General features: G+C 37.5%; 8 protein-coding genes across 12 annotated transcripts; 3 read left to right on the top strand and 5 right to left on the bottom strand.

Moving 5' to 3' along the window:
- Positions 1 to 1,690: 1,690 nt before the first annotated feature.
- hoxa11a (homeobox A11a) lies at positions 1,691 to 5,092 on the bottom strand. The gene is made up of 2 exons (XM_058753825.1): positions 4,064 to 5,092; positions 1,691 to 3,393 (listed from the first exon to the last, which is right to left on the bottom strand). The coding sequence occupies exons 1-2, from the start codon at positions 4,680 to 4,682 to the stop codon at positions 3,161 to 3,163; spliced, it is 852 nt and encodes a 283-aa protein (XP_058609808.1). The 5' UTR covers positions 4,683 to 5,092; the 3' UTR covers positions 1,691 to 3,160.
- Positions 5,093 to 10,828: 5,736 nt separating this feature from the next.
- On the bottom strand, positions 10,829 to 12,799 carry hoxa13a (homeobox A13a). The gene is made up of 2 exons (XM_058753868.1): positions 12,061 to 12,799; positions 10,829 to 11,890 (listed from the first exon to the last, which is right to left on the bottom strand). Exons 1-2 carry the CDS (start codon positions 12,743 to 12,745, stop codon positions 11,643 to 11,645), a joined length of 933 nt encoding a protein of 310 aa, XP_058609851.1. The 5' UTR covers positions 12,746 to 12,799; the 3' UTR covers positions 10,829 to 11,642.
- Positions 12,800 to 18,383: 5,584 nt separating this feature from the next.
- Positions 18,384 to 24,159, top strand: evx1 (even-skipped homeobox 1). Of its 3 annotated transcripts, XM_058753801.1 has the most exons (4): positions 18,396 to 18,424; positions 20,401 to 21,035; positions 21,963 to 22,195; positions 22,524 to 24,159. In XM_058753801.1, the coding sequence occupies exons 2-4, from the start codon at positions 20,537 to 20,539 to the stop codon at positions 23,058 to 23,060; spliced, it is 1,269 nt and encodes a 422-aa protein (XP_058609784.1). In that variant the 5' UTR covers positions 18,396 to 18,424; positions 20,401 to 20,536; the 3' UTR covers positions 23,061 to 24,159. The 3 variants fall into 3 exon arrangements, with proteins under 3 accessions (XP_058609785.1, XP_058609784.1, XP_058609783.1); XM_058753802.1 differs by lacking the exon at positions 20,401 to 21,035 and having other exon boundaries at positions 18,384 to 18,424; XM_058753800.1 differs by lacking the exon at positions 18,396 to 18,424 and having other exon boundaries at positions 20,222 to 21,035.
- An 18,708-nt stretch (positions 24,160 to 42,867) lies between these two features.
- hibadha (3-hydroxyisobutyrate dehydrogenase a) lies at positions 42,868 to 66,751 on the bottom strand. The gene is made up of 8 exons (XM_058754099.1): positions 66,604 to 66,751; positions 65,706 to 65,866; positions 65,473 to 65,582; positions 64,184 to 64,305; positions 54,010 to 54,143; positions 52,019 to 52,095; positions 44,299 to 44,455; positions 42,868 to 44,186 (listed from the first exon to the last, which is right to left on the bottom strand). The coding sequence occupies exons 1-8, from the start codon at positions 66,671 to 66,673 to the stop codon at positions 44,031 to 44,033; spliced, it is 987 nt and encodes a 328-aa protein (XP_058610082.1). The 5' UTR covers positions 66,674 to 66,751; the 3' UTR covers positions 42,868 to 44,030.
- Positions 66,752 to 67,548: 797 nt separating this feature from the next.
- On the top strand, positions 67,549 to 91,122 carry tax1bp1a (Tax1 (human T-cell leukemia virus type I) binding protein 1a). The gene is made up of 17 exons (XM_058753498.1): positions 67,549 to 67,687; positions 68,669 to 68,895; positions 71,416 to 71,518; positions 72,320 to 72,510; positions 73,077 to 73,184; positions 76,111 to 76,229; positions 76,823 to 76,913; positions 77,010 to 77,165; positions 77,863 to 78,102; positions 78,258 to 78,434; positions 78,645 to 78,720; positions 82,689 to 82,963; positions 83,980 to 84,066; positions 84,778 to 84,949; positions 86,071 to 86,222; positions 88,277 to 88,362; positions 89,686 to 91,122. Exons 2-17 carry the CDS (start codon positions 68,701 to 68,703, stop codon positions 89,894 to 89,896), a joined length of 2,439 nt encoding a protein of 812 aa, XP_058609481.1. The 5' UTR covers positions 67,549 to 67,687; positions 68,669 to 68,700; the 3' UTR covers positions 89,897 to 91,122.
- Positions 91,123 to 91,250: 128 nt separating this feature from the next.
- Positions 91,251 to 115,034, bottom strand: jazf1a (JAZF zinc finger 1a). 2 transcript variants are annotated; one of them, XR_009267266.1, is made up of 6 exons: positions 113,478 to 115,034; positions 101,021 to 101,093; positions 95,116 to 95,312; positions 94,270 to 94,439; positions 93,400 to 93,959; positions 91,251 to 93,202 (listed from the first exon to the last, which is right to left on the bottom strand). XR_009267266.1 is itself a non-coding variant. In XM_058753499.1 (5 exons), exons 1-5 carry the CDS (start codon positions 113,821 to 113,823, stop codon positions 93,813 to 93,815), a joined length of 933 nt encoding a protein of 310 aa, XP_058609482.1. In that variant the 5' UTR covers positions 113,824 to 115,034; the 3' UTR covers positions 91,251 to 93,812. The 2 variants fall into 2 exon arrangements, 1 of the variants encoding a protein (XP_058609482.1); XM_058753499.1 differs by having other exon boundaries at positions 91,251 to 93,959.
- A 2,730-nt stretch (positions 115,035 to 117,764) lies between these two features.
- Positions 117,765 to 127,423, top strand: creb5a (cAMP responsive element binding protein 5a). Of its 2 annotated transcripts, none has more exons than XM_058752595.1 (11): positions 117,765 to 117,949; positions 119,184 to 119,256; positions 119,487 to 119,580; positions 120,818 to 120,921; positions 121,300 to 121,478; positions 122,147 to 122,210; positions 122,327 to 122,407; positions 122,954 to 123,259; positions 123,336 to 123,557; positions 123,700 to 123,799; positions 126,045 to 127,423. In XM_058752595.1, the coding sequence occupies exons 2-11, from the start codon at positions 119,203 to 119,205 to the stop codon at positions 126,179 to 126,181; spliced, it is 1,341 nt and encodes a 446-aa protein (XP_058608578.1). In that variant the 5' UTR covers positions 117,765 to 117,949; positions 119,184 to 119,202; the 3' UTR covers positions 126,182 to 127,423. The 2 variants fall into 2 exon arrangements, with proteins under 2 accessions (XP_058608578.1, XP_058608579.1); XM_058752596.1 differs by lacking the exon at positions 117,765 to 117,949 and adding an exon at positions 117,978 to 118,557.
- Positions 127,424 to 128,851: 1,428 nt separating this feature from the next.
- tril (TLR4 interactor with leucine-rich repeats) lies at positions 128,852 to 131,765 on the bottom strand. The gene has a single exon (XM_058754028.1). It carries the CDS (start codon positions 131,600 to 131,602, stop codon positions 129,332 to 129,334), a length of 2,271 nt encoding a protein of 756 aa, XP_058610011.1. The 5' UTR covers positions 131,603 to 131,765; the 3' UTR covers positions 128,852 to 129,331.
- Between the last annotated feature and the right edge of the window lie 12,414 nt (positions 131,766 to 144,179).

Raw genomic sequence — 144,179 nt, 5'->3', positions numbered from 1 at the left:
TTAATGTAACAATGTAAGTAATTTAAGGAGCTGTGGACATTAAAATAATGTTGCTAACAATACCTTTTGCCCGCTTTCGTGTTAATTCTTCCTTATCCACTTATTTTATAAAATTTTCTGAATCATAAACCTTTAATTTAAAAATGTGATAGGGCTACAGAAAAACTCATTATTATTATAGTTATGGTTGTATTTTGTTTGTCTTTAGTACAGACCATAGGCTAAGTAATCCACCCGCTTAAAACAATACATTTATCTTATTAGTGGTTAGTGGTTAGACTGGAGTATATGGGAAATAGGCTAGACTAGGTTTAGGCTAATAGGCCTAATGAAGTTATAGGCCTAATTTGGGCATTACACTAACATGCACTTGCACATACAGACATTACTATTTCCGTCTTCATCGTATAACACATAACAACTCATTACTTATTTAATATTTGTCGATACGTAATATTTCATAGGCCTAGTATTTTAGTTATGTCTATACCTGCCAAAGCTGAAATGCTATATAATGCTAAATAAACTCAACCTTTCATTTCCACGTTTCTTTGTTCCCAAGATCGAGTTTGCTGTAAGAGAAACTCAAGAACAGAAATCTCACATTTTATTGCTATCAGCGGAAGCATTTATTTTGCACTAGAGACAAATAGTCCACACGCACTGTAACACTACCCGTCCGTCTGCTCTCACCTCTTCATGCTGTTACTTAAGTCCTAATGCGGAAAGGCACGATTATGTATCACAATTACAAACACCATTTTAAATGACATAATTCAATTTGTCAACGGCAGAGAAAAAAGAGCTGTTCAGACAGCATAGCCACTGTTCTCCCGTTAATGTTCAATCATCGCTGAAAGCTCGAATGAACGAAGTGCGTCATTTTTTAGACCAATTAATCCTTGATTACAGCTGGCTATAAATTAGCTTGGCCATTTTTGTAAAAAAAAAAAAAAAATATATTAATTTTGCTCAAAGATATAAGCGAAAACGTCTTTGGTATATCCTTAATGGATTTCTTAATCGACGGAGCATAGTTCATTTGCCATGAACTTTTTGATTCAGTGTATTTTTGATACCGTAATATTTTACACTATCATATTTAATATAATAAGAACAGTGGACATTTAATGCGTGTTCTGTTCCAGACGGTTAAAGTTGTGGAATGTTTTAGTGACTGTCTGAATTTAAGGCAGTACGGTCGGAACACCTGCAGGGAATTTGGTATGTTTCAACGAACCCGAACTACTTGGACTCTTTATCGACCATGTATATATTCCACATATATATACATACATATATATATATATATATATATATACACACACACAACGATATATATCGTGTTTTGAGGCAACATCAAAACAACGATTCAACGATTTGACATTCAAACATTTGAGTCTGCAAATATCCTCCTATTCAATCAGTGATCCACGGCCATGACATTGATCTCACGAGTGCCTCCCAATGGAGGCCATTTGAACCTACTCGTGGGGCAGTTATCACTGCAAGTCAATATGTAAACACAGAAAAACTAAAATAAAAATAGAAAACTAATAAGTTATAAATAAAACAGAGAAAACAGCACAATGCACATCAGGAAAAACTTTTAGTGTGAAATTAATACAACAGGCAGAAAGCACACGAGCACTCCTGAAAGCCGCACGTCAAACTCTTTGCCTCTGTCCCCTTGGAATCGTGGCTAATAACCTTGGTTCTCAGACGGTTTATGACACCACACTGCAATTGCCCAAATGCTCCAGACACAGACAGCTTTTATGGTCGTGTTGCTGAAGCAACAAGGAGGATGTCCCCGTAATTAGGCGGATATTCCTCAGAGCCTCAAAGGATGCGCCAGCCAGGCCATGTCGCTCTGCAGCAAGCAACCATAAAGCTCAGTCTTTCTCTCCCCCTTTCTTCTACTTTCTACTATTTTCTACTTTCTTTCTCTCTCCCACTGTCTTAGTTTATTGCTCTTAGGCTGTCATATATGAACACTACGACTACGGCCATAAACATTCAGATGATAACTGCAAATAGTACTGTAACCACTGTGGCGGTATAACTGTCAGAACAAATGCTTCTTCGTATGGTCCGAGAGAGATCTTAAGAAAAATAATAAAAACAAAACAAAACATTGCTTTTTTATATAAATGCACATAATGCGCAAGTGTATACTCATGCATAATATGTACACAATTATAGATATATTTGAAAAGAAAACGGTGTACTACAAATATACGTTGTACCCCTTTAATTATTTAATTTAGGAAGTATATGTCGTAAAGACGATTTTCTGAATTTCAATCAACCAAACCCTGTTTTAACTCCAGGATAATGTTCATAGCGGTGCAGAGTAGAACATGGGCGAATAAGATCATTGTGAAAACGTTATTTCTTAAGCCCGAAAGAGTCCACTTCATAAAGATTACCAATTTCGAGTCCGAAAATGTTTATGATTGGGGATGAGATTCAGCGAGATTGCATGTTCTCCATTCGGTTGCAGCAAGTGAAAACTTTGGATGATCGATGATCACATTTTAGTCAGTACACAGTTGCTTGTAATGAGTCGTTTACATTCCCGAGAGACGACCGTAGAAGAAAGTGTTATTGCTTAAAGACGTTCAGTAACAACGATGGATGAAAGTTATATTTGGTGGCAAATCAAATAAATAATTTGGAAACTGGGAGCAGTCACGCTAACATTTTAGCAGGTTTTTATATATATATATATATGTGGTCACACCAAAGTCATTAGGCCAACCTGTACAACATTCCTCCACAAAAAAATAAAACGCCATACGAATGGCTTGTCAAAAGCCTTTCCTTGTTCAGACCCAAATAATTCAGCCAGTTTCACTCAATCTTCGCGTGTAGTCCATCACAACTGCAAGCGGAATAGTCCATGATCAGTGTGTATCACGAGCTCTTAATTAAATTATTTCTGTTCGCCAAAAATTGTATACATTTATCCATTACGAGCACAAACAACCCGTATTTAAAATGTGAATTTCAATGTCCTATATGCTCTCTATAATTGTATACACGTGAATGGTGCCTTGTCACGAACTTGAAGTTAACCGCTGAGAGTCTGTATAACGTCTCGTATGTGATCTCATTACTGCAGCTGTTGTATTGTATCTGTTGTTATTTCCTTGCCCTAGAGCAATGGGTTGGTACTGTAGTACTGTAACCGGTCCCGATTTAGTTTCTTTTCCTTCATCCGCCGGTTCTGGAACCAAATTTTCACTTGGCGATCGGTGAGGTTAAGCATCCGTGAGAGCTGAAGTCGTTTCTCTTTGTTAATGTACACGCTGAAGAAAAATTCCCTCTCGAGCTCCCGGATTTGAAATTTTGTATAGGGACATCTCTTCTTGCGAACCCTGGGTCCACCTATCAGAAAATGACCAATAAACAAACGATCATTACTCCAAAGCGTTAGATTATGAAAAATAAGATTATTATATAGCCTATATGAAAATAAGTTAAAGAAGTTAGTACAGTACACGCAATATTTATATATCTTTCTGTCTATCTTTCTTTCTTTCTATCTATCTATCTTTCTATCTATCTATCTATCTATCTGGGCAGATTGTCATTGTTAAGGTTAATAAATACAAAGACAAATTTAAATCTAAAGTTTATTTAGGCTACAAACAACAGATTTTCTATCTAAAGGGTTGTAAAATTTAATATATATAGATATATTATACTAGTATATAATAACGTATTTTTACTTTTTTTTAAACATGCATTAATTACCAGAGAATAACTAGGCGCTTGTTACTCCTGACTGTTGTAAACAATCCTGTGAAATCACTGCGGCCACTTAAATACATTTTAAAGTTCAAGTTAAAAATGCGCTAGCTTTGAGTCTTTTCATGGCCAATTTCAATTCCAAGCACGTGATTCTCACAGTTTATATGTAGCCTAGGTTTTGTTGGGGAAATCTCAGGCCCTCCATAAACCTTATACGCTTATAAAACAGCATATAAAAATTTTAACAGGAGCGCGCAAGATTGCAAACTTTCTCGCATGACAGTCTCGCTGAGCTCATACTTACTGCTCGCACCGCTAGTCTTTTCCTCGTTGTTTCCGGAAGACGATTCGGGGCTACTGGTCTCCTGTCGCTCCTTTCGTTCGGACTCCTGCTCCGGTGCGGGCGCTGGCGTTGGCTGTTTGCTGGAGTGCATTTTATCCCTCGCTGCATAGTCGCTGTTCGCTACGCTGTCCGAGCCCCCGCAGGCGGTGTCAAAAAACTGGTCAAATGCTTGAGGAAGCACCCCGTTTCTTCCAACATTGCCGTAGAAATTGGACGCGGAGGTCGAGTTCGATGAGTGATAATACGCAGATGCATTATTCTTGGGGAACATTTCACTAACTGTCGTTGCCGCTGGTAAACACTCCCTGTGTACTATGTCCTCCGACGGATAACACTGAGCCAGTGGACCTCGGTGAGGCCATTTACTGGACGCGTCAATAGCATAGTCTCGGAATGTAACCTCTCTGACATGCTGTACCTGAGGCAGGTTAGATGAGTAAGAGTAGGTAACTGGACGAGAAGACGGACTTTGGGAAAGGAAAGAGGGCAACGTGGAGAAATCAGCCCCCGGAACGTAATATGTGCAGCTGGGCAGATACATGTTGGAGCCAACGGAAACCCTCTCGTCAAAATCCATCATTGTACCCGCGCAGCTTCTAGCTTGGGCTAGCGAGACCTATACGCAACGCCCACAACATAGCTCTCATGTGCGCGTGCCTCTTACCCGAGTTGTAGGGGTATCCGCGAGGCAGAAATTTTGAGACGTAAGATGACGTGGAAATCCATCTCTATCCAGTCCAACTGAGGCCAGGATCACGTGATCTAGAAAAGAAATTGACAGATCCTCGCTCACTTGTTTTGTTTGTATATTGACAGTGACAGATAATTAATGGCAGATCCAAACTGTTTAACGAAGTTCAGACTGAATTACGAATGAATTTCTAATTGGTTTGCGAATAGGCATACTAGTTTGTGAAAATTAAAACATTCTTTGTTGAACATAAATCATTTGGACTGTGTTTTAAAAATGTCCTATTTTAAATTTACAAATATAGCTACGTTATGAAATGACATTCTAAAAAAATAAATACAAAATCTTGCCAAATTAGGCCACTGTAATCTATTTTTAGAAGTTTGTAAATCAAGAACACAGTGTTTGCGACTTAAGGCTTGCGAGTGATCAATACTATCACAACACCATCGGCATTAAAAAAAGAAAATGACTGTTTTGATACAAAGGCCGGTACGTGTACATGTGGCTTCTGTAATCCAGACTTCCTATAAAACACTATACCTACATTAAAAAATATTTGCACTATACCTTTCAGTCTTACATCTTACATTTTTGTTGTAATTATTAAGTTATTTGACACAAAATGGGTATGATGATTAATGATTATGCTTGTAAATCAGAAGACATAATTACTCAAAATAATAATTAGATCATTGCTTCTCCGTTCAAATTTTGCAATACACACGAGGAAATAACTATTCAGAAAGTATTGACCTCGGTCTACTGAATAAATGATACATTATGTGGACTTAAAAAAAAAAAAAATTATTTAACAATTCCAGCAGCTTTAAACATTTTCAGAACCTTATTATTGTGTTTTTGAACTATTACGTGAATTTTGTCCTGGCAGCTAATTAAGTAGGGCCTATAGAAAACAGTTTAACTGAGTTTTGAACGGCCTGAGAATAAATGAGTTTAACCGTGGTTCTTAAACCTGGATTAGGCCAGTATAGGCCTCACTTTTCCACAACACATAACCCTTAATCCTCTTACACCCTACGTGCCTCCGAGGAACGCACAGGGAGGTGAGTAACATGAGCCTCATTTAGTGCAACTTTCCTAAAGTTTGTAAGGTGATTGTCGGACGTTTTAAGATATTCTGATGATATGATTCCTTTATGCTAATAAGCTCTCCACGATAATTAGCAGAATGATAGGCAAAATACAAAATCGGTGGCCCCAAAACGAGACGCTCCGCCTCTTCGTCAATTCAAGACAAATTCCGCGCCGTGTGTTGGAAAGCTTTCAGCAGTAATTTGGGGCCCAAGTACAACGGAAACCTGCGATGAGTAACTGGAAAGCAGAGATTTTATTGCAATTTGTAGGTTCTACATAATGCGACCCCCTTTTTACGCTCCTTTTAACACAACAGAGCGAGACTGCTCAACAAATATGAAGAGGTCCCGCAACATGTAAAGACAACAATTTCTCTGTAACAACAGATTCAAAAATAAGGAAAGATAGTTTAGACAAAAGAATAGTTAGAATAAATAGGAACATGGATTGAATTAAGAATATACGAATATAATGCCATAAGTACATTAGTACATACAACCATCTTTAAATATAGGCCTATATTATACGAAGCAAGAGATTGAATCATATAACCTGCTTTTATATAACATTATGATATAATCTCATTCTGTTGCTTTTTTTTTTTCGTTCCACAGTGTATCTATGTCTAGTCTGGCATTGCGGCCCACACCCCCTCCCTCAGGTTTACCGCACAGACTTGGCTGTGCGGTCGACTTCAAGTTCGGGGAGGGGGACGGGCTACCGCCCACCGCGCAAATCTGAAAAAGAGAACGAACAACAAACGCCACGCAAGCCACTCTATGCCCCGGATGGAGTTTCACAAACTTCGCTTTCACATCAGGGAACTATACAAAAGAACGACTGAGAGCAATATAATGTGACAAGTAGGAAAAACAGGCACTTAAAAAAAAAAAAAAAAAATACCAAACCTCCACTTCAACATAATATAGGCCTGCATAGTCTCTCTCATACACTGAGTAAATACATCACACACAGCAAAAGCTAAATAATATTTAATTTGTTCAAAAATCAAGTTTTTGCAGGCAAGCTTTCAAGCTTTGTATGTGGAACCATGGAATGTGCGTTCACCTATAAAAGTGTGAATATAACTTTATGTAGGCTTACGACTAAACTGTCTGTTGTATTCATACAACGCACAATAGAACAATTAAAGCTATTTGCTTGGAACCCTGTGCTTTATTAAACATGTTTGGCATTTTTGGTAATTAATGCACTGCTATTACAGTCACAAATTAGATTACAAATGAGAAAAAAAAAAGTATTTGTTAAAATGCGTGCAGGTATAAAGATAATTTCTATTACAATTACACTGCAATTTTTTAAAGCGATGATTAAATACAACAGTGTAATGTACACAGTAAATAACAACAATAATGATAATAAAATACTGTTTGACGATCCACAGGCCTATAATATCATTTAGCGTTGGTTCTCTTTGTTAAGTCCAATGAAAATAAAACGAAATATATATATATATATATATTAGATCATTACTTTTTAAATAAATGTAGGCTATTGTCTAAGAAAATGGTTTTAATAGTGCACGACAATTCAGGGATTGACTGAGAATGCAATAAAATCATGACTAAAATATTTACATGCACGATTAACTATTTGTTTACAAATGTTAAAGCAAAAACAACTATTAGGCTAAGTAGCGCGCATTGTTGACTGGTGTTTTGCAGGTTTAAGAAAACATAAACTAAAAGAGCTATAACCATAACCAAACGTATTTAGGTTATTTAGGAACGTTATTTTTGACTAGAACAAAATCAGTTAGCCTAAATAATGTGTTATCACATGAAGCATATTTAGGTCATTTTTCTGTTTGAATTTCAGATAGGCTACTGATTAAACATAACCAGCGTTGTTTCAGACTTCTTTACATTTATCTCTACCATCTACATTCTTCACCTTTAGAAGTGTGTTGGTTACTTTATAGCAATAAAATAAATGTAAAAAAAATAGCGCGACAAATGAGCACACAAATGTATTTCTGTATCTGACAAAGACTTTGTGTCATTGATTTCTAATCTTATTAACTTCACAAAACCAACAAAAGGAAAAAGAAAAAATAGCTTCTAATTAAACGAAACCAGCAACACTTGTGGAATTCAGAAATTAAGGAATACAAATGGAATTTAGAAAAGTTCATTATTGTATTAACGCGTTTCGGCGAACAGGTCTTCATCAGAGCTAAAAAGCTCAATTTCTACATCAAATGCATTATTTAGAAAATGGCAAGAAACGGTTATCAAGTTTATTGATTTATTTATCCTCTAAAAAAACAGGCTTAAACAGATATACGTTTGAGATATTGTCTGTGGCCTTGGCTTTCATTGTCTAGACGACCACCCCGAGGTTTAACCCCTTTTAACGGCACACAGAATGAAACCTGAGAGAAAAGCCGCGCCATTTTACTAGTCATTCACAAAACCCGAACACATTCCGACATTCTCTCATGAAACATTCAATTGTTTGAGCCAAACTGAGTATCGCTCATATAAATAAAATGCATTTTTTAATTCAAACGTTTTTGTCAACTGTCTATAGGCTATTTATATTAGGCTATCTCCAAAGGTTTGCATTTGTATTTTATTTAGAATTATTGAATATTTTATTTATATTATTTTAATTGCAGTTTTATGTTTTTCTATCAATACAGAACAACATGCCAAATCTTAAAACCATATGGGCTAGAACAATTCACATTAAAATAATTTAAACAAATCAGTGTTTCTAGTAATGACAAGTCCTTATTCAGATGTAACCTACAATAGTCGAATTCGGACTGGTCGTTAGATAACCGACAACAAAAAAAATATATAAAAACGAAATGCAAAGAAAAAATAATTTCCCCCGGAAAAGAATTGCAGATGTGATTCTATTTTTGTTCTTTAGATGGCGCCAGAAACCAGATTTACTAATGAGCACAGGATTCGTGAATGGTAAAAATGCGTTCACTCTCTCTAGACTACGCGCGCGCACTTGAGACATTACGTCAACACAACAGACCTTACACACACACACACACACACACACACACACACACACACACACACACACACACAGAGAGAGACACAGACACAGAAAACTGAAACGTAAGTATGGAACGCCTAAGCACATTACCATTGTCAATTCTTTGGATTATTGTGATTTGAATATTGTGACTCAAACAGTCGGGGAAGTTATGATCAAATATGAATGTGGGTGTGCATGGAGATACAAAAAGGATCTGAAAGCCTTCTACATAGTAATAACAACAACAACAACAACAATAATAATAATAATAAACTATTGTAATGGAAATACAAAGTAGATATGAGACAGTCGTTGCAAGGAATTATATGAACAGACCATGGAGGTTGCAAGATGTGCCTGTAGGCTAATTCACACGGAAAAACTTCAACTGCAGATTTAGCCACAAAATAGGACTAAAATATGGTTGCCTTGACACCAGGGTGGTATAATTTCCCCATAAAACTTTGAAATTTACTTTCCTAACTGGTGCCAACCAAGAGTTAAACAAATTAGGCTTTGAATATTTTTTTTATAATTAGTCTATATTTTTGGCCTACACACTAGCCGATTTTGTCTGTGATACTGCGTAGCTTTGAGCATTCAGCAGAATTTTAAATTTACCGCTGTATTCCCATCTTGATAAAAAAAAAAAAAAAGTATTTCTTGTTAAAATTAGTTGATCCTAAGATTTATATTTACTGTATAATGTAGCAATGCACAGCTTCTTGCTGAGGAAGGCTAAAATAAAGAAATCAAAAAGCTTTTTACATGCATGTCTGATCGTGAACGTGTGGCTTCTCCTATATGCCAAACAAAAATATTGCAACACCCCATCAAACCTGATCTGAAATTACTCATGACATGACTAAAAACAAAGTACTACTCCAAAAGCTAGGCCTACTTTACTCCAAAAATAAAATTAAAGATCAGATCGTAACACCAAAATTCGAGAGTAGGCAGCAGTAGAATGGCGTAAAAAGTTCTCAAAGATTTTTCCAAATTCTAGGTGTTCTCAAAGAATTCCATTTTAAAAAGCTCTTTTAAATGTATTTTATTTAATAGAAATAAAAATAAAAATAAAATAAAATAACCACGTTAAATTAAATGTCTGATATGTCATAAGAGCAAAACATGGCGCGTTTTTTAAAGATTGATATTGACCTAAGTAGGATCGATTTAAACGCCAGAGGCTTGATAAATACACGATGTTCATAAAGGACTCTTACTTGTAGACGTATCTTCATGTGTAATTTGAATAAATTAACATTTATCTACAATACCTAATTTTTGTCTCAATCAACCCATTACTCGGCAATTTAAATTTGCAATGTATGTAAAATAACTATGTAATCGTAACATGAAGCACTCATAATAATTTACATTGCTTGTTGATAATTGTCATAACCAACAAGCAATGTAAACAGATCCAATCTATCTCAACAACAAAACAGGCAAAACTTTATTGTTAATAATACAGTTAAAAAACAAACAAAAAAAAGCAATTGTTTAAAAAATGTTTCTGTGTTCGGTTATTTTTGTATACATTTTATTGTTTGAGTTCATTTTTGCTTACTTATTCTTATTTTATATTATTAACCTATACACATACGCTGTGGAAAATAACTTCTAAGACAGGCAAACGTAAAATTAATGAGTTATACATTAATACATAACAGATTATCGTGTGTGGTTCAATTTGTAAAATTATTTCTTTTTAAGCTTTATTAAATTTAAGAATTAACATGACCAAGACCAGTCGCTTCACTTACAAATGTACATCAGAAGATGGCGCAATTGCTCTATCATACGGCTGAGGTATGCAGTCACCTAGTTTTCGCAGGCACTAGAGAACAAATCCAAATGCATCATTTCTTGTTTCAGTCTATGAACAAGAGAAAAAAAAAAGTATATTCACGAAAACATATTTTACAGTCCATAAAGTTTTGGAGACCATCCAACAGGTTCATTACTTGCTTATACAAACTAGCTATTTACAAAGAGCAAGTCAACATGTTAAATTCAATTCACGTTTAGTATTCTTGCCATATTAATGGTTAATATTATCGTGTGGTTTGATGTTGCAATACAAAAGTGTAAATTATTTCGTCGACATAGGCTACATATTTTTTTTATGAATGGTTTATTAGGACGGATTTGCGCAAAACTACACAACGACAAAACACATTTACGGTACTCTTTTACACACAAACACACAGTAAGTCTATAGTGAAGTGTATATTATTTTGGCACAAATATAACCACAGACTGTACATGGCCTTAATAAACTACAGGCTCCATACCTCATATTCTCCAGCATGAGACGAAATTTCATGAACTTGAGATTTCAAGCAAAATATAATTTCAATTATAATCGACACTGGAGGTGGTGAAAGAAAAGTCGTACCACACTGTAAAGAGTTACAGTATCACAATTTCAATATCCAATGTATTTCTCTCCACAAGATATTTTGGTGAGCAGAAAATAATCTCAACAAACAAACTTATCTTTTGGCCCTCTTTGTCCTGAGTTGGTAATATGGCCACACACCGTTTGCAGCCAAGAAATGACGCACCGCGTCACCAACAACCCTGTCCGATCCAAAGTGGTCACCTCAAAGCGGTAGTCCAAGGAAAACAAATATTCGTTATAACGTCTATAATTTCATAGCTTTGAGTGTGTATGGGCCATCGCTGTTTAAAATTGTTCACTTGCATTTACACAGAGCATAGCTAACTGTTGCTTTTTAATTTGTTGACGACTTTTTTCTCCTTTACCCGTCGGTTCTGGAACCAGATAGTAACCTGTCGTTCAGACAGGTTGGTCTGAGCAGATATCCGCCTGCGTTTGTCCTTGGTGATAAACTTGTTTGCGGCATACTCCCTTTCAAGCTCCTTCAGCTGCACCTTGGTGTATGGAACACGTTTCTTCCTCCCGCGGCGAAAAGAGCTACCATCTGCCCCTCCGTGAGACACTGCCTCTGAAGATAAAAATGACAATAAAAGTATTCAAATAATAGGTTTAAGGATAATAGTTTAAGGGTGTTTTGTTATATACGCAACATGAACATAGTGCTTTGACAGCTATAAGAAATAAATTCATTTTGTGGAATATTATTTTGTTTGTTCCTTATTCTGCCATTAGCCTCACCTGGTATAGACGACTTCCACACGTTTCCCGTCTGTGGCTGCTCTTTAGTGCAGTAGACCTGCCCGTTCCAGCCACTAGCTGTGATAGCCCACGGTTGGTAACTCTCCATTGGTAATAAGGACTCATGCCGGGTCTCTGCAGGCCCGCTCATTGCCTGGACTACGGGAACATCCAGATAGCTGGGAACTGGCTGATACGGGCTCGAGGCGTAGCTCGAGTAGAAGGCAAACTCTTTGGCGCGCGAGGTGGTGTAATCTTCGCCTGTAGAAGCAGACGTGTCCATGTATTTTTCACCGTAAGGTGAGGCAGAGGCGGGGGACTGGGAGCATGTCTTCACACCTCCACCGGCCCCGTGATGGTGGGACATTCGGCAAGGATAGTATCCACCGCCACCGAAATATCCGTAGGAAATTGAAGCGCTGGCTGAACCCTGGACGGCTGCGCAGGGGCTGCATTGCTTCCCAGGCTCACCCGCTCCAGCGGCAGCCACTTCGCTTGACGGATAAGCAGCGCTGGGAGCAAGAGAGGCAGGGTGAGCCATCAAATTCCTGCACGGGCTCGGTGTGAAGTTACCTCCCGTGAACCCTTCCATATTCTTGCCGGTGTCGTCCAAGCCGCCACCGTTATCATAGAGAAACATGACCGGGTCAATCCAGCGCGGGCGGAGAAGCAGTGACGTTGTCATAGCCCGTCGGACATTGAGATGTATGGCTCTTTTTTGAGAAGCCCCGAGACTGAAAAAGAGGAGATAGTCGATTCCGCAAGAGTCAAGCGACTCTGACGCACCCTGCGCATAACCAGAATCACGCCTTGATTGGCTCAAAACTGGTCATGTGATATGTAAACGAGGACGATAATCAGCTCAAGTGCTAACAATTAAACCGAGAACAAATCCAGTGATGTGAGATGAAAATCTTCCATCCATTTCAAGATGCTCTAAAAGGTGAAGGGATGCGTAAGTAAATAAACGAAAAAAAAAAAGGAAGAATGCTGCGGTCCTTCGTGAGATTTCATCTCTGTATCCACGTTACTAAAAGCCTAAAACAAATGTTGCTTTAGTGTTTTGTTATTTAAAATAGCCCTGGGCGCTGGAGTAAACACTGAACGAATATAGTTGTAAGCGAATAATTTTTGCAAACATCCAAGTACGTTTGAGACCCATTTGTGAGTTGCTGCCATTGTGCAGTCCTTGTTGGCTCTTCAATCAACTTAAAGATTAAGGCTTCAGTAGACACATTGAAATATAGCTATATATATTTTTTAACGATTATTCTGGCTCGTGTTAACTGCTTAAAAATGGGTTAGCAATTACATAATAGTCAAAAGAAAAATGAAAAAGAAAAAGTTACTTAAATGTCTGACTAATTTCGATACATCCTCAAACATTAGGCTGGCTTTCATTCAGTAAAATTGAAAGCGCTGCATGTCTTATGATGCAATACAAGTGTGCTAAAGCAAGCCAGGTGTGCCTTTTAACGGTTAACAACGAAATCTACAGGTTATTTTCACGATACTTAGAAAATTGGTTGCAAGTGATGGCAGTTAAAGAAAAAGGTCCAATTTTTGAACGTGGCATGAAGTCCTGCTGCGGCGGCTTCCGTTTTGTTTACAAGATGCGGAGACAGAGAACACCCCCTGTATTCGTCTGTGCATTTTACGTGCGGGGCTGACGCGTCTGCAGGCCAAGGTCAAGTTGAAAGTTGCCGTCTGGCCGCAACACTATGCCTGTTGGCCTATTCAGGCTTTGATGGCCAGCCTAAAAGCTTACAAAGGAGAAGAGTCGAATGGTGAGAAATCTTTGGTGGATGAGATACGTCACAGAAGCCTTTTACTTTTACTGGCCAGCCACTTTGTAGCTATTACAACTGTTAGCGAATCTGTGAAGAATATTATACAATTTAACACCCTTTACATTCGATTTTGTATTTTAACCAGTTAGATGTGGGTTAGAATGCAGCTGCTTTTTGTTGTTGTTGTTGTTGTTGAAAAGTGTCAAACTAAACAGTCTTGTATTGTGTGGGCGCCGTGTTTTCTGACTGCTCCAATGCAGGAACAAAAATAAACACAGTCTCTATTTGGTTCTGATGTTGCAGGAAAATGGTGATTTTTTTTTTCTGCAGAAATGTCGAACATTTTGCAGTCCAAAGCGCGCTTGTGTTAAATGTAATTATACATGCTGATTCATAAAACAACACACTGAATTCGAAGTAGAACGCTTCCATGAGTAGTTTTGTCTAAAAGAAAGAAAGAAAGAAAGAAAGAAAAGTCTAATTTCTTCCTGATGTGTAAACTAATTTCTATTTCTTGCCTGTATAGCTCGGACATTGGCTGTTTGCTGGTTTAATACTATACAAGTGCGTGCATGTGATATGTGCTTTTTCGAAGACGATACACAATAAGAAATATACACAAGAGACTATTAAGGTGGGCAATCAAATTTTAATTTTAATTTCTGATTATTTCACACATCTAAATTACTAAAACTAATGAATTAGCATTAATAAATATAACGACAATGCAATGATGACAAAATTAAAAGTGAACACATCTATTGTCTTTATCGGACGATTTTTGAACCACAACAACACCACAAAAGCCTGCATAATACACATTCACTACCAAATATAGAATTAGAAAATAAATAGGCAAATTAAAATGAAGCATTTTGTCCAGAGAAATACACAGCACGGGTTACATTATTTAAAAAAATAACATCGTACAAAGATTTCACGCTGTAGTGAACTGAAATTAGAAAATTTGCTTAATACTGTGGGGTGAGCATAGCGCAATAGAGTTGTGATATGGGTAGCAAGGCTGTGTATGTTGAATAACAATAATGTGGGATACATGTGTGATTCTAAGTATAGACACTGAATGAAGAGTAGGAGTAATAACACATCTCTTATCACACAATGATACTTACACCCATGTTTTGTGATATTTCTTGTTTAGCCAACAGCGTGTTTTCAACAACAACACCGTATAGGAAATTTACACTGCAAAATAAAAATGTTTTAATATAATATTTTTTTAACATGAATTTCCAAAATAGTATTTTTTAAATAATAAATATTATAAAATAATACATAACCGAAAACAATATAGCAATAGTGAAGAATAATGAGGTCATGCGGGCTCCTCAACTGCACTGGGAAAAAAAATATGAGAGCCTAAATTAATTGACATGAGATTAAAAAATATATATATTTTCTCGATTAGAATATAGCCATAACGATGCTGCCTTTAGTTTTGTATCTCAGTTGCTTACAAATAATGGTATACATTTAACGAATGCCTAAAACGAATTAATCAACGGTAATGATGCAAAAAAAAAAAAAAAAAAAATCATTCAAAGCAAATGCAATATTTTATCTAATATATATATATATATATAGCCTATATATATTATTTACACTGTGCAATTTAACTCGCCTTCAGTGACACTGTAGGAAATTGAGAGTCTGTGCATTTGCATGCAGAAAAATATGGCGATGTTTAAATTATGGCGATGAACCCTTAATAACTAATCCTAGTGAATATATATATATATATATATATATATATATATGAGTATTATATATTATATGATATATACATATATATAAACGAAATTTCACAGTTTGAAAACGGTTAACGGTTCGTTGTTAACTGTTGTCTGTAAAGAAGCCCAAATTCAAAGAACGCCTTGATAAGCATTTTAAACAGACATTTCTGTGAAACTCATTCGATTCGTCCTTCTGTTTATCCAAAATACATTAATAAAACACAAAAATTAGCTAGCGCTTGAGTTAAAGACAATTTCAAAGCATTTATTAAATACAAAGGTCATAACATTACAAAAAATTTTTAGACTGGATATTATGATAAATGAAACCAAAAGTGCACGTTTTGACATTCGACTCTTCCAAGTAAGATAAGCATCCTTTAGTTGGCCACTGGATCACTGCAGACTTGTGGTAGGTGAAGGTGTTCTTTTGACACAATGTATCTTTTGTGCAATAGTTCTGCTTGAGTAGCCTAGGCTATTAAATTACTACACATTTCTGCGAAGAATGGCCACATATTAAAAGAAAAATCGCCCTCTGAAACTTTTAAAATGGGGAGGTGGCGACGACATTCTGTGCTTGCCATGGTCAAGTTCAAGTTGGGCACAGCTGTTAAACCTCTAGCGGAAGTTTGGTAAGCACTATGGGCGGATCTGGAGCAGTAGACGCGCGACTAGGCCTAAATTCCCCTCTGATCTGCCCTCACACCCGAATTACGGAGACCGCAACATCTTATGAGTCTTCCCACTAAACCTGACAAGGAAAAAGATTTGTCAATAAGAAACCACAATAAACTAGAGATCAGGTTTAGTTACGTGATCCTATTCTACAAAGAAAAGATCACCTAAATCAACCCTGTTAACCAAAGAGGAAACATTTACAAAAGCATGCTCCATGGTGGCCAGGGAGTCATGACGCTGGAAGTGAAATAATTTGTCATCTCTTCAACATTTTTCTGATAACAGTTTAAATATGATACTTGTCTGATCCACTAAATGACTTACTGATTGATAGGCCTACAGGTGATAGTGCATATGTTTCACACTGAAAGCGAATGACAACATGGATATTGCCAAGTAAGCTTCGTGAGGAAAAAAATATGTAGAATTGGGAATACACTACAAAATAAAATGGTAAACGTACATAAACTTGCTAAGATAGGCCTACTGTTTCTCATAGAGCAAACTTTGTGTTGAAATTTCTGTCGTTCGAGACAAAGTGTCAGACAAGGAAGCCAATCGTAATTAAAGAACTGAGTATCATTATTAATAGATAATCGAGGAGAATAACCCTTGTAAAATGCCAGAATATTATCAGGTTTTTGTGAAATGAGCAACATACAGTGTGGGAGTAATATTTGAAATGAATATATTCAAGGAGGTCTAGCCCACAAACTCAACGATATAGCGAATTTGTCCGTTTAATTTAAAGACTCCACTGTACAAAAATGTACAGGATGCAGTAAATGTGCTTGCGTTTTCCAGGAGAGAATGACAAATATATGATTGTTTAAAGTTCAAGGACGCCTGAAAGGACCGCCCACAAAAAGGTTTATTGGCGGTGTAGGAATGTACACAAAATAAGACACAAGGAATGTGAATGAGGGTCCACAAACATATGATTTAGTCAAATAAAATAAAATTGCTTTATTAACAATTTTACGCAATTAGGTTTGTTTTGAAATCTATACCTTTTATTCCTCACTGTATTACCTTAAAGACTGGACGGCAGAGAAAAAAAACGGATGCATTAATACATAATCATCTTTTTGCAAACTAAAAAAGGGAAAGACCAAGAAACAAAAGTCCGGTTAATAAGGAATTAATCACATTCTGAAATCACATTATAAATAACATTACAATGTTCTGCAGTACAAATGACAATAAACAAATTACAACAAATATAAAAACAAAATTAGGTCACCCATTGGGAAACACAACAACAAAGTAAAATACTATCTGATCATTGAAAAAAAAAAAAAATTTAAGTCACCTTTACAAAGTAAAGCCTCAAAAACAGCCTCACTAGAAAAGGACATGAAAACATGGCTGCCAAAGCGGAAAGGTTGTGCCCACACTGTGATCAATAAGACAACTTCATTTTCTGATCTACAAAAGAGAGGGACATCCTGTGAATGTTTAAAAAGATACACTGCACATCTGACAACCTTAACACAAACACTGCTGTGAAATATTGTATGTCTGCCTGCCATAATATAAGACTAATCTGTCTCCTTAATTCAACTTTATGCTTTCAACTTTACGCATTTTTGAAACCAGGGTTGTTAGTGCCATAACTAAATTGCGCTACAGGAAAACTGCTTCAGTTTACGCTGCACTGTTAATAATTTTATTTTACATTTTGTGCACTACTCATATTTTATTTGTTAACATTACTTTTTATTTGCACGATCAGTTTACTTCAAATGTATTATTTTATGATATCTCACATGTTCTCGTTATAGGTAGCTATGCTTCAAATGTTTTTGGAAGACAAATGTACGGTTTTTCCTTGTCAATAAGGAACACCGAAATTGACCATTGAGAGAAAGCGAGATAGAGAGAAAGAGAGAGAGAGAGAGAGAGAGAGAGAGAGAGAGCTCTTATTTTTTCCAACAGACGAGGGCGCACGAGGACAGCTTTGATGATTGTGTCACAGCGGCCACACAAATTGTGCGTCTGACGTCACTCTCCAACATGCGTGTCCCAACCACTCAAGGCGGTTATGTGTAGAAGCGCTTGTAAAACGTCCCCGGATTTCCCATACACTCAACGAGAGGGAGAGAACATGGACGAATACTGATGAGAAACGAGAAGATGGTAGGGATGCAGGAATAGGCCTATAAGATAATAATCACCGTTTTCAACAAAACCTTTTAGACGAAAAAAAAAAACCCAATTAACATTCCAAAAAAAAAAAAACAAACCTCTACTAATTAACTCTTAACCTGGCTACTTGCTCTCTGTAGAAAGAAATACGATAGCATTTTAATTAGCATAACTATTTTAAAGAGTGTAGCCTAATTGACATTAAATATTGTATTTTAATGAAAACATTTGGCCTTATTTTCGGAGAGAGGGTGGTTAGCGTGCAATTAAGATAAAGAAGTCGAACTAATTACATCCCAGTAGGTTATGATCTTATTGCTGCCTCTGTGGTGCATCATCGGTGTTGTTAAGTGCGGTTATAAGGAAAAGCCACGCAGTTGTAGCGGCTGTATTACGCCACCAAAAACGATGAAAGCTATTTGGGTTGAGAAGTAATATCAAGTTAAAACCTCCCGAGGCTATATTCTTTAAAGCTATTGAACTTCATCACAGCTTGTTGTGAATTTTTACTGCCTGAACTCCGACATCAAAGCGGAGGAGGGAGCGGCCTCCTCCCTAAAAGCAAGCAGTGCGCTAGGTTATCTTTGCATATGTTATAATATACCCACCAGACCTGTCTCCTGGAGCCCGAAACTCATAAGCCTTCTTACCACCAATAAAGTGTTGGTTTTGTCAATGACCAAGACACAGAACAGGATTTTGAAATTTGTCCATTTCAGTCTGTTACCATGCTTTCAACTATATGTAAGACATGAACATAAAACTAAATGTAAACATGTAAAATAAATAAATAAATAAAACGAGACAAAGATATCTAATAAATAATATCAAATATACATTTTCATGAAGAAAACACTGAAAACACTTATGTATTTATGAAGAATATCATAAATACATAGGCTAAAAACAACGTAAAATTGGATTCTGTAAGACAAAAACAACTCTTTTGCATTTTGTAATGATGGGCAGGATTTGAAGATCAATATTTTACCGGTTCCATCATTATTTTATTACTTTTATTGTGGTTCATTTGATATCTGCATGAATTAAACAAATAGGCTATTTGCTACTATTGTGAAATTAACGTGCTCTAATAATTGTGACTAGAATAATCATTTGAATTCTGGGAAGTTCAAATTGAAACATATTCCAGAAAATGAAACTGGACAGCTGCCTCCCGCCAGCAGGCGGTGAGGGTATATGCATTGTTGGCGCGGCTCAAACAAATCTAATTAAATGTCAAATAGCCTGTTATTCTTACTCTTGGTCACGGGGACCTGACCTTTTTGCACTTACTTGACACCACTTTGGAAGATCGAGTTAGGGTGGGAGAAAGCGCGAAGGGAAGAGAGCGTGACTGAGATGGTGCGCTGAAAGAAGAAAGGATGGAACTTGTACACTTCAAATTACGCTGCTGGCGGAGAGACAGCCCTCCTCATCTTTGGAATATTCCCATTCAGTCTGACGTCTTCTAACGCGCACTGACTGTGTTGATCGGCGAAGAACATGTGCTAATATATTCCGAAAGGCTGCCATTATGACTCCTTCTTATCCAAGTGGGCTCAAGACAGGGAGATAATAGATAGGGTTTGACCATATCTGCGTTCTATCACATTATTCAAACCTTGACTGTCCTCGTTAATGGATATTAGTTTTTTTTTTCAGCCATCAAAAAAGCCCTTAACCATTTTTTTCTTCTCTTATGTGAGAATATTATTTAACCAAATTATCTGAGTTCAGTGAAGCAAAAAATGATACTGACATTCTGGGAGTATCAACATCAGTTAAAATAAGTAGCCTAAACAAGCAGAGAAAAAAAAATCTAAGAGGAAAATACGTGAATAGTCAAACACCTTGTATGACTCAAAAAAAAAGTGTAATTATCTTGTAACTTAAATGTGTAAAACGTTAAAGTTGGTGCATCTTACACGCTTCTAGTATTTAGCTGGTGATGTTTTGTGTTATAGCCTTGAATTCACCTCTAGTCTCTGCTAGACTCTCCCGCTCTGTTTATTCACTCTAAATCGACGTGTGGCGTCACTGAGCCTTCTATTATGACGACTGCCCTATTAAGAATGACAGCGCGTGAGGAGAGAGAGGGCAATGGTGATCCCTCCCAGAGTTCGTGCAGCACTCTCGAGCGCTCGCATCGCACAGCTTCTCGTCTGCGTTTGCTGCTCCAAACTGTCTTACCAAGCTCCGGGAGATCTGGCACTCTGCTCTCGTCTAACGGTTATGGACAGCGCTAAGGACATGCTGATGCGCGCCGAGGGTGGTCAGGTTGGCACACTGTCTGCCAAAACAGGCTCTAATTCGACAGAGGCTACTGGAGACCCCATGCGCAAGCTACTGGACAAACAGATTAACCAGAACAGACTAAGCCCCGTGCCTTATTCGCAAAACCTAGTGGATGACGTGACAATGGGACAACGTAGCGCAAAGTACGGAGATGTGACACTTGCTAGCAAGCCCTCCGCGCCGGACAGAGACCTGTCAGACATCCCTAACAAAGATGCCAGCAGCTCAGATGCGGAATCAGACCTCTATGAGGAAATAGATGTCAGCTGTACCCCAGAGAGCATGGATTACCCGAGTGGACAAGGTAAAAACTGCGGCTCATATATTATTGTTTATTTGTATTTATTTATTCTAATTCTCTTCTCCTGTTTCTAAATTGAGTGAAATTATTGAGAAAACAAGCGATCACGTTTAATCGATCTGCCGTGTAGCCCACTGCTTGTGAGAACGTTCGATTGTCAGCTCCTGTTACGTTATTGCAAGCTTTTTGAATTAACGAGTCAATTACAAGGCCACCGTGTATCTGGGGTGTTGTCCAGGCTTTAACAAGTAGTCAAGTCATCTTTCACCAATCTCCAACATCTCAATAACTTTTTTTTTTGTGTGTGTGTGTGTGAAATTTCTGGCTTATTACAAAAACAATGTTTAAGAATGTCCACTGTAAATACATTTGAATTTAACTCTAACATAATAATGTAGTACTTTTAAATGCTTAGCTACGGCGTCTGTTCATACCTTTTTGTTTTCCTATTTAGAATTAAACGTATTATTTAGAGTAAAGAAAAATAAATGAAGTATAGAGCTATTCTTAAGAATGCATAAATCAACAAAGGAATGATTCAAATAATTTTCATCGGCCGTGCACATTAGTTCAATTAAATGTATTATCAAAGCAAGTTATTTGCTTAGTCTATATTTTGGAAATAATAATAATAATATTTTCAGAGGCTGAGATAGCATGTTTTATTAGCTTTTCTCCACTGATGGAGAAGAGCTAATAAAACATGCAGTCTCTATCTCTGAGCTTGTTTATTTATTTATTTTTTGCGCTAGCTATTTTTATTTTTTGGCCATTTGTTCGAAATCTCAGTAATATAAAAAAGTATATAGAAATTAATTCGCGAGCAATACAGTATGCACGCTATAATAATAAATCGCTAACCAGCGACCTTGCAATGTATGTCCTAAAATGTTATGTCACTAATGTTTTTTTTTGTTTTTTTTCTGTAAGGACTGGCAATGGGCTCGCCGAACCACGGTAAAGAAGTCGGTGTGGACAATAAGATGGGCTCAGGCCCCGGTGCTCTCAGCTATGGTTCTGACCAGATGCGAAGGTACAGAACAGCATTCACGAGGGAGCAAATAGCACGACTGGAGAAAGAGTTTTACCGGGAAAATTACGTGTCCAGGCCACGTAGGTGCGAGTTGGCAGCTGCCTTAAATTTACCGGAAACAACAATAAAGGTAATGCACTGCACCTCCGATTCTATTTTACGTTCATTTTTAGATATTTATTTTGATAATGGTGGCCTGATAGATTACCATCGAGCTACTATGGGTATAAAAATAACCCCGCCAAGATTGCTCCAATCAATCAATACGTACAGGCTCATCAAACGACGAGAATTTTAAAAAGTTACAATAAAACACAATTCTATAAAAGATGTCTGACCTCTTATTGTTTAATTATGGGACCATTTCTCTTGGTTTATTGCCCATCTAGTGCCTACATGCACTAGGCCTCAGCAATTACTATATTACCTTATGCCTACTTTGCTACTTTTGGTTACAGGTTTGGTTTCAGAACCGTCGCATGAAGGACAAGAGACAGCGGTTGGCTATGACTTGGCCGCATCCTGCCGACCCCGCCTTTTACACCTATATGATGAGCCATGCTGCAGCTACCGGCAGCCTGCCCTATCCGTTTCAATCTCACCTTCCTCTACCATACTACTCTCCACTCAGCGGTGTGACTGCAGGTTCAGCCTCTGCCACCGGTGGTCCATTCTCCAATCCTCTGCGCTCTCTGGACAGTTTTCGGGTGCTATCGCATCCATACCCGCGTCCTGAGCTGCTGTGCGCCTTCAGACACCCATCACTGTACCCCAGCCCGGGTCATGGGCTTGGTCCCGGGGGAAGCCCATGCTCTTGCCTTGCCTGTCACGCTGCCAGTCAGTCAAACGGGCTCCCACATAGGTCCAACACCGCAGACTTCTCGTGTTCGCCCACGACCAGGACTGAGGCCTTCCTCACGTTCTCGCCAGCAGTCATCAGCAAATCATCTTCAGTGTCTTTGGACCAGAGGGAGGAAGTGCCACTAACCAGATAAGACGACAGCAGGAGGCTACAGTTTCTTCGGGTACTATCCGGATCAGCTTTGGGCACTTTGGCAGTATTTAATAAGTCATCGCATGAACTACTCAAAGCAGCTTGCACACAACAGCAATCTGCTTTAGATAAGTTTCGAAACTGTGGATGTTTTCCAGTTAAGAAGCTATATGTTGTGCAGACGGAGTCTACTTATACACTGTCAGGCCACGGACTTTTAAATAATCTTTGGAGAAATTAGATATTGATAACAGAGATATCATATTAACTCAAATACATTTTAAGTAGGCTACACCCTATAAACAAAAATGTGACAGGAGACAGGGAAATGCATTTGTAAAAAATGACTGGAGGATAGCGCAAAAATCTATTATAATTTATACTCTTTCATACCCATACAAATTGACCCACATGCAGTTTCTTTCACATTAAAACGATGTTTTTCATCTAGCTTTTTAACAAGGGGATTTGTTAACCGAGCACGGTTGGCTCATTATTCCTCCTCCACGAACACCCGGTCCCGGAAGCACATCGAAATGTGCAGATGCGAGGGAAATTAAGGAGTGATGTATTCGGAAGGGAGAAATTTTGAATGTTGAATTAATGATAATGCTGCACGCTCAGAGACTTGTCTGCCAAACCGGTAACAAGGCGCCAGGGGAGCGGATTAAGAAGCTCCATGCGAGGCTTGCTGGCTTGACGGGAGAACATGCGCTAGAGATCCATTGGACAATCACATGCGGCAAATTGGGGCAAGCCAGAGATGCCTGTCTTACCCGCATACCGTCAGCTGAATACCCCCATCCCGAACCGTCTCTTCCCGGCCTTGCTGTTGGCTTCACCTTCACACTGAGACACACAATACAAATAAACACACACACAAGTAAAATGATAAATCAAGCATAAATTACGCTAATATTTATGGACATCATCAGACGTGGCATTATTTATTGATCGCAATGTTTTTACATTTATGTATTTTGAGTTCAACTCCTGCATCAAGTGTTTTTTTGTTTTGTTTGTTTTTTTTAAATGTACAGTTTACGCATTCCTACTCTGCTCAGTTATAGGTTGATTTCAGGTTTTGGAAAATGCGCGAAAATGGGTCAGTAGTGTTCTGATTAAATTCAATTTAATAATAAACTCTTTCAAACGAAAAGTGTAGCGTGACTAATGTTTATTCTTGAAACAAAAAGGGTATATACTGAAAAGATTTTACGCTATTAGTCATGAAACACCGTAAGCCATTTTCTCGACGATGTGTAGATTAATTTAATCTATTCACTATTTATTCTATACATGTATTTTTCTAGGATTTCTGGAAGACAAACAAGCGACTAATCAGTCTGATGTGAAGAATCTGAGAACGTAAATTAATAAAAGCCGACACTTAGGCTTCGACAATAAAAGTACGACAGCAGCAATCTTCAACATGACACCATGTATTGCTTTAAATTTACAGTGCGTTGTCACCTTTATCTCTTATATGGCCTTTATTATTTTCTTCTGAAACACTGAAATGATCTAATAACTTCGACATAACTGGACCTCTTGATCTGAACGAGCTGTTAAGTAGTCCCCGGGCACCCAGCAGAAGCCATATTCCGGCGCTGTTAATAGAAAGATTGGAATGAAATGTCTTGTGGAGATATTGGAATGCAAAAAGATCGATGATGCCTCCACCTCACCAATCAACTCACGTTAATTAGCTGGGTTGTCCGCGTAATTGTGGCACCTGGAGCGGCAAATTGAAGCTTTCTGGACATAATAGAGAAGGCTGAATATTGCGTCTAACCATCACATGTTGACCCGCCAAAGCACAAACTATTAAAATGAGATCAAAACTGAATCTCACTTTCCAACGAGCAGAATTACAAAACGAAAAACAAGTAGACAACCTAAAAATTATTACAATTTTCAGAACATATGTTATTGCAATTAAAGCTAGCCTATTTGCTGGGGGGGGGGGGGGGGATAACAGAAATAATAATCTTACTGTTTGTTTCCCCCATTAACCGTGCACGTGTTAAATCATGTTGAGTCAGTTTTAAAGGCCTAGAGTTTTTTTTTTTTCATTGAAACGAGGTGTTTTGACTTAATTACTCTTTTCATCTTCTATTTTACAAACAAAATGTCAACAATTTCTAGTGATCGCTGACCAAATAATTCACCTCCTCCCACACACACGAGCCCACGCCAGAAGGTCCTGGTTGCGCATGTGATTGATGGCCTTATTAGAAGCAGTTCTTGTAAGTGTGACCAAGTTGATTAAAATGCATATGTTTGGAATAATATGCCGTTTAAACCGGAGCAGTTAACTCAAAGTCGGATTTATGTCTGGTTGTTACATTACATTACCTACGGCGAAGGTAGCCATAGGCTAAATTGACAATTAAAAATAAAAGAAAGAAAAATCTAAAATGGGGCTCATAGTTCATCACCGTCTAATAAATTTAAGCTTGTTCGATAGCCTACCTAAAATGTGACATTTTATGCGCGTACCCAAAGCCAGCTTACCTGCACCAATGAGCACGTGTTTTAAAAATAAATCCATGTCAGTTCATGTAGTTTATTTTCAGTGCCTAGGAGCAGAATAATATTACAGCCATCTGATTGATCTGTTATTTGATGTATCCTATGCACATTTAGGTTGCAATGTCCATCATCTAAATCCCAAAATGTGTTGTAACCGTGATCACATTACACACCAACAGTGAAACAAAAACAGTGGTAAAGATCTGTATGACTGTATTGAGAGAATGAGATTTGACTTCTCGTTTCCTTTTTTCTGGAGCGACAATACTCCACAGGCTGGGGCGGTACCGCGCATCTGTCAGTTAGAGCGCATCTCAAGGCGGCGACTGTTTAAAAGCCTGTTTACGTTCTAATTTACAGCAGGCAGAGCGAGGCGTGAATGGACCGCTCACTGCCTAATGATGATGAATGGGGAATTAATGCGCAAGTGTACGGGACAATCTGAGCCTTCATCTGGTTAAATAGGCATCCAATAGCATTAAGAAAGTAGAGGTCATATTAAATCAATCGGGTGTGTGAAAGTCATATTCCTCAGCGTTATTTACGGCGCACCGGAGACACTGAGTCCAAGTTGAAGAAACAGAGTATCGTCAGGCAGGCCAAAAAAATAATAAAAAATGCCCTTTGTAATTTATCCAAGAGAAAAAGCATGATGGGTACCGTTTTATTTGGTATAGAACTGATCCGCTGTCTAATTAGCGTATGTTATTGTAGAGGATGTCTTCATTTATAGCATTTCTTTCAGCACAGTCTATTCTCTATTACACTGTTTGCCAAAGCAGTCAACTTGGGCCTGCAGACAGGCTTCTAGTTTAGGCTTCTAGCGTTGCTTAGCAAATTAGGCTTCCTCCTCCCATGTATTACAGGTGAATAGGGAAGATTCTGTCTCCAAATCAGTCTTGATCAGGGGTAAATCAATAAACTGATAATTTAAATTATATTAAGATTCTATCTCTCTTTCTGATATTTTAAGTCACATTAAGTCAAATTTGCAACCTCTTATAGCCTATAGCAGAGAATATCTTCCAAAATAAACCTTATTTTTCACTAATATGAGATTTTTAATACAAACAATTTTGTTTTTCCAAATAATATCATTTGAATGTGTCTTTAAGAATATTAAACAAATCTGCACCACACTGTAAGAAATGGGTTGATAGTTTTCCAAACCTGCTTTACTAGTCTTGAAAGTGAAATATATACAACTTCCAAATATAGCCTATTTTAGAAATATCACTGAATTTAAGCTTTCGGTACACTGCTGTCTATTCAGTCCTCTAAAGAACCTACTTGTTTTTCTATTTGAATCTGTTCTATTGGTACCAAAGCAATCAATTACCTACATAAGGTCACATCATTAGTCATTTCAGAGAACTCAAGCAAAACATTGTTATAGAAACACAAGAGGCAGTAGAAGTTAAAAAATTAACATCTGAATATTAATCTAAACACGATTTCAAACAATGGTGTCATGGTATGTTCACGGTTAGAAACATTTGTAAAATTTCATCTAATAAATTAGATTTAATTAAAATTTGGACTAGGTTATCTTTAATATCCCAAGCATATCCCCAGCAAGCTTTAATAAAACTAGAGGTACATATCATATTCCAAAATCAATCATGCTGTTGCACATCAAAATAAATGAATGAAAAATACTTTGCTTTTGCTCGACAAGGGAATGTAATTGGATTTTCTCTAAAGCATACATTGATCTACTGAGAAAACCATGCTGCCGAGGTGGGTTTTTTAACTACAAGAATTAACATAATCACATAAACACATGCTCAATCCTGCTCTGGAGATCTACCTTCCTGCAAAATGCAGATCCAATCCCTACTGAGCACCAAAATAATAATTTAAAACAGTGGCTTTATATATTAGTAGAGGCTCCAAGACCTAAACTATGTGCCAGACAGGCATAGATATCCAAAATGTGCATTGCCTGGGTACTACAGAATCAGACTTGATAACCTTTATCTTACAGCATCCTTAAATGAAAAGCAGAATCATGCAGGTACACAAAAATTATGTTGTAGATTCTCCATGAAAGTGAACCATAGGAGAAAAGTCTGCCAAGATTTTCAGCATAACTGTCAACAATGAGCAATATTTTTAAGGCTAAACACTAAATGGAAATTTTTATTCATTTGCAGAAGGATAGTATAAATCCCAATGACTACATACTGTTACACTGCTGTATGTGTTTTGGGAATCTTTAGTTTAGAGTAAAATCATATTGGTGTCATGTACACAGTCAAATTATATATTCAGTGCTGTATTGGAATACTGTTTTGTTCACGGCCATCAACGTACACTTAAGGATGTATGGTCAATTTCACCACAGAGAGCCATAAATAATTTCTAGCTATAAACCCCGGTAGAATTATCCCCCAACCCCCCCTCTCTCTCTCTCTCTCCAATTCTATCTCTCTTTCTGTCTTGTTCTATATAGATCTACTGTGGCCCTCTTCAGTAGCTGCAGCGGTAATAGTAGCTCTGTCCAGCTCTTCATTGCCTATACTGATGGATTCACATATCAGAAGAGTGGCCGGTCGATGCTCCTACATTCTTCATTTACCAGCGAGAGAGAAAGAGACAGAGGCCAAGCAATGTGTTTAACCTGGTCAATGCTCAGAGCTAAGATGCAGCCAAAATCTCCTACTGGTTAGGGTGCAACATGGACTTCCATTGCTTAGAAGGTTGTTATTAAAATCCACAAAAACTAATTATGAGCATACCTTAACAATTTTGTCTCAGGAGGGAGAAGATACAAATTCGGTGCTTCCTCTCTTAATTTTACCTTCCAAGCAGCTTACATGCTTTTCTGAATGTACTTCTGACTCCAGAGGTATACCTGAGTGATCAGAGAAAACATTTTCAAATGTTTCAAAAATCAAATGCCAAAACAAACTAATTAGATAATGGATGGAATCCAGATTGAAATAATTATGCAACTATTTTACATTTAAGCATTATGTAGACTCTGTTACGCAAGATGCTTTACAATGCATTTAAGGTATACATTTATTACTTCTTGCATTACTAGAGAATCATACCCATTACTTCAGTACAATACTGTACGGTTTAAACTACCGGAAGGTTATAATGCCACTATGCCAGTAATACAGGTTAGCCTCTAAATCTCACACTGTATATTAACTAATGATGAGCCTTGGATTTTTTGACATGTTCCACTCACTTAAGAATGAAGGGATAACCTTTTTGTGTCGACTATTAGTTTACCATTTGGCTCTACACCCTATTACATGTAACAGACTGAAACAAATTGAGATTTGTGTAAAATGGCTACATAAGCAATAACAATATGTCAGCCGTGATTTTTATAAGAAAATACATACACATGAACAGTACAACCTTGGTGACTTTTTGTCTAAATACACTTCACACGGGCAATATGATTAAGATGCTTTAAAACTGTTATTTGGAGAAATTGGACTTGTAAGAGCACACTGGTTAAGTCATTAATAATTATGAAGGCAGAAATAGTAAAATGTTTCCATTAAAATGAACCCATTTTATTTGAGGACCTATTTAAAACAACCACGAAAATCATTTGTTGCCATCAACAATATAAAATCAATAGTCAAGGTCATGGTTGTCTGTTTTTTCAGATAAGTAACTCCACCCCTTTATTATTTCTCTGCACTAGTCTGCTAACGCAAATAAATTACATTGTGTGACCCTGAATGTCTATTGCAACAGTAGTACAGTTCCAACATCCATCTGACTTTGTGTCCTGACCTTGTGTTCTCTTTTCAATATGTAATTTACCAAATGAATAAATTATAATCAGATTTTTATTAGGTATTGATTATACTAACAGCAATTGTATTGTAATCACAAAATATGCATCTCTTAATTTACTGTGTTTACATTAATGTACAATGGTAAGTGAAAATAAATCAATTTATTTTCTATTTTCTCACGCAGCTGTAAGAGTGAAGCTCAGATCAGTGTGCCCAAATCATGCGATATTGTTTAAAATAATTTAATAAGCACTTTGTTTTATGGGATTGAGTTATTGTTTTATGATGACTCGGGGAGCCAATGGCTTTGCAGTGCTCTCCAGCTCTCTCCACACCTCGTTTTATTTTACAGCACTACGCTTTATTACTCGGCAACCAGGCCGTCGAGCTGCACGGCAACCACGCCAAATCCTGAGTTTTCCCATCTTTTCTCAGTCCTTTATCAGAGAAGAAATCTATAACATTGTGAAATATCAAAACAACTTAAGCATGTCAACATATACGTTACAAAAATGTACAGTTCAAGAAATGTTCTCAAACACAAGTACTGACAGCATTTATACTCAACTGATAATTGCTAATAAAGAGAAATATTTCACCTAAACTTTTAGAACGGATAATGAGAGGTGAATGTTGCTAGTGAATGTTATACAAGAGAATGTTATGTAGAGAAGTGTGAACGCAAGAACTGTATGCGTGTGATGGTGTAGTCCTGGGAACAAGTGATGTGTTTTCATTACAGCTCTCTGGCCCTTTTACTTGTGTCCGATATGCTCCAACCCCCAACCCCCAGAAGGCAACAGGACAAGGCGCACACTGACAGGAGAATCATTGGCGCATGACAGGGGTGTCCTGGTTTTCCCCCTCTACACGCTAGGTGCTGTTAAAGATTCAAGACATGAGCTATATGTGCAGTGGCTAAGCTGCTTGCTCAAGCTTTCATTAGACTGTATTAAAGGAATAATTCACCCCAAAATGAAAATTTTGTCATCGTTTACTCACCCTCATGTCATTCCAAACCAGTATGAGTTGAACATAGAAGATATTCTTTTGTATCTGGAGTCTTTTCTCCTTTGGTTATGTTAAACATTATGTTGAAGAATACTGGTAATCAAACAGTTGATGGTCTCCACTGACTTTCATAGTATTTCCTATCTTTCCCTACAATGGAAGTCAATGGGGACCAGCAACAGTTTGGTTCTTCAAAATATCTTCTTTTGTGTTCAGATGGGACTGAAATTTCAGTAAGCGTCATGAAATTTTCACATGGACAGCATTAAGTCACATTGAAAACAGAGAAATGAAGCGCTACTGTAACAATTCCAGGGTAATGAAAAATTCAGAACTGAAATACTGAAGTTTGAATTCGAAATTGAATTGAAATGAGAGGAAAAGAAATTTGACTGAATTGTTATTCAACAAAATTCAACACAGGTAATGCATTCTAGTGCACCCTGGTCAAAAAAGTTAATTATATAAACTATAATATACAAATTTCTGTAGTTGTTATTTTAAATATCTAACTATTTATCTAGACAGATATCTTCAAACTTCAAGGCTTACAAAGTCTGTCTTGATAATATTTGCTTTTCTGTTTAAAAATTACAGTAATTTTGTTCACATTTAATTTATTTGAATTCTATATATTAAATTGGAATTCTGTTTGCAAAATTCAAGAAAATTCAGGAATTTAGCAGCATTCATTCAATAGTTGCATGACAATAATTTTTTTTTCTGTGATATATAAATACTTGCTATTTTAGTTATGGCAATAACAAGACTTGTCATATATTTATGTTACACGCATGCTATTTCAGTGGCACTTTGGAAGAATATCAACTTGAAAGAGTTAAACACAGAAAATAACTCTTATAAAAACACAAAAAAAGGCCTCTGACTCAAGTACGTGTTGCACAACTTTGGCTTCAATGGAAAAATAATAGATTTTTGAAAAGGGGAAGAATAGGAATGAAGGGATGGAAGTGGAGGGTGGATCTGATATTTCCATCTTTAATGGAGAACTTTAAAGATAACTCACTGTTTGTGTTTGAGCCACTCACTTTGAGTGTGGGAGTCAAGCACATTAAATCATGCACATACAAACTTAGACACACACACACACACACACACACACACACACACTGGCGTCACTGTGTTGTGACTCATTCAGAGGAAATGCACGGCTTTAAGCTTGGCCAGATAAAGTATGTTAAGGATAGAAGGGCTCTGAGTATAACCTGTATGTGTGTTTGGTTTTTATGGTGATGTTCTGTTTGTGCTAGTTGTCTGTAGCTAAGCTGAACAAGCTCTTAACTCTAAACAGGTTAATGGAACTTTTATGGGTCTCTCTTACAATCAGTTGACCTCTTGAGTTTCTCTTTGTCTATTTTACTCTCTCTCTATTCTGTCTCTCTTTCGCCTACTGGAAAATGTTGTTTCACGAACTGCAAGATCATCCCCTTTTCAAATAATACATGCAGGGTCAATTTTACAGGCAAGTACACAAACCACATACCACAAGCAGATTTACAGTTCCCTTACATGCACAAAATTCATAAATGGCGGCAAGAAATACTTTGAACAATAAGGTATATGGGTATTAATGGCTGACTACTACTTTGATGGATTTTGCAGATTTTAAAAGTGTCAACTGCATCAGATTTATCAGCGACAGCTGAAAAAAAGCTACTGAATCTGAGCTCCCATCTCTCTTTCTCTTACCAGGTCACTCTATTCTTATTCCCTGTTCTATGAATGCCCTGTCCAATACTCACACACACATACACACACACAGTCTGGGTGATAAAGGTGGGTGAGAGATAGCCCTGTAAAAGTCTTATCTCATCACAGTCACTTTTATTCATGTCCATCATCAGAGTGTCAATAGTAATCATGGACCAATCAGAAACAGTGTGATGGAGCACCAACCATGAAAGTACACACACACACACACACACACACACACACACACAAGTTAAACCACATTCAAAGAACACATTCTCTGGACAACATTAGTATGTATTAAAATGCTGGTCAAGCATTTGAAAATGAGATTTGAATGCAATAAGACTAAAATGAAAACTTAACATATAAAGTTGCTCTGTAATTTGAACACATACACACCTTTCCTCTTCTCACTTCATAAAAGCAATCAATATGGGCTGTCCTATAGGTTGTGTGTCTTCCTCTCCTCCTCCTCCTCATTTCCCTCACATCCTTCTTTTCTCCTCTTCTCTTGCAATTTATGCTTACTGATAAGTAGTAACTCCTGCACAGAAATGATGATGATGATGATGTGAAATAAAATACAGCTATGCTGCCTCCCTTCTCTCTATGCTGCAGACTAGACATGACTCTTAAAAGATAATAATCAATATTGATTTTAAGTGAGTGAGAGGGTGTAAAAAGGGGATTAATAGTGGAGAGAGATGGAGAAGGAATAGATGCATGGGGATGTAGAGGGGAAAAGTGCATGTTGGGGTGGTAAAAGCAGGAGGGGGAAGAAAAAGAGAGAGATGGGTGAATGGACTCCTCTCCATCTGAAGCTTGACAGAATCAATGAGCTTTAGAGGATAGAGCCTCAAGGTGCTCCACTAAACTGGAAACTGTGTGTATTAGTGTTGCCAAGACTGCTTAGAATATGCAACATTGGGCTTATAATCATAAATACTAGCATTTGAAACCTATGCTGTAGGATCAAAGCAGAAAAAAAACCTCCCTTTGGGGACATCCTTGTAAAATGGGTTTAAAAATAAACTAAAAGTTTTTTTAAATTGTAAAAATGCAGAAAGTTTCCTGTAAGGGGTAGGTTTAGGTGTAGGGCGATAGAAAATACAGTTTGTACAGTGGAAAAACCATTATGCCTATGGAATGTCCCCATTTAGACAGCCAAGTAAACTTGTGTGTGAGAGATCATGAAATTAAGTTTAAAAAAGCTCTTTTGCAAGTTGTTTTATGTTGCAAGGCCTGGCAACACTGGAGTATAATATGCTACAAGGCTTTTACACTAACAGACATTTGCGACTATGTTAGTGATCACAGATAAGAGTTTTGTACTTTATGTAAATGAGCAGTAACACAATGCACTGACTACCAATGGGAGTGCAGACAGTGATTCAATGCCTGATACAATTGGATACAGTGGCAGAACCGCCTAAAAACTTACTTAAGTTTACCCACTTACAGTGTTAGATGTTTCTTTTCTTGCAACAAACACAACAGGCTTTTTGTTTTTATGCTGCTGTGCCTTTAAAACCTCTACATAAACAAGCTTTTTGCATGTAAAATGAGTAACAGCATAGGCTACTAGCTGAATGTGGGTTTACCGACAAGTTCAATAAAGTTGGCATTGCCACGGTCCTTAACAACTTTTTCGCAAATAAGCCTTTTCTCAGTCCACCTTGAAAGAAGTTACTCAAACTGTTAAGATGAAACTGATATGTTCAAGGAGCGTTTAAAAAGTAAGGAATAATTGACGACGGGCCTTTGGATTATTAGAAAAATAATGAGGCCGTTACATCTCGGGTGTGCATTATTTTTCTAATAATTCAACGGACCGAAGTCAGTTATTCCGCTTATACTACGGTTGCAACACCTCAAGACATCGATCATATGATATATTTCAAGGCATTCGTCCGGTATTTCTACTTAAATCGCTATTGTGAGTAGGATTATTTCTTCCGCATCTCATCCAGCGCCTCCGTTGCTAATTCCTAAACGTCATTTTAAACCTAGTAACGGAGGCTTGAGCCGTTGATAGCGGACTAATAATACAGTTAATACAGTTAATAAATAAGTTATGAGAGAGAGAGAGAGAGAGAGAGAGAGATTACCTCTGTGCATCTCTCAATAGTTCAGCAGCATGTCTCTAGTTATAGTGAAACTTAGTTCCTTTTGTTCACGAACAGCGCCGTTGTTGTTACCTCGCTTGTGAGAAGTCATGTAGTTTTTAAGTTGTTTACTGATAAAATCGTCAGAGTAGCGCTAACAACATTAGCGCGATGTATGCTATGTGTGTGCAAACTGTAACTTATGTATGTGCTGTCTGTGAGGTAGAGAGAGCGGGAGAGATAGAGTATGTACTTTCCATACATAATAAAGCTAATTTTGTGGCAAAAACATGGACATGATCTGTCGTTTTTATCATATTGTTTACTATATTTATTTATTTGGCCAGTGTGGTTGTGGGTCTTGGTTATTTTGCTGTTGCAAAACCTTTGAAATAACAAAAATCATTTGGCGAAGTGATATGGTCATGTAATGCGGCCAAGAGCTGCCTGGAACTACGTTCGCCGTGCGTTTCCCTGAAAATAATTGCACACCTTAGAACGTTCGTCAGCCAATCAGATTCAAGCATTCAACGGTCCCGTAGTACAAGCAAAGACTATAGAATACCCATGAAGAGACTTTGGTATAATAAAAGTTAAGGCACTCTTTGCTAACCTTGTGAAGAGCTACATGCGCTCAGAACTCAAAAACAGTATGGCGTTTGGCAGGCTTGCAGGCCTAACACAACTTTCTCAGAGTTCTTTGTCAGAGTAAACTGGACATATTATGTTGCTTACTTGTGTGGTAAAGAGAATCAGCTCTCTTACCTTGGCGCGACTGGGCGGGGCAGGGTTGTGAACGCCGAACAAGCATTGTTGAGGTGTAGATGTGGGCGGCCATATTTCAATGCTCTGACTGCAGCAAATAGCCTACAATTGCAAATGATTTCGGAACGAGCGTTTATTTTCAAACAAATAACTTTTGGAAAGGAGAGGACGTTTTAACTTCTGAAATTACTGTTTATGTAACAAACTTTTCATTTAAAATAATTAAATTAAAAACAGATATGACATGATATGACACCAGCAATCAGAAAATGTCAAGTTGTCACACGTTTAAAATCTTAATCAATTTACATGATTAATTAAATATTTAGCCTATATTTTTGTATGTTACTTTAAACTTATTTTGCTGTTTTATTAAGTTTTATCATCAGTTTAAAGTCAGCATAAAATGGAAATCTCTTTTAAATACGTTATTGATATTATTATGAATGATTCATCCATGCTTATTTATTTATTTAGACCTTGTAATCTTTAATCAAAATTTCTTGAAACTTGATCTTCTGGTGAAAAGACATAGGCCTACTTCTCTCTGCGAATAAGCATATCTCCAGCCATTTAGTCCACTTAATATGCCTTCATCCAGTTTCAATGGTTTCTTTCCCTCGGATGTATGCCACAATACAGAAGAAAATATCTGTCACTACATTACATTGCAACTTTTATGGTTTCATTGTAACACATTTCCTGGCTATTTGGGCATGTTGTGTGTTCAGTTACACTTGATGACTAATTTTCTTTCACCATCTGGTCCATCTCGACAAAAAAAAAGAAAAAGGCTTGAGATGATAAGGGGTTTAAGACCATGAGAAAAAATACTTTCAGTCAAGTGTGTCCTAGTGTTTAACTGATATTGTATCTACACTTCATGTGTCATAATTTGTAGATATAGAATGTTTGCACCAGATTAAAAAATAATTGTGTTAATGTGAACAGTTTTTTTCAGAATGATAATGAGCTAATAATAACAAGAGTTTGGATTTTTGGATTAAAATGTATGCTGTGTGTTTAGAAAAGGCACTGAGAGGGCACCCCCATGTCCATCTATTCTCTTTACCCTCTGACAGCCACACAGGAACTCACTGGCCTTTTCTATTCCAATCAAACTAATTCTATCTATATTTACTCCATCTGCCCAGCCCAATGCTTCACTGAGCTGTATGTGTGTGTGTGTAAGCGTGTGCAGCAACTTTAATGGCACAGGGTCTCGCTGATAGATGAAGATTTAGCTCAGTGGATGAGAGCGCCGGATTAGGGATGACATCGTGACTACGCTATCCCATCATTCCCTGTCCAGCACCGCATCCCAGAAGCCCCCGGCCAGTTCCACCCCATCGAGAGGGCATGATGGGGTGATGAATGATTGGAGCTGTGGGAGAAGGGAGAGAAAACGAGGAAAAGAATACATTGTGGCCAACTTTGTCCTCCGTATCTTTTCTCACTGTTATTCGAAACACGCACACTTGCTACTGCTTTTGTACAGATGCAAACAGGCACACGCATACAGAGTTACCAGCTTTTCATTGGTTATCTATGCTAAAGAACAGTGGCCCAGGTCCATTATCCACAGGCTCCTCCCATCTCTAAATGAGCCAATTATGGGTGTTTATGTGTTTGTGTTGTTGTGATGAGGCTGAGCTGGCCGAGAACCACTGCAAAGCTGAACAGCTAATCAATGGTGCTTTAGTGCTAAATCGCTTTCTCTCTCTTGCACACATTTTTCTACACCAACTCCCTTTCTCAGTCTCTCTAACTCTTGCCTTCTTACCTCGTTCAATTAACAGAGGCATGGATGAACTGCCAAGTCAATTGACCATGAAGCAAACATCAAGTGCAGCAGCAGAGGTATTGGAAACAGTTGTTCTTTCATTACGGCATGATGGCTTTAAGAGCTTTATCTCCATAATGTGAATTCCGCTGTTAAAGTGACATGCTTAGGTGTATTGATTACGTTGTTATATTGCCTAATTTATACAACTTGATTGCCCTGGTTCATCCAACCCAATTAGTGTTGCCAAGCAAGCCCTGAAGCAGTGTTTAGGTTGTCAAATTAAATTTTGAAACATAAAGAGGAAAAAGAGGAAAAAGTAAATGTAGTCAGGAAGAAAAATTGAGGCCACTAGGGTACTACAACTGACACGACAATGTAAAATATGATCTGAAAAATGCAATGTCATCAGCTGAGAGCATTTTAGCATCAGATATGTTTGCCTCTGAAGGTCCAACTACCACATTAAGGTACACACAGCTGCACAAAACTCTAAAATTTGGATACTTCCACACAAAAGCACTGAGAAATTTGAATAAACCTGTGCTGAGATGAGTTGCACTTGAATTTGGCCGAGGACTATTGGCGAGCAGCACACTGCTGTTAGCCTAGCCTGTGCTAACATAAATAAATGTACAAGAAACGCCCCGTGGGGTACAGTGTGCCATCAGCCCGTACACTACTGTCATCATTTACCAGGCCAATCGTCTTGGGATCCGGCTGGCGATGGATTCTGATCACCCCGGGAACCAGCATGTGATGGATTCTGATTGGGTCGATGATCACTCTTCCAATAAGAGTAATTAATATAATGAAGACCCTCTGAGCACGTGCAGGAGCAGGTGATGAATATCGGTGCCCGTCGCTCGTTACTCATACATGACATCATACAGAGAGAAAGCAAGACAGAGAGAGGGGAAAACATTCACATAATGCACAAAACAAGCACAGGCACAGAACAAAAAATGCCCTGGAAAGGCACAACACATTTATAATACAGCAAATTAAAAGAAAAAACGCATCTTCCTGTAGATTTGAGCAGCAGTGTATGAAAGGGCATGAAAAAATTAGCGATTTTGAACTGTTGAAGATCCGTTTTGGCAATTTGTAAATTGCTCTAGCCTTTAGCTTGCAGCATTAGCTTAAAAATTATACTATATTGTATTATTTTATTTCATTTTTGTTATTAGATTATATTATATTGCACGTACACTTCTTTAGAGAGACCACCGCTGTGTTTCCAAACACAAGACGCACCAGGTAGCACCAAGTGATGCAGTGTCTGAAATTACAGATTGCCCTTTCAAGACACTGGAAATGAATCAAGGGCCCTTGATTCACTAGCCTGAACACCCCTCCCCACCTCCTACCCCTAGGGCACTTAGGCATGCATCTCTCTCTCTGTAAAAGCTGCAGTTCTAGTTATTAGAGTATGATAATGAACACAGTGGAATGAACTGAGGGCTCACCACAGAGGAATCTAAATGAGTCTACATACATATACACTCACTGGGGAAAGGGCAATTAGTGTAGGCCTTTCTACCTGACCCCCATAACGCACACACATACACAAGAAGACAGAGAGGGACCTCCCACTGCACAACATGAGTACATATGCAGATATGTCGTGGGATGTGACTAATTGGCTAATCTAGTGCCTCTCACACACTTAATCATCTTAAGCACTTTTAAAGGGCTGAGCAACAGGAACGTAATGAGAGAAAACCGCAGACTCCCAGTGGTGCACAATGTCTCATCCTCTCTCGTTCTGCTCTCTCTTTATTTTTTCATCCATTTTTTTTTCAACCATTAATCAGCGATTCCTAAATGCAACGGTTAATCTGCAATTGTTTCCCATCTGTACGTTACTTGGCAGGCTTGTTGTGGGATACTGTTTAAGTTCTCTCCTTGTACATTCTTTAAATGCTATCCAAGCTCTGTTGTTGTTTTTAAAAGGAGACTCTAAATTAGTTCTGAACTGAGCAGGTGAGATAAAGGAATACACTTTCCACAATCAGCCACAATCAAAACGGATAAGTATTAATAGAGGTTTAATAAATAAAACTCTATTATTATATTATATTATATATTATATTAAATACAGTTTTAATAGTCTGAATAGTCTGTAATTTAAATGTATGAATGCTCATTGAAACTTTTGAAATCATTATATAAAAGCATCAGAACTATTTATTCAGAACACAAAACTTCCGTTTGGCACGGAATTGTATTTTTTTGAATTAATATATATATATAAAAAAACGAATAATTGTTTTATGTAAGTTACAAATAAATGTAAGCTATAAATGAATTAAAAACAATATATAAAGTATTTTTACCACGATGTACACATTGAGAAAAACATAAAACATTACATCAAAATATTACAGATTGTTTATCATTTTAAACCAGTGATGCATCAGAGACTAATACAAGTAATTCCTGCAATTTATGATGGCCAGCAATATTAATATTAATTGTGACATATTTAGCCTAATTTGCAACAACAACAACAGCAATATTCAATGATTAATACATAACAGAAAACCACACTGCAAAGTGTGCAAGATGAAAAAAGCAACATTTAGTGACAAGTGCCTTACTAACAAAAAAGGCCAAGTGACAGTTTCTCTCAACTGGCCTGAAACTCACTTGCATAATACTTGCAACTGTAAAATACATGTATAAACAGTTCAGAAGTTTGGGTTAGCAAGTTTTTTAATGTTTAAAAAAAAAAAGTATCTTATGCTAACCAAAGCTATATTTATTTTTATGAAAACTACAGTAAAACAGTACTTTTGTGAAATATTCATACAATTTAAAATAATTTATTTTTTTGTTTTTACACTTTCTATTTTAATAGATTTTATATTTAATATTTATAGAAATGTATTTGTGTTACAGCTGATTTTTCAGCCGTCATTACATGTGTCTTCAGTGTCACACGATCCTTCAGAAATCATTCTCATATGCCGATTGGCTGCTTAAGAAACCTTTAATATTATCATTGCTGAAAACAGCTGTGTGGTGCTTAATATTTTTGTTGGACTGTGATTTCTTTTCAGGATTCTTTGCTGAATAGAACATTCAAAAACTGTATTTATTCAAAATAAAAATCTTTTGTAGTATTACACATGCTTTACTGTCATTTTTAATGCATCCTTGTTGAAAAAAAAGAAATTTATTTCTTAAAAAAAGAAATAAATCTTACTGACTCCAAACAGTAGTTTATATCAACAGATTTTTTATGTTTGCATGTTTAAAACGACTGGATGACATCTTGATTGGCTGGGTGGGTTGAGATGCTTAAGATAGTAATGACCTCTGCAGTGGATGTGAGACCAGGCCCGTCTAAAGAGTCTGCTTGTCCATGTGTGTGGATTGAACACACAGACGTCAGTGTGGGCCGGTTTCACCGCTGCTCTCTTTACAGCTCCTTTCATGTCCTGTTAATGAGAAAACCGCAGCACCCAGCATTCCCCTTGTAAACGAGGACAAATTAAAACCCAAATATGAATCACACTCAACATGGCTGACGCTCAAAAGTTGTAGATTTTCACCGAGGTCAGACTGGACAGCACATCGTCTGGGCGGCTAATGACATCCATTCATGGCACGTCCGTATGACTGCTGCTACTTCCCAAAGGCCCCATTCCCAGTTTGGTTTATATAAGTAAAACCTATAAAAACCTCTTGGCTATAAGATAAATGCAAGGTAGATGGCTCTGTTTGAAACCATCAGAGGATTTCTGATGAGTGTAGTAGATGTTTTTAAAGTAGATGACCCACTACCCTTCGAACGTTTGAGGTCAACAATTTGTGTCTGAAAGAAAGTAATTCTGAATTCTTTCTATTTGAAAGAGCTTACTACAACCCGAATTCCGGAAATGTTGGGACGTCTTTTAAATTTGAATAAAATTAAAACTAAAAGACTTTCAAATCACGAGCCAATATTTTATTCACAATAGAACAGAGAATATAACAAATGTTTAAACTGAGAAATTATACACTTTTATCCACTAAATGCCTGCTACATGAGCCAATCAAATATTGGCTCATGTGATTTGAAAGTCTTTTAGTTTTCATTTTATTCAAATTTAAAAAAGCGTCCCAAAATTTCCGGAAATAGCGTAGTACTTATTACAGAATCCTGAAGAAAAAAATATAGCAGTTTTCATAAAAATATGAAGCAGCACAACAGTTTTCAACATTGATCTTAATAAGAAATGTTTCTTGAGCAGCAAATCAGCATATTAACATGATTTCTGAAGGATCATGTGACACTGCAGGCTGGAATAATAATTGCTGAGAATTCAGTTTGGCCATCACAGGAATAAATTCTATTTAAAAATATAAGAAAATAAAAAAGTTATTTTAAATTGTACTAATAATATTTCACAATATTACACTTTTTATTGTAATTTTGGTGGGTGAGACTTACCAACCCCAAACTTTTAATTGGAAGTTTAATTACATTTGGATTTGTACAGAACGTCCCAACAGCATGGACTAGATGTTTACACATTATTGACAAGTTCAAAGAAATACGGTGTGGACTATGAACTCTGTGATCTATAATCAGATCATGCAAACCAGACATCTATTGCTCTTATAACTCTATGTAAACTAAATCACATCATCTAGTAGAGCATTACTATTCACTAAAACTCACCATCTATAACAGCTATAATGCCTGCATTTTCAGTTTAAACGCGCTTACCCAGCTACAGTCTTTAAGCTCCCAGTTAACAACCGACAGTCTCAGTTAAACAATTAGTGCACTTATAGTGTGTAGGACTGTCTGAGGCTACAGCCACATAACTGCACATCACGAGCATTGGTCATAAAATTAAGTCCTACAATTAAATGTTGAGGATAAGAGCGGTTTTAACGACCTCTGCGCTAGTTCAGACTGGGTTGGCCTGTCTGAGGCTGTCTACAGACACAAACAGCACTGCCGGAATATTAAAAACACACAAACGAAAGACCAAAAACACCATTAAAGAAAAGAGCCCACGGGTGATGCCTTGTTTTGTTGGCTTTCTGATTGTGATGATGGAAATAAGGGCATCATTTGTAGAGCATGACTGCGTGTGAGCATGTGGACAGAACAATGGAAAAAAAATCAGGCAGACCGCAGACACCGGAGGACCAACATCAGGACAGGAAGTGAGAGGGCAGTGAAGGGACTAATTCATTTCAGCATTAAAACTCATATGCTATAAGTTGTTGTATTTCTTACATGTACGCCTGTAAACCTTTGATTTTCTTGTTACAGCTAATGTACGCTAACCTGAAGGTGATATCATCAAGTCCCTTGTCCTTACCTAACCCAGCCCTTCAGTTAAACCGACATCAAACGCAAACGCAGCCTTATTAAACGTTCACATGAATCGGAGAAAGTTATATATAGCATTATATCAGAGAGGTAATGTTTGAATGCTAAAATAGTATCAGATTAATTAAAAGTCCCTGATTTCCCTGAAAAACAGCCTATAAATACTGCAGCTATCAAAACTTTGATCTTTTTGTTTGAGCATCCCGACCAATCCTACAAATGGGCGGGACTATCTTTTTCAGACCAAAAGCAGATGTTTAAAATTTGATTGGTGATGCAGATATTATACACTTCGCCTTCAAGAGATGACGGTTAATAACTCAATTAACTTCTTTATTGAGGACATAATATGAACAAGAACATTTTTGTGTAGAAGACACACCATGATTCTTGAGCCATGGGCGAGTGTATGTGTCTAGCACACAGATGGCGTCGGTCTCTTCTTAGACCTCTGCAGGACCTCTATAAAGTAGAGACAATTAACACTGCTCATTCTCAGTACAGCACTATTACAAAGACACATACATACATACACACAAGGATGACTTAAAGCCTTCTGTTTAGAGGAAAAGAAACAAAGAATGAGAGAAATTGTGGTCAGAATAAAAAAAAAGAAAGAAAAAAAAAGACAGAGACAGAGACGTCATGTCGTGTATAAACTATTTAGTGTAACATAGAGGTCAGTTTTAATGGAATAGTTCACCAAAAAAGAAAATTTGCTGGAAATTTACACTCAGGCTATCAAATATGGAGAGGAGTTTGTTTTTATATTGGAACAAATTTGGAAAAATTTAGCATTACATCACTTGCTCACCAATGGATCTACTGCAGTGAACGGGTGTCGTCAGTCCAAACAGCTAATAAAAACACCACACGACTCCAGCTAATCAGTTATTGACTTGTGAACTGAAAAGTTGTACATTGTTTAAATAAACAAATCCATCATTAAGGAGTTTTAACTTTCAATGGATGCTTCTGGCCAAAATACAAGTCCATAATCCATAATAATGCTTCCTCCAGTGAAAACGTCCTGTGCTGTCCTCTCGGCATATTTGTTTAGAACTGTTTTTGATTGTAAACAGTGCTTGATCTGTGCATATTTCTCTCCTGATTCAGATAAAAATTACTTTTTCCAATGGAGAAAGCAAAATTATGGACAGAGGACTCTTTTATTTTTAGCTAGGAGCAACAACTTCTTAATGGATTGATGGATTTGTATGTTTCAAACTGGATGGATTTGTTTCCAACACACAGCTTTTTAATTCACAAGATATTAATTGATGGACTGAAGTTGTGTGAATTACTTGTGGATTACTGTGATGTTTTTATCAGCTGTTTGGACTCTCATTCTGACGGCACCCATTCACTGCAGAGGATCCACTGGTGAGCATGCGATGTAAAGCTAAATTTCTCCAAATCTGTTCCCATGAAAAAACAAACTCTTCTGCATCTTGGATGGCCTGAGGAATAGTACATTTTCAGCATTTCTTTTTTATTTCTAGGTGAACTATTCTTATAATGTAACTATTCCAGAAAAACAAGGGACCTACTACTTCTTTGTAAAATTCATCACAGTTTCAATTCAGTTTAAGCATAACTGAAACAGATGAGGTATGACATATGGATCCATAAACATTTCTAGCAGCGTCTGATCAGGTCCTGAAATCAATATTGGCTCAGAACTGGCTCAAAGTGGAAAAGAATGACTGTAAACATTTGTAGGTAAATGTGTGAAGTAAGCAAGCTCGAGTAACAGTTTGAACTGGTCATAGATAAAAAAAAACTCTGGCAACAACTTGAGAGAGGCATCGGACTCTCAATGCTACACTCATTAGCTTCAACATACCTGTAACATCCCTTTGAAAATATACACACATGTATATCAATACTAAACCAGCTTGCCATAATGTCCGTTTCTCACACAGAGTCTGGGTCACTTCCAATGGACCTACTACACCCCCTCCTCTCGTAAAAACTGGAAGACGGAGGAAAAGTCTTTGTTAGCGTAGCCACAAGTGCACATCGCACGGTAGATCTGGTGTGCCAAAGAACCAAGAGGAATTGGGGTCAGGGTACTGGTCGCCGAATCCTGAGCAAAACCAAGATCCTGAGAACACAACATGTTTTTTTTGTTTTTTTTACAGTTTCGCCTTAAAATCATTTAGACTCTGTGTCAATAAATAAATAAATATGATCAAAAGAAAAATGCTTCCACTTACTTTAGCCATCAGTGTTGTGCCAAAGCCTCCCTGGTAGTTATTTGCTGAGGGCACTCCTTCCATGACACCTGGTACGGGGTTATACTTGTCACTAGACCAACATTGTCCTGAACTCATGTTCAGAATCTTTGCCAGCAGCTTTGGATCCAAACCCAGTCTGATCAAAAGAGACAGACAGGTCAAAGGACAGAGGTCAGAAAGAGCGCTGACCTTTTGGCTCAGGACCAGATCATCCCTAAGTGGAAAGCAGGCCTAGATAATACAGTATTGATATTTAACAGGAGCTGCAGTTCATCATTTTCCACTCTCTGGCTTGTTGTCCCCCACACAAATGCAGGGGTAATAAAACTCTGACACAAGCAGCTGTCTTATTAACTCGCCCCCACCAATCTGTCCCCCTATAAGAGAAACCAGGGTGATTTCAGTCCTGCATTTAAAGTAGATCTGAGTGAAATGGGCCTTGCTGCTTTACAAACCATTGTGCCCCCAAATAACACAGTATAATAGAACAAAACTGACAAGACGGCAAACAAAACATAAGATTGTGACATTTTCCGAAGAAAGCTGCTGCCTGTGATAAGTGTATGGTTTCTAGGGCCTAGTTAGGTGCTTGTTTAGGTTTTAGTCAAAAGAGCTCACCTTCAAATCTTCAAATGATATTTAGTAATAAACTATGATATTTGTTGCCTCTTAACGATATTAATAAGATTGTGAAAAAATAGTATTCATTTTGTATTGTAGAAGAAAATAACTATTCATTATTTCATTTTCATATTTTTAAAAAACTTTGATATAATTTAAGAAAAGGTTCTCATTGTAATCACTACAACTATCACTACAAATGTAATGTATTAAAGCATGAAGTAAAAAATAACAGCATACTTTCCTTACACTTTGAAAATAATGAATATTTGAATATATTAAATAAATAATACAATTTGAATACATTATAAAACACTTTTGAGTCCCACTTTATATTAAGTGGCTACTATGTACTTACTTCAAAAAATAAGAACAATGTACTTATTAAGTTTATATTGTATTGCAAAACACTTCTGCTGCTATTGAGTTGGGATATGGATAAGGTTAGGGGCAGATTTGGTGGTATGGGTAGGTTTAATGGTGGGTTAAGGTGTAAGGGATGGGACAGTGTAATTATAAATGTAATAAAAGAAATTAATCCAGGCTGGGAAGACTGAATCTGCAATAGGTAAGCAGCTTGGTGTGAAGAAATCAACTGTGGGAGCAATTATTAGAAAATGGAAGACATACAAGACCACTGATAATCTCCCTCGATCTGGGGCTCCACGCAAGATCTCACCCCGTGGGGTTAAAATGATCACAAGAACTGTGAGCAAAAATCCCAGAACCACACGGGAGGACCTAGTGAATGACCTGCAGAGAGCTGGGACCAAAGTAACAAAGGCCTCAAATCCTGCAGTGCCAGACGTGTCCCCTGCTTAAGCCAGTACATGTCCGGGCTTGTCTGAAGTTTGCAAGAGAGCATTTGGATGATCCAGAAGAGGATTGGGAGAATGTCATATGGTCAGATGAAACCAAAATAGAACTTTTTGGTAAAAACTCAACTTGTGTTTGGAGGAGAAAGAACACCATACCTACTGTGAAGCATGGGGGTGGAAACATCATGCTTTGGGGCTGTTTTTCTGCAAAGGGACCAGGACGACTGATCCGTGTAAACGAAAGAATGAATGGGGCCATGTATCATGAGATTTTGAGTGAAAACCTCCTTCCATCAGCAAGGGCATTGAAGATGAAACGTGGCTGGGTCTTTCAGCGTGACAATGATCCCAAACACACCGCACGGGCAACGAAGGAGTGGCTTCGTAAGAAGCATTTCAAGGTCCTGGAGTGGCCTAGCCAGTCTCCAGATCTCAACCCCATCGAAAATCTTTGGAGGGAGTTGAAAGTCCATGTTGCCCAGCGACAGCCCCAAAACATTACTGCTCTAGAGGAGATCTGCATGGAGGAATGGGCCAAAATACCAGCAACAGTGTGTGAAGACTTACAGAAAACGTTTGACCTCTGTCATTGCCAACAAAGGGTATATAACGAAGTATTGAGATGAAATTTTGTTATTGACCAAATACTTATTTTCCACCATAATTTGCAAATAAATTCTTTAAAAATCCTACAATGTGATTTTCTGGATTTTTTTTCTCATTTTGTCTCTCATAGTTGAGGTATACCTATGATGAAAATTACAGTCCTCTCTCATCTTTTTAAGTGGGAGAACTTGCACAATTGGTGGCTGACTAAATACTTTTTTGCCCCACTGTATGTACACAATAAGTGCATTGTATCAAATGATTAATTTAAATGTAAGTACTAGTTAAGGCCAACTAATATAAAGTGGGACCCACTGTTGAATATATTAATTTTACTTAATTGGTAATATTTATAGTATTACATAATTATATTACATATGTTTTGTGGGAGTCACTACACATGACGTTTTTAAATCTGAACTAGACTTGGCTATTGACAAAAAGGTCAAACTATCTGAAAACAAAAGACCTTTTTAAATAATAAGAGTTTTGTTAATTTTTTCTACTAAATAATCAGAAATTTTGTCTTTTTGTCAAAACTATTTTATCAGGAGAGTATAGTCAAGAATTACTTTCTTTTTCATCATGATATCAGGAGAGCTGCCTCACCCTGACATTTCTGATTTCATGCCCCCTAAAACTTATCAAAATAAATGTTACATTTCCTAAGAACCTAAAACAATGCTTAAAGTAGAAAAACATTTAAATGGCATTATTTATTTATGAATTGCATTTTCCCTGTATATTAGAATAAATATATCTAAATAGCTAGATCAAAATAGAGTCACATTACTGACACAAACACCACTAATAATAATAAAAAAAAACAAAAAGTCAACCAGCACTATTTGCTGAGACAAAAAAAAAAATAAAAAATAAATAAATAAAATAATAATAATAATAATTAGGTGGCAGCTGACAAAAAGCCATTTTGAAACAAAAGGAAGATGGAGAGAAGAGGGGAAAAAAGAGGGAAATCTGAGGATGATGTGTAACTGGGCAAAGAGCTGCCGTCTCTTGCTTTAACAAGAACATAAATATGCCCACATCAAGAGCGCCTCGACACACACGCGTGTGCGTGCGCACTCACGCCGGAGCGGCAGCGGTGGTGAGACAGTAAAGTGCGCTTTTTAGCTTTCTTATGTCTATTAAACTATGATGAGTGTTTAAGGGCAGTTATACAGTAACTCCACCTGTCTCTCATTCAGGGGGCCGCGCCTTCATATACACACTCACACGCACCAAGACTTTTATAAGTCTATGCAATAATTAAGAGACAAGGACACACAGCTGTGCATAAAAAGTCTATTTCTTTCCCCTTTCTATTATTCCATCCATCCGTCCCACACTGTCTGTTTTTACAGACTGTTTTGGAAAATTTAATCTCAATAATGTGTGTGTGTTTGTGAGCGGTGCTGTCATTTGAAAGTTGTTTTTCGGGGGTTTAATGTCTGTAAACAGCCCACTGACTGACCCTGTATCAATCTCCCGTTCTCTCTCGTTCTCTCACTTTCCCCCTTTATGTCTGTGTCTCTTGGTCTCTTGGGGACAACCGGTGACATATGTTCAACATCGTCCCCTCCTTCCCCCAGCTCACACTCATACACACTCACACACACGTTCTGGGTCAGTGACTGAAAAGGTTACCGCCTCAACTGCAACCTGGCTTCTATGCTACAACACAAATCACTCTCTCGGCACACGAAATGAGTGTGTGTGCGTGAAGGGGAGGCGCCTTCACGGTTAAAATGGTAAACGTCATTTTGTATAGCCCTCATTCTGCCTATGGATATTATCCAAACCATTTACACATCAAATTTACATGAAAGAGACACTTTCAAAGGATACTTGTGAAGATTTGGCTGATGAAATCGAGTGTGAAGTGTGTGCAGGTTAATACCACAGAAGCAAGGGAAAGGAAAACAGATGTGAGCGTCTAGTTAAACAGGATGAGTGAATTACAGTTAAAGAAAAAGGAAAGGAGGAAATAAACTAGAGGCGTTTGATGTTTGATCATTTTGTTAAAGACTTATGTTTATACACTATGCTTCTTGTTCTCATTTCATCTTCATCAAACCCTGGTGCTCTCAAGATTATAAACACATAGTCTTATAAGCAAACACACACAGGCCACAATTTTATTAATGTCTTTAAGAGGCAACAAACGAGTTTATTACCAAATGTCAATTATCTTTTTAAACATCTGTACACAGGCTGTGTGTGTGAGGGTGCTTGTGTGGTGGATGAACTTTCAAAGCCTCTCAATCGTGTGTATGTTGCATCATTAAAAAAAAAAAAACGGGCTCGTTCTCGGTTGTAGCTGCTGGTTTTAAAGAGTAGACAGCAGCATATGCATGCATAAGTGAAGATAGATGGGGAGAGAGAGAGAGAGAGAGAGAAAGAGAGAGAGAGGGAGAGAGAGAGCAAGAGGGGAGATAACTGTCTATTGGGGACACTTCTTCTCCAAGCGAAACATCATGCGTGACCAGAGATATCCAGCACTCGTTGGGAAGAAAATTAAGAAAAGGGCCTTTTTCTACGAAGAGGGTACAATCTGTTGTCCCATTACTCTTTTAAAACAGATTTCTCAACAATTTGTCCACATAATCCCAATTCAATATTGAATTTATTGCCGTGAACATTATTCAGTTATTAACTAATTATATCTACTAGGGAAGAAAAGTAAATAATCTCATTTAATTTTATATATATATATATATATATATATATATATATATATATATATATATATATATATATATATATATATACACACACATACTGTATATACAATTTGTAGGGTTAATGGCAAACAATCTTGTCAGAGTTATTGCAAAATGATTGAGTTATTGTAAAATAAATGATCAAACTAATATATTTTCTTTTTAATGTTTGTGAAGTTGAATTCAATTGAATATGTTTAAAATGTAGATGTTCTCAATTTTGGCAACAGGGCAAGAAAACTTGTAAGCTCCAATTAATATGAGCTTAATTTAAAAAATTTGCCCTTTAAGTTTTAGGCCCAATTTTGTACCAAATTCAATGAAAGTTGTAAAAATGAAAGTAAGAACCAAAAGAACAAAAGATACTACAGGAAAGGTGGAAAACCAACTGATAATTCTCCATAGTGGGAGATTAATTATTTCTCCCAAGCACCAATTAGCTTTCCACTTGAAAGAGAAAATCATAATATCTTCAAATAAGTCAAACACACATCCTCTTTACATTTTCAATGTGCAGTTTGCTGCATGAGGACAGGCTGCAGTGCAGCATGGGAGATTTATGACAGCCAGGAATCCAAGGCATCTAAATGAGTCTGTATAAGTGCATATGAGTGTGCAGATGCCTACAAGCTCCTTATATCCCAGAGAAGAGGGATGACATCGCTTCATGCACACTAGATTCTGAGACTGCATTCAAGCGAATATGAATACATCTCATATGTATGAAGAATATTTTGATCTGTTTAATCCAGCCTATTAAACTGTATTTGCAAGCAACACTGACAATACACTCTGATGTAATTTCCCCCTCTTCTCACTTTAACATATATTTAAAAAAAAAAAAGAAAAGACGTAATAATAAGAGGAGAGAAGATATTGTCTCCACATTTTCACAGGATGTTTTTAAACACAATGAAATAAGAACTAACTCCTTTTATCTCCAAAAAACACACACAAAAAAAAAAAAACAGCATATGATGATCAGTTACAACACACGCAATAGTGTCTATCATCACTGTTGTCAAACATTGCACAGTGAATGAGCCGAAAAAATGCATTTCAGACAGAAGGTCAAAATAAAAAGAAAATCATTTTTGCGTATATATGTATTTTTGTGCAAAAATAATGTACTAATAAGAGGAGTGAACCTTATTCTACTTATTTTTTTCTTATTTAAATAATAAACAAGTAATGGCATGACCCCTTTACATTTCAGTCTGTTTCTTATACAAAGCAATCGTGTGGCAGTTTGAAACTAGAGCAGGCTCCATACAGTCATGGACAAAAATATCAGCACCCTTGATAAATATGATCAATGACGGCTGCGAAAATTAATCTGCATTGTTAATCCTTTTGATCTTTTATTTTAAAAATTCACAAAAATCTAACCTTTCATTGGATAATGAGAATTTAAAATGGGGGGAAATATCATTATGAAATAAATGTTTTTCTCAAATACAAGTTGGACACAATTATTGGCACCCCTAGAAATTCTTATGAATAAAATATCTCTGAAGTATATTCCCATTCATATTTACAATTTTGAGCACTCCAGGGTGATTATGAACATGAAATTATCCAGCCATGGCTTCCTGTTTCACAGAAATATAAATAGGAGGGAAAACAAAGCCCAAATTCCCTTAATCATCCATCACGATGAGAAAAAACAAAGAATATATTTCTGATGTGCAGCAAAAGATAACTGAGCATTAAGAAAAGAGCTAGAGCAGTGAAAACTCCCATTTCCACCATCAGGGCAATAATTAAGAATTTCCAATCAACATAAAATGTTAAGAAACTGCCTGGAAGAGGACGTGTGTCTATCGTCCTAATGCAGGGTGAGAAGGAGAGTTTGAGTGGCTAAAGACTCTCCAAGGACCACAGCTGGAGAATTGCAGAAAATAGTTGAGTCTCGGGGTCAGAAAACCTTTTAAAAAAATTGTCAAACAGCACCTACATCACCACATGTTGTTCAGGAGGGTTTCAAGAACAATTCTTCTAGCTCATCCAAAAACAAACTCCAGCATATTCAGTTATCAGACACGACTGGAACTTCAAATGGGACTGGCTTCTATGGTCAGATGAAACTAAAAAATAAGCTTTTTAGCAGCAAACACTCAAGATGGGTTTGGTGAACACAGGGATAAAAAATACCCCATGTGTACAATGAAATATACTGCTGTATTTTTGATGTTGTGGGTTATTTCTGCTGGAGGTCCTGGACATCTTGTTTAGACACATGGCATCATAGATTCTATCAAATACCAACAGATAAAAAAATCAATAAGTGACTCACTCTGTTAGAAATCTTATAATGGGCCATGTTTGGATCTTCCAACCGTACAATAATCCAAACACAAACCTCAACAACAACACAAAAATGGGTCACTGAGCACAAAACCAAGCTTCTGCTGACCATTCCAGTCCTCTGACCTGAACCCTATAGAAAATGAGTGAGGTGAACTGAAGAGAAGAAGCACCATCATGGAGCTGGGAATCTAAAGGGTCTGGAGTGATTCTGGATGAAGGAATGGTCTCTGATCTCTTGTCAGGTGTTCTCTAACCTCATCAGGCATTATAGGAGACAATTTAGGGCTGTTAAACTGGCAAATGGAGGTTTCAAAAAGTATTGAATAAAAGAGTGGCGTTAATTGTGGCCAATGTGTATTAGAGAAAAACATTTATTTCATAATGATATTTCCCCCCATTTTAAATTATTATTATCCAATGAAAGGTTACATTTTTGTGAATTTTTAAATAAAAGATCAAAAGGATTAACAATGCAGATTAATTTTCACAGCCTTCTTTGATCATATTTACCAAGGGTGCCGATATTTTTAGCCATGACTGTATGAACTACTTTTTAATGCTTTTTTCTCATTTTTACCTTCACAGCCTCATTCACACACACACACACACACAAATCTTCACCTAATTCCAAGGTTCATGGTCTCTGCTGTACCAATCATGCCAATTCCTAACAGCATGTTGTTGCAGATTTTCGCTGCCTGAAAGAGAAAATTGCAAAACATCAGTTCAGCCACAGAAGTAATTTAATTTAAAGACTTTGTAGTAACCTTTTATCGACAGTACATAAGGAATTTGTTATGCACCACATAGTGCTTAGAGTGTTCCTTAAATAGGTCATATCATGAATAATCAAATCTTTTTAGTATACTATACATACTGTAACTTTCAGAACTTAGTGGGTTAGAAATGAGCCCTTATGGTAATAAAGCTACAGCAACTTAGACATAACAGATGAGCACATCTACACATTCCATTTACATGTCAAAAACACATGCTGTCACCTACTAGCGTCAAAGGCACTTAAAAATAAAAGCATCTGTCCTATGTCAAGTGTCTGAAATGGCAGAAAAACTAATAATATAAAAGCAAAATGAGGAAAATACACTGCAAAATACACTGTTTATACACTGCAAAAGTTAACTTTTTAAAGAGCTCTCTGATCATTTTAGACAGATCTTAACAGATTGTGTGGCCCATTTCAGCATGGATTGTTTCAAAGGATCAAAGGGTGATAAAATTGAACTGAAAAATGGAAATATGACAAAAAAAGGGTAGAAAATCATAGGGTAAAAATATGAGCCCATTAACAGACAATAATATCTATTAATGTGTTATACCAGAGCATACTGGAAATAAAACACCATCTTGGGCATTTTAGAATATGGTATGATTGAAAAAAAAGAGTTAAGTCTTTAACCCCTTTCACACAGTGTTGATCCCAGAAAAATGCCATAAAATCGCCAGAGTGCCTTCTGTGTGAACGCAAACACGTCCCGGGATGGGGACCTAGTAACATTGCTGGGATCAGTCCTGGATTGAGCCCTGTGTGAACAAAAGGAAGAACCAATGCCGTGAAGAGTGTGTCGTAGTGAGGATGCATGTGTCATCACAACGACGTGCGATTCTTTGACCGGGAGATTAAAATGCAGATCAACTTTCACGACAAAAAAAATCTCTGCAAACTCTAAAGAAGCAGAGACAAGGGAGCTCCTCACCATCCGCGCTGAAGCTGAGATAGTTCTCCAGCTTAGTGGAACGGTACAAGTCACATTACACGTCACATCCCGATGTAACGGGATGTCACGTCCTCTTCACAATCTGACTTTGTTGCAACCTAGAATTAAACTGCTGGTCTCGTCTGGCCAGAGGAGAACGGCACACTATTTCGACACACTATTTCCCTTTTTTAATACTGTAAAGCTGCTTTGACACAATCTGCATTGTAAAAAAATAACGGTGACTTGACTTGACTGACTAACGTGTGTTTATGGGATCTTTACGGTTGTGGCTAGAAGGTATATAGCTATTTTTAAAGTATTAAAGTAAATTTGCTACCTATCACATCCTGTTTTATTAATGTCTTCACCTACCCCAGCCCCAAACCTATCCCTAACAACAGGGGTCACCAGACTTAGCTCCAACCCTAATTAAACACACCTGAACCAGCTAATCAAGGTCTTACTAGGTATATTTGAAACTTGCAGGCAGGTGTGTTGAGGCAAGTTGGAGCTAAACTCTGCAGGACACCGTCCCTCCAGGATCAAGCTTGTTGACCCCTGCCTTACAATAATGCAAATACAGTAATTATTGTTGTTCAGAGTGTCAAAAATGATGCAATATTGATGTGCGCATGCCCAATAAGCTCTGGTGGCCGTAGCTGTAACTCTTCTAGGCCTAACTGATCTTTAGAGGATGTGTGTGAATGCACGCACAGATCCCAGAAAATCACTGGCAGTGTGAATGAACCAAACTCAGACGATCCTGGGACAAATTAATTGTATGAAAAAAAAAATTGTGAAATTGTTTTTGAAGTTCCATTGACGACACCATCTCTTTACTACAATTTTTAATTGATTACAGGCTAAAGGATATTCATGTTTGTGTGTATTTACCTGTCCACTTCCCACTTGGCCACAGTACACTACATTTGCTCCCATACAGGTGAGCAGCTCCTGGGCAGCATTAAATTCCTCCTCGACTCCACCCACCATGAAGGTGAGTTTAGCCAGACTGGCTGCACCAACACCTGAACAGAACACAATCATGACTTTAAAAATCATTGCAAATGTGCTCAAAATCACTAAATGTCAGTTTTCAGTGCGTATATTTGTAAGTGCTGTGGTGGTACCATTATAATGATGGCATCAAGATTATGTCAAAGTACTAAAAAATAAAATAAAAAATCTATAACCATATTAATTTATAGTATTTACATATTACTCAAAGTAGTTCAAAGTATATTATGGCAAATGGCACAACAACAACAACAAAACAATATTACTAGCATAATACATGTTCAAAGATCCAAAGTTTTTTATGATGTTATCATAATTTCCTCTCTACAATTACTATACAGCTGAGGATCATTATAGAAAATTAAATGTAACCTTCTAATTTAACTTAAGCAGGTCAGGATTTAGTCAACAATGTGTGTGTGTGTGTGTGTGTGAGTTTTGGGGCAGAGGAGGGTATTAATAAGCTGTCTGGCACCAGCGGGACATTTGAGTGTTTGCCTTTAAAAGCCGATTGTCCAAATCATCCTTCACAACTCTCTGAGGACAAGGACCCATTGTCCTCCTCCTCACAAACACATAGACTTGCGTACGACAGCTGTGCCTAAAGCGACACTCCTCCCCCTAAGTGAACACGCCCCCTGGGGTATGAGTGACAGCTCTAAGGGGTAATTAACTTTACACTTTATCATGTTCAATTAAGCGCCACGCCTTAAGAGGACCAAGCGTGGCCAATCACGTTAAAGCGTGCCATGTTCTACATGGGAGGGGTGCTTTTAATGCTGCTGACATAGATATGTGTGTCCAGGGATTTGCCCGATTAGAATGCAATTAAAGCAATAAAATTGGCCAGATTTTTTTTAAAGACTAAAACCTCATCTGCTGCACTGAAATCCCTAATATCCACATAAATAAACACACAAACACGATCCAATTTATCCAAATTTATATTACACGCTGGATACAATATGAGCTAGAAAAAAGGCATGTGCTTTGAGGTGAGTGGTCTGTTTGTGTGTGTTAACACTAATGAATAGGCTGTTTATACTGAGAAGCTAATAATGCTGAAGTTAATTATTAAAGACCAAGAGAAAAGAGCTGATGCAAGATAGATCGAGTGAAATGGAGATAAAGAAAGAGAGTGAGAGAGAGAGAGAGAGAGAGAGAAAGGAAAAGAGAGACTTTATGACTTCCCCTGTATTGATTTTAGCCGTACTTATCCGTCATCAATAATTCTCTCATTAGCTCAGCTCGTCTGTCATTTCCCTTAAAGAATAAAGTGTATGTGCTTGTGTTTTGTTTATCTATAAACAAACATTAATATGCAGTTTTACTTAAATTTGCACACTTTTTAAATTAAACTGGTTTATCACATTTAATGAAGACATCACATTAAAAGGTTACTCCACCCCAAAATGAAAATTGTGTCATTAATCAATTACCCCCATGTCGTTCCAAACCCGTAAAGCTTTGTTCGTATTCAGAACACAATTTAATATATTTTGGATGAAAACTGGGAGGCTTGTGACTGTACCATTGACTGCCAAGTAAATAACACTGTCAAGGCCCAGAAAAGTATAAAAGACATCGTCAAAATAGTCCATCTGCCATCAGTGGTTCAATCTGAATTTAATGAAGCGACGAAAACACTTTTAAAAAACACAAATAACTTTCTGTTCTGTGTCAGCCGCACCACATGGATACGTTTGCTATGTTTATTTACGCTTTGATTTGAACAAACAGTAGTGTATCTGTGTGGTGCGGCTGACACAGAACAGCTTACGCAGTTGGAGACGAATTGTTGAATAAAGTCGTTATTTTTGTTTTCTTTGCGTACAAAAATATTCTCGTCACTTCATAAAATTCAGATTGAACCACTGATGGCAGATGGACTATTTTGACGATGTCTTTCATACTTTTCTAGGCCTTGACAGTGTTATTTACTTGGCAGTCGATGGTATAGTCACAAGCCTCCCGGTTTTCATCCAAAATATCATAAATTGTGTTCCGAAGACGAACTAAGCTTTTAAGGGTTAGGAACGACATGGGGGTAAGTGATTAATGACAAAATTTTCTTTTTGGGGTGGAGTATCCCTTTAACACATTTACAATGCTAATAGTAATGCATGGAAAGTTAATGCAAGAGCAATATGAAAATGCAGACAGGTCAAAGCATAAAGCATAGATTCTAATTGGTCAACTGCAGCATTCTGCGACCAATTTTTTTTGCAAAATTATTTTTACAACTATGTAAATGAAACAATGTATTTGTCTCAGGCAATGTTAGTTTTCATATTGAGAAAAAATAAAATAATGTCAACTGAAATCTATATTTTGGTTACATTTTAATGTATTTGTGTATTTATTCAATCATTTAATAAGAGATAAAAAAAATCTGATGATCCCACGCCTATCATTAGGCCTAATCTTATCTAATCTAGATCCACTCCATTTCCACAATTTTTGCACAAAATCAAATCTACATTAGATTAAAAGACTAAATCTATAACAGCAAATATATAATGAAGAAACCCACATGGACGTGAACTCTGACGGAGACGTACGCAGTTGTTTGTGGTGTCAGGTACCACAAACTCTCTTTCCAGAATCTTAAACACTCAAAAAAAAGCCACTTAAGGCTGTAAGCGCTTTTTAAAACACCGAAACGTTTCATTAGTGGCAAAGTTACATTACACTACATTTGTGGATATGAGCCTCTTTTCCCAGGCAAAGAGAGATGGTGGAGCTTAAACCACCTCATCGAGCGTGTAGATATCAGAGCCTTTGTTGTGTGTAAATAAAAACCCCATGCAAACCTCTTGTCGTCTTTCTACAAACCTCTAGAACTGCTGACAGTAATAAAGACTCTAAATGACGAAATCAGTTCTTTTTTCAGCCCTCTCCACCAGACGCATATACAAACTCACTTGTCCTTTTTTTGCGATCTATCAGCTATCCTCTTGAGCTGATCAATAACTTTCTTTTTGACTGTAAAAAGACCAACATTGATCGCAAACAGACAATAGGGATTTGAAAGCGATTGTCTCTCTAAACGACTGCGCTGGCAGGGCATTAAAGAGATCTCGAGAGAACATTCTAGGAACCGTTCTTATTGTGTTTCCAATCCCAGAAACACTGCTGTAAAAACATTAGGTAAACCTCGATAAAATAGACACTATATCAAAGGATGTCAATGATTCATTTGGTTTACGATCAAAGCTATATTTGTCCATATTGGATAATCAAGCCAGTAAATGCATACAGTTTTCATTCCACCTAAACTCCTTAAACTCAGGAGTTTTGATGAGCCAATTTAGTTTTTCTCATGCTACACTGAAAACTTACATTTAAATCAGCTAAAAATTAAAATTCTCTCATAATTTACTTGCCCTCATGTTGTTCCAAAACTGTCTGACTTTCTATCTTCTGTGAAACACAAAGGAAGATATTTTAAAGATGTGTTTGTCCAATGAAAGTCAATGGGGTCCAAAACAACTCTGTAAAAAAACAAACAAACAAAAAAAGAAACAGATACATAAAGCTTCACAATCTAGGGGAAGATCTAACAGTCATAATTTTGATAAAAATATTGTACCATTAATTGTGATTTTAAGATTGCGATTTAATTAGATTTAAAAACCCTCCAGGTTAATACAAAAAAAAATATATATATTATTATTATTATTATTATTACTACTACAAAATAAGATAACAAAATATGAAATATTACTATTGTAATAGTTATTTTAATAATGTTAATAATAATTTATTTTACAGTACAACTGTAAAATTACAATAATAATAATAATAATAATATTTATGAAAACAATTATTTGATCCCCTGCTGATTTTGTAAATTTGCCCACTTAAAAAAAAAAGAAGGGTTTATCATTTTTATGGTAGGTTTATTTTAACTGATAGAGACAGAATATCAAACGAAAAATCCAGAAAAAAAGCAGCATACAAACATTAAAAAAAAGATTTACATTTTAGTAAGTCAAATAAGTATTTGATCCCCAAGCAAAACATGACTTAGTACTTGGTGCAGAAACCCTTATTGGCAAGCACAGAGGCAAGATGTTTCTTGTAGCTGGTCACCAGGTTTGCACTCATCTCAGGAGGGATTTTGGTCCACTCCTCTTTACAGATCCTCTCCAAGTCATTAAGGTTTCTAAGCAGTCTCTTGGAAACTCGAAGTTTCAGCTCCCTCCACAGATTTTCTATGGGATTAAGGTCTGGAGACTGGCTAGGCCACTCCAGGACCTTAATGTGCTTCTTCTTGAGCCACTCCTTTGTTGCCTTGGCGGATGTTTCGGGTCACTGTCATGCTGGAAGACCCATCCATGACCCATCTTCAGTGTTCTCGTCCAAGATTTTACAGTACATGGCCCCGTCCATTTGCCCCTCAATGTGGTAAAGTCGTCCTGTACCCTTAGCAGAAAAACAGCCCCAAAGCATAATGTTTCCACCTCCGTGCTTGACTAGATTGTGTTCTTGGGGTGATTGTCAGCATTTCTAGTCCTCCAAACACGATGAGTCGAGTTGATGCCAAAGAGCTAAATTTTGGTCTCATCTGACCACAGTACATTCTCCCAAACCTTCTCTGAATCATTTAGATGTTCATTGGCAAACTTCAGACGGGACTGTACATGTGACTTCTTGAGCAGAGGGACTTTGCAGGCACTGCAGGATTTCAATCCATTGAAACCTACCATAAAAATTATAAACCCTTCTTTTTTTCTTTTTTTAAGTGGGCAAACTTACAAAATCAGCAGGGGATCAAATAATTATTTTCCCCACTGTACGTGATTCTGATTACAAGTTTGAGAAGACCATTGGTGCAATTGTGTCCTAAATGCACATCATAAGCAACCTAAACTCAGAGAGGATGCAGAGATGAAGATTGCATGGAGCAGCATTTACTGCATCATGAGCTGCTTGCGTGTAAATAAACACAGCGCAGAACTTCACGTCACATGTATATATTAATTAAATTGCAACCTTTGCAATTAGATAATTGCACTAAGCCATAGTCACAATTTCGATTTTAATTCAATTAATTCATACAGCCCTACTGACACATTTTTCAAAATGATCTTCTTTTGTGTTTCCCAGAAGAAAAATAAGCCATACACGCTATGAGTGAGTAAATGATGGCAGAGGTTTCATTTTTGGGTGAACTGTGCTTTTAAAAAACTTTTTTGGGCTTTTGATGCAGTGGGAACGTTCTTACTAGTGTAACAGGAACAAACATATTTACTAGCTTCATGTGGCTAAACCTATAATTATGACCAAAAGGAGATATTTTCTCAGACAAATTAAAACACCAAGCAAACTTAATACACTCCTTTCTGCATATATAAAAACACACACACATGAGAACTTCACACAGATTAATAGTTTCTACGCCAGCAGCCCTAATGTGGCATACTGACAGGTTCACAGGGGCAAAAGAGTTTACGAGCCACCACACACAAACAAACGCAAACCTTCACACGGTCACAAGAGAGTCTTGCACATATTATCTTCATCATTCAGATAAGTAGGACTTTAATCACCGCCATCGTCACCCCCATCCTTGCCACGCTACCGCATGGTCCCTTTGAGTGTGGACAACAAGTGAAGAATGATCTGGAATCAATGATACCCCAGGCCAGGAGCCATCAGTATATCGGCTCCTAAGGATGCTGATTAGCGGCTCTTCACACATGCACACATGTTCCTCGAATAGCACCATCATCAGCATTTTAAAATTATCCATAATTGAGGACTTAAAAGCTGCTTAACAACACTCATCTTGTGGATGACGGGTACACTCATTTACACACAAACACACACACTTTTGGGAGCCACAGTGACTGTTTAAAGTGGGAGAGGGGGGTTTTGAATGACAGTTCCTCGACAGGGGGCATAAGTGCATACCAGATGACACCGGAAAATGATGGACAGCTTTTCATTCACTTCTTAGTGCAGCAATCATATACACTTCAGTTTATATAGACATTAAAACACAGGTCTTAAAATCTTAATCTGAAGTCTTTAAATCGTTTTATATCTGATCATTCTTTCCTGGTCAGACTCAACATCATAAACACACACACACACACACACACACACACACGCATGCACACAGTGCTATAAAAGTCCCGGCTAGACAGCTGCTATGGGTCTGTTTCCATCTGGAGCTCAGGACAGACAACGTCCACCCCCTTCACACACGTCTCCCAGTCCCTGGCCTTCCCAGCGAGGATCTTGTTATGCTAATTCCTCTGTCACTCACCTATCTATCAGGCAGTCTCTTCCTCCCCCTCCTGCTCCGGCCGACAGAGGGCAGAGATATTAATGAGCACGCTCACAGCGTCCAAAAACAGCACAGGGAAAGCTGATCTACATTAGGACATATCTGGGGTCCCACCTCTCCATGAGTGATCTTGTACCCAGATTTTCTATTGTGAAGGGGCATCTGCTGTCCCATCAGGATAGCCAAGCTACAGTTATGAGTGAGAAATGTTAATGCTATCAGCTAACAATGTAACTGACTTCAGTAACACTGTAGCTATGAAACATGAAAACTCTTATCAGATAAAGATAGATAGATAAAACGTGTGTGTATGTGTGCATGAATCTTCCAAAAAGCAATTATTATTTGTTTTTAAAAATGTTTTACTAATTCATTATAAATCAATTCATTAAAAATAAATACATTTTCGCAGCCCCATAAGAATAATGATAATAATCATAAAACTCACAGATTATATATATATATATATATATATATATATATATATATATATATATATATATATATATATATATATATATATATATGCAAATGTAAATGCTAAATAATAATCATAATAAAATAATACAGATAGAAATCAGAAAGACTGAGTTTATTACATATATTATTTAAATCAGTTTAGGTTTTTGTTTGTATGGATTGACAACTAATTTCTGAAATTATGTAATAAGAGAACATTTTGTCCATTGGTGTTATTAAAAGTAAAATAAAGATATATTTAAAAAAAAATGGCAGCCCTTTTCATTATTATATATGCCATAAAAATAGTTTGTAAAATTAACATAAATGTATGTAAATTTTCAGTATATTAATAAAACTGACATAAACCCAATCATATTTAATCAGTCAAAACTGATCTGACTAAAGCAGCCATTTAATTTATTTAACCTTAGATCTTTATTATTGTCATTGTCATTTAATAATAAAATCAAAATATCTTTTTAAGCCTGTTTGGTCATGCGAGGGACTTGACACAGAAATATTTCACTTTAAACTTCTAATGCATTTTGAAAGGACCATCTGAAAGCCAGAGATTGTCATTTTCTCCTTTATTAGCGCTGATCTACATATGGGCCTGATGGGTGAAGGCAGGGTGAAGGCTGTTCCATCGAGACGGCTCATGCATGCAGGCTGTTAGATCAGTGATAATAAATGAGAGGAGAGAAGAAAAGAAGATCATTTCACACATTCAGAAAGGGCCTAAAATTAAGTCAAGGAAAACAAAGGGGAGTTTAACTGTTTAATGCAAATATAGCAAGTGACCACGTTAGAAAAATATACATTATGAGTTACGTACGTTATTAAATACTGCACTGACTTGAGGTTAAGACACCGTGAGAGCAGTGCACCAACACGGCCCAACAAAAGCAGATCTAACCCAGTCCCACCACACACAAAACTGTGACACAAACGCTCTCTCGCACAGAAAGCCGAAGTTTTCCCACCGTGAGCTGCATAGTGAGAGTGAGCGACAGTGTGGCCGCAATCTCAGCAAAAACCGAGGAATGTGGGTAATTATTGTTAACTAGCCAAGCACTTGTTAGACGCAGCAATGGCCACACACCCCACGTTTCAGAGCGTGTGACGTTAGCCAGGGGTTTGTTGTGGGTCCAATTCTGCAACAGCAGACAGTGAGGTTTGTGCCTTTGAGTTTATTACAAATCTACGCAAAAAAAAAAAAAAAAAAGACAAAGAGAGCGAAAAAGAGAGAGAGACAGAGAGTTTGTTCGTCATTTTATGAGTGTATTATTTGAGAAACACAGTCTGAAGTGCCAAACCTTAGTGACGCACAGAGAGACAAACACAAAACCCAGAGTATAAAATTATATCAAAAGAAAATCAGCGTAAAAAAATACAACATGATCTCACACACACATGCAAATTCTCCTTTCCACAACAGAGACCTTATGTGAGAGGGCAGGAGATGGGAGATCGCTGGGAACAGACACAATGGCGTCATGATGGCTGGAGTGCCACCTTCTGGACACACTGTTTACTTAAGTACTAGCGCTGCTGTGTTTTGTAATGTGGTCTGATAAATGCACCCCATAGACCTGATAAAAACATGGAGGCTGATCATTTAGGCTGTGAAAAACTATCTGTTGCCCCGCACTACTGATCAATATAAACCCTCTCTTAATGTAGAGGTCATAATGTACTGTTTTCATGTACTGTGTTTGGATTTATTGAATGGTAACTGCTTCATGCTATTTTTAGTGTTGTGTTTTTTTATTTGTAATTACTTTTAATGGAGTTTATAAAATACATCTGACCTGACTTTGGCTTTTTTGCCAAATTAATTGGTCTTGGACTTGTAACAATAAGTTTTTTGCAAAAATTAAAATAATCCCCAAATTTGCCCTCCCAAAACATTTTAAAAGGATAGTTCATTCTAAAATTGAATTTGCTCTTGTCTGTACTATTGCAATATACAGGCACTGGAGGGGAAAAAAAAGAAAAGAAGAAGAAATACTGAATAAATAAATTAATAACGACATAAATTTTGGCCATTTCTCCACAACATGCTATTTTATGGTTTCCAAGGACTTGGAATAAAGTGCCCAAGTTTTATACCTATTTTATCACCTTTGTGCTTTTTAGTCCTCATTCACTGCCATTATACTGAAAAGAGTGACCAGATTAATCTTAAAAAATAAAAAATAAAAAATGAATCCACAGGGGAAAAAAGTCATAAGGGTTCGGAATGGCAAAGTTCTGAGTGAATAATAATATTTTTCTTTTTGGGTGAAGTATTTGTTTAAATCTCAAATACATTTTGGGATTTTTTTGCATTATGATTTTTTTTTTAAGTGTCTGACTCCAAAAGGAAAGTATATAATCTGAGGAAAATTGTAAATCCTCACCGCTAAGATGTTAAGGAAGGATTAGATCACAGTCTAGTCCAAGGGCTTGAGAACATACACCCATTCACTTTTTTATAGCCTAGTCCACACACAGGCTCTTTAAAATCTTGTCTGCACTACAGACGCCAATCAGTAAACATCCATCCAGCAAACCTTTAATGCCTGAGGAGTTTCCCTACTCACACACAAGTTGTGCATCTTAAACATGTGCTTGTCCAGGGCAGTTTCTCAGCTCTTTATGGCCTTTTATCTACATGAAAGGCCCTGGACTGGGAGAGCCAACATTACGGCTCCATCAAAGTGAAAGCTACTGACAGCGCTGTCCTCCATAACGGCTCAGGCCATTAAAGGCCCTGTCACAGAGCCTTCCCAGAGAATCTGCATAATATAACGGGAGTGTGTTTGTGTTTCTGGAAAATTGTAGGTTTCTTTGTCTCAATTATTTCTACAGGAAATTATTCTGCTATTCTGACACTAAGGTAAACAAATACAAACCTAAATTCAATTATTAATGTGCATTCAAAGGAACTAAAATTACCATATCAATTTATAAACAAATTAAAAAAAAGAAATTACAGAATTTCAACTTCTTGAGTTTGCGTTGCAGTATCTAACTTATCTCTGAGTGGAGCATTAGCCAGAAGAACAAACTTCTATAGGTACAGGAAATTAAAATGACAATCTGAGACATGTTCAGCACATCTGTGAACCTACTGACCACAATAAAAGCTTAGTGAGAACACAGTTCAATCATTAAACAACACATAACACTGTAATTGCATCTCCACGGTGAGCACTTCCAAGAAATTTAAACAATGAGATCCTGTCAGTCAAACTGAGCGACTATTACGTAGATGGTAATAAGAGGTTGTTTCCAGGTCGGTCATACCTCCTGACACCGGAGCATCCATGAACACTGCTCCCATCTTCTCAGCAGCAACGGCCATCTCTTTGGACACTGCAGGGTTGATGGTGCTGGAGTCAATCAGAAGGGTGCCTTTTTTTACCTTCCTTAAAGAAGAGTGCAAAATCAAAAAGAACAATGTTAAATATCATCATAACAAGAAGCCCAGGAATATTTAAATGAGCCTAAACTGTTGCGAAATCCAAATTAGACATGTTACTATGGCTTATGTTTTATACACATTTGCATGCTCATGCTTCTTTGATGTTTGTTAATGGTAACATGCCATGCAGGTAAACAATAAACATTTTAAATTGTTGTATAATATACAATATACTGCATATTGAATAAATATTATGCAAAATTAGTTCATTTAATCTCATATGGAAAAAATGATGAATGCACTATATACTACCAATCAAAAGTTTGGGGGTCTGTAAATTTGATTTAACTCAGATTTTTGAAAGAAGCCACTTATAATCAGGTTTGCATTTATTTGATAAAAAATACAGTAAAAACAGTAATACTGTGAACTATTTTTATAATTTAATAAACTGTTTTCCATTTTAATATATCTTAAAATGTAATTCATTCATGTGCTGGCAAAGCTGAATTTTCAGCATTTCCATTACTCCAGTCTTCAGTGTCACATGATCCTTCAGAAAACATTTGAATATGCTGATTTGGTGCTGAATAAACATTACTTCTTATTATCACTGTTGAAAACAGTTGCGCTGCTAAACAATTTTATAGAGTCATACATAAATAGCATACATTATTAGGAGTATTTAATGAATAATTTCACGTTTTGATCAATTTTATGTGTCATTGCTGAATAAAAGAACACAATCATTCAAAAGTAAAAAATTTCTGACCCAAAACTTCAACCAGTCAATTAGCATCAGTCATTAAAAAGACAATATTGGTCAACTACTAGCCTGAACTGCTGTAAATACTATTCTATCTATATAATGTTACTTTAGTACTGCATTTTACATGCCTTCTACAGATCTTTTTGTTTTTTGTTTTTTGGAATTAAGGTAGATTTAAAAGAATTACTAGATTAAGCCTAAACTTGTACTAATCATACAGTCAGTGGAAACTCCTTAATCTTGAACTATTCTTAATCATTATAAATAATAGACATGTGCTGTGCAGATTTATACCCAATTTAGACTAATTTTGGTAATATAGGACAACAGATTCTCCAATATGTTAAAATTCAGTCAGTATCGAATTTAACACTGTTGAGAGTTTAATGTGAAAGGACTTACTTCAGTATGCCACTGGGTCCTGTGTAAACCTCAATGACGTTGGGGCTGGACGGTAGCATGGTGATGATTCGGTCAGCTTTATCAGCCACTTCAGCAGGGCAATCCAGGATCTGGGAGGACAAGCAAAGGTAATTATTTGCACAGCCTCATTCACAGAAATTTACAGTCTAGATGTTGGAAAAGATGTGATAAATTTAATTTTAGCACATTGTTTGAGAAACAGATACTTATACCTGCGCTCCTGAGTCCTGAAGCTCCTTGAAAGACTCTGGGAAGACATCAGTAGCAATGACAGGATATCCATGCTTCAGTAAGTTTCTAGCCATAGGTGTCCCCATGTTACCCAGTCCAATAAAACCCACTGGGGTCTTGGAAGCCATTGATCTACAGGATACTGAAAAACCACACACAGACAGAAATCATAAATTACAGTAAAATTAAATCCTCCCTATAGACACAGAAAGCTATGATAGTCAAAGACTGCACCGAAACTGGCAATAGAAAATTTTTTAGCCCATCATGTCTATAAAACAGAGACTTACTGGAGCAATTTTGTAAAAAATCAATGTCAGTATAACATAAAATAAATGGAACAACACATTGAGCACTATTGAGAAGTCTTCGCAAGATTTCTTAACCCTCAATATTAATTGCTTATAAAGACCTTCATATCCTTACTGACCCAGATGTTTAGAGGAAAACTCTGATATATAAACATTTATTTTGTATAAAATTACTAAATGAGGTGACAAAAGCTGAACTTGGTGAGAAGGCTGAGACGTGTATTTAATTTGATAACAGTTTATTTTATTATTTAGCTTATAGTTTGCAGCTGAAAAAAAAAATAACTGTAGTGTAACCTATGAGCTCCTAAACACCAGATGCATTGCACAACATTTCTGAACCTCAAAAAGTAAACAGTGACTTGCTTATTGTGCACAATGCTTGTTTATATGCTTTGACATATATGTCCAAGCATATTTCATACATGTTCACATATTTTGCAAAAATACAATAAAACAAAACAGATGAAGAAAAAAAAAACATATCCATACTGCTATTTGCAATAACATTAGCGGCGCTTTAACAACCTTGGTCTGTCAATGGATAATTAACGAGGAAACAACATACCCAAAGTGAGCTCCACATGTCTATTGCTTCTTTTATAAAAATTCCGATACCCTCTAAACAAAGCGGCCATGCTTATTTCTCTTGACCTCAGCTCCTCATTGACAGTACGAGTCAGGAACTCAGGGGGCGGGTCATATGATTGACAGCAACATTCCTCCAATCACTGATAAGGATTTGCGTACCAACCAATTAGATCGAGATCGTCATTGAGATATCATGTAGTTTCTCCCAGAGTTGCTGCTGTGATTTCTTTGAATAGCATTAAGACGATACTTCTTAAAAGATTAACAATGGCTAGACGCTTTAGGCTTCTACGTGAACTTATGAACCAAATCAAAGAATCACAGTTTGTGCTAAAATCTCTTCGTTGTTCTACATAATATTACACATAAGTTACATTCATTTTTTCAATAACAAACGCTGAAAAAAATAAATAATACATTTTTTTTATTCTAGTACGCTGATCATTCACAAATAGAACTATTCAGAGTTTCCTTTAAAATGTAGCATATTTCTTAAAATTTATAAGCACATTTCATAGACATATTTGATATTCAGATATACTTTATATACTATATAACTACTTTTTAAAAAATACAATATAGTGTCTAGGAAGTTTTAGCTATCACTTAACATATTAAATGATCAAACGTTTCCTAAAACTATAATATCTGCATACAATAACCATATTATATTCTTTGCATTTTTCCATAATTTCCAGGTATGTTTTGCTGACACTGATCGGGTTGAAATGAATCGTTTACGAATCGAACGGAATCAGTAAGTTGATAGTCATAAGAGTTGAGTTGTTCTGTTCGAGAGAACCGATTCTCTGAAAAGAATCATACCTCCCATCTCTATTTTGTTGGGGTTGTTCACTAACCAATGATAAAACACGGATCTCGGTGACAAGAGTAAATAAACCAATCACAGTGCGCAGCCGACCGGAAGTAGGGTGACGTTTCTAGATTCTCAAAACATGTTGACACCCGGTTCAGCTACATGACAGAGGCACTCTCCACCTGCGTTATCTAGCAATCTATACAACAAGAGTTACAGATCTTCAAGTAAACATGGATTACAGGTATAACGGATCTATTGAGTGACGACTATGAGATATATATAGTATTAATCTTGGAAATATATGTTGGAATTGCATGCGGTCCATCTCGATGTATTTAGGGGTGGGATTGCAGTGGAATTAATAAAACTCATCAGCTCATCCTCCAAGGCCACCGCCAGTAATTTACGTCGTATAATAAATACATGTACAGAAAAATGCTACATCATCTAGTGTACTTGTAACTACCATTAAAATCCGCAGCGACATGATGCAAGTGAAATATATCTAGAAAGTCGCTTTCGGTTTAAGCAAACATGTTTTAGTATGATTAAGAAGGAATGTTATGTTTTAAACCACCATGTAATGAGTTCAGTGCGAATATGTTATTTGCTGTATTGAATCGAGCTGTCATTGACGGTAAAGGCCTGAACAGGGATGACAGCAGCATCAGCAGTGCCATGCATACACAGGCCTACTCGGCATCGCCCCATCCGGCCTGGAATAGGGCAGGTCTTCTTCATGCAGCTGCACATGGGCTTAAACCAAATGTGTGTTAGCTCAGAAATATTTAAGCATCTAAATAAGCATCTTTAATGCAGTAGAATGACCTATAGTTTATTGCAAATTATGTGTTGCTTAAACACACCGTCATGCAATTTTCAATGTGAACTCTTGTTTTTTTTTTTTTGGCTACATCACTTTCAAAGTAACATCATTAAATAAATATAAATTTGGTGAGCATCTCTGGAATTAAAATGAATCAGGAGAGACTTATAATGTAAGATGTTATTTAAGCATATTTAAATACTTCAATAATAATTCCTGGGACGTATTATAAAATTGACCTTTCATTCTGTAAAACCAATGTTTTATGCATAGTCCATGTTGGGGTTTATTTTGCAATATTTGACTCTCTGGCTGAACGATATCCCTATATTATGAAAGAGAAACTGTATCAGTTAAACCTCATTTCTTTGTAATTTTCATTCCTTCTTGTTTCAGGTAGACCAATCACAGGCTTTCCTTGAGCACTTATGATGTTGCCAGCCTGTAATACTGGAGCATCTGCTGGTGGAGGAGGAAGTGTTGTCATGGAGACGTCCAACTTCGCCCATGTCATCTTCCAGAATGTTGGGAAAAGCTTCCTCCCGCAGGCAGCGCTTGAATGTCATTACACACTCACCCCCTTCATCACCCCACATCCCAAAGACTGGGTTGGCATCTTTAAGGTTGGTACACGTTACATATTTCACTAAGATCTGGTCAATATTTAGGTTTTCATACTCAGAAATGTTTTTTGCAAGAAAATTCTATCCACCTGATTTAATCTAACTTTTTTCTCTCGCGTTTCTTTCATCTCGAAATTTAATCTTGCACTTAATCAAGAGGAAATGAGTGCACGGAAAATTTACGTCTTGTTAAGATACAGTGACAGTTTATGACTGGTATAAAAGGCACTTCAAATCAACCAGATCTTTCCAGACAGCATTTAGAGTGGTGGGTTGCAGGGGAAAATGTGGATTGGAAAAAAGATGGTTAATCCGCTCAATATCGCTGTTGTTTTGATGGTTAGTTTATGGGGGAATAGAGTTGCGGTGTGAGTGTGTGTGTGTGTTTTTGATCGCATGGGCTGTTGTGCTGGATGCTGTGGGCGTTTCCCACAACAAATTAATCCTTCCTTATGCTTTTGCTTTAGTATTTTCTTCTCTCATCCTTGTATCTGCAATAATATGTAGTGTAATAACAGATATTAGGTGCTATGTGTAATGTATAACTGGATAATAGTAGTCAGACTTATATAGTAGACCATTATGGTTGGATGTATTCTGACAATATCTATGGACTCGTATTTAAATTATTAATGGGGTAATGTGGGAATTATCCCTCAGGCATTCACACACACTCAGTACACACACCTTAACCTGCTTTATATTACTTAGAGAACCACAGGCTCCCTCTGGTGGTTTTGAGAAAGTACTGCTCCTTCTAGAAAGCAGCGAGTTGCATTATAGTTTAACAATAGGACTTCAATTTTCTGTGCAGAGATTGTTGTTATTTCTATTTTTACTCAGCTAAAATAGAATTACATTACATGCAAAACTTAATTTCAAATTTGATATTAAATGTTAATTATATTTGAATAACTGCACCTTATTTTTTATTTTGACTTAAAATGCAACATTTCTGTTTTAAATTATTCATTTAATATTTCAATTAAATGTTATTAATAATATATAAATAACTGTGTTTTGTCTTTTTATTTGTAAAATTGTACAAATAATTAGCTTGCAGCTTTTTCATTTGTACTTGCAATGTCCCTTTTTATTTAATGTGCAAAATTTCAATTTTAAATTAAATTGATATTTTCACATTAAATGACATTAATTATATATAAATTCTTGTTCAGTATTTAATCTCTTTATATGTAAAGTTCTACGTATATTTAGCTGTAGGTTTTTTATTTGTATATGCGTGCAGTATCCCTTTGTGTAAAAAAAAAAGGGGGGGAAAAATAGTTTTTAAATTTGCAGGGTGAACGAACATAGTACTCTTTATGAAGGAGCATGTTGAGGCACGTTGAAAATAGGCTACCTTTAAGCAATACAAAAAATGCTGTGTAATCATGCATATACACATACAGTAGGTTTGTGCACAGACACACACACACTCGATGTACTCAAGTACTATATAATTAAGTTGTCGCGCACATGCCGAACATGTTCTTATGCACCTGATTTATAGTTACGTCAGCCCTCTTATTATTTAATTTATCGTTTATCAGTCATGCGTGTACAAGCATGGCTTGTTTGAAACACACTCGGATGCCTTCTCTCTTTTTCATCCTCTTGCTCTCCTCTTTACTTCTCTTCTCTGTAATTAATAGGTGATTTCTTCACAGACGACTGCGTTCCAGATGAAAGCAGAATACTTTCCGTGAAAAAAAGCGATTACAGATGTGATATATTGTAATCAAAGTAAATGTCAGGTAGTGCCGTGAAAAATCACGATGACAAATTGCTGATAGTGTGTGTGTGTGTGTGTGTGTCTTGTTTGTAATTGTAAGAAGTTACCGCATTTGACATGTTTATGATGGTGGACTACATTCTTTTCTTCATTTCCATCATATTTCATTTAAAACTGCATAAAACCATGCAATCACTCATTTGCACACACACAAATATGGGTGGTTATGGAGGTGAAAATTTTACACGTGCTTCAAAGGCAGAAATGATGAAATTCACATGCACACTCACACTTTTCAGAGTAACCACACAATTTTTAGCCGCCTTTGAAGCATGTGTAAAATTTTCACCTTTTTCCGGGTCCTTTTTTTCCATTATGCCCCCTTTTCGCAGCTGGCTAAGAAGTTCAGAAAGGAGGCTAAGTGTTTCCATTCCTCCTTGAGCTTATTGTGATATTTATAACCTGTGAAATCAATATGAGACAAAGTAATAAGACTTTAGATCTCCCACAGGTTTAATGTATTGTTAGTAAGTAATGTTTCTTTTTTCTCACTTTCTTTCCATCTGTTTTGACTGAGTGATCCTTAAACATTTTATATAGTCTTTGTGTTTATATAGTTTTGCTTGTATCGTTTTGGTCAAAATAAACTAGTCTGTGTTTTATACGTTTTACTTGTAACTGTTTTCAAAGGCCTTCATTGGTCTGGTCACAAAAGGTTTAGTTCTGACTCACTTCTTGATTGCTGTTTTTATGTGTGTGTGTGTGTGTGTGTGTGTGTGTGTTAGGTGGGCTGGAGCAGTGCAAGAGACTACTACACGTTTCTCTGGTCTCCCATGCCTGAAAACTACACTGAGGGATCCACTGTTCACCGAACCATCATCTTTCAGGGTACATACACACACACACACACACACACACACACACACACACACACACACACACGTCTGGTCTGGTTTGCTATGCTTGTGGGGGCTCTCCATATGCATAATGCTTTTTCTACTGTACAGACCGTATATTCTATTGCCCTACACCAACCCTACACCTAAACCTACCCCTTACAGGAAACTTTCTGCATTTTTAGATTTTCAAAAAACTTCATTCTGTGTGATTTATTAGCTTGTTTACACCGTGACACGAGTCCCCATGAGTCTGTGTGTATTCAGGTTTAATTTCCCCACCTGAATAGAAAAACAGGCACACACACACAACATGTATTGCTCTATGCAACCTATTTTACTTCTGTAATTTGCTGTAGTGGGAAAGGAGAAAAGTGAAGGGTGGGACATTATTTTATTTTTCAGGAATTGATTGAATGGTTAAACTTGCTTTTATCCATCATAATTTAATTGGTCTGTGAATTGGGTGTTCTTAATGTTATTATGTTAATTGTTTTTAGCTTTTTGCGCCATAAGACCAAATAATTTTTTATTTAATGTCATCCTTTTTTGTTTTGTTTTCTTTGATTGGATGATTAAAAATGGGTGTTTTTTTATTATTGTTAAGTAAAAAATTAAAGAGTCATCATTTTTTATTTCAGAACTTTTGAAAGTTCATGCAGACTGAATCTTTGATGTTTTGTTTTGTTTTGTTTTGTTTTTAGATGACCTTTCTATTGTAAGTTATAGTATAAGACGCTACATCTGATAAAGATTAAACCTCTAATCAAATAGTCTACATGCTGTTTCCTAGGATATTATGTTCCCCGTAGTGATGGTGAGTTTTATCAGTTCTGCTACGTCACACACACGGGTGAAATCAGGGGTGCGAGCACGCCATTCCAATTCCGCCCGGCCACACCCACAGGGGAGGAGCTACTGACAGTAGAAGATGATGGGAACTCAGACATACTGGTTGTGACGACAAAGACTGGACTTCTTGAGGTATGCAAATCACACAAACAAGAATACAAATCCCTGCTTCGTTCCTAAACCTAAGCCATCACAGGTGCGTTCTTGATGCAAAACTTAGGCAACCTAAACATGCTGTCTCTTGAGCTAACTTGTTTTATCCAAATTATAAAGCAAAATTGCATGTATTGTTTGCAATGATGCATTGTGACAATCCCAGGGGGAAAAATAAAGAAAAAGAAAATAGTCAATTATGAATGCACTATTTATAATCTGAGTGCAAATTGTAAATAAAAATGAATACATTAAAAATATATAAACATCTGTTTAGTTCAGCACTGAAAACCATTCATTAACAAAATAGTGCAGTGTAATGGTAATATGGTTAAAGATAGATAGATAGAAAGACAGATAGATAGATAGATAGATGGATAGCCTTCCAAATCAGTCACTTATGAGGTTCCATTATGGGTAGGTGCTGTCTTACAGTAGATGCCAGCTGTCTATGTAGGAAGCAAGGCATCTCACTAGGTTTTGGAACAAAGCTTGTGTCTTATTTTTTTGGCTTATTATCTGTATATGTGTGTATCTATGAGCAGCAGCGTGTAGAGGAAGTTCAACAGGAGTGCAAAGAACTGCAGAAAGCACTACGCCTCCTCACACAGGAGAGAGATCAGCTACAGGAGAGACAGAGACAACAGAACCAGGTACTAAATACACACTTGCACATAAAAGTGACCAACCAACGAAGCAGCAAAGATGGCTTACACACACACACACACACACACACACACACACACACACACACACACAGTGTTTAAACAGCATGTAACACACACCAGAGATCACAAGTTCAAGTTATCTGCACATCAAAGCGCTCTCCTGTGTGTGCATGTGCACATCGGTGCTTTAAGACTTTCTGTCTCCAAGTGTAAAACGCTTTTGTGTTTGACTGACGGTGAACTTACTCCCACAAAGCACTTTATCTTATCAGATAATGGCCGTGTGTGTGTCTCTGTGTGCATTACTGACCTTCCCCATAAAGTCATGTGATTTATCCATGCTTAATTCTGACTGTGCTGAAGATGATTTACTTGGAGTGAAAGAATTGGGAGTTTGAGAAACGGAGAAAGAAAGAGAGTGAGACAGAGAAAAGTTTACTTGGGCATCTGTTATCATGGTAGTGCCATGTCGACCACAGAGGGTAGACGTGACGTCAAACATGTGCACGCAGCCAGGAGTTAATGTCCACCAAAACCACTCAACAGAAAGGAGGAGACCTGCCCAGTCACTGAGACAACAGCAGCCAGTCACGCGATTTTCTCTCTCCCGCTCTCTTTCTCTCTCTGTCTTTTTCGTCTGCTTGCTTTGATGATATTAAAAGGTTCTGTATGTGATTTCTTTTTTGAAATACCACACAGAATATGTCACTACTATCTGATACATATAACTGAAATGTGTCCTTTCTGTCTTCAGCCTCATGCTCTGAAATAGGCAGATTTTTTTGTTGTTTATCAGAAACAGTCTTGTCAATCATTTCATAGCTAAGCGGTTTGCAAACATTCGACTGGCTGATGTCTCATTAGAGGGTGGGGTTTAAAGAGGGGTGTGTGATAGTTATAATGTCAAGTTAAATAAATGCATTGATGTTTTTCATTTTTGTTGGTTAATGTTGATAGCCCAAATTTTTAATTATTTAGTTAATTTGACTTTACAAAATATAGTAATGTGACGGTATCATTATTCAGGTATCAGATGGTGATACCATGGTACTCTGATGTAGGCTATATACACTATAAAATATTATTACAATTTTCAGTTACACTTTATTTTTAGGTGTCCTTGTTACAGTGTAATTATGCATTTAAGTACTGAGTAATATTAATTAACTACATGTACTTATATGGTTAGGTATATACTGTTTATTAGGTAAGTATATACTTTATATGGTTAGGGTTTGGCTTAGGGTTACTTGCATGTAATTATGAATAATTAAGTAAGTACATGTAACATAACCTTAAAATAAAGTGTTACCCAATTTTGTATTTTAATATATTTTAAAATGTAATTTGTACCTTTCCTGTGATGGCAAAGCTGAATTTTCAGCGGCCATTACTTCCGTCCTTAGTGTCACATAATCCTTTAGAAATCATTCTAATATGCTGATTTGCTGCTTATGAAATGTTTCTTATTATTATCAAAACAATTATTATGCTTAATATTTTAAATTTTTTTATTTGAAGAATTTAAAGCATCTTAAGTGATAATTTCTTTAAAAAAAAAATCTCACCCCAAATACTTGAACAGTAGTGTACCAGTGTAAAGGCAGTTTAGTTGGATCTTGTATACCTTTTTAAATATGATTTTAAATGTATTTACCTAATTATCACCTATAACTGACCATTAAAAGAGTGCTAGATGGCATAAAAATAAGTAAATAAATACAACAATGTACAAACCATCAATACCAAAGAATATTGTGGTGACCCCCACCCCTTGCATTGTTTATTTAATACGGCCAGCTAATTTCATCCATGTACCACATTTTACCATGTAAAATCCATTTCACAAAATGTGATTTTCCCCTCAGCGTAAAAAAAAGAAAAGAAAATCTTTGCAGATTCCGTTTGGCTCTGATGTGGTGTTGATGTTTGACTGCACAACAAGCACATTAAACTCTTAAAGGGCCCAGAAAACAGCAGGATGTGATTCAGTTGGTTTGCTGGTCTTTCAGCGCCCCCTGGTGTTTCTTCTGGAGTCCCTATTGAAGTCTGTAAGTGTGAATTATGAGTGTCACAAAGGACAAAGAACACCACAAATGAAACATTAACACTTTTATAATTCTCTCTCACACCCCAGTCACACAAACCCTTTCATATGCCATAAGTGTGCGTGTGTCTGTTAAACTGTCAGAACTTACATATGAAAATAGACTTCCTCTTTATCGTGAGAACATAAGTATATATTTTGTGGCTGCTAATTTTACGACCTCACATTTTATTTGCCTGTGCTGCAATTCCGAAACATCATCGGCCGTAAAACACCACGAGTCACCAGATTAGCTGGAGGACAAGGCGTGTATGCGTGCTTTCAGAACCAGATGTTACTGTGATTTACTGATGACGACTGTTAAATATGAGCCGCCGCAACAAAAGTGAAATCGAAGCCCCCTCTTTTCCTGCTGACATCATACTTCAGCCATGGACTTTTTTTTTTTTTTTTCTTTGAGAGGGAAAGACTGGATCAGAATAATACCTGCATTTCTGATCATTATTTTCTCTTTCAGTTAAGTCTCCTGTAAACTTCCTCATTATCAAAAGTGTCTGTGAAGTCTCTGTTATTCCCAATGGATTACCCTGTTACTTCACTGTGTCTAGTAACAATCCTAATAAATTTCTAATAATTTCTACATTTTTAATCTATATGCTGTTTGTTTCAATATCTTGTTGTTAAGATCTGTAAAATCTTAACTCTTTTAATTACTTATATATTATTATTTATAATAATAATTTTTTTTTTTTTCTTAAATAATTTGTTAACCACTTTTAATAGATTTTTGCTATTGGATAAAATGCTTGGAGTGTTTTGATTGGCTGGAAGGTGTGATTGATAGCATTTGCTGTCCAATTGCAGGAGCTGCAGAAAGGCATTCGTGAGGAGAAGGAGGAGGCTCAAGCCAGAGTCAGACAACTTGAAAAGGACCTGCTAGAAATCACACAAAAAGCTGCTCTTAAAGAGAATGAACTGGACTGGTAAGGCCCGAACACACATTACCTGGCATGAATATAATTATATTATTTACATATTTAAAGTAGGGTCCAAAAGTCAACTAGTTTGAAATGCCTTTATTGTGTATTTATTTTCATTTATTTATTTTTAAATTTAATTTGATTTACTTTTAATTATTTTATCAGCATAGCAATTTGAGGTAATTAAAAAATAATAATAATAATTTTTTAAAGTATTAGCTTTTTATTTGTTTTCCTTTTGCTTTGACTGCTGCGCTCATACTCTGCAAGTTTGTGTAAAACCTGATGATCATATTTTGAGATGATCCATTGACCATCTTATGTTTCAATGGAGGCAAAAACATATGATAAAATTTGATTATATGATAAGTAACCTACAAAGAATTAAAAAAAAAATATATATATATATATAATATATATTTATATATATATTTTTTTATATATATATTTTTATATATATGCATTATTCCATAATGTTTCCATTTTCCATTTTTATTTTCAAGTCTGAATTAGATTTTGACTTGGACTCTCAGGATAAGAATGCAGATTTATAGTTGAGGATTTATATGGTGTACTTTGTTTTTTGTGTCGTCCAGTTTAAGAGACAGGCTGCAGAAGGTGATTTCTGAGAGGGACAGTTTACAAACTCAACTGAAGAATGAGAGAGATGAGAGGGAGCTTTACAAAGTAAGTGTGTGTAGTATCTACAGGTTATAAACTGTAATCATATGCATTGATCAGTCGTGACATGCATTGATCCTTGTTGTGTGTTTACGCTTACAGTCTCATGTGCGCAGTGCCGAGCTGGAAAACACAAAACTCAGTGCAGAGCTGCAGATGCTGAAGGCAGTGGAGCTAAACAGAGAGGTCACCATCGCACAGTACCAGGAGGAGCTGCACAGGCTTCGCACAGAGAGAGACACACACCCCGCTGATGCCGTAATAGATGTTTATTTAAAGAATAAATACAAATACATTAACTATATTTACTACCGGTCAAAATTCTGGAATAAGTATGAATTTCTTTTTTTTTTTTATGTTTTTGAAAGAAGATTTTTATGCTCACTAAAGTGCATTTATTTGAAGAAAAATACAGTAAAAGTTTAAAATACCTATTTTAAAATGTAATTTATTTCTGTGATAGCACAGCTGAATTTTCATCAGCCATTACTCCAGTCTTCAGTGTCACGATCTTTCAGAAATTATTCTAATATGGAAAAATTATTAAAATTATTATTATAATGTTGAAAGCAGTTTTTGCTGCTTAATATTTTTGTGAAAACCATACAAAACTACTATTTAAATGTTTGGGATAAGAAAGATAAAAAAAATAATAATAATTTAACTCTATATGCTGCATGGATGATCTAATTTGATCAAAAGTGACAACATTTGTATTACGAAGGATTTATATTTCAAATATATATTGTTCTTTCAATTCATCAAAGAATCAGATTTCCACAAAATTATTAAGCAGCACAATTGTTTTCAACATGTATAATAATAAGAACCTTTATTAATAATTGAGCACTTATAATAATTGTGCAATGAATCAGCAAATTCAAATAATTAAATGCAGCATTGGTGAGTATTAAAGACTGTATAGCGCTTGTTCACATAAATCATACTTCTCCAGGGTCTGAAAGAGCAGTTGCGTCAAGCTGAGGAGCAGCTCCAGGCCACGCGGCAGCAGGCCGCCATGTTGGGTTCTGAGTTGCGTGATGCCTCCGGTGGGCGAGATCGCACCATGGCTGAGCTGTACCGTGCCCGTCAGGAGACAGAAGACCTACGAGCCCGTTTAGCTGAAGCCCAGGAAGAATGCAGACATGCTCAGAATCAGCTGGACAGGATGAGAAGCCAGGCATCACAGGAAGTGGTAACCACAACTAACTGTCCCTTATATTTATTTGATTGTGAAGATCTGTAAATAACAATATGAAGAACACATGGTTTAGACACAGTGTGAACTGTGTGATAAGTCTCTTTCTTGCGTTCTTGCTTTATTTTATTTATTTATTTATTTTATTTCAGGGCAGGGCTGGAGTGGGTGTGGTTTCAGAGCTGGAGGTGGAGCTACAAAAGGAGGTCGAGGAACTAAAGCTGCGTCTGAATATGGCTGCAGAGCACTATAAAGAGAAATACAGAGAGTGCCAACGTTTGCGAAGACAAGTCACCAAACTGACCCAGCAACAGGAGACGCAGCAGGGGGTGAGTAACTGAAATTATGGCTTTACACAGTTGTACATTTTACAAAAAAATGCAGCTCTTACAATAATACACTTAATTTTGTACATAAGATGTTAAGCAATCATGCATTTTGTTTTTATGTATGTTAGTTGAGGTTTATAAGTGAAGTCTTTTGTGAAAACACCCTCCTATATTTTTGTGTGAAATCTTAAAATATTACATATGTTTTAGGACTGTAACAGGAATGATGCCTCTACAGAGACCACACAGGAGTTACACACACCGGATGCAGAAACGCCTCCCACAGGTATTGGCAAGGAGACAAATGAATCGCAACACATTTAAACTGCAACACACATCGTCAAACTAGTTCCTTTAAAAATTATTAAAAAAGTAAAAATTAATTAATTAAAATTAATGAAATAATTAAATAAATAAAAAAGAGTAATAAAAGCTTTGGGTTAAGTTTTTTTTTTTTTTTTTTTTTGTTGAAGGAAATGTAAATGCCATTTATCAAAAAAGTAAAAAAAAAATTATCAATTTCCTCAAAACTATTAGGCAGCATAACTTTTCACTGGTAATAAGAAATTTCTTGAGCATCAAATCAGCATATTCTTATAATTTCTGAATGATCATGTAACATTAAAGACTGTTGTAATAGAGTAATATATTAAACATAATTATTAAATACTAAACAGTTCATTTAAATCCGAAAAGTATTTCACAATATTATACTTTTTACTGTATATTTGATCATGATCATGATTTGATTGATATTTGACTTCATTCATTAAACATTAAAAAATGAACATTAATATTAAAAAATGCTACCGACCCCAAATTTTTGAATATATATATATATATATATATACAGTGAGGAAAATAAGTATTTGAACACCCTGCTATTTTGCAAGTTCTCCCACTTAGAAATCATGGAGGGTCTGAAATTGTCATCGTAGGTGCATGTCCACTGTGAGAGACATAATCTAAAAAAAATCCAGAAATCACAATGTATGATTTTTAACTATTTATTTGTATGATACAGCTGCAAATAAGTATTTGAACACCTGTCTATCAGCTAGAATTCTGACCCTCAAAGACCTGTTAGTCTGCCTTTAAAATGTCCACCTCCACTCCATTTATTATCCTAAATTAGATTTTTTGAGGTCGTTAGCTGCATAAAGACACCTGTCCACCCCATACAATCAGTAAGAATCCAACTACTAACATGGCCAAGACCAAAGAGCTGTCCAAAGACACTAGAGACAAAATTGTACACCTCCACAAGGCTGGAAAGGGCTACGGGAAATTGCCAAGCAGCTTGGTGAAAAAAGGTCCACTGTTGGAGCAATCATTAGAAAATGGAAGAAGCTAAACATGACTGTCAATCTCCCTCGGACTGGGGCTCCATGCAAGATCTCACCTCGTGGGGTCTCAATGATCCTAAGAAAGGTGAGAAATCAGCCCAGAACTACACGGGTCAATGACCTGAAAAGAGCTGGGACCACCGTTTCCAAGGTTACTGTTGGTAATACACTAAGACGTCATGGTTTGAAATCATGCATGGCACGGAAGGTTCCCCTGCTTAAACCAGCACATGTCCAGGCCCGACTTAAGTTTGCCAATGACCATTTGGATGATCCAGAGGAGTCATGGGAGAAAGTCATGTGGTCAGATGAGACCAAAATAGAACTTTTGGTCATAATTCCACCGTGTTTGGAGGAAGAAGAATGATGAGTACCATCCCAAGAACACCATCCCTACTGTGAAGCATGGGGTGGTAGCATCATCTTTGGGGTGTTTTTCTGCACATGGGACAGGCGACTGCACTGTATTAAGGAGAGGATGACCGGGGCCATGTATTGCGAGATTTTGGGGAACAACCTCCTTCCCTCAGTTAGAGCATTGAAGATGGGTCGAGGCTGGGTCTTCCAACATGACAATGACCGAAGAACACAGCCAGGATAACCAAGGAGTGGCTCTGTAAGAAGCATATCAAGGTTCTGGCGTGGCCTAGCCAGTCTCAGACCTAAACCCAATAGAGAATCTTTGGAGGAGCTCAAACTCCGTGTTTCTCAGCGACAGGCCAGAAACCTGACTGATCTAGAGAAGATCTGTGTGGAGGTGGGCCAAAATCCCTCCTGCAGTGTGTGCAAACCTGGTGAAAAACTACAGGAAAGCGTTTGACCTCTGTAATTGCAAACAAAGGCTACTGTACCAAATATTAACATTGATTTTCTCAGGTGTTCAAATACTTATTTGCAGCTGTATCATACAAATAAATAGTTAAAAATCATACATTGTGATTTCTGGATTTTTTTTTAGATTATGTCTCTCACAGTGGACATGCACCTCGATGACAATTTCAGACCCTCCATGATTTCTAAGTGGGAGAACTTGCAAAATAGCAGGGTGTTCAAATACTTATTTTCCTCACTGTATGTATATATATATATATATATATATATATATATATATATATATATATATATATATATATATATATATATATATATATATATATATATATATATATATATATATATATATATATATATATATATATATATATATATATATATATATACACACAGTGGGTACGGAAAGTATTCAGACCCTCTTAAATTTTTCACTCTTCATTTGTTAATTTTTTTCCTCATTAATGTACACACAGCACCCCATATTGACAGAAAAACACAGAATTGTTGACATTTTGCAGATTTATTAAAAAGAAAAACTGAAAAATCACATGGTCCTAAGTATTCAGACCCTTTGCTCAGTATTTAGTAGAAGCACCCTTTTGATCTAATACAGCCATGAGTCTTTTGGGAAAGATGCAACAAGTTTTTCACACCTGGATTTGGGGATCCTCTGCCATTCCTCCTTGCAGATCCTCTCCAGTTCTGTCAGGTTGGATGGTAGCGTTGGTGGACAGCCATTTTAGGTCTCTCAGAGATGCTCAATTGGGTTTAAGCTCTGGCTGGGCCATTCAAGAACAGTCACGGAGTTGTTGTGAAGCCACTCCTTCGTTATTTTAGCTGTGTGCTTAGGGTCATTGTCTTGTTGGAAGGTAAACCTTGCCCAGTCTGAGGTCCTGAGCACTCTGGAGAAGGTTTTCGTCCAGGATATACCTGTACTTGGCCGCATTCATCTTTCCCTCGATTGCAACCAGTCGTCCTGTCCCTGCAGCTGAAAAACACCCCACAGCATGATGCTGCCACCACCATGCTTCACTGTTGGGACTGTATTGGACAGGTGATGAGCAGTGCCTGGTTTTCTCCACACATACCGCTTAGAATTAAGGCCAAAAAGTTCTATCTTGGTCTCATCAGACCAGAGAATCTTATTCAGGTGTTTTTTAGCAAACTCCATGCGGGCTTTCATGTGTCTTGCACTGAGGAGAGGCTTCCGTCGGGCCACTCTGCCATAAAGCCCCGACTGGTGGAGGGCTGCAGTGATGGTTGACTTTCTATAACTTTCTCCCATCTCCCGACTGCATCTCTGGAGCTCAGCCACAGTGATCTTTGGGTTCTTCTTTACCTCTCTCACCAAGGCTCTTCTCCCCGATAGCTCAGTTTGGCGGACGGCCAGCTCTAGGAAGGGTTCTGGTCGTCCCAAACGCCTTCCATTTAAGGATTATGGAGGCCACTGTGCTCTTAGGAACCTTAAGTGCAGCAGAAATTTTTTTGTAACCTTGGCCAGATCTGTGCCTTGCCACAATTCTGTCTCTGAGCTCTTCAGGCAGTTCCTTTGACCTCATGATTCTCATTTGCTCTGACATGCACTGTGAGCTGTAAGGTCTTATATAGACAGGTGTGTGGCTTTCCTAATCAAGTCCAATCAGTATAATCAAACACAGCTGGACTCAAATGAAGGTGTAGAACCATCTCAAGGATGATCAGAAGAAATGGACAGCACCTGAGTTAAATATATGAGTGTCACAGCAAAGGGTCTGAATACTTAGGACCATGTGATATTTCAGTTTTTCTTTTTTAATAAATCTGCAAAAATGTCAACAATTCTGTGTTTTTCTGTCAATATGATTTTAAATGAACTTAAATGATTTTAGCAAATGGCCGCAATATAACAAAGAGTGAAAAATTTAAGGGGGTCTGAATACTTTCCTGTATATATATATATATATATATATATATATATATATATATATATATATATATATATATTATTATTATTATTATTATTATTATTAGTTATTGTGTCACGTCGCAAAATTGTGACCAAATTCTTTATGTATTAACTTCTCACATTTGAAAGACCAATATCCTGCTGAGATCAAACATGTGACGCAAAGAGATGCAGAGAGACTGGGAGTTGAAGGCAGACCTGGACAGGAGGGGAAGGAAGAGAAAAAAGAGGAAGAGGAGGAGGATGATGAAGATGACGAGGAGGACGACGAGGATGAGGAGGAAGAGGAGTGCAGTGTGTCAGTCGAAACTGAGCTTGCCTGCATGGAGGAGAAATGGAGAGAGCAGTGCACCATCAATGAAAACCTGAAGCTCCTGCTAGCCAGTGAGGAGCAGCGGTTTAAAGTACGTAAACACACACACAGAGAGGCATACATGCATGATTCAGATTCCTTCAACCTCACAGGGAAGAGACACGGACACTCACACATTCATTTGCATAAGATGTCAGTGCACACAAGCGTGCAAACACAGTTGAACTTCCACGGGTTGATTTTTAGGTCCGGTTCACTGAGGTATCGCATTTCCGTCAGTCTTGTGAGCGTGTGTGAACACAGCAGTCATTAAGGACAGAGCTGGCCAAGTGGAAAGGAGGTCGTAAAGGACTCTTCTTGTCTGAGTATTTAGACAAAGCTGGAGACACCATCAAAAGGAAAGTCTCTTATTTACAGCGTGTTTAAACGCATGCACACGCTCTCACCAAATGCTTTATGACTGTTTGCTGGAGAGCAGGGTAAGATCGTAGTAAACCCATTTCAACTGAACTTCAAACCCAAACAAGCATTTACACAATGATAACTCAGAAAGAGAGAAAGAGAAGAACAGCAGACCACAAAAATATTAAGCAGCCCAACTTGAGCACCAAATCAGCAAATCGGAATGATTTCTGAAGGATCATGTGACCCTGAAGACTGGAGTAATGATGCTGAAAATTCAGCTTTGATTATATTTAAATATTATGTTAAATTTATTATTTAAAAATTGTAATAATAGTTGTCAATATGCTTGTTTTTACTGTGTTTTTGATCGAATACGTGTTGCCTTTATGACCATGCAAGACTTCTTTCAAAAGTAATGGAAAATTTATTCACATCTTTTGGTCAAAAAATGTCACAGTCCTAAGAAACACTCCAAAATCTCAAGTCCAGAATTAAAATTGCTTAATAGTCTTTATATGCTTGTTTAATAATCTATAGCCACTCCTCATCTCTTTTTAAATATTATAGGACTTGCAACTCATTTCGTTTCGTGCCTTTAGTGGTTTAGAATCACACACTTCACTTTCAAGTGGTGTTTTTAGAGCAGTTATAAAACATATGTCCAGATGCCACTCAAAATAAATTGTATGAATTCCTTGATAGACTCAAGTGGCAGTGAAGGACAGAGAGGTATCTGCTCTGAGGGAGAGTCTTGTGGTGGTGACCAGGGAGAAAGAGAGACTGGAAAAGGTAAGAGCATTTATAGTATAAACCTATTCTCATCATTTTTGTTCCTATAAACAGTTTGTTGTAATATACTCAAGTATTGTGTTCTGTGTTTGCTTTCCAAAAATCCAAAAAGCTGCAATATCTTCTAAAGCTGGTATTATTAGCTTGATCTTCTAAATGTTAATGAGAATCTTTAAATATTAAATACCTTAATTTGATTCTTAGCAGGTAAGACGTTGAAATCAGGCAGAGTGTGAATGTTTGAGCCCCAAGAGTCACAGCTAAATGCCACATTCGGCTCCCTGATTACCCATCAGCACTTGTGTTAAATGTTAAATGTGCGAATAATTCCTCTAATCATGGCTCACGGATATGAGGTCAAAGGCGAAGGAAAGAAAGAACAAGAAAAAGCAAGGAGAGTTATACACTGTGTCAGTGCTATTTAAAGACTGGTAATATTTAATCTGTATTGCAATAGTACTCAAGATTTCAGTTTCTTTGGTTGAAGCTTGTTGGCCAAAGAAGTTTAATTCAGGTTCTTGTAGTGTCTAAATTGCCGGTGTATCATTATGAGAGTATTGCAGTGCTGTAATTTAAGCATCAAGCCAGGTTTGTCCTTTATCATTTGCAAAAAAAGTGACAATATTTGTATTAGCTACTTTTACTCATGTAAGCAATACATAAGTGTTTCCTGTCAGGTATGTTGGGAACTCACTTTTGTTTTTCTTGTAGGAGTTGCGGCAGTGTATGAACAGAGTGGATGCAGCAGGGAGTCGGAGGTCAGAGCCAATGATTCTGCGATACCCACTGCCGTATACACAAGACCAGCCTCCACCGCCACTGGTGCCCCAACAACCAGCTGAACTGCAGTACGGAAACCCCTATTCAGAACAAGAGACCCGGGGTGGGTGCACGCTTTTGTCTACTTTTATTTATTTATTTATTTATTTTTTATGAATAAAGTGAAAAAACAACTGGATTATTAGAAAAATGTAGATTGTCTATAATGACCTGATTATGGTTGAATAAACTATTAGATTATTTGTGACCCTGGACCACAAAACCAAAGTATTAAGTGTGAGATTTATACATCATCTGAAAGCTGAATAAATAAGCTTTCCATTGATGTATGGTTTGTTAGGATCGGACAAAATTTGGCCGAGATACAACTATTTGAAAATCTGGAATCTGAGGGTGCAAAAAAATCTAAATATTGAGAAAATCGCCTTTAAAGTTGTCCAAATAAAGTTCTTAGCAATGCATATTACTAATCAAAAATGAAGTTTTGATATATTTACGGTAATAAAATTACAAAATATCTTCATGGAACATGATCTTTACTTAATATCCTAATGATTTTTGGCATAAAAGAAAAATTTATAATTTTGACCCATACAGTGTATTTTTGGCTATTGCTACAAATATACCCCAGCGACTTAAGACTGGTTTTGTGGTCCAGGGTCAAAAATGTAGATCGTCTATAATGACCTGTTCGTGGTTGAATTTATTTTATACTGAAGTATGTAATATTTACTTGTTAAAAAAGTGCTTACTTAGTTATTTATAATCTTTAATTATTCAAACAATACCATTTAAAAGTTAAAAATTACAGGTCAGTAATTTTTTTTTTGTTGTTTTTTAAAGAAGTCTCTTACGTTCACCAAGGCTAAATTTGTTTGATCATAAACAACGTAGAACAGTAAAATTGTGAAATATTATTGCATCACAGTTGTTTTTTATTTTAATATATATTAAATTTATTCCTGTGATCAAAGCTGAATTTTCAGCAGTCAATACTCCAGTCTTCAGTCTCACATGATCCTTCAGAAATCATTCTGATATACTGATTTGATGCTTAAGAATACATTTACATACAGTATATACATTTCATTCTTTGATGAATTGCATCCATTTAAAAGAGAAAATAATAAAAAGTATCAAGAACATTGACATTGATATGTAACTACTAAAAGTTTTTGTGATGTGACAGCCCTATTTAGAGCTTCCTGACTTCTTGTTGCTTAGATGGAGCGGATGGGGCGTTATCCCCAGAACAAACCTGCCGGCCCCCTCCTTTGGCTCCACCGCCGTGGGGTGGTCCTGTGGTCTGCAGTCAGCCATCACGCAGTCTCAGCCCCCCTGATGGCCTGGAGAATCCCGCTGAAGAGCGGCCTAACGTAAGGAAACATGCTGTACACATAGACAGAGCAGTGGAAATATTTTGAAAACACCACAACAGCTTCTACTGCGTATATTCCTTTGGCAGCTACATAGATGTATTATAGACATGGTCTGTTTTAATGTAACTTCTCACTGCTATAAGTAGTGCTTGATGGATAGTATTGGAAGAGTGCGTTTTAATCTGGACAGTGTCATTTTTAAAGCTGTTGCTTATCTGCAGTACATTGTTAAAACACATCCTGTCTGATGCTACAGTGACATTTAGCAGATGGTTTTTTTCTGACGTTAAAGCTTTAAAACTGATTTCCAGCCTTTTTGGTCACAGCACCATTGATAAAACTGGTAAATTCCTCTTTATCAACACCAAAGCAGAAATGTGTTTTTAATAATATTATACTGCATTTCAATAACTTAACAATGCATCTGCATGTTCAGGGTTCTTTGATGTTGGTTAATGGTCACATAAAATTTAGAAAAGCAAAATATTTATGGTAGTTTTGTTTTAGTACTTTGTAAAGGTATCATTTAGCATTATCCTAACATTTTTTTAAATGGCTATTATTACAATGATTCAAAAAATGATTTATAGTGAAGAAAAACTTAAATTACCATTCATTGTAACTGCATAGAAAAGAGCAACCGGCACATTATTCAAAATATCTTCTTTTCTGTTTCTTAGAGGAAAGAAAGTCATACAGGTTAGACATGAGGGTAACAATTATTATAATTTTTTTTCAAATAGGACATCGTAAAAGCTTCATAAAATTATCATAAGATCTACCCACCCTATAGTAGTGTCTTTAACTGCTGTGTACTTAATTTAAATTAAAACACACTTGTTTTGTAGATCATGTTTTTACTTTGTACTTACTGTTAAAATACCACGAAAATACCTTCCTGTAATTAGATTTGTAATGAATATACAATATTTGTAGTTACATCTATCAACCCTACACCTTCACCTTAACCTACCTTAAACCTAACCAGACCACCAAACCTCTCTCTAACCTTAACCATATCCCACCTCAACAGCAGCAAAAGTGATTTGGGTTGTGCTTTATTTTACAGCACATGCACTTAAATGTACTCAAAGTGTGCTTGCCTAAGAAAGTACTGGGTAATGTAAGGAAGGTAACTACATGGGTTAACATTATGTTCAGGGTTAGTACCTAGTTATTACCCAGTTTTTGTGATTACTATAATACGTACGTACTGTATATGCGGAGCAGGACTGTAAAATAAAGTACTACCGTGATTTGCAATGCAGCATAAACACAAGTACGTTGTACCAAACAATTCGTTATTTTTGATGTAAGTACATTATAGTTAAAGACACCTAATATAAAGTACCCATAAAACTAGTTTATATGACTCGTCAGCTTTATTTTTGTACGTTTCAGAGCTAATAACTGGGTGTCTTTAAACTGATATGTGGCATTACCATGTATTTTTGTCACTCTTTAGCAGCCTTCACTACTTCTTCCTCTCTCTCAGCCTTTCTTTCTGTTTTCAGCCTTTTCTTTTGACTTCCACCTTGTCGCCCTTTGATTCAAACTCTTTGATTCACTCTTTTTTCATCTTCTCTTCCTCACTGCCCTCTGCATTCCTCAGACCTCAGTTCATAGGTGAATACAGAGGTGGTTAATTTGCATGAAACGGCAATTAAGGCTTTTCTCTTTTGAGCTCGTTAGCGGATTAGAGTGACGAGGCTAGAGGCTCGTTAGAGAGAGATGTTGACGAGGGCTATGCTAATTGGCTGGGGGTGCCGGCCTGTGATATTTGAGGGTGCAGATCGGCGCTGACCCCTTTCTCCTCCTTTCTCGTTTGCTGCGTTAAAAGCCCATTAACCTTTGCAGGAAGCCGGCTGTGTGCAGACAGGCGTGGCTTTTCGTCGGAAGTGTGGGTGTGTGTGTCTGTGTGAGATCTTAGCTGTTATGTCTCAATAGAGAGGTGACAGCTAAATGTGTCCACTGAAGAACATTGTATTGTTATGTCTCAGTCAAGAAGAAATGATGTGTGCGTTTCATTTTGGTTTTTATGTCTTTCTTAGGGAGGTGATGGTGAGGCCCCTGCAGTCTGCGATCATCAGAGCCTGGAATCTAACGAGAGCCACACCAGCTTCTGCTTTGATACCAGGTAAATGTTTGGAAATACATGCTACCATACTACTCGTACTATGTTTGCAATATGTACACTGTACACCGTTTGCATTGAATGCCTAGAAGTAGTATATTTGCAAAAATCTGTGGTATACAAAAAAGCATACAGAGTGAACCACTGTATCCCACAATGCAATGCTTTCAAATTCCAAAGTGACTAAAGACTAGAAGTAATATCAAATTTTAATTTATTTTATTTTTGTTTATGAAATTGAAGACCAATGATGGAATAATGTAAATGAATGTGTACATTTTATTTCATACATCTTTCTAGGAATGTTTGACTCTTCATTGGATCTGAATGCCAAAAGTTTTGGAGGACATGTAAAAAAAAAAAAAAAAAAAAACAACTTTTTTTTGGTATTTATTTCAAAAATGAAATAAAATATTACCGTAAACACTTAACTAGATGTCATTTGTAGTTTGGTGAGGTCATATGACAATGAAGCATACTACATATAAAGATTTACAGTTGATATATGGTTGCAAAGTGTGCGCTATAAACTATTCTAAATATTAGACCATAAAAATTACAGTATATACTGCATAGTGTGCAGCAGTGTTGTTTAGTATCATTTATTTACTATGGTCAGTTTTTGTATATATTTTGAAATATATTTTAATTTTACTTTTTTCATTTCATAACGTTAGCTAGAGTCTTAGTAATTTAAGTTCTGAGGTATTTCATGTTTTAAATGTAGTCTATATAGATTTTATTGTTTTTTTATTTGTTTTAGTTTTTTGTTTTTATTTATTTTTTGTTATTTTAGTACTCCAAATTGAATTAAATGAAAATGAAACATGTTGCCTTGGAATCTATCTAGAATTTTTTTTTTTTGGGGATTTTATTTCAGTTAATATTTGTTTTATTTCAAATATTGGAAATGCTTTTATGATGGTTTTAATTTTAGCTACTAATAATAATCCTGATAACCATTAAGCTAGTTTTTCATTTGAAACATAGCTGTGGAATTGATTTTCCATTTCCAAAGTGACAACTGACAGAAAGTAAGATTTTATTTTATTTTATTGACATGTTGTATCTGACTGCCAAAAGTTAGGACTTTTTGTTCGCTGAGATAACTTAAGAGTCACTTTCTGACTAAACAGTAGTGAGACTGACAACAGCATACTGCTGTTTAAAATGTTTACTTTGTCATAGTTTCCATTGTAAACTTGTAGTAGGCAGTAAACAGTATTGCATATTATGTATTACGCAGTAAGCAATCTTTCTTTTAAACACGTCCCATTTGCCACCATAGATGTAGAGTAAAACTCTCTCTCTTTCTTCCCCACCCAGACCTGATGTTCATAAGCGTTGTCCCCTGTGTGAGGTGATCTTCCCACCTCACTTTGAGCAAAGCAGTTTCGAACGGCACGTGGAGTCTCACTGGAGGGTATGTCCCGTCTGCAGCGAGCAGTTTCCTCTGGACTGCCAGCAGCATCTCTATGAAAAGCATGTGCACACACACTTTGATGACAATGTTCTGAACTTTGACAACTTTGATTAGAGAAAAAAATATATATTTATTTGCTTTTAGTTCAATATAAAACGCCTCAGGTGATTCAGGGGCTTCAGTGTTTTGTTCGAAACACGCTGATGTTGTCACTTTGTCGTAACCGCTGCACTCATGCCAGGAGGACTATATTTGATTTGCACATAGACAAACATTAATTCAGATATTTAAACTTATAAGGGAGAGAATACTGTAATAATGGTCTTCAGGTGTAATAGATATGTAAAAAAACAAACAAAAAAAAACCTATGAAAAGCACTTTTTTAGTTTAAAATTTTGTGTACTACTGATTGCGCTTTAAAATGAGAGCTTTAGGTTGTTGTTTATGAAAATGTAGATTCATTTTAAAGGACCAATGATGCAATGATGTATACGTTTATTTCGCAAAATTAATGACCATAATTAATAAACCCAATCACTAAAATTACTATAAAATTTTTACCTCAGAGACATTGAATGCTTTCTGTGTGTGAAATACAGTCACTAAAACACTCATTTAAAGGGATAGTTCACCTAAGATTAAACATTCTGTCAGCATTTAATCTCCCTCATTTTGTGCTTTAAATCTTGTTACAATAAATATGGACCGGAGCTTTTAAGCTTCAGAAAATTTGTAAAAGCACTATAAAAATTTCATAAAAGTGGTTTAAAACTGTTTAAGTTGAGCCAATGAACTGAATTATGGAAGCCTGTTTCTGCCACAGTTTTGAATTCACAATTCTGAGAAGAAAAATATTTGTGAGAAAATAAGTTGTTGGATTTTGGCGGAAACAACTGTTTAGTGGCTCAACCAATTCATTTATGAAGCTTGAAAGCCCCAGTCTCCATTTATTCTACTAGTAGCTCTTTTCAATAATGCAATTACCATTTAAATTTCTTATTCTGTGTGATAATGATGACAAAACATTTGTTTTTAAGTGAACCAATTCTTGAAGATGAGCTCAAATAACCAAGTGACTCAATCCAGAGAGCCAGTGTGCTAAAACTACGGCTGTGGATTCAGCTTTTCAGTGCATCATTGGTTCAAACATAACTTAATACATTCAGTTTCAGCATTATATCCATCACACATTCCTGCTTGAAATCCATTTATCCAACAAAGGTGATGCTTCACACTGTAAGTGTGCCAGGAAGTTTAACTTAGGGTTGCTCTGTGTTTGTGTGTATCAAGTGTATGTTTATTAATAAAGAATGCTTCAGCTCAAGTTCATTCAACTGAACATTTGTCCTTGTATCAGCAAGTCATTACACAACAATCATTACATCAACACTCAATAGACAATAAAACAGAAACAGGCAACATACTTGTTTGCTTTTCTTTATTTTTGTACCATTGTCCTAAAGTTTACATTGCAGCTTGAGGATAAAGACGTCTCAAGAGTCTCTCATTCGCTCACACAAACACGCACACGATACGTCGTCTCACATACAAATTGCCTCGGTTCCACAAAACATTTTCCACAAAAACATACAGTACGAAAATATAATTTCAAAAGCACTTTACAAAAGACTTGCAATACGATACATTCACTATATAGTATATCAAACTCCCTCCAAAATAAATGCATCTCAGTCACATTACTACATTGTAGGTGTGAGGAATCACACGGATCCTATCCAATAAAATCATGTTTAACGGGTTCTAGTTTGCGTGTCAAAGCTGAGACCAAATGACTCTGTAGCCAAAGAGAGGTACAAATGTGGATACTGGTACAGTGTCCAAAATTACACACATACAAACAAACATGACACCGGATGAATTGGAAAATAACAGGACAGTGAGTCATCTACAATGAGTCACTCACAAATAGGCATCCAATACTTCATTCCCTAGCTCCAGTTTTTGGCATCGAAATTATAGTAGCTACCCATTCATTCAACCTCAAGCCTCTTTTTTTCCAGGAAATCATGGCGACAGTCCAAGATATTAGTGTTTAAAAACAGATCCTGGTCCAAATATATGGAAAATATGGAACAATTTGTCCATATTGAATTTCTGTGTCCCATCTTGGCACCACTTGGTACAAAACGTACCGTGTATTACCATGTTTTTGGACATGTACCATAAAATGCCATATAAATACCATGGTGTACATTTCAAAGAACCATGGAAACACAATCTGATACCATCATTGTACCATAAACAGCACCTTATTTTTCCAAGCTTCATATCTGGAGATTTGGCAGTGCCATTTTTGGTCCATGTTGTTTCATTTGACCAACCCTAACCAAGAAAAACAGACTAGTGGATAGGAAAGCTTACTTGGTCCTTCTTTGCACCAAAGGTTTAAGCTCTTAGCACTTGCTAAAGACATGTTTACTTTTGTAAACCGTGGTATGCTTTATTTGGCCGACAACGGGACAGATGCAAAAATCGTTCAAGAATTAAAGTTGAGAAAATAAATTCAGGCGTAGCTATGCATCTGGCACTATCAAACCGTAATACTAGCAGTAACAATATAAAGTAATGATATAATACTTTTGACAACAAAGATTGTAACAGTAAGACTACAAGCCAAAAGACAGCAGAGCAGCTAAGCGGTCGTGTCATGCTAGCAAGCCGTAGCTTACAATACAAGGCAAGCAGAGGGCTAACAAATACGTTTACACAAACACAACCACGAGGACAGTCCAAAATGTGTCAAAAATAAACAACAGCAACGAGCTAAAACTGACAAAAAATACTGCAAGGCTGAGTACACAAAGAGAAGTTTAGGTCCTCTTTAAGGCTCCTCCGCTAACAGGCACCAAACGGATAGCCAGATGTGACCCGTTGTGTGTTTGGCAGATCATCCATGTTTCTTTTTCAGTTGGGGAAGAATAACTTGGCACTTCTGCACTGCTGGTATAACAGCAGGGGAAAGGGGCTGAATAAATCTGCCCTTCTTTGTCTTTCTTTAAGCTGATGTTGCGTTGTGCATTTTAAATGCGATTACTGTTGGCTTCAACAATAGTGTGTTTTCATTCAGGGATCATTATGTCAAATATTGCTCAGAACTCAAATGCAACTAGACAGAAACCATGTAACCGCTTGCAGTCGTCTGGAGAAGGCCACATGCAGAGAATTCAATTTCACACCGAAGGTGCTGCCTGCATGCCAGCTGCATGCAAAAGAAATCTGGAAAGGTAACTTTACACTGTGTAATGTCAGCCGTTTTGATATTCTTTGTGGAATGTTCTGGAACGACGTGAGTGGAAGTGAGTTTTTCCTGTTTCCTGGTTTGTTTGTCTGAAAGTTGGCAGCTGTATTGTGACCTGAGATCAATGTCCTTCCAATTCAGACAATAAAAGACTGCTTCTCTACAAAGCAAATAAAAATATGAAATGTAATTCAAAAAAGAAGTCCATAAAGATGAGATAAAGTTCTTGTATAAAACATAATATAAATGTTCTGCAAAATATATAATGGAAAATAAAATGTTTGGATAATACAACTTAGCTACTAATATATATAAATGTGTCTTTATATAATTTCATATATACACGTGTCAACATACCTACTTTAGTTTTCACTTAGTAGGTTTGATGAACAAAAAGAAATTATCTAGAATTTCTTAACTCTTCTGATTTGAAACCATTTTCTCTGAATGGTCTTTAAAATCAGAAACAAATGTTTGTCGTGTCCTAATCTTCAGCACAGTAATTTTCATTTATCAGTGACTTTGTCACCTAAATACAAAAAGAAAATAAAAATAAAAATAAAGAATATCTTGAAAAGCAGTAAAGAAATGATATACGTGGAATGTGCAAATGTACAAGTATATCTACATGTATATATAAAATCACGTACATAAGGAGAAAAAAAGTGAAAAAAATAATAATGAAATTAGCATTTGATCCCAGTTTACATATGATCCAGAAATGCAAATGAAAGGATGACTAGGTAAACTTGAAAATGATGGTGTGTGTATCACAGAGGTGGGTGGAAGTTGATGGTGTGATGTCTAAGGCCTTGAGAGGTTTTATAGCTTTTCCCACAGCGACACTTGAAGGGCTTTCTCACACGGATCTGCGTCCTGTGCCCGTTTTTAGCATGGTACTTAATACCATTCACATTCTGAAAGAGAATATAGAAGTAAAAGCGTGAATGAGGGAAAGTCAAAAGCACTTCTAGAAAGAAAAAACATTTATTACAATCTACTACAGGTCTTCCCTACTCTGACAGGAAGAAATCATCTATATTACTTATAATGTGACCAACCACAGCTTTTGTTTTTCTGCATTTTATTTGTAGATGATACTGCAGTTATATGCTATTATTCATTTTTATTATAAAAGACAAAATATAAAAACATTAAATATCTTATACCACAATAATACTTAATATTTCATATATAACAAAATATTTTGAGTTGTGAGTGCAGTACCTTGTATCTTTTCTTGCATCCTGGAACAGGGCATGCGAAGGGTTTCTCATCGCCCCCATTCATGCACATGGAGCTTAGGATGGACTCTGAGCTGATGGCACTTTCTGTAGTCCAGGACTCGTCGCTGTCAGAGTCTTCATACTCCACCTCCTCCTCATCACACTCACTGCCTGAGGCACACCAATAAAGTTAAACTCTTTAATTAGTCATTTATTTGCTTCCTATATTAGCTGATGAAAGAACTAATGAGAACTGAGAAAGCAAATGTGCCCTTTACTCCAATTATCCAGCGTTTCTTCATTAGGAGCATAATGTGTCTTTTTTTTCCCACAGTTCAGGTTAGATTTAATATTTTTAAAAGAACTGCTGTTTATGCAGCACAGATTCAGTTTAATTCAACTGAAACTAACCGGCAGTCCGTTATTTATATTTCTGACTCTTGGCATATTTCTTAACACAGAACATACACTGACATAAAGACAGGCTTATTTTAATGTTCATTAAAAGACAAGCACAGTATGAAACAAACAGGAAATGGACATCACCCAAGCTTGGATTTAAACCCATGGAAACTTTTCGACACAGACACACATTCAAATAGTGTGGCTTTAGGTTTAGTAGGAACTATCTCTCTGACAGCAAATGCAACAAACCACAATTTAGAGGTTAATAAATCAGAAAATTTCAGACTTAATTATAACAAATTAAAAGACATGAGAAATCAGCAGCCGGTAAATTCTCCACGAGTATTACAAACACTCCTAATGAGTTAGAAATATTTCAAATAATTATTTTTATATATATAAATCTAAAGTGTGTCGTATCACAAACACAAGCTCCATTCACCTGTGGGTGTGCTGCTGCGGAAGGAGGATGAGGGCGTGATGGGAGGGGTGACGGGTGGAGTTAGGCTGCCGTTGCTGTGCCGAGGAGGCGTGGCTGTACTGTTACGCGAAACACCTCCAGTGACTGATATAGCAATTTTGGGTTGGACCTTCTTCTTCTGAGTTTCTTGCTCTCTGCGTGCTGCTTCAGTCATGAACCTGAAGAAAAAACAAACAAAAGGCCATGTTAATAGATTGATGTGCAGGTAATGATGCACCTGAGGACTATTGTTCTTGGAATGACAGTGGTTATACAAAACGGAAAAAGCTACAATTGGAAATAGATAACTAAAATATGTGTCAAATACAATTGTCAACCTTTTGTACTGACCTCCCAAGTGTATACCATTGTTACAGAAATTTCCCATTGCACTTTAGTTTAAAATGTCTTGCATATACACTACCAGTCAAAAGATTTTTAATGTTTTTTTAAAGAAGCCTCTTCTGCTCACCAAGACTGCATTTATTTGATCCAAAGTACAGCAAAAACAGTAATATTTTTAAAATATTTTTACTATTTAAAATGAATGTTTTCTATTTGAATATATTTTAACAGTTAATTTATTCCAGTGATTTACTTTACTTTACTTTATTTTCTGTACAGAGGTTCTGGACAGAAATTCATATGCTTCAAATGATGAGAAATTCATATGATTTCAAAGCTGAATTTTCAGCATCATTACTCCAGTCACAGGATCCTTCAGAAATCATTCTAATCTTCTGATTTGCTGCTCAAAAAACATGTTGAAAACAGCTGAGTAGATTTTTTTTAGGTTTCTTTGATGAATAGAAAGTTCGGAAGAACAGCATTTATCTAAAATACTATCAAAATCTTTTGTAACATTATGAATGTCTTTATCATCACTTTTGATCAATTTAAAGCATCCTAAGTATTAATTTCTATAATCCCCCCTCCAAGAAAAGAAAGAAAAATAAATTAATTAAGAAAAATAAATAAATAAATAAAAATTATATATATATATATATATATATATATATACAGTGAGGAAAATAAGTATTTGAACACCCTGCTATTTTGCAAGTTCTCCCACTTAGAAATCATGGAGGGTCTGAAATTGTCATCGTAGGTGCATGTCCACTGTGAGAGACATAATCTAAAAAAAAAAATCCAGAAATCACAATGTATGATTTTTTAACTATTTATTTGTATGATACAGCTGCAAATAAGTATTTGAACACCTGTCTATCAGCTAGAATTCTGACCCTCAAAGGCCTGTTAGTCTGCCTTTAAAATGTCCACCTCCACTCCATTTATTATCCTAAATTAGATGGACCTGTTTGAGGTCGTTAGCTGCATAAAGACACCTGTCCACCCCATACAATCAGTAAGAATCCAACTACTAACATGGCCAAGACCAAAGAGCTGTCCAAAGACACTAGAGACAAAATTGTACACCTCCACGAGGCTGGAAAGGGCTACGGGAAATTGCCAAGCAACTTGGTGAAAAAAGGTCCACTGTTGGAGCAATCATTAGAAAATGGAAGAAGCTAAACATGACTGTCAATCTCCCTCGGACTGGGGCTCCATGCAAGATCTCACCTCGTGGGGTCTCAATGATCCTAAGAAAGGTGAGAAATCAGCCCAGAACTACACGGGAGGAGCTGGTCAATGACCTGAAAAGAGCTGGGACCACCGTTTCCAAGGTTACTGTTGGTAATACACTAAGGCGTCATGGTTTGAAATCATGCATGACACGGAAGGTTCCCCTGCTTAAACCAGGCCTGACTTAAGTTTGCCAATGACCATTTGGATGATCCAGAGGAGTCATGGGAGAAAGTCATGTGGTCAGATGAGACCAAAATAGAACTTTTTGGTCATAATTCCACTAAACGTGTTTGGAGGAAGAAGAATGATGAGTACCATCCAAGAACACCATCCCTACTGTGAAGCATGGGGTGGTAGCATCATGCTTTGGGGTGTTTTTCTGCACATGGGACAGGGCGACTGCACTGTATTAAGGAGAGGATGACCGGGGCCATGTATTGCGAGATTTTGGAGAACAACCTCCTTCCCTCAGTTAGAGCATTGAAGATGGGTCGAGGCTGAGTCTTCTAACATGACAATGACCAAGCACACAGCCAGGATAACCAAGGAGTGGCTCTGTAAGAAGCATATCAAGGTTCTGGCGTGGCCTAGCCAGTCTCAGACCTAAACCCAATAGAGAATCTTTGGAGGAGCTCAAAGCCAGAAACCTGACTGATCTAGAGAAGATCTGTGTGGAGGAGTGGGCCAAAATCCCTCCTGCAGTGTGTGCAAACCTGGTGAAAAACTACAGGAAAGCGTTTGACCTCTGTAATTGCAAACAAAGGCTACTGTACCAAATATTAACATTGATTTTCTCAGGTGTTCAAATACTTATTTGCAGCTGTATCATACAAATAAATAGTTAAAAATCATACATTGTGATTTCTGGATTTTTTTTAGATTATGTCTCTCACAGTGGACATGCACCTCGATGACAATTTCAAACCCCTCCATGATTTCTAAGTGGGAGAACTTGCAAAATAGCAGGGTGTTCAAATACTTATTTTCCTCACTGTATATACACAAACACAGGTGCATCTCAAAATATTTGAATATTGTGAAAAAGTTTTTTGTAACTTATTTCAAAAAGTGAAACTTTCATATATTCTAGATACATTAAATGTAAAGTAAAATATTTCAAAAGTTGTTTTGTTTTAATTTTGATGATTAGAGCTTACAGCTCATGAAAGTCAAAAATCCAATATCTCAAAATATTAGAATATTTCCTAAGATCAATCAAAAAAAGGATTTACAAAACAGAAAAGTTCAAGTTCTTTAAAGTATGTTCATTTATGCACTCAATACCAGGTCGGGGCTCCTTTAGCACAAACCCCAGCATCAGTGAGGTGTGGCATGGAAGCGGTCAGCCTGTGGCACTGCTGAGGCACTATTGAGCCTTCAGCTCGTCTGGATTGTTGGATCTACTGTTTCTCATCTTTCTCTTGATAATATTTCAATCAAGCACAGTGATATCATGGTCAGCAAATCACTTGGAAGTGGTTTTGGCACTGTGGGCAGGTGCTAAAGTCCTGCTGAAAAAGGAAATCAGCATCTTCATAAAGCTTGTCAGCAGATGGAAGCATAAAGTGCTACAAAATCTCCTGGTAGACGGCTGCATTGATGTTGGACTTGATAATACACAATGGACCAACACCAGCAGATGTCACGGCACCCCAAATCATCACTGACTTCGTAAACTTCACACTGGACTTCAAGCAGCTTGGATTCTGTGCCTCTCCAGTCTTCCTCCAGACTCCAGACTCCAAAATGTACTTTTATCTGAAAAGAGGACTTTGGACCACTGAGCAAGAGTCCAGTTCTTTTTCCTCCTTAGCCCAGGTTAGATGCTTCTAACGTTGTTTCTGTTTCAGAAGTGGCTTGGTAGCCCTTTTCCTGAAGACGTCTGAGCGTGGTGACTCTTGATGCACTGACTCCAGCTTCAGTTCTCTCGTTGTGAAGCTCTCCCAAGTGTTTGAATCGGCTTTGCTTGACAGTATTCTCAAGCTTGCAGTCATCCCTGTTGCTTGTGCACCTTTTCTTACCCAATTTCTTCCTTCCAGTCAACTTTGCATTTAATATGCTTTGATACAGCACTCTGTAAACAGCCACACCTTTCAGTAATGACCCTCTGTGACTTAACCTCTTTGTGGAGGATGTCAATGATTGTCTTCTGGACCATTGCTAAGTCGGCAGTCTTCCCCATTATTGTGGTTTCAAAGAACAAGAGATACCCGGAATTTATACAGTAGGGATGGTCATTTAATGAAACTCAAATGTAAATATTCTAATATTTTGAGATATTTTTTACTGTAAGCTCTAATCCTCAAAATTAAAACAAAATAACTTTTGAAATGTTTTACTTTACATGTAATGAATCTAGAATATATGAAAGTTTCACTTTTTGAAACGTTACAATTTTTTTTTTTAACTTTTTCATGATATTCTAATTTTTTTAGATGCACCTGTATATATATTGACTCCAAGCATTTGAATGGTATAGTGTATAAATGTTACAAAAGCTTTTTATTTTGGATAAATGCTAATCATTGGGTCTTTCTATTCATCAAACAGTCCTGAAAAAAAATGTACTCATCTGTTTTAAATATTGATGATGATAATAATAATAATAATAATAATAATAAATTACATTTTAAAATATATTCAAATAGAAAGCAGTTATTTTAAATAGTAAAAATATTTCACAATATTGCTGCTTTTGCTGTATTTTGGATCAAATAAATGTTCAAAAACGTTTGACTGGTAGTGTAAGTATGCATGTGTGTAAGATGATAATACATTTTTATGTAAAAGTGTGTGTATGTATATATAATGTATAGAAATATATACTACCATTCAAAAGTTAAGGGCTGGTAAGATGTTTTTATGTTTTAAGTCTTTTATGCTCACCAAGGGTGCATTTAAAAATAAAAATAGAGTATTATTTTAACATATTACAATTTAAAAAATACATTTTTATAGATTTTAAAACAATTTATTCCTTTGATGGCAAAGCTGAATTTTCAGCAGCCATTACTCCAGTCTTTTGTGTCACATGATCCTGAACAGTGTTGAGCACTTTACTTTAAAAAAGTAATTAGTTATAGTTACTAGTTACTTCTCACAAATAGTAACTGAGTTAGTTACTGAGTTACATCATTATAAAAGTAACTAATTACCAGGAAAAGTAACTATTGCGTTACTTTAAAAAAAAAATTCAAACGTCAAATAACTTTGGATGCCCCAAATATTAAATGTTAAATTAATGAAATGGACACTAAAAAGAATAAATTATTATTATAAAACATTGTACATTAATCTACACTATTTATCTACTGACACTTAGTATCAGTCAGTCAAGCATTATAATATAATATTATGATAATTTAATATTATATGATGATAGAACTTTAGTAATTAGACCAAGGATGAATGCATATTTGTCATCGATATAAAACGCCCTAAGGATTAATGAGCTGCTGAGTTCATGAATATTAATCACGTTGTCTGCGTTCGCTCGAATTGATTTGCTGAAATCAAAACAGGGACGATAATATGTGAGCGCCAGCCAATGAGATTGTCGCTTGCGCATTAGTTCCGCCCACTACCAGAGAAACCGGCAGTTCTTAAAAGCTGAAGAATTCCAAAGGAACTCTGTTATTTTGACAGGAAAATACAACAAAGAATATCTTTTACATGTAGCCCGTCAATTCTGCATGTTATGAAAGACTCTCTTGCTCTGTATCTTTCTTTGCGTGTGTGTATGTGAGAGAAAGCGACGGCGAGTCGTGCGCCTTCACACTAGAGTTTATGGCACGTCAAATACAGCTACACTGCGCATCCATTCAGATGAACTGAAAAATTTAATTCTAATAATATAATATAGTAACGCCACATTTTATTGTCAGTAACGGTAACGGCGTTGTAACGGGGGAAACAGTAATTCGTTTGATTACTCGTTACTGAAAAAAATTACGCCGTTAGTAACGCCGTTTATTTATAACGCCGTTATTCCCATCACTGATCCTGAATGATGCTCAAGAAACATTTATTAATATTATCAGTGTTAAAACAGTTATGCTGCTAAATTTTGTGGAAACTATGATACTTTTTTTTCAAGATTATTTGATAAATAGAAAGTTCAAAAGAAAAGTGTTTATTTGAATATTTTTTAACATTAAAAAAATCTTCAGTCACATTTTTAATGCATCTTTGCTAAATGAAATTAACTCGCTTAAAAAAAAAAAACTACCCAAACTTTGAATGGTAGTGCATTTATTCATATTTTTACTACACAAATTAGTAAATACATATTTCAACATACCTATTAATGTAGCTCAGAGCAACATATGTGGGCTGCTGCAGCTCCTGCCTCTCCAGAACTCTGGGATCTGTGTCTGAGAGAGGAAATCACATTAGACTGCAAAACACAGGATAAAGCTGAAGATAAAGATGTGCACATATAGGTCAAGCCAAAGGCTGTGTATGCTGTATTACACCAATGCTCACAGACAAAGCAGCAGCTTGAAACAGTGTTTTGTGCTTACTGTATGTTCATCAAACAAGCACCCCTAATGCCCTGCAGGCCCAACCCAACCACACCACCACCACACTTTTTCCATTCTACTTGTGACAGCAGGCAGCTTCCATTGCCTGAGGCCACCAGGCAATGCTTCAAAGGCTCCTCTGCCAACTGAGTGTGAGAGTGTGTGTGTGTGTGTGTGTGTGTGTGTGTCTGGTTATAGTCTGAATCATGGCCTGAGACTGCCCTCATGTGGCAAAGAGTTCCATCTGATGACACTGATCAGGATTTACCTTATTTGTACACATTCAAAATGTTAGTTAACGAAGACATTACCACACTGTATGTGTTTGAGAGTGTGTGTGTGAATTGTAGGATGTTAATTGCTGCTTAGAGCTCATTAAAACATAAATGGTGCACAGAAGACCTCACAAAGAGAAAAAGACACTGCTGTGTATGTGTGTGCGTGTGTGTTTAGCTGGCACATTCTGCACAATTATTTTCAATGACCATGTGGAGAAAGTAGAAAAGAAAAGCATTTTTTTGTTGTTTTTTTTGCATTCAAATGGGTTGCATTGCATGAGTGTGTGCAGTTATATTTGTGTATAACAGGCAGTGTATATAATAGGTCCCATATGTCTAAATGAGGTATTACTCAAAGCCATTAAAAGCATTCCACCACGTTCACTTAACCATTATTCTCCTTGAACATGGAGAAATGTCTACATGCTCACTTATTGCTTTGTAGAACTTGCCAGATCTCACATGCGAATACATAATCTGTAATAGCATGACTTTAATCCCAAAACACAGATGAATTGTAAAAACAGCACAGAGTAGCTATGTTTCCTTGATGTCTTTTAAGGAAACCAGTCTAGAGTGCTACCTGTGTCTGCTTCTGCCTTAATCTCATCAGAGCGCTTTCTGGTGACTGCACTGCATGGATTAGGCCTTCCTCACCTCATAAAGAGGACACACATTCTCACACACACATTTGTGTATCTCAGGTGGTCCACTGAGGTGGTCTTCAGTGGTTTATTAGTGTTTCCAAATCATTTTACCTGCAGGTGTGCACTTTCAAGCTTAAAATACTTTATGTTTTAAAGCAACTGCGACATTAAAACAAATGAAAATTAATTTAACTAAATGGTTAAAATAAAATACAAAACACAGGAAATACTTATCTGTAGACTATCAAAAGTTTTAAGCTTAGATTTTACATCATTTTAAGCTCGAGTTTTTTAATTGTACCTGCACACCAGCATTTATGCATTTACTTATTTTATATTTATTTTCCCATACGGAATTTACACAAATTAGAGTCACAAATGAACCTTTCTGGAGTTATCTATGAGATCCTTGCAAAACATCACAATTTTATATTCAGTTTGTTGAAAATTAAGAGTTTAGTATGGATGCCTGTTTCTGACACAGAATAAAAAAATAAAGTATCTCACAATTCTGACTTCTTAAAACTGGAAATTGCAAGAGGTAAACTGTGAATTGCGAGAAAACAAATCTAAATTTTGAGATTACATCTCTTTATATCTGATTCTGACTTTCCAAATTGTCTGATAAAAGTGACAGATTTGTTTAGGAAACATACTTCAAAATCTTACTTGCAGCCTTGGTTCACTTTCAATGCATTATATGAAAAGAACAGTTTTTACTGTTAATATCTTCTTTTGTGTTCCACGAAAGAAAATAAGTCATGCAGGTCTTTAAGAACATGAGGGTGAGAAAATGCTGACAGAATTTTCATTTCTGTAGGGTGAATTATTCCTTTAAATCTAAACTTAATTCTAGTATTATGTGTGTAGGGGTGAAGTATAATTACGTGTGCACACCAATGCTCACAGACAAAGCAGCAGCTTGAAACAGTGTTTTGTGCTTACTGTATGTTCATCAAACAAGCACCCTAATGCCCTGCAGGCTCAACCCAACCACACCACCACCACACTTTTTCCATTCTACTTGTGACAGCAGGCAGCTTCCATTGCCTGAGGCCACCAGGCAATGCTTCAAAGGCTCCTCTGCCAACTGAGTGTGAGAGTGTGTGTGTGTGTGTGTGTCTGGTTATAGTCTGAATCATGGCCTGAGACTGCCCTCATGTGGCAAAGAGTTCCATCTGATGACACTGATCAGGATTTACCTTATTTGTACACATTCAAAATGTTAGTTAACGAAGACATTACCACACTGTATGTGTTTGAGAGTGTGTGTGTGAATTGTAGGATGTTAATTGCTGCTTAGAGCTCATTAAAACATAAATGGTGCACAGAAGACCTCACAAAGAGAAAAAAGACACTGCTGTGTATGTGTGTGTGCGTGTGTGTTTAGCTGGCACATTCTGCACAATTATTTTCAATGACCATGTGGAGAAAGTAGAAAAAGAAAAGCATTTTTTTTGTTGTTTTTTTTTGCATTCAAATGGGTCGCATTGCATGAGTGTGTGCAGTTATATTTGTGTATAACAGGCAGTGTATATAATAGGTCCCATATGTCTAAATGAGGTATTACTCAAAGCCATTAAAAGCATTCCACCACGTTCACTTAACCATTATTCTCCTTGAACATGGAGAAATGTCTACATGCTCACTTATTGCTTTGTAGAACTTGCCAGATCTCACATGCGAATACATAATCTGTAATAGCATGACTTTAATCCCAAAACACAGATGAATTGTAAAAACAGCACAGAGTAGCTATGTTTCCTTGATGTCTTTTAAGGAAACCAGTCTAGAGTGCTACCTGTGTCTGCTTCTGCCTTAATCTCATCAGAGCGCTTTCTGGTGACTGCACTGCATGGATTAGGCCTTCCTCACCTCATAAAGAGGACACACATTCTCACACACACATTTGTGTATCTCAGGTGGTCCACTGAGGTGGTCTTCAGTGGTTTATTAGTGTTTCCAAATCATTTTACCTGCAGGTGTGCACTTTCAAGCTTAAAAATACTTTATGTTTTAAAGCAACTGCGACATTAAAAACAAATGAAAATTAATTTAACTAAATGGTTAAAATAAAATACAAAACACAGGAAATACTTATCTGTAGACTATCAAAAGTTTTAAGCTTAGATTTTACATCATTTTAAGCTCGAGTTTTTTAATTGTACCTGCACACCAGCATTTATGCATTTACTTATTTTATATTTATTTTCCCATACGGGAATTTACACAAATTAGAGTCACAAATGAACCTTTCTGGAGTTATCTATGAGATCCTTGCAAAACATCACAATTTTATATTCAGTTTGTTGAAAATTAAGAGTTTAGTATGGATGCCTGTTTCTGACACAGAATAAAAAAATAAAGTATCTCACAATTCTGACTTCTTAAAACTGGAAATTGCAAGAGGTAAACTGTGAATTGCGAGAAAACAAATCTAAATTTTGAGATTACATCTCTTTATATCTGATTCTGACTTTCCAAATTGTCTGATAAAAAGTGACAGATTTGTTTAGGAAACATACTTCAAAATCTTACTTGCAGCCTTGGTTCACTTTCAATGCATTATATGAAAAGAACAGTTTTTTACTGTTAATATCTTCTTTTGTGTTCCACGAAAGAAAATAAGTCATGCAGGTCTTTAAGAACATGAGGGTGAGAAAATGCTGACAGAATTTTCATTTCTGTAGGGTGAATTATTCCTTTAAATCTAAACTTAATTCTAGTATTATGTGTGTAGGGGTGAAGTATAATTACGTGTGCCAGGTGCAGAAGGGAGGGCAGAGTTAATGTTTTCCAATTTTATGATTTCCCTTCACCTAGAAAATGGAGGCACACAAGGTCTTTCCACAGGAAACGTAGCAAGGAAATACAAGCAGAAAAAAACACACACACACGAACACTTAACATTCAGTGCCTCTTAAACTGAACGCCCCAGAGTTAATTTTCACATTTAGCAAAATCATAAACTTCCAATAACAGCCGTCATAATTCAGTACAAACAACAACCATCCTTACGACAGCAGGAAGTAGAGTTGAAAGCACCACTTGTCCCAAGCAGTAGCAGTAATATTGCATTTTAATGGACCACGACCAGTATTAAATCCCTATGAAATCTTTATGTAGGGCTAATAATACTGGGCCCTCTGTGAGGACATTAAAGAACTTTCTCCCATAAACATGCCTTTTATTCACAGTCATATCATTAAATCCTCTGCCTATCAATCCTCACTGGGCTATTTACTGCTGTCCTGCACACTGATTTGGGATCAGGTGGATCTAAATCAGACAGAAATGCATCCCTGTAAGAACACTTTGGAACAGTTGGAAACTTTTTAAAGGGCTCTGAAACCACCAGAAGAGCAAATGTGCCACCCTGTGGTGGAATTCAACACAAAAACCATCAGAAAGCAATATGTGTGTGTCCCTGTAAGTGTGAGTCTGTGCATAAGTCAGAGGAGCCTGGCATGGAGCAGCGATGCAGGAATGCCGGGTTTGTTTTCCAGACGGCTAATTAAAAAGCAGGGGAGTGTTTTAATGCGCTGGAGAGCAGCAGGTCTCCGGATGGAGGGAAAGGGGGGGAGGGGAAGACAGGCGGGAAGGAGGGGATGGAGAGAACTCTAAACGAGGTTGTAATTACACTTCTCAGAGCTCAGCAGGATACAACGCTCCAAACACTTCCGTATGTACACACAAACACACGCAAGCTCAAGGACGAGCACACATATGAAAAGGGAAACAAAAACATAAGCATTCACACACACAAATGCACAGATTATGCACACCAGCACGTCACAAAAAATACATATTATGAAACATCACACACACCAGACAAACACACACTGGGTTTTGGGTGGGACTAGGAAAGCTGGTATAATGGATTTTCCACTGGATCTCACTAATTGCCTCATAAAAAGGCCTGACGAGTCATTTAATGCAACTCTCTCTCTTATAAACACACACACACACACACAATTAAATCATAATGATCTCAGCAGAGCTAAACAGAATTAACTTCTATAATGATCATTTCTTGAAATTAGTTGGTCAACTATTATTGCAACTATTATTTCAGCTAAATGTCCAATAATAATAATAATGATTGTATAAGTTCAGAAAATTATGAAGAACTAGCCTACATATGGTTTCAATGTTCAACATAATATAAAACAGCAAAAAACTGAGGAATTTAAAATGCAATACTTCCCTAATCATGAATATGTCACGATTATTCATTAACAGTATCAACAAAACCTCAAACCTTTAATTGAGAACCGTGTTATTAGCTATACTAGATCATTTTGGCCTCAAAAGAATAAAATTGAGCATTTACAAAGCCTTTCAATACTTTTTGGTTTACATCTAAAATCATCTAGCACTTCCCTCACAGTCTACTACAGCAAACGGATATTGTGTAACAAGCCTGACATCTTCTGGTCACTGAACGAAACTCGTTCAAGTAGCCTATCTAGTACTCCGAATGCCTCATAGTTTTATATTTAAGGTAAAGTTAATAAAACAACAACATTTAATCTATGCTAGGTTAGCGAGAGAACAAAAAAAAAATGTCTGTAGAGTTCCACATAGCGCTGATTTATTGTTTACCTTTAGTTAGTGCACATGAAAGAGCGGCGTTTACGCTAACGGTGACCATTAAAACCATTCCGGCTGATGTTTACTTATCCCTTTCATTGTTTTAATAAAACCTTTTTAGATATTTCACCAAAGTTTAATTTAGTTTTATTTACAGTGTCGCAATACGCAGACGATAAGAGACTACAACAAACCCAGGCCGTAAAGAGTAACTTGGCTTTAAGTTGTTTAAAAAGACGTCATTTGTTGCCTACGACATGCAAATACAATAGATAGGAAATGAAACGGGCATGTCTGAACAAATGTCCACTGCCACAACACTAAACAACACCTTACCTAAATACAGGTCCGATACCCGGAGGACCGACTATCCCGGGAGGGTATGACATCATGCAAAATTCCTTTCGGCCTAGGCAACTATAAACAGATATATCTGTGAACTTTGTGAACTTTCCTTTTAGTGTTTGTTTGTATCTCTTTCTCACACTCATCCTGACGAATATGACGCACAGCTGTGTTTTGACTAAGTTCTGATACCTGCGATAGTTTACCTTTCTGTCAAAAATCTCTTACTTTATTCAGCTATATTTCAAAATATATGATCTAGTCTTCTATACAGGGCAACATGACAGCTCTTTCTTGGTACTGTTTGATTACATAATGTAAATGTCCACAGATCTTATGACAGTCTGCAAACGTCCGTCTAGCGTGTCAAGTGGTAAAAATAACACAATTTTACCACAAGGAGGCAATGTTACATAAGTTTATGTAACTTTATATACACTCGAGAGTCAAAACTGACAGCATTGCAAACTGTAGCCCACAGATATGACTTGATTAATCTAAAAAAACCAACAACAACAAAAAACAATTACGACAAGCAGGATGAGGCAGTTTATCTAATTATTTTACAATGTTAACAGTATATTGAATAACTGAAGAAATGAAAATGCATATACGCCATTTGCATTGAGATGAAATAGCTTTGATTAGGCCTATTAAAAAAATTAAATGAAAGAATCAGCATGCAATACACAAACAACATCATATGGAAGTCAAATAAGGTAAGCAAGTGGCAACATTGCAAAATCAAATTGCAAGAAAACACTAGGTGTGACAAAGGAACCGACTGACCAAACACCAGCATGACGTCTTAACATCTGAAACGACGTTGTTTGTTACAGTGTAATAACGCACTATATTCTGGAAGTAATTGTGTAACCTCAATTGAGTAAACCTGTCTGTTTGCCTAATATCCCTTAAATGACTTTGAGGAAAAGTGTTCACTCATCTAACTCTCAAACAGCTTACCTGAAGCATATTAGTGAAAGGTATAAACAAAATAAATAAAAAATCATTAATAACTGATGAATGCACAATAATAATATTTCACCTAACACTACTAATAAAACACACTGAAAATGAATGGCTAACACTGATATATTATGCAAAATGGGTCTAAATAGCTTTTACTGCTAAGACAGGGCTTCTTAAATACAGCATCAGGGCTTCTGAGATTACACTTAAGGTCAAAGGTCATTCAAGGCCATAAATTGTACAGCTAGTTTCAAAGAACCTTTTTTTAAATTGGTTTGTAAGCATTTTACCCATTTTTATCACTTTATGTCAGTAAAATAATCAACTATTGCCTAAACAATGACCTGCCATCACCAATACGTCGTTTGTTACATGCGTGTATGATTTCCTAAAGCGATGAAAGAGAGGAAGAGTTGGAGACAATCGTGGGATGTAATTCAGGAGATGTAGACAGAGTCTGTATCCTACTCTATATGCCAGCTGTCTAAAATATAGGCTGTCCCTGTAAAGTTTTAACATTAATCACCCCTTGAAAACACTAGTAGTACAGGACAAATTAGTTCTAACTCAAGCATCTTCAATTTGAATGAATTTTAACAATCATCTTCATGGCTGGCAAACTGCCAGACCAAGCCACTGCATGGGGTCTACACTCAATAGGATTATTATTGATTAGTAGTATTAATGATCTGCATGGAGGGCTAGGGGGGTCTTTCATTGTTGTGCTCATTAAAACAAGAGCTCTGAGGTCAAATCCCTAACCCCAATAGTCAGATCTGTGACTCCTGAGGGAAATCAGGCTAGCTGATCTTTTATGAGGCCACAGTGACAGACACACAGGGGTGCAGGTGTGTTTCATTCTGACGGATGCCTTCCATTGTGACAGCTGCAGTCACTATGAAGAGAATCTGAGTGAAGCACTGCCATCAGAATAGATATGAGCAGCACAGCAAAGCACTACATATAAGTTAAAACATTCATTTCCATTACAGATCAGCAGTGCATACCTATATTCTATTAAGTACACACAAACAGTCAGAGTAAGGTCAATACTGTACAAGACAATACTGTACACTGTAATGTTTTCACCATTATTTTCTATCTATATTTCTTGAGTTTTCAGTTGATTTTCTTCATCAGTAATTCAATTCAGTTTCAACTTCATTTTTTCTTAAATTCAAGCTGGTAGAAAAAGTGCAATGAATCACTAAACTTTAACGGTGCACCACTTTAATTAAAGTTTTTCATTTTAGTGGGCTTAAAGTTTTACAGTGCACACCTCTTAAACCAAAATGCGCCATTTAATAAATTATTGCAAAAAACAAGATCTGAAAACCAACAACAGATCTCTCTAAATAAAGTTAATTTGGCTTCATATAGTTATAGTGATTCTCTAACATGGGGTTAATTTGAAAAGGTAAGTTTGTATGCTAATCTTAAAGTAACTGTTAAACACCTAAACAGGGATTCATTCCTGTGGACTTGACAGACAGCTTGAATACACAACACTAGCGTAAACAATGGCTCTCCACAGCAAGCGCTAATTACGGTAGACATGGCAAGCCATTTTTACATTTAAACCTTAGTCAGGGACGCTTATTTCATTTTCGACATGAATGAAAATGAGGCTGTGAGGGACAGAAGTACAACCCGTTCAGTGGCTTGAACTGTATATACAAATTGTTCAGCTGAAAAAAAAAAGACAAAAAAAAACTATAGAAAAAAACGTTCAGTACATAATATAAAATATAAAACAAGCTGTGACTTGTGACAATTACATGATCTAAACCTTTATACAGGTGTGTTCCATTGTTAACACTAAGTTTATCCCTCTCATTTTCATTAAATTTAATATGATTAAGGCCCTTACTGTGCGTTCACACCGCCGCCGGCGAGAGCGTCAAAATTCGCTCTGGCCGCGCTGCCAACGACGCTGTAGAAAGATCCGTTGATGCTCTGACGATGGAACGTTTGGTCTTGTATTTAAAGGAGCCGAAAAGGAAAAAAGCATGTTGATCTTGTGCAGACTGACCAAAAGTAGGGTATAAGTTAACCTCATTACATATTTTAATTGTGAAAGTAAGAAATTGATCGATGGAAAGAACTTAATTATAGTTACATGTTTGCTAAAGAAATAAACCAATAAAAGCCATTTGTGTGGTGTGTTTTTTGTGGTCGTGGTTAAGTGCTAGTCTAAATGCAATTGGTCAAACCGGTGTTGTTTTGAGCAAATTAATTGCATTCCGTGCATTGCGTGAAAATGCTTAGGAACTAATGTGGTCGGAACCAAAGTTTACAGGACATGCGTTCTCTGGACTCCTCTCAAGCGGAGGACTTCTACATTTCGATTGGTTGCCGCCCAACCACGTCAATAGCTCATTACCATAAAGTTGACCTGACTTCAACTCTCCTCGACGCCCTCACCGTCCAAGATGCGCCGCGCCGCACCGCTCTCACCGGAGCTCGCCGCCGGCTCACATTGAAAATGAATGACTTCCGGCCACTTTGACGCTCTCGCCGGTGGCAGTGTGAACGCACAGTTAGAATGCAGTTGTCACAATACCAGGGAGTCAAGGAAACCAGGAACGCGGAGACGAGGAATTCACAAAACAAGAGTCTTTAATATCCAACAGGGAAACACAGAGCACAGGCAAGGAAGACATTTAAGGACCGACAAACACTAACTGAAAGGACTGGGGCTTTTAAAGACAGGATAATCAGGGAAAAACGAGACACACCTGGAATCAAATTAGCAATCAACACGAGGGAAAAATTAGGTCACAGGGAGCAAAACAAGACACAGACAGGTCCATAATCCTGACAGCAGTATTGTTACTAGTATATGTTTATTTCTTTATTTTTTAAATTATAGATATTTACACAGTTTTATTATTCCAATAATGACTTGCTGTTTCTAATAATCCATATGGTGACTGTTACTGGTAGCAAATGCCAAAACATTGCCATTAAATTCAATGAGAATCTGTGGTTATATATTCATATTCCATTTATTTAAATATTCAGTATTCATATCAGGGATGTCAATTTTGTCGTCATTTAAATTAACGATCAATTAATCGATTAATCGTTAACCTTACTACTGCAAAATGCTTCTATTGCAGTGGCAAATATTCACCGGCTGACAGGATGTGCAAATCCCACTCAAAACGCAGGCTTTCTCACCCGAATGACAGGGGTTTTAGTCGAAATAAAAGGCTAGTAGCAGGACTGTAAAATGAATAGATTATGATCATTTGATAAAATGAAGAGAGCACGCCCACCGCACTGTAGTACGGATCATTTTACTTGGTTGGCTGTTTCAGATCCCATCACAGAGACCGCTGAACGTGCCTCTTTAAATGGTTTCATTGTACTCGTTGTATTTTAAAATACAATCTCAATGTTTGCAATTGACTTTATTGTCATTTAAATAAAATGATCCCAAATGTAACTGCGGCTTGTGGGACTGCGCCGTGGTCAGAGAACCGCTTCTATCGGCGGTGCTACGGAAAACACTGCTGCTCACATGAAGCATTTTAATGCAAGTATGACACAAGTGAGGTACAAAGCTTTGTTTATAAGAGAAATAATGGGTTAGCAAGCAAATGTTACATCGTGACTATGAGTTTGCATTCATGCTGTTCAATAGCCTACCTGTACATTTAAAGCCATATGCAGCGTTCTGTTCTGCCGATTGGTCACGAATTTCCAGGAATTTTATAATATTTATTGTTTCTTTTCCCAAATCCTCGCCATCTCACCCTCTAATTTCACAGGTTTATTTTATTGTCATTCACTTTTAATCAGTTTTCGCATCTCTTCCTGTGGTAAACATGCAGGGGGAAATGAAAGATTTCGTGGCCATGAATTAAGAATTTGTTCCATTATTTTAGTTAAATCATGGGTTTTCTAAAGAACAAATTAATGAAACAGACAGTGCCCCCAAATTATTAAGTCTAAGGTAGAAACAAATTAAATTACGAATTATAGCCTAAGCCTATATAGCCTATACAGCAGGGTTTCTCAAATCTTTCCCTGGAGGGCCAATCTGCTGCAGAGTTTAGCTCCAACCCTGATCAAACTCACCTACCTGTGATTTTCTAATGATCTTGAAGACTCTGATTAGCATGCTCAGGTGTGTTTGATTAGGGTTAGAGCTAAACTCTGCAGGAGTGGGCAGATTTGAGGATGCCTGCTATATAGGCTATATATCTCTGTCCTGCTCGTGTCCCGCAGCCCTGTCGATGCGCAGAGCCCGGTATGAAACAATTATATCTGGGGAAATTATAATTAAACATGACTTAGTTAATACATTTCAATACAAAATAAATGTATATTGTTTCTGTTTTAATGTACTTTTAAAGTTTGGATCACATTAAAAGCGTAATTTGTACGTTAGTGTATAATTTTCGCCAAAGATCCAGCACCGTCACCAGCACTCACAGCCGCATGTAAATGTTTTGCGCATGAGCCGTATGCACCCCAAAAATTAAACTGCTTAATCGACCAACGATAGCTTTAATCGACTGCATCTCTTTATACAATTAATCGTTGACATCCCTAATTCATATGCATTCCACTACTACTAGCAACTATTCTACACACTCTCAGAAATAAAGGTACAAAAGCTGTCACTGGGGCGGTACCTTTTCAAAAGATACACCTTTGTACCTATTAGGTTCAAATATGTACACCTTAAGTACTAATATGTACCTTTAAGGTACCAAAATGGACCCTTTAGGTACAAACATGTACCTTTTGAAAAGGTACCGCCCCGGTGACAGCTTTTGCACCTTTATTTCTGAGAGTGCAGGAATACAGTGTTTAATAAATATGTAATAGTGTCTATTCAATTAGTACTATAACACTGAAACAGATATTAATAACTATCCTATGTGCTATTATGTAATGATTAAACATTCTCTATCGGAATAAGCACTAGTAGTGCATTTCATTGTAACACAGTGAACTAGAATACTGTAATATAGAGAAACTGAAAAAAATATATTATTATTTATATTAGTCACTATTGGACAACTTTTATTCATTAACCTAAAAGTATGAACACTGCTAACAACAAAATTAGGTATTAGTTTCAAGCAATACATGTTAAAACAGCTTGCCACAAGTACATACAGGCCTAGATCTAAACAGAGCAGCGTCTGGTAACCGTGCACGAACCCGTGCACCCGTCGCTGAAACCTGCTTATGAGTATCTATCGCCTCTTAATTAAACCGAGTCAACTCTAATGCTATTACATTTGCAGCGAGTTCGTACAAGTGAATTAGCGCGTCACTGCATAGAACCCAGCCAAATGCACGGCGCAGAGATGCGCCTTCTCGCCGCTTCAGAGCGGCTGCTTAGCGGGACAGCAGGCCGAAACCGGAGCGCCACTCACCGATGTGGTTATCTTCGATGTGAACGATGAGCTCGCCCAGGGACTCGAAATGCAGCCCGCAACCGCCAAACCGGCAAACATTGGAAAAGAAGGAGGCAGCCGCGACGCCCGTCATAATGGATGTGTTGGCAGAGGTCCGTGAGCTTGCAGACCGGCGAAGGCAGAGGCTGTGCGGGATGGGGGTGAGCAAATAGCCGGCAGCTCGTTGCAGCAGCGGCGGCGGTGATTGCAGCTGGAGCTGTTTAGACGGCTGCCAGCCAATGGGAGGGGGATGGGGGGCAAAGCAGCATGACGGAGGAGCAGGAGCAGGAGGAGGAGGAGGAGGAGGGACCGGGGAAACAAACATGCTGCTGTTCACCTGAGCGGAGAAAGACGAGGAATGCTTGAATGAGAAGGGCTACATAAGCAACTGTATTATTGATTATTTCAGTGCACCTTTTGCTATCCTGCCAGCTTGGATTTAAAAGTGTGAGGTTTATTAGTCCCACTGCCTGCGAATGCAAAAACGGTTAACTTTTTACCTAATACACTAAAATGACCATTATTACCACAGAAAGGCTACTGGTTCTGTGACTCTTCCACGTGTTTATAAACCAATCCGTAGTAATGCATTGGTCTTTAATTTCACACCTTTGTTGTTTGTATATGTAAATTTGTATGTTGTAGTTTGTATGTGTAAATTAAATTTACTGTAGAGTACATTGTTGTAAGAGCATATATTTCATGTATTTTAGGATTGTTTATATAATTTCATACTTGCATTAATTTTATGTATAATATATACTAATTTTAAAACATTTTATGTTTATTTTTGTCAAATATAAGTAAAAGATGATTTCAGAAGAAAAGTGCTTTTACTTTCAACTGTAAAAGACCTGTTCATTGGTTAATTGTGCATAAATACAGTGAAAAACTGTAGTAGATCTAATATATTTTGTGTAAATTTACTGTAAAATTCTGTTAAAAGTACAGTTTGTGGAAAAAGAACAAGTTGTCTAATAATTTACAGTGAAATACTGTAAATAGACATTCCCAGAATTCCTTGAGTGACAGTTTGTATTTAATGGTATTCAGTTATAGGGTTTTATGTTACAAATCATGTTTATTTGTGCCACAACATTGTGTACCTTCTAATTAGTATTTACCACAGCTTGTAGAAAAGCTATTGTGATGAACTTTGATTAATCATGAGTCTTTCTCTTTACCACCTGTTCGACAGTAAAAGTATAAAACTGATTTTACTAGCAGCATGACCCAGCATGACCTAATTTAGCATGTAAAATGATAAAAATAACAGGATTTATTATAAGTGGGTAACACTTTATTTTAAGGTGTCCTTGTTACACATTTAACATGTACATAGGCTACTATTATAATAACAATACATTATGCATAATTACATGCAAGTAACTCTAAAACAAACCCTAACAATATAGTAACCATACGGCCTAGTTAATTATTACTCAGTACTTAAATGTATCATTGCACTGTAACAAGGACACCTTAAAATATAGTGTAACCCTACAGTTCAGTGATTGTAATTAACATTTGTGTGTAGTAAATATACACATATATATGAGTGTGTGTATGTAGTATATATATATATATATATATATATATATATATATATATACAGGGGTGGCATACTTAAATATGAATGTATCTAACTTCTATGCCACTTTTGCAGCATAATATGTCATTAAACACTCAGTTTTGGATTAATGTAAATGTATGACCACCATCTCAACTCTTTCAGTGCATTTTTTTTTTCAGCTGGAAAAAAGAACGTACAATTACAACAAATACTGTGTAAACATGCATATTTGAATCCAACTACACAATAGAATGTCGTGTGACTCATTTATAATTTGTCATATTAGACCTATAAAATGAATTATTTAACTAAAGAAAAATGTCAACCTCCCACCTCTTTAAAACTTCGGCAAGACTGGGAATCTGTCAGGTGTGACACAAGCATCGCATCCATGTAAGGTACTGTGTTCACAAAGAGCAGGAGGAATGTCCCTTTGATCAGCCTGTGACAGTGACCGTGTGTTGACCATCACTTGTTAATCAACCGTTAAATCTCCCTGTTATAAATGTTCTCTGCCGTTGGCCTATGTAAATAAGTGAGAGACTAAATGACCAAATATTTTCCATGCCGCTGTTTTCAAACAAATAGACTTGCATAAACATTTACTCCTGAAATACAATATTTTCTCCTCAGATTTATAGTTTTGTGCTTATGCAGTATATACGATCAAATCCCGAGAATCAAAAAGCTCATAAACCTACAGACAACTGTTTGGGACATACCATATAATGTTATAATGTAAAGCCAGCCAGATGTTAGTAAATGCAACCATCTGCCTCAAACAAGATAGACCTAAGCAGATACCAGATGCAAGAAACTGTGAGGAGGTCGTGCCAGGTCGAACAACATGACTGAACAATATCAAAGGGCTCAGGATTCATCTAGTTCCAAATTTTTGATTGATCAAATACAGTATCACTCATGTGCAGTAAATCTTAGAAACTTTTGAAGATCTACCTTGAGACATTGAAGTATTACAAAGGATCATGTGAAAATGTACAAACAGACGTGTGACCTGCTACACACTGTATATTCATTCACAAACAACCAAAACTTCCAAAAATTTGAGAAAACATTAAAAGAATAACCACATATAGCTCTGATGTCAGAGTCAACATTTCATTTTAATATCTGTAATTAATTGTTGCTGTTCCTCTTTTGTAAATCAGTTAAATTGTGCATCAATTTAAATGTTATTTTTATGTTTTGTTAATTAGCAAAAATCACCAATTTCTTTAAATGGTGAAACAAAGGTGAACTTGACACAGTTCCTTTTTAAGATGAATTATATCATGGGAGAAACATGGATGATGTCATATGAGACTTGTGGGTGCATGTCCTCTGCTGCATTGTCTCTGTGTGTGAATGATTCATACTCATAGATGTAGGAGTCAGCTAAGGCTGGAGTTTGATGTGACATCATTACTACTTCCTGTTTTGTGGTGTTGCTGGGGAAACAGCTACTAGCATTCTGAGTTAGAGCACCACTAATGAATCACGCTCTCTTTCTCTCCCTCCCACTTGTTCTGCCTTTTTGTTTCACTCTTTCCCTAGTGCTTACCACAAAAGGACCACGCTGTTCTGAACATCAGACACACCCCTTAGTTTTACAATAATCTTAATGTATCCACATTCTGTCATATATTTGAAATCATGACATCTGTTTTCAGTAGTTTAACACAATGTGGTTAGACACTGTATTAAACTTCGAAAATGTGTCGTTTGTGAACTTATCAAGATATATTCTTTACTGAATATGAAAAGCTTAAAAATCTTGGCATCTGTTTTTCCTCCTTAATGTCATCATATAAAACATCTCTGACAGATGGTGTCACTTTGTGGCTTTACATTTTTGTTTATGAAGCATTTGGGCAGCCATTTTGACTATAGCATAAGTCAGAAACATTTGTTTACTAGAATCATTTCCTCAGAAAACACAGTCTTTATCCATTGCCTTGATTATGCAAAGCAAACCGGAATCCATCACACCAACATTTGAGCATTTCCATCACACTGACCAAAAATAATTTTGATGTTTATTTTCTAAAAAAGTGTAGATGATTTTAGACTGTTTTGAGCTGTTTATTTTAATATACCCTTCTAAAAGTTGACATCTATGTCAAAGCTCTATAAATATTGTCTTGATACAGATACAACTACAATATTTTGGATAGGCTATATAATTTTTTTAAGATATAGGCCTATTAGCCTATTATTTTATTAACAGAACCCCAGAGCCCAGTTTTGAATAAATAACTGTCTGATTCACAGTACAAAATATCATTGTTACATTAGACAAAATAAAATATAGATAGTAAATAATGTTACTTTATGGTTTGCACTTTGCAACTTCTTGTGTTGGTCTAATTTTTGACTCTGACTGTATTTTCCGGTTACATTGTAACCATAGATAAAGAAGGAAAAGGCATATCGTTGACCACCTAAAAAAAACAAACAGCATGGTAATTAAACGTTTTAAACCAAAGGCTAACACGCTTGTACATGCCCTTTTTTCACTCTTCTCTCTATTACCACACACCATTCGCTAATCGGGACCGTCCCGCGCACCGCTCCAGACAGCTGTTGGCGCAGCACGCACCGAGCGAGGCGCCTCCCTCTTCCCTATTTTCCCCTCAACGCGCCAATGTCCGCATCGGACGCCCGCTACATCCTCCGGTGGGCGGGTGCGCGCGGTCTGAAAGCCCTCCTCTTTTTAAAAAGCGGACCGCAATGATTTAGAAGTTCAGGAATCCCACGTGACGTCACCGCGAGGTGATGTAATGCTTCTGTAAATAGATCATATTGTAATCGCGTTTCACTTCAGCGTGCTTCGTCCCAGCGCGAGGAGCGTTGCTAATCTCAGTCTGCGTGCGTTTAGGTAAGTTAGTATTACTGTTTTACTCTCGCGCTTGTGAATATAATTTCACTCTTAGCTCAAAACACAAACGGAACGCGTGTCTTGTACAGTGTTTTGTTGCCGTTGTTATTGTATTACTGTCAAGTTGGTATCTGTCAAAGTGCCGGTTTCCATTGAAATGTTCGTAAACTGTCTGAATGTCTGGTTAAGGGGGTGTGACTCCACCAAACAAACAGATAAAATCAGTAGGCTATTAGAATAAGAAAAGGTTTTGACTTTCTGTAAAATGGATGTCTGTACATTTTTTTTTAGTGAAGATTGTCAACAACGCGTTTTAGCGGAATAGCAGTTTGACAGGTAGCGGTTTAAAGTCTATTTGAATTTTACACATGTTTAAATATTACATCGCACACCTGCGCGTGTTTTGAGGGAGAAAGTATCTGCATTTGCTTTGGTTTAGAATTTTTTTTCCATATACACCCTGTATGACATCTGCCGTCACGCATACTCCAAAGTGATTCAGACAACTTCACGATGTTTTTTTTCCTTTGCCAAAATATGACACATTATGGCCCCTGGGAAGGATGTCTGAGCTTGTTGTTTTGGGTTTGTAAAATTCGTGACACCGCGTGAGTCCTCCGGTTTCGCCATTACGTCATTCTGCAGGCCGGTTAGACGGTTGGCATTAGCACCGTAGACCCGTCTTGCCAATTCAAACTCCTGCCCCGGCTGAACTAAATGTCGTTACTAAAGGAATGCTCACGTTATAAGTGACTGGGCAAGAAGCAGGGTCTTTTTTATAAGGCGCGACCATGATGTAATACGTATCATACACAGAGAACACAGAAGAGAACTCAAACAGGGAAATGTGGGCAACATATAGAGAACTGAGAGATATTCAAATAGGTTATCTATTTTTAAAACTATATTTCACTAATTAGGTGTCATATATCTATCTATCTATCTATCTATCTATCTATCTATCTATCTATATATCTATCTATCTATCTATCTATCTATCTATCTATCAATTTGACTCTATCTCTAAGGTTCATGTTGTTATCTATAGATAGATAGATAGAACTAAGAGACTGGGAAATTAAAATAATTTATCCGTATTTGACACTATATTTGCTTATAGGTGTCATTTATATCTGTCTGTTTGTCTATTTGTCATGAGCACTTTATAATGTCATCTCCCTTGTGTGCATGTGTTTGTATGTCTGTGTGCATGTGTGTGTATATGTATGTTTAGGTTTTTTTAGATCTCAGTGATGAATGTTGATCAGGACAGGCCATATGTATGCACTGCTCCTGGATGCTCACAGGTAAGTAACAGATGTCCAGTTTGCGGATAGTTGTTTTTAACTATGTGTTTAATGTATGCTGTCACAAGTTTTAGCCATCAATTAGATTGTTAAACTGATTAACACTTCAGAATTAATTACTATTGAAAAATTATTATTTATTTTGGAACAAATATGTGATTTCAAAGATGCCAAGAGCTGTGCTGTTTCAGCATTGTCACGGCCTGCCGCCATGTTTCTTGTTCTTGTAGCGCTTCCAAAGAGAAGATCACCTAATTATTCACAGACACAAACATGAGATGACCCTTAAATTCCCTTCTATTAAGTGTGACAGTATGCTTTCAGGTAAGGCTGTTTTCACACATAGTTACCGACTTATGTCAAAGGGTAATGTTTTATCATCAACACTGTTTTAATATCTGTTTTAATATCTTATGTAACTAAAGAGTATCAGTCTACAGCTTGTGGGTCAGTAATATAAGAGCCTGTGAAAAGCAAATGTGTGTCATGATAGGTCATGCTCTCCATCTCCTTTAATTTAGGATTTAGACAATGTCTGTTACCCTGGAAACCCAATGTCTGACATATAAACATCAGCCTGACCCTTGACCTCTGGGGTCTGCGAGCCATCATTGCAGCGACAGAAACATTTACATAAACAACAAAAGGAGGACTTTACCTTCTCACCCCTTTCATAGTAGCCTAGAAAAAACAGTTTCGTTTAGACTACCACTAAATTACCAAAACAACAAGAGCAAAATCAGGCTCATGTTTATGACACAGGGTTAATTTTTAACATTTTTGAGCATGCCAGAAGATTACTTCAGACAAGTTCCGTTCATGACATTGAGACGAGGGTTAGTTTCTCTACGTTTGTTCAGAATGCCTGGAGGTTACTTGATATTGATCTACTGATCTGAAGTTTTTGTTCCTTGACCTTGGGAAATTTCCTATGCCTCCTCAGTTTCCATGTGTTTAGTCTATGTTCTATAGCTAGATATAGATACACATTTGCTTAAGCTTAAATTTTTTTTTCTTTTTGCTTTCTACTAATCTATTTGAGTAACTTTAATAACTTTAACATTTCTAGCACTTTATTTTTTAAATAGACATTAAAAAAGCAGATGTTCCAAATATGCATAGATAAATCTAATATAATCAATGTATTATTTATAATAATTTATAATGTAATATAAAATATTTAATACAATATTACAATTATCAATATATGCTGTGTACTACTGACTGTATCATATTATTTATGTATTCTTCCATTTTCTTCTTATTTTTTTACTTTCAATAAATTTTTTCCCACATTTATTTCCAATTTTTAATTTTCATTGTTATTTCTTATACACCTGTTATGATTCTTTTATTATTATTATTTTATTAATATTTTATGCAAAGTACTTTGAATTGCCATTGTGTATGAAATGTGCTATAAAAATAAACCTGCCATGCTTTGATTAATAACAATTTCCATTGTGTTTTTACTTTATATATTGCCAGTGGTATTTTGTGTGTGGATTCTGATGATGCTGTTTGCATTTGTGATAAACATGTACTCTTTATTCATCTGCAGATCAGACTCCAACTCCGACCCGTTTCTTACGGGACTGTGAGGAAGTGGGCCTCTTTACTGACCTGGAGCTTAACCAGTCACAGGCAGAGGAGGAGACCAAACCGGTGAGAGGAAAAACATGTTTCAAAAGCTTACTCAAATGTGTAAATGAATAAAAGTTTGCATAAAGTCTTTGCTGTGTGAAGTAGTAGTAAATATTTTGCATATGATTCTGTGCTGGCTTGTGTGTGTGTGTGTGTGTGTGTGTGTGTTTGTGTTGATTATAGTAAGAAAAATCAAGCTATCAGATCAAATTATCAGATGATCAGATTAAGAGTATTACATATCAAACAGTTTTCATACACAAACAGGGAGGGATCTATAGAAAACAGAGGAAGGATTTCTAAATATATTTGTAAAAATATTCTAAATATTAGAATATTTAGCGTTTTTATGCTTTCTATATTGTAAATATTTTCTTGCTTTTCAATTTTCCTGCGCAGGCGTCAGGTCAGAACCAGCCTCACACTGAGACACAGCCTCAGCAGAGTCAACATCATCAGTTTCAACCTCAGCAACAGCAGCAGTGTGCTCTGGCTCATCTCAACCAGAACCAGCTCCACACGCACAGCTCACAGCCTCAGTCTCAATGCACTGCCACATACTCCACTTCAAATAAACAGTGAGTATTACCATATATCATTACCAAAATACCCCATATTCTAATTTTCCCATTAAAGGTCAGGATTTGAACTGAAAAAAAGGCCATTTACACAGTTTTTTTGGGGAGCACGGAATGATTTCACTGTAGAAAAAAGTCAAAAAGATTTGTTGCAACACAGCATTTAACTATATACCTAACTCTAATACTATGAGACCCCAAATATTTTGGTCTGTCATGCAGCATTACATCTCTACACAGAATTTACCAATGTAAAGGTGTCAGAATACTTTTTTTCACATTTTTAGCAGCCCTGTGTGAACTTCCTAAACTGCACTTATTATGTACATAAATGTTTTTACATTGCTCTTATATTAAAAAACTAAAAAAAAAAACAGCATGTAATTACATCTGTAATTAATTTCTGTAATTGCAATTATATACACTGTTGACCCATCCCTTACACCTTAACCCACCCTTAAACCTACGTATACCACCAAACCTGTCCCTAATCTTACCCGTATCCTACCTCAATAGCAGCAGAAGTATTTTGCAATACAACATGAACACAATACATACATTGTACTTATTTTTGTGATGTAAGTACGTAGTAGTTAACGCCACTTAACATAAAGTGGGACTTTTTAATCTTTTGTTCTCTGCTAACGTGAATCCCTCTGACATTATAGATCTGCACCCAGCTGTCTGCACAACAGACAGACAAATGCTTTGCCTGGGACATCAGCCATGAATGTAAGTAAACCCGAAAGCATTTCAAACCCAATCGGAACAGTAAAATATTAATCGAAATAATACCTCTGTTTCTTATTACATCATTATGATAATTTCATATCCTATTAAAATGACAGATGGAGGCACAGTTGTCAATGAACTCTAGTATGATTGGCATACCAGGCCCCGCCCCCTCTGGCTCATGCTCCTCCCTTCAGGTACAGCCCCATACTAATGATTTGACTCCATGGCTACAGGATTATGATGTCTCTATAGAAACATTACAAGTCAGACAGGGGTTATAATGCCACAGTGCTTTGTAAATAATGTAGACATCTTGATTGAGTTATCTAATTCAGACACATGCAATGTTGCCTGTTAAAAAAAGCGGCATTAACACACACACACACACACACACACATGCACTGATTCTCTTCAGAAAGCGGAGGGGATTGAGTTTCAAAGGCTTTGGCTTGACCTGGTTATCATCTGACTTTTCAAAAGCGTCTTTGTAGATTTTCTGTGTTTTGAAAAACTTAAAAGTGCCAAGTAATCTAACCATTGCAAACAATCACCACACACAGGAAACCTTAGATGTAGAAATTAAAAACACATGGTTGCCTGCAGAAGTTGGCAAAGCAAATCTCACTTTGGGCATTTGCTTTTGAAATAGCATGAAATATCCACAGTGTTACTTGACAATGATGTTGACAGTGACCCCAGGAGCCATTCTGACCCATCTCTCCCCATCTCTAATCCTTCAGAGGTCAAAGGTCATGCCAGCCCACAGCCAACCTGCGGTTTCCAATGGCAGTCAGAACCCTCTTTGCCACATGATGGAGATGATGTCGTCACAACAGCACCCACTGTCACATTTACAATCCGCATCTCATCATCACGCATACCAGCAGCACTGCCACAGCCAATCACCACAAAGACTCGCTCATCAACATCAAAGCCAAGACCAATCACATCACAGCCACGCTCACCATTCTCCACCTGCTCATTTGCATCGTGGCTCCACCCACCAGACCGCCCCTCCCCTTTCACATCAGCCAATACCAACACAGGTCTAGGTCAAATTCAGATTTTTATAGTTTCTAATTAATCTTTTGTAATATTTAACAAAATGTTTGTGTTTTATAGATGTCGTCTACACCAAAACATACCCCCTGCCCGCAATCTCCTCCACAGCCGTCTACAGCCAGACGCCGACGGACAGCAGAGGAAGACCCAGATGAGCGCAGACAGAAGTTTCTGGAGAGAAACAGAGCTGCCGCCACGCGGTGCAGACAGAAGAGAAAGGTCTGGGTGATGTCGTTGGAGAGGAAGGCTGAGGAACTTACACACACTAACTTACAGCTGCAGGTACATTTATACATGCACAGTTTGTACTTCCAGTACTTACCTTGCAGTATTAAACACAAATGAAAGTTCATGGTAGATTCATGCATTTGCTGCTTTGTTTATATATATATATGTATATATATTTTCTTTTGTCTTCTCGTAGAATGAGGTGACATCACTCAGGACAGAAGTCACTCAACTGAAGCAAATTCTTCTTGCTCATAAAGACTGTCCTGTCTCTGTGAGACAGAGAGAAACACAGAGTAAGTATGAATCATTGCCTTCTTACATATACTAGTGTATTGGGGTTGAATTTCATTAAAACCTGTGAAGTACATGTCTGAGTCATATTTCACCCCATAATAATAGTAATTGAAAATTATATATTGCTTAAAAATGATGCATATTTTTGGTCACTATAATTTTTGTAATTAATTAATAACACTGTCACAATTATTTCCATGACAATTAGGAACTCCAAATTATATATTTAAATGATGCAAAGAAAAAAGTACATAAAAAAATACAACCCGAATTCCGGAAATGTTGGGACGTTTTTTAAATTTGAATAAAATGAAGACTAAAAGACTTTCAAATGACATGAGCCAATATTTTATTCACAATAGAACATAGATAACATAAAAATGTTTAAACGGAGAAATTTTACACTTTTATTCACTAAATGTGATCATTTCAAATTTGATGCCTGCTACAGGTCTCAGAAAAGTTGGCACAGGGGCAACAAAGGGCTGTAAAAGCAAGACATTTTGAAAAGATTCAGCTGGGAGAACATCTAGCAACTAATTAAGTTAATTGACATCAGGTCTGTAACATGATTAGCTATAAAAGGGATGTCTTAGAGAGGCAGAGTCTCCCAGAAGTAAAGATGGGCAGAGGCTCTCCAATCTGTGAAAGAGTGCGTAAAAAGATTGTGAAATACTTTAAAAACAACGTTCCTCAACGTCAAATTGCAAAGGCTTTGCAAATCTCATCATCTACAGTGCATAAGATCATCAAAAGATTCAGACAAACTGGAGAAATCTCTGAGTGTAAGGGACAAGGCCGAGGACCTTTGTGTGATGCCTGTGGTCTTCAGGCCCTCAGACAACACTGCATCACTCATCGGCATGATTCTGTCATTGACATTACTAAATGGGCCCAGGAATACTTCCAGAAACCACTGTCGGTAAACACAATCCACCGTGCCATCTGCAGATGCCATCTAAAGCTCTATCATGCAAAAAGGAAGCCATATGTGAACATGGTCCAGAAATGCCGTCGTGTCCTGTGGGCCAAAGCTCATTTAAAATGGACTGTTTCAAAGTGGAAAAGTGTTCTATGGTCAGATGAGTCCAAATTTGACATTCTTGTTGGAAATCACAGACGCCGTGTCTTCCGGGCTAAAGAGGAGGGAGACCTTCCAGCGTGTTATCAACGTTCAGTTCAAAAGCCAACATCTCTGATGGTATGGGGGTGCATAAGTGCATACAGTATGGGCAGCTTGCATGTTTTGGAAGGCACTATGAATGCTGAAAGGTATATAAAGGTTTTAGAGCAACATATGCTCCCCTCCAGACGACGTATATTTCAGCAGGACAATGCAAAACCATATACTGCAGCTATTACAACAGCATGGCTTCGTAGTAGAAGAGTCTGGGTGCTAAATTGGCCTGCCTGCAGTCCAGATCTTTCACCTATAGAGAACATTTGGGGCGTCATTAAATGAAAAATATGTCAAAGACGACCACAAACTCTTCAGCAGCTGGAAACCTATATCAGGCAAGAATGGGACCAAATTCCAACACCAAAACTCCAGAAACTCATAACCTCAATGCCCAGACATCTTCAAACTGTTTTGAAAAGAAGAGGAGATGCTACACCATGGTAAACATGGCACCATCCCAACTATTTTGAGACCTGTAACAGGCATCAAATTTGGAATGAGCTCATTTTGTGCATAAAATTGTAAAATTTCTCAGTTTAAACATTTATGTTATCTATGTTCTATTGTGAATAAAATATTGGCTCATGTGATTTGAAAGTCTTTTAGTTTTCATTTTATTCAAATTTAAAAAACGTCCCAACATTTCCGGAATTCGGGTTGTAAATAAAAATGAAATTGTAAAGTATTACGATCATAATAGTACAATCTAAATAAAAATAATTATATATATATATATATATATATATATAATGTATTTATTTAAAATTTTTACAAATTAGAATTTTTACTAAAGAATATTAAAAATATAAAGTCTGTATGCAGTACAGAAAATTTTAAATACATTGTTATATTAAATAAAAACAATATTACTGTATTTTTTTTACTGTATTTTGATCAAATAAATGCAACATTGGTGTAAAGGTAAAAACATAATACAAATTTTACTAGCCCCAAATTTTTTAATAGTAATATTTATGTTTATATTGTGTGTTTTATTACTTAAAATGTATGTATTATTATATATATTTTGAAAATTGATGTATTTCTTTCGTATTTCTTTTTAGGTGGAGTAGGTAGTCCAACAGGAAGTCCTGTCCAGCAACATGCCATCCAACACAACAGCATCTCAACATCAAGTTCGACTTTACCACACACTCATCTACCCCCACACTCACACCCCACTAACAACACACAACTATAACATGCTTCTACATGGACAGAAACTGATGAGTACACAAAATACAACATTTCTTTGGAGCCATGGTCAGGGCACCTATGACCAAGCAGGTACCCATCAGTGCAAAAGCAAAACTGAACAGCAAAATGTTTAATCCAAAGTTTTAAACTTGGGTTTATGACTAAAAGGGAAAGTATGCATTACAGTATGTCTGAAATGTTTAATTACTCTCAAGAATAGAATAATTAAATTAAAAGTCTGTTTATATTTCTGGCCCTTGACATCTCAGGTAATAAGTTTTATTTTTACCTCACTGTGATTCATTACAGTGCTGGAAAACAAACTGTCTTTTTACCCTCACTAAATTTAGTTTTCTTATGCTCAAACCTGTCTCTCACCCTCTTCGTACCTCTCTTTCTGTCTTCTCACACTCTTCCTTTTTTATAGTTGATCTTTCTCAGGGACACTCATCTAGTTTTACTCCTAGAGTATGTGTGCACATTTGTGTGTATATGTGTGTTTTGTTTTGTTTTGTTTTGTTTTTGGCCACTTTCAGTGTAAACGCTTTGATAGCTTCAGTGACAGATGTGTGTTCTAAATCCTGAAACTAATGGCAAGGCCGTGTGAAATGCATTGAATCAGGGCAGTTGTAAATTTGTAATTGTAAATAGGATTCTCTAGTTTTATAAATTTATGATGATGCAGCTAAAGCTGATTGTTACGTTTGTCTTTGCTGTAAATATTGTTAGAGGCCTCTTGGTGAATTATCAGGTATCACATTACCTTCGAAAGTACTTAAGAGTATCACGTGTGAATTTTGGATTTATAGAATAACATGCAGCTCATTTTATATAGGCCGAGCCAACATCAGAATCATGTATAGGAATGATAGTAAAGGAATCATGCATTACTAATCGCACTCATGGCACTCTGAATGTCTTATTGTTTTTTCTCCTAAAACAATACAGCATAGCAATCATTTCACACTAACTGGCTCAGTGACAATCAAAATGTCAATACTGACATTTCCTGGAAATAACATGCAAGCATGTGTGCCATCTCTGATAAAAATTGCTTAGGAAAATAATTTATATTGTTATACATTCTGTGTAAAATGGAATTATGAATCTGGACATGTGGGGAAAAAGAGTGTTTGTAAACTCTGCAGGTTTAAACTGTTTTATGCATGTACAGTTTTTTAAAAATATTTATCTATTTTTGTACACATTTGTGGCCATTTTTAATTAAAAGCACTTAATATCTGTATCCTGATCTCTTTTTTCATGGTTCATGCTAATAACTTTATAAAGCTGTGATACAACTGCTACCTTTAGTGTATTATAGTTTTGATGGATTGGATTGATTACATGTACTACAAGGTGATAGTTTAAAATAAATGACTGCTGAAATGTGGTTATACAGTGTTGCAGTTCAAGTCTTGTGAAAACTTGGTTTATTGCGCCATCTTATGGTGAGATTCATGTAGCAATTTGGTATAGACATTATTCAGGGGAGCGCCAATTTTATTTTTAACAGGAATGAAAACTAGGCTATGAGAGGGATAGAGGTACAGTGCGTTCAGTGGATTGTACTGTTGTTTATCAACAGTGCTGGGTAGATTACTTATAAACTAATCCATTACTGATTACAAATTACATGACAGAAATTGTAGTTTGTAACATTATCTGGATTACACAAATGTGACCCTGGACCACAAAACCAGTTTTAAGTCGCTGGGGTATATTTGTAGCAATAGCCAAAAATACACTGTATGGGTCAAAATTATCCATTTTTCTTTTATGCCAAAAGTCATTAGGATATTAAGTAAAGATCATGTTCCATGAAGATATTTTGTAAATTTCTTATTGTAAATATATCAAAGCTTATTTTTTGATTAGTAATATGCATTGCTAAGAACTTAATTTGGACAACTTTAAAGGTGATTTTCTCAATATTCAGATTTCTTTGCACCCTCAGATTCCAGATTTTCAAATAGTTGTATCTCGGCCAAATATTATCCTATCCTAACAAACCATACATCAAAGGAAAGCTTATTTATTCAGCTCATTTCGAAAAATTTCGAAAAATTGACACTTAAGACTGGTTTTGTGGTCCAGGGTCACATATGAGGTAATATACTCTGATTACTTTTTATTAGACGACTCATTTACCACTTAGACTTGAATGTGATTATTGTGTACAGCAGGGTTTTTTGTGAGAAAAAAAAATTAAGAAAAAAATAGTCCTTCAGATTTTAAATATTTTTTTTCCAGACTTCCAATATTAAAAATTTGTGAACGTCACTGGATATGATGAAGACAGAATTCCACAGCTATGCATCAGCAGTGTTTAGTAACTTGCATAATTATTAGTCTCATGTATATAAATGGTAGGTTCATTTAGAAAAGAAAATTTAAAGGAAAAAAAGAACTGGTGTGAATCAATCAATTTTAAATAATTTACTACCATTGTATGAATGCAGTCATGTAACCCATAAAAAAGTAACTAATCTGTTTATGAGCATTTTAAAACATACTATAGTCTAATTACAAGTAGGCTACTTAATTTTTGGAATCTGATTACATAATCCAGATAACAGGTACTCAATTACATACATGGTCTATGACCTTTATCTTTATCTCTCCCCCTCAAAGCCTTGTCTTCATCTGTGTTAAATTCAATATGGCGTCTAAACCTGCTAAGATCTATTGTTGAATTTTGAATGTCGGAATTGAATTAATTATAAAGAAAAAACCTTTACACAATTACTAATAAAAACTACATATTTATTAAAAAAAGGAAAAAAAAAATCATGAAAGTGAAACGTATAAAATGTATCAAAAGACTTTTCCTGTGCTGTACCTCACAGATTGATATACATGCCTGGAATACTGCAGTATATCTATACAGAGTAAATAAGTAGCCTAATATATTATCTACAAAGACAGAAAGACATTCATTCGAAAAAAACCAAGCAATTCTGCCAACCAGCAGCTGAGGCCTAGACAATCAATCAAAAGAAATGAAAAGATGAAAAAGAAAAAGAAAAGAAAAACGCTTGCAGTTTCAGTGGTTACTCATTTGTGGCCAAAAAGATTTTTTGCCAGAATTGTCTGTTATCTTCACACACACACACACACACACACACACACACACACACACACACACTACCCTTCAGTCTGAGTATCTAAGCATTATGACATCATCATCTCTTCGTGCATGGCTGTTGTCAAAGAAGCGGTCGCCTGGGAACTGGATCAAGTCACCTTCTTCAGCCAGTTGTCTGCCACTCTGGTAACCGCTGAATTCAGAAGAGACACAGGTAGTGGCCACAGTAGAGCGAAATGGATGTCTGGTTGAGTACATGTGACGTACATGTGCATGAGTGGACGACTTCCTGCTTCTGATCCGCCTCTTCAACACACGCCCCAGCCAGACTCCGCCCACCAGAAGGAGGAGCAGCGCATTGGCCGCCAGGGCTGCTACTGTGAAAAGCTGTAGGTTGACTTCACTTGTCACCGAGGGCAAAAGTGTGACAAATCCAGCGCAGTGATCTCTGGGGGCAACCTGGCACAAAGCTCCACCCACAACGCTCTCCACACAGGTGATGTAGGTGGAGTCTGGGCGGAGCTCTTGGAGGGTCACCGCCCGGTCAGATCCATCTGTGTAAACATAGCGTGGGAAGCGGAAAGCATGGCCGAAACGGTCAAATAAAACCCGAAAGAGAAGTTCTTTCCCATGAACTACTCCAACGTCAGGAACTGTGCTCCAGCGGACTGTGGCTGTACTCGAAGTGACATCTTCCACACTAACGTTTAGGATGGAGTGACGGTTGAATTGACATGCATCAGTGATCACTTCAATCCTTGAGTCATGATGATTGGCTCTGTCTTGTAAGGGCAGGTTGAACTGCTCCTGTGGGGCCCAAGCAAAGGTGCTGTGGCCTGTCAAGAACGTGGCCGTTGTTGTTGGAAGATCAGACAAGGAGCCATTCCCTGTTTTCCCAGCTGTGGGTCTTGGCCTTGAGCTGACCAGTTTCCTCTTCTTCTTTCTGTCTAGTGTTGTCACAAGCCCTTGCTCCCCCTCATCCCCTTGGACACCTACATCTCCATGTTTTTCACCTTCTCGCTTCTCTCTTTCCTCCTTGAGAACCGGTGACTCCACTACTGCTCCACGGCTCTCCATTGGCTGAGGTTCTGACTCGCAGTAACCACTCATATTTCCCAGCTGGGAGTTGCTGACATAGTCCAAGTATTTTCCCGCCAGCACTTGGGGGTGAAGGCAGCGCACAAACACGGTCAACAGCTTTCCCTGAGAATGCGCATGCGTCATCCAACTTCTAAGCTTCTCCATCCGGCAGTCGCAAGTCCAGTTATTCCCATTCAGTTCAACATGAAACAAAACGCCGTTTGTGGCGAAAATTCCACCGGAGAGATTCATAAGACGGTTGTTTTTCAATTTTAAGATTTTTAGTTGTGAAAGGTGGCCGAAAGCACCGGGGTCCACGCGAGATATGTGATTATCACTGAAGTCCAGGTGCTCGATGCGCTCCAGCGGGTCTAGCAGACCAGCAGGGATTTCTGTCAACTCGTTCCTGTCAATCTTGAACTCTTTCACTCGCACGAGCCCCTTGAGCGCTTCGCTGTCCAGCTTTGATATCTTGTTGTGGCTCAACGAAAGTTTTGTTAGCTTTTTCAAGTTCTGAAAGACGTGATTTCCAATGTGTTTTATTTGGTTGCTTGCGATTAGAAGAGTTGTTAGTGACTTGAGATGGGAAAACATGGAAGTATCGCGCAGTTCTGTTTGTTTATTATCTGACAGGTTTAAAAACTGCAGTTTGCTGAGCCGCGCGAACGCATCGCGGTCAATATGGCGAAGCTGGTTCGATTCTAAGTGCAGAAACATTAAATTTGTCTGTCCTTTGAAGACGGATTCTTTTAAAAACTCAATTAAATTTCCATCAAGTCTCAGTTTGACTAAACTATTTAAATGGCTAAAAGGTTCGGAAACAAAGTCCTTGATTTCGTTGTTATTGCTATATAATATTGTGAGTTTTTTGAGTGACTGTAGAGTCCCAGGTTGTATTGTCGAGATTAAGTTGTTGCCCAGATATAGCTCCTCCAGCAAGGAGAGTTTCTCGAATGCTTTAGGATGCATATTCCTTATTTGGTTAAACTGGAGATTTAGCCTGATTAGGTTCCCATAGCGCATGAAGTCAAACGCGCTAAGGTTGTGAATGAAGTTTCCCGCGAGACCGAGAACCAGCACTTCCCCTGCGCGCTCCACCTGCGGCGCTTTGGGCACCGCGCGTAGACCGCGATTTGCGCAGAGGATATGCTGCGCGTGCTGGCACTCGCATCGCTCGGGGCAAATGGCCCAACCAGGCGCGAAGAATAAAAGCGCTCCACTGCCGAACAAAAGAACGTTATAGAGCAAGTATGCCATTCCAGTGATGAGCAAATAACAAGCCACTCAATACATTCCTTTGTTTCAGTCCAGGTTCGCCAAGTTCTTCCTCGCCAGAAATTGAAGCTTTACAGATGCATTGCCGCCCGGATACAGGCATTTAGATTACCTATAAGACGAATGCATAGTAAATTTAAGCTGTATTGATATATCCATGCACATCCGTTGCTAGCTAATGTGGCTCCAACCGAGGAAACATTTGCCTCCGTCAGACCCTCTCATCCCCCAAGAAGTCATCTGTTGCATATTACACACGCACACACACACACACACACACACACGCCATAGTCATCTTCGAGTTCAGGCACGGATCAGCCCGCCCCACTCCCCTCCAGATGTGGACATTACAGTTACTAAACGACATGGGCTGTGCACTCAAACAGGAATCTGATATACAGATTCTGGTTCAGATTCATTTGAAGGATTCCTTAGGTTGCATTAAAGATTATTTTAATAGGCTTTGTAGAAGAATTATGAGGAGAAATATAAATGCAATTGATATTACATTTACTGCCTATTAACAGCATGCTTCCAAATGATAATTTCATATTGCAACATGACATATAACAAATCAGCAAAACAATTCTGGCAATGGCTTGTTTACCAAGACTTTATTATGACTTTTTCAAACTTTTAGAACCAGTTTAAATCCAATTTAAATTATTGGGCCTAAAATATATATTAAATAAAAATGCTAAAACAATTGATATTGATATTTCATTCAGTAACTTTATGAAATGCCACTAATGGTTCAAAGATTTTCAGATGGACCAGCCGAAAGTTAATGGCTTGTAAATCAGAATCAGTGAGTCATTAAAGGGATAGTTCACCCAAAAATGAAAGCTCTGTCATTAATTACTCACCCTCATGTTGTTCCAAACCCGTAAGACCTTTCCCCATACCACCCTCTCTCTCATTTTGTTTACTGTAAAATAATGTCCTATCCTATTAAAAGGCAAAAATGGCTAAAATAAATCTTAAAATTTCTTTTTGTATCTGGCTCCTATGACTCATTCTAAGAGAACTGGACAACAATGGTTGTTATATGTTGTGTGCTGTACTAGTGTTGCAGTAACAATAAAAATACAAAACAAAAAAACAAATGCACGTTCCAAAATGGAAATGAATGTCATGAAAATTATTTGATTCTTTTATATTTTCAAAATGGAACCAGTTCTGAATAAGAACCAGTGCTTGGTTCCCACTTGTGCAAGAAAAAGCAAATGAGCGTTCTTCCCACGAAGGTCCCACAGGGCTCGGACTCCACTGCTTGTTTAAAAAGCACCGCCAGGGAGAAAAATAGAAAAGTAAAGAAAGGGAATTTCAGACTAAATTTCTGTCTCAGGCCGCGTGCCAGGTCGTGGGAAGGATTGAGGAGCGAGCTCTCTTGGGTGCGTGGGGTAGACTTCACTCAATTGCAAAAGCCTAGAAATTATAAGTATTTATGTATTTGATGTATTTGCAAAGAAATAGCATGTCAAATAAAAGTTATCGTGGAATAATGTAGTTTTTCATTACTTTTCTAAATCCAACAAGAACATAGTAAATAACGTCCACACAACTAAGTGAAAGGTCCAGATGTTTCATATTTCCTTTTAGCTCAAAACATTCAACGTGGAGGAGGGCTGAAGTGAACAGTGATTATAATTATTCTGACTGCCGATTAGATCTACAAAAAAAACTAAAAAAACAAACAAAACAATTTACTTGACAAAGACATTATAGGTTAGCAATGATCTGATTGGCACATTTGGTGTTATGATTTGTAAGCCAAAATAGCAATGTCTTGAAAGAAACAGAAATAGAATAATGCATAGACAAACATACTTGTATATCTTCTCTGCACACTGAGATGTGTTTGCATGTGTGTGTTTCCAATGAGGAACCCCCACACCCAGGGGGTCATTTCCTGTCTAGTCCTCATATGAATTTGTCGGCTGACACACGCTAAGCCATGGTGAAGAAAACTGTTGTGTGTACACAAAATGCGCTTGTGGGAGAAAATAATTTCACCACACAACTGACTTAATTCAAGTTACCCTGGAAAAAATAAAAAGCATGCGATTTAAAACAAAAATAGTTAAATGAGTGGAGAAAGAGATCATGTGCCATTAGCCTCAGAATTGCACAACCAATAGCAAGGGATGGAAAGAGCATAAAAGGTATGGAAAAGAGAGAGCAGGAGGAGAAAATAGTAAAAAGGACCCAGGGAAAAGAGACTATTGGAAAAAAGAAAGAGACAGATGGAGAATGAAAAATGGCAGGATGTGTAATAAAGTGCCTTTTGCCAGAGATTGATGCACATGGTTTTCATGAACCAAGTCTCTGAATGAAAAATAGTTATTCAGAGTGATTTAGCATCACTATGCCTACTGTAAAATAATCAATTATGTGCACAAAGTCACTCATGTGTGTACACTCAGGCAAAAATTGAGCATTCCCCTGATGTTGGCACATTGTTCAATCTTGGTTATTTCTTTTGGAAACAAACTCCTAATGTTCTAGGAATGTTCTTTTCAGGTTGTTGTAACCATCTTTTAACGTTCTCCAAATGTTGCAGGGAGTTTTTTGTGTGATAAATTAATAAGAACCTTCAAAGAATGCTCTTTAATGGCTATTTTAGGTTTTATAAACCATAAACTAACATTCCCAGAACCTAAATTGTTAGCTTAGACACATCTACTGACATCATCTTTATTGTATCTCTGTATGTTTCATTTGCATAGTGTCGCTACAACACACAGCACAAACATATATGCATACACGCACTCAAACACATCTCATTCTTAGTCTCTCTCTCTCATGAGGGTACATGTCTCTTAGTAACGATCACCCTCTCTGAGAAAGCAGGGAGGTTGCCTATTGGAAACACATGCTGCCTTATTGATGAACAACAGCTTTCCATAAAAACACATCACTCATTTAGCCTCATTCATTCACCTTAAAAACCAAAGGCAAAATGATAAACTCCCAAAACCCATCTAACAATTCAATGTGTATGGGCATTTGTTGTTCTCATTCTCTTATTCATTGTGATAAATGAAAGTGTGAATTACTTTACATTCCTGTCTGTCTTCAGGATTTTTAGCTCTTGCAACTGTTTATATCTCTGTATCGGTATTCGTGAGAACAAGAGAAAAAGGGGGAGAAAAGGAAAAGAGAGATTTGAGGGGTTGACATGAGCAGCAGCTGGTTGGGTCATTAAGTTCTTTAACCTAGATCTGCTGCACAGACTTTAACTCTCTACTGCCCTTTACACAGTATAAGTCTGTGTATATCTGTGGAGTCAATGCACAAATCTTATTGGTAGTGACAACCTGCTGAGAAAGTAAAACAGCCAAAAATGAACTTATGTCACTATAACACCTATACTGTAAAAGTGTATGCGTGCATCTGCATCTTTTAACATCATGGCAGTTGATCCCTAAAGTGATAGTTCATTTAAAAATCTAAATCCATCCCATAATTTACTCACCCTCATGCAGCTTCACAACTGTATGACAAAAAAAGAAGAATGTTTGAACTATTTTTGACTCTACAAGGAAAGTTGGTGGGGTCCTAAAAACATTTGAATCCATTGACTTTCATTATATGGACAAAAAACAAAATTTTTAATTATCTTAATTTGTGTTCCACAAACCTACATGTTTAGAAGGACATGAGGGTGACTGAGTTCTGATTTCATATTTTTAGGGTAAATATCCATAATTTTTTTCTATCTAGATCCTAATGTTATAATAAACCTTAGTTAGGTTAGACACCATATTGAATTTAACGTCCATTAAAACGAGATAAGGGATATTCTTCAGTCTTTACAATGGTACACACTGTACAAAAGTCCTAAAATGTGTAATTTGTGGGTAACACTTTACAATACGGGTGCACAAATATGCATTAAATAATGCTTAACTAATGCACAGATAATCATGAGTTAATGTATAACTCATGATGAACTAAACCATTTATTAATGATTACTGCATCAGCAACTAATTCAAATTCATATGTTAATTACAACATTGGGTCGATGTAACGGGGCTGAGGAGACGTGAGACATGCGGATCCAAATGCAAGCTTTTATTTACAGGCATGGTCATCAATACAGGCAGGGTCGAGCAATGGCAAACAGGTATGGCAGGGACAAGACAAAGAGTAATCCTAAGGCAGGCAAAGGTCGGTAGACAGCGAACAGTATCCAAAGGGGCTAGACAGAGAGATAATCCAGGTACATGAGCTATAAACCAGGCAAGGGAAATGATCAGAGTCCGAACAGGGAGACAGGGGTAAACACTAGGAAGGAACACAGACTAGAAAACAACAAAAGTTCCGTATCGCAGCTAACACTAGGGGAGTGAAAAACGCAGAACAATACAGGAACTGAAAAGAAACACGGAATGGCACAGAAAGGGTTAATCCAGGAAAACACGGGTTAGAAATAAACACAGGAGAACAGGTAATGCCAGACTAGGAATACTAACAATGGCTCTGTAGAATAGCTACGGCTAGGGGAGCGGTAAACGCATACAATACTCGGCAACGAGGGAAACAAAGTCCAGGGTTTATATAAGGTGTGTGATCAGTGTGTGCGTGATTGGTGACAGCTGTGATCAGTGTTGGATGATGGGAATTGGAGTCCATTGTGAAGTGTGGCGTGAAAGTCCATGTGGTGAGCGAATGACCTCTGGTGGTGAATGAACAGAAGTGCAGACCAGATTCGTGACAGTCGAAGCCATGCCTTTAAACTTCCAGTTGTCTGCTTTAATTAATCATTAGCCAATGATTTGCTAAGGTAACATTATGTTATGACTTTACTTGTTGAGGCACATAGCTATTAACTAATTGTTAAGTAATATGTCATTGTGGTTATAGATTTTGAATTAGTTAGTCATGTGCCTCAAAAAGTAAAGTCACACCATAATGATACCCTTGCAAATCATTAGCTAATGATTAATTAAAGCAGACAACTGGAAATTGAATTGCATGCTTGAACCCACTGTGGTAATTAACATATGAATTTACACTATTAGTTAATATAATATGTCATTAGGGAATTAATACTTTATGACACATTTAACTAATAACAATTTATTGATTACTTAATCTATGAATCATATAGAATGTTAATTTGTTGCTGATGCAGTAATTGTTAATAAATGGTTTAGTTCTTCCTGAGTTATACATTAACTCGTGATTATCTGTGCATTTGTTAAGCATGAATTAATGCATATTAGTGTCACCGTATTGTAAAGTGTTACCAGTTTTGCAACTCACTATTTTCAAAACTGTTTCATTGAGTTTTTGTCTATTAATTACAATTTTTTTTTCATAAAAGACGTTTCGTCAGCTGAACAATCGCACAGTACAATCCATTGAACGCACTGTACTTCTATCAGACTATACAAAGGGTGTGTCACTGGTATAGTTTTGAATCGGGAAAAATGCAACACTCAGTATAGCCTCTCTATTGTAGGAAGCCCCGCCTTCAGAAATAAAATAGCCAATCGCTAATCGGTAAAGTCAGCACATCACTGCAGCTGCTGCTAGAAGTCCCAGTTGCTATAAAAAACAGTCAGCATTCTGAGACGTGCGCTTAGGACCACGCATACACACTTGCGTGTCTAGCCTGAAAATCCATATGAACCAACAAGCTGCTGCCGACTTTATTTCAGTATGGTGAAATTTCTGGTCTCAGCCTCAGATGTCACTGCGTCACTGGCTTAACGTCTGATGCATATCGCACACAAAATTGGAAACACTTCAGGTGTTCCGAAGTCAACATAGGATTGGTTGATTTCTACATAATTTCTGGGAGATGTGTGTCGCATTCTTTAACGTTCCACCTGGAAACAAAGATGCCATGATGCCAAACCCTCTCTTGGAAGAACAAAACCATCATGTTTACAACTGTGACAATGAGCGCTTATCAGGGTCAACTAAAGCTGGATTTTTAAAAGTATGTTAGATTCTTTAAAATACGTCCAAAAGTTTTACACAACGGTCTGTTGTTGTGGGGACATTTCAACATGACATGGCACAAAACAAAATGTGGCTGGTTGCTTTACCTGTCAGTCATATGGCCTCTTGGGCGGGCCTTGGCCATTTGAAGCGGACAAGTTTCCCAGACCACTTGTTTGAGATGAACTACACTAGCCTGCAACTGGCTGGCGAGATCTGTCGCTTGCAGTCGGGGCAGAATTGAAAGCGGAGACGCCAACTCGGACATTTTCTGCTCCCAGTAGTAATGCTTGCGCTGTGTTTGCATACTCTATCACAGATGAAGTGAATTAAATGCAATGTTTGTCAAATACACAGACATTTTTCAGAAACGTTTTCATGAGCAACAGAAACACTTTTTGTATACTGCTTAAAGGGGTCATTGAATGCAAAATTCACTTTTACATGTTGTTTGAATTGAAATGTGTCTTGGAAGTGTGTATACACACAACCACCCTAGAAAAGATTAAAATCCACCCAGTGTTTGTTTTTTGTTTTTTTTAATCCTGATAAATGATAATCCCTTTCTCAAATCAAGCCGATCTCAGATGCTTGGCTGTGTGACGTCACATGTACCTGGGTCGCTTCCACAATTGTTGATTGACACTGGTGTTTTACCTTAAACCCTCTTAAGTGAGCTGCAAACAGTCCGCCATTGTTTCGACGCCGGAGCAGGGGTAGACAAGAATGTCTCTGTAGTGTTCCGTATGGTGTTTGATTGCTTGGTTATCACTATGCATATCTAGAGAGAAGCATTCGATTAAAAATGTCTGTCTCTGTTGGAGAAGGTTCTTCGGTTCTGTGATAAGAAAGTGAGTGAAGTGTTGAGATCTGAAGTAAACAAATGAGCACAGAGTTGCAAAAAATAACTCTCTGTTGCCTGGTCTTTTGTACACCACATTTTGGTGACGAGGATGTGCTGATTGCTCTTTACCCCCACCACCGCCTTTCCTCACACTCCCTGGCGAGTCTCCTGTTCTGCAGTCCCACTGGCTGCAGTCTTTTGAAACCTATCTTGTCGCAGCGGGCCTTACTGAAATTAGCGCGCTCAGGAAAAAGGCGCTGCTGCAACACTGTCCGGGAGCGGAAGGACAGCAAGTACTCGGGACGATCAACGCTGACAATGACGCCACTTATGATGAGGCCATGACTCTGCTGAATGAGCATTTCGCCGCCCCACAGAGCGTTTTGCTTCGCTGGTTCATATTTTTCCGATACCACCAGCTTCCCGGTGAGTCAGTTCATCAGTACGTCGCTAACCTAAGAGGACTGGCCAACTCCTGTAAATTTGGGGTGCTGCGCGACGAAATGATTCGTGATCAACTAATTGAACACACAAATAATGACAAAATTCAGGAAGTTCTATTATTGGAATCTGACAATCTATCACTGTCTAGAGCAATAGCCATTGCATATCAAGTCGAGAGTGCAGCAGAATGTGCAGCCACATTGACAAGCCCACACCCAGCCTACTAGCACACATGGATGCACCCCCACCCATGGACCAGTCACCAGGCAGGGGCACAGAAGCAGCTCCTGATACTCCTGATTCTGTAATATATCTCACACGGCAACAGCGAATCCGACCACAAAAACAGCAATGCTGTGGTAACGGTGGATCTCACTTTCATAACACCAGCGCTCATAACTGCCCAGCCTGGGGCCAAACATGCCACAAAAAACATTTTGCCAATGTCTGTCGATCAGCCCCCACCAGATCAGAGACATGCACAGCCCAGTCTACACCCACCATTATTCATAATGTGACATCAGGACTGGCGACATTCAAATAATGTACTGTAACTCTAAATGATGTGTGCGTCCCATTGCTCTTAGACACAGGAGCTAGTGTATCTCTTCTGAATGCCGACACTTACAGAGTGTTTTTTAACTCGTTTCCCTTGGGTGTGCCCTCTACTGCCCTGTGTGGGTATGGCAACTCCAAAATATAAATAATGGGCTCACTTGAATTGACTGTTATGTTATGGGACAAAAACACTCCCCTCATTTGTATTCCATGTGGCAAAAAAGGGAGCAAATTTGATGGGGCTAGATCTGTTTGCTTCTTTGGGGTTCACGTTGGTGGACTCAGGGCGGGGCTGCTATTCGGGCTGGGACTACAACCTGGCAACAACAGTGGCCAGCACTGTTCGAAGGGCTGGGCTGCCTCACTACATTCAACCATCAACCTCTCCTCAATCCCACTGTCACCCCTGTTATTCAACCACTACGCCGCATTCCCCTGGCCCTTCATGACGTGACAGTTGAACTGCAGCGGCTGCAAGACGCAGGTATCATTGAGCCTGTGGATGCTTCACCCTGGGTTTCAAATCTGGTGGTGGCTACAAAAAAATCAGGGGCCCTATGTATCTGTGTGGATTTGCGGCGTGTAAACAAGGCGGTAATCCCTGACAAGTATCCATTGCCAACTGCAGAGGAACTCACTCCCAATTCTATGGCTCTACAGTGTTCTCCAGGTTGGACCTTAGAGAAGGGTATCTGCAGGTGCCCTTACATCCAAGCAGCAGGAACCTGACAGCTTTTGTGACGCACACGGGGGTCTTTCGCTATACCAGGATGCTGTTTGGCCTTAGCTCTGCCCCTTCCTGCTTCCAGAAAAGAATGACTTCTGTGTTAGCTGGCATACCAGGTGTGGTCATTTATCTGGATGATGTGGTTGTGCATGGGGCAACTAGGCAGATCCATGACGAGCGCCTAAGTAAGATGTTTGATGCACTAGCCAAGCAGCACTTGACCCTCAATGGTGACAAATGTCTTTTGCTGTGCCAACCATTGACTTTGTGGGATTCCAGTTGTCGGCAGAGGGCATTCATCCACTTAATTCCAATGTGGAGGCTATTCAGTCCATCCCCGAACCAACTTCGCCAGCACAAATAGCTTCATTTCTGGGAATGACAGGCTATTATTTGAAGTTTCTTCCCTAGTATTCAGCCACTACAGCCCCTCTGCGGCAATTACTGCGGAAAGATGAACCCTGGGTATGGACTCAAGCATGTACGGAGGCAGTGCATACTCTTAAGGCTCAGCTTAAATCACCACCAGTGCTAGCGCATTTCAGCACCTCTTGTGACACTCTGGTCACCTATGATGCCTCTGCCACAGCAATCAGTGCTGTGCTTTCACAAGTACAGAATGGTGTTGAAATGCCCATAGCTTTTGCCTCTTGTGCCCTTAACCTAATGGAGCAACGGTATTCAGTGGGGGAGCGAGAAGCGCTAGCATGTGTCTGGGAATGCAAAAGATGGCACCTGTACCTATATGGTCACCATTTCACCCTGAGGATGGACCATCACTTTTTTTGGATCCAAGATGGCGGCGCGATCAGACGCGCGGCTGCTCCAGGTCCCAAAGACGGTGCTTTTTTGTCTTTTAATGTCGTCTGTTATACTCCAAATAGTGTAAATTTACCGCTAGTTCATAAGGAAATCACTCCTAAACTCAAATATGTTCGCCAAAGACTTTTGGATATCGGCAACGCATACAAAGACCAACTCTCGCCGGCTACTGAGAAGCTACGAGGCCTCTGTTTACTGCTGAAGCCGGACCTCGAGACCGCTGCCTCGCCTACTGTCGCTACCCGCACAAGGCGGCGTCAAGCGGTGTGAGAGAGGACGGAAGCGGTAAGCGCGGAGGTATACGAGCTAGGCTGAGGGAAAACCCCACAAGACCGGCTCTTCCAACACTCATGCTCTCAAACGTTCGCTCTCTGGAAAACAAACTGGACTTAATTCAACTCAGTCGATCTACACAGCATGAGACAAGGGATTGTTGTGTGTTTGTTTTCACTGAAACATGGCTGAACGACAACATCCCGGACTCCGCCATTCAGCTGCATCGGACTAACTTGCTACCGCGGACAGAGATTCATCACTGTCTGGTAAGACTCGCGGCAGTGGCTTGTGTGTGTACGTCAACAAAGAATGGTGTAACAATGCTGGGGTAGTGACAAAACACTGTTCATCGCTGGTGGAGTTTATGTTTGTGAAGTGTCGACCGTTCTATCTGCCGCGGAGTTCACGGCCATTGTTATTGTCGCGGTATACATCCCACCGTGCGCAAACGCAAAGGACGCGCTTCGCGAGCTGTACAGCGCCATCAGCGAACAACAAACAAATAACCCCGACGGCTTTTTCATCATAGCCGGTGACTTCAACCACGCAAACCTAAAGACAGTTTTGCCAAAGTTCTACCAACATGTGAACTTTGCAACAAGGGGAAATAACACACTGGACTTTGTTTACACAACAGTTAAGAGCGCATACAAAGCTGAACCCCGCCCCCACCTCGGGTACTCAGACCACATCTCTGTTATGCTAATCCCAGCATACAGACCACTTCTGAAACTGGCCAAACCGGTTCACAAACAGATCAAGGTATGGCCAGACAATGCCACCTCAGCACTGCAGGACTGCTTCCAGGACACAGACTGGAACATGTTTAAAGAGGCGGCCACCTACAACAACCACACAGACCTGCAGGAGTACACTGAAACTGTGACTGCTTACATCCAAAAGTGCACTGATGATGTGACAGTCACCAAGACCATCACCACACGCGCCAACCAGAAGCCATGGATGACAGCAGAGGTTCGTGGGCTGCTAAAGACCAGAGATGAAGCATTCAGATCAGGAGATAAAGCAGCCCTCAAAACAGCAAGAGCCAATCTGTCCCGCAGCATCAAAAATGCAAAACGGTCATATGCTCAAAAAATCAACAATCACTTCACAGACAGCAGTGACACACGGAGCCTGTGGCAAGCTATTCAGACCATCACAGACTACAAGCCCCCGCCACAGGCCTGTGATGACGACACATCCCTCCCAGATACACTCAACCACTTTTACTCACGGTTTGAAATGCAGAATGACACACCTGCACAAAACTGCCCACACCTCCCAACGACCAGGCGCTCTGTCTGTCTCCAGCCGACGTAAGGAAGTCCCTATCTAGGATCAACCCACGCAAGGCTGCGGGTCCCGACAACATACCTGGCCGTGTACTGAAAGACTGTGCTGCACAGCTGACAGATGTCCTAACAGATATCTTCAACACCTCGCTGAGCCAGGCAGTCGTCCCCACATGTCTCAAATCCACAACAATCATACCGGTACCAAAGAAATCACCTGTGTCCTGTCTAAATGACTACCGTCCCATAGCACTGACTCAATCATAATGAAGTGCTTTGAGAGGTTAGTCATGCACAACATCAAAACCAGCCTCCCCAACACACTCGATCCGCTCCAGTTTGCATACCGTCCGAACCGCTCTACGGACGATGCAATTTCCTCCACTCTCCACCTGGCTCTTACCCACCTAGAAAATAAAGACTCTACGTTAGAATGCTGTTCATTGACTTCAGCTCAGCATTCAACACAATAATCCCACAACAGCTCATAAATAAACTCAACCTGCTGGGCCTTAACAATTCCCTCTGCAATTGGATCCTGGACTTTCTAACCGGAAGACCTCAGTCAGTCCGTGTCGGCCACAACACCTCGAGCACTACCACACTGAACACAGGTGCCCCACAAGGCTGTGTGCTCAGCCCGCTGCTCTTCACGCTGCTGACCCACGACTGCACTGCCAAGTCCAGCTCCAACCACATCATCAAGTTCGCTGATGACACAACAGTGGTAGGCCTCATCAGCAACAACGATGAAACGCACTACAGAGAGGAAGTGGCACAGCTGGCTGAATGGTGTGGCACTAACAACCTGTCCCTCAATGTGAGTAAGACAAAGGAGGTTGTGATGGACTTCAGGAGAAACTCCGTGATCACCCCCACTGACCATCGACAGCTCGACTGTGGAGAGAGTCAGCAGCACTAAATTCCTGGGGGTGCACATCACAGAGGATCTCACCTGGTCCACCAACACCATGTCACTCTCCAAGAAGGCACAACAGCGCCTACACTTCCTCCGCCGGCTGAAAAGAGCAAGTCTCCCTCCACCCATCCTCACCACTTTCTACAGGGGCACCATTGAGAGTGTGCTGACCAGCTGCATCACTGTCTGGTACGGAACTGTACTGCAGCAGACCGCAAGACCCTCCAGCGGACAGTGAACACCGCTGCAAGGATCATCGGTGCCCCTCTCCCTCCATCCTGGATATTTTCCTCACACGATGCTCCAGCAAAGCCAATAGTATCGTGAAGGACTCCACACACCCTCCCACAGTCTCTTCCAGCTCCTACCATCAGGAAGACGGTGCGGAGCATCAGAGCCCGCTCTGCCAGACTGCTCAACAGCTTTTTCCCCAGGCTGTGAGAGCCCTGAACTCAAATCACCCGCCCTCTCTGAACCCCCATACAAACCCCTACCTCCTGTAACATGTAACGTGCAATTCGAAGTGTGCTACACACAGGTGAGTGGGCCTGTACAAACCACCTGTAGTAGCACACTCTCCTCCTCTATGCGCACTAGTCACTTTTCACACACACTGCTGTGTGTACACAAATCCACAAAAGAACTCCGTAATATATGTATGTTTACATGCTCATGCACTACAAATCATCCTGCACTGTTCCCCAGCCAGCTGCTTGAA

Source organism: Onychostoma macrolepis, chromosome 19 (assembly GCF_012432095.1).
Source record: "Onychostoma macrolepis isolate SWU-2019 chromosome 19, ASM1243209v1, whole genome shotgun sequence".
NCBI classification, from domain to species: domain Eukaryota; kingdom Metazoa; phylum Chordata; class Actinopteri; order Cypriniformes; family Cyprinidae; genus Onychostoma; species Onychostoma macrolepis.
The sequence above is the reverse complement of the archived record's forward strand: the minus strand, read 5'-3'. Positions and strand labels throughout refer to the sequence as shown.

Bases quoted from the DNA above. Each gene is read 5' to 3' on its own strand.
- hoxa11a (XM_058753825.1), bottom strand. From the start codon at position 4,682: ATGATGGATTTTGACGAGAGGGTTTCCGTTGGCTCCAACATGTATCTG. The intron at 3,394-4,063 runs GTAAGTATGAGC...ATTTTCTGATAG, and splicing joins AAAGACTAGCGGTGCGAGCA to GTGGACCCAGGGTTCGCAAG.
- hoxa13a (XM_058753868.1), bottom strand. From the start codon at position 12,745: ATGACAACGTCACTGCTTCTCCGCCCGCGCTGGATTGACCCGGTCATG. The intron at 11,891-12,060 runs GTGAGGCTAATG...TTTTATCTTCAG, and splicing joins GTGGAAGTCGTCTATACCAG to AGGCAGTGTCTCACGGAGGG.
- evx1 (XM_058753801.1), top strand. From the start codon at position 20,537: ATGGTGATCCCTCCCAGAGTTCGTGCAGCACTCTCGAGCGCTCGCATC. The intron at 21,036-21,962 runs GTAAAAACTGCG...TTTTTCTGTAAG, and splicing joins GGATTACCCGAGTGGACAAG to GACTGGCAATGGGCTCGCCG. The intron at 22,196-22,523 runs GTAATGCACTGC...TTTTGGTTACAG, and splicing joins TACCGGAAACAACAATAAAG to GTTTGGTTTCAGAACCGTCG.
- hibadha (XM_058754099.1), bottom strand. From the start codon at position 66,673: ATGGCCGCTTTGTTTAGAGGGTATCGGAATTTTTATAAAAGAAGCAAT. The intron at 65,867-66,603 runs GTATGTTGTTTC...GTGGTTTTTCAG, and splicing joins ACATGTGGAGCTCACTTTGG to TATCCTGTAGATCAATGGCT. The intron at 44,456-52,018 runs GTGAAGATTTGT...TCTTTTGATCAG, and splicing joins ACCATGAACCTTGGAATTAG to ACTGGGTTTGGATCCAAAGC.
- tax1bp1a (XM_058753498.1), top strand. From the start codon at position 68,701: ATGATGTTGCCAGCCTGTAATACTGGAGCATCTGCTGGTGGAGGAGGA. The intron at 73,185-76,110 runs GTACTAAATACA...GTCCAATTGCAG, and splicing joins GACAGAGACAACAGAACCAG to GAGCTGCAGAAAGGCATTCG. The intron at 76,914-77,009 runs GTAAGTGTGTGT...TTACGCTTACAG, and splicing joins ATGAGAGGGAGCTTTACAAA to TCTCATGTGCGCAGTGCCGA.
- jazf1a (XM_058753499.1), bottom strand. From the start codon at position 113,823: ATGTTTGTTTCCCCGGTCCCTCCTCCTCCTCCTCCTCCTGCTCCTGCT. The intron at 101,094-113,477 runs GTGAGTGGCGCT...TTCCTCTCTCAG, and splicing joins CATCGAAGATAACCACATCG to ACACAGATCCCAGAGTTCTG. The intron at 94,440-95,115 runs GTGAATGGAGCT...GGTGTGCCTCAG, and splicing joins CCGCAGCAGCACACCCACAG to GCAGTGAGTGTGATGAGGAG.
- creb5a (XM_058752595.1), top strand. From the start codon at position 119,203: ATGAATGTTGATCAGGACAGGCCATATGTATGCACTGCTCCTGGATGC. The intron at 122,211-122,326 runs GTAAGTAAACCC...TTAAAATGACAG, and splicing joins CTGGGACATCAGCCATGAAT to ATGGAGGCACAGTTGTCAAT. The intron at 123,800-126,044 runs GTAAGTATGAAT...ATTTCTTTTTAG, and splicing joins GAGACAGAGAGAAACACAGA to GTGGAGTAGGTAGTCCAACA.
- tril (XM_058754028.1), bottom strand. From the start codon at position 131,602: ATGGCATACTTGCTCTATAACGTTCTTTTGTTCGGCAGTGGAGCGCTT.